The sequence below is a fragment of the Acinonyx jubatus genome, chromosome E1, assembly GCF_027475565.1.
Source record: "Acinonyx jubatus isolate Ajub_Pintada_27869175 chromosome E1, VMU_Ajub_asm_v1.0, whole genome shotgun sequence".
Classification (NCBI taxonomy): Eukaryota; Metazoa; Chordata; class Mammalia; order Carnivora; family Felidae; genus Acinonyx; species Acinonyx jubatus.
In genome coordinates, this window is record NC_069397.1 from 49842621 (window position 1) to 49986799 (window position 144179).

A 144179-nucleotide genomic window follows, 5' to 3' on the forward strand; every position below is an offset into this window, starting at 1 on the left:
GCCTGGAGCCTGATTGGGGCTTGAACTGACCAACCGTGAGATCTTGACCTAAGATGGTATCAAGAGTCGGACGCTTAACTGACAGAGCCACCCAGGGGCCCATTGTTGCTTTTATTTAGATTCTAATTATTATCGCTTCAGTAAAAACAGGCTTATGGAAATTTTTTATAAATTTCAGAAAAAAATAATTTCAGAACACAGAGCTGTGTTACTTTTACAGACTTTACCATGTTGCTGTGGACATCATCTTAATCAAATCGTGTCCTTTGAAATGATACCAAGTTACGTGAATATATTTATTTCACATTTTGCACAAATCACCCTTAAGAAACTATAATTTCCTCATTTAAAAAAAAGCACTCATTGGACTGTTGTGCCTTGTCTTATGAAAATGCTGAACTGGGGGCACCTGGGTGGCTCAGTCGGTTAAGCGTTCGACTTTGTCTCAGGTCATGATCTCACTGTCCGTGAGTTCGAGCCCCGCGTTGGGCTCTGGGCTGACAGCTCAGAGCCTGGAGCCTGCTTCCGATTCTGTGTCTCCCTCTCTCTCTGACCCTCCCCCGTTCATGCTCTGTCTCAAAAATAAATAAACATTAAAAAAAAATTTTTAAAAGAAAATGCTGAACTGGATTGTTCCTTGAAAAAACAAGTTCAAGTTGACTCTCCTTTTTCTTCTGCTTCTTGTTATATACATTTTGGAAGGCGTGGAGCATGGTAAAATGCACAGAGCGCTTTAAACAGAAAAGAAAGGAAGAGATGAAGGGGCGAGGGCGGGAGGGAAGAAGGCATGGAGAGAGGAAGAAGGAAGAGGAAGAAGGAAGGAAAAATGGAAGGGCAGGAAGGGAGGGAGGAAGGCAGTCTGGCAGGCGAGATAGTTGAGCAGAGACTCATTTCAGAAGTCAAAGTTGTAGCTCTCTTTACGCTATGAGGCATTTTGATTTGTGGTTTGTGGGAACTTTATCTCTACAAAAGGAAGAACCCCTTTTGCATAAGCAAAGGAATCCCATTTCAGTTCTATTCCCCTTGGACTTTCAAGAGCTCTCTAATTCTCCCTCCTCCAATTACAAACATCACCGCAGTCAGGCTTTTCATCGGCGCAGAAGAAGTTAAAAGACACGCGAGGCTGGTAGACAAAACAAGAAGATATACAGACTCACTGGAAACGTCTAGATTTTGAAAAGTACCTGATGTGGAAAAAAAAAATTAAAAGGGACATCGGAATGGAAAATTCCTTTGCTGGCTTCCTGTTCTCCTTCCTGCTAAGGTGGGATTAGTTACCAGCTGTCAAAGGAAATATCACTTGTAATTCTTATTTGGGGGGGAAGGAAAGCATTAGGGGAAAAAATGTCTTGGAAGGGAATGAGACAACAAGAACCTTCCTCCTTATAATTCATTCCTGAAGTTTGACAGAGGACAAAAGGGCACAGGGAGGGCGGGATTGGAGTTCGCCTCCATCAGGAAAAGCGAAGATGCGAAGTCATTCTGCAGGTAAAAAAGACTCCCTCAAATATTTCCTAATGAAGTGATCGGTACGGTAAGGAAGTTAGGGGATTTGGAGCTTGAAGTATTCAGGTAATTATCTCAAATCTCTCCTTGGATAGACCAAGACAAAATTAATAAGAGCAAAATTGTCTCTGAAATGAAGGCGCTTTTGGAAATCCGTTCAGCCGCCTCTGATGCAGCTCTCATTCCCTCGGAAGGCATGCTTCCTTGAGGACAGCGACAGCCTCTCAACACACAAGCCCACAGGATTCTTGCACGGGATTAGGATCTACCTAATGTTTGGGCGCACCTTCAAACGTGGCATCACATCTGCGCTTGCTTGACAGTTTATAAAGCTCTCTCCGGGCATGGTTTCAGCTAATGCCCACAGCGTGGTATAAACCCGTAAATGTGGGTGTGACTGGGGAGTACTGGGAGGCCGGCACCCACGCTCCTGAAGGCCTGCTTCACTTGCCTATCCTTGGATGTTGGGAATTCCAAGGTTAGGAATGCATTCTTTTCCATTAAGACAAGAGCTCCTTGACCAAGGTTAAAAAACATGGTTCAAAATTGCTAATACAATTTGAATCTCAATTTTATCTTAAAACAATACGGGAGAAGAAGGCAAATCATTTCACCAAAGGACATTGAGGCTCCTGAGTGATTTTGATTGCTTTCTTTGCACTTTTACTCATATTATCTCCGATAAACATGTGTAACTTAAACGGCCAGGAGAGATTTTTTAAAGGCATTTGTCCCATTTCTCCCTGTTCCCGCCCCTCAGAAGGATAATGCAGCTTTTTTTTTTAATGTTTATTTATTTTTGAGAGAGAGAGAGCGAGCAAGCAGGGGAGGGGCAGAGAGAGAGAAGGAGACACAGAATCTGAAGCAGGCTCCAGGTTCCGAGTGGTCAGCACATAGCCCCAAGCGGGGCTTGAACCCACCAACTGTGACATCATGACCTGAGCTGAAGTCGGATGCTTTACCGACTGAGGCACCCGGGCGCCCCAGGATAATGCAGCTTTTAACCTGTTTGCATGATTCAGTGTATCAAGCCCTTTTGATGCAGTTAACGTCATCAGTTTTATTTAAATCATTTGTGGAAATAGGGTCCATCATCTTCTAAAAATGCTGAACTGGATTGCTCCTTTTTTTTTTTTTTAATTTTTTTTTTCAGCGTTTATTTATTTTTGGGACAGAGAGAGACAGAGCATGAACGGGGGAGGGGCAGAGAGAGAGGGAGACACAGAATCGGAAACAGGCTCCAGGCTCTGAGCCATCAGCCCAGAGCCTGACGCGGGGCTCGAACTCCCGGACCGCGAGATCGTGACCTGGCTGAAGTCGGACGCTTGACCGACTGCGCCACCCAGGCGCCCCTGGATTGCTCCTTAAGAGCAAATTCAGGTTAACTCTTTTCTTCCCCCCTTGTCCTCTGCCTCTTGGCATGTTTATTCTGGAGGGCTTGGAACACAGTACGTCAGACTCCTGCAAGTGACATATGAGACACATGGAATAAAAATTTGAGAGTTGGGACGACAAAGAGAAAAAAATAAACACGGGCACTTTTCTAGGAATGATGATGGTAGGTAGAGTCTCTAGACAGCACGTAGCCTTGGGCTTCTGAACAGGTGGGAAATGAACAAGGAATGACTGGGAAGCTCGTAAGACCTGGTAAGTGCTAACAAACAGATAAGGCATACTTGTTTAAGAAAAGCATTCATTGTTTACCATGTACGGTGTCACAGCTTTCTGCTAGATATTTTGTTGGATTGAAAGGTGGATAAGGTGCCTGGGTGGCTTCATCGGCTGAGCGTCAGACCCTTGATTTCAGCTCAAGTCATGATCCCAGAGTCACGAGATTGAGCCCTGCGTTGGGCTCCATGCTGAGTGTGGAGTCTGCTTAAGATTTTCTCTCTTGGGTCGCCTGGGTGGCTCAGTCGGTTAAACCTCCCAACTCTTAGGTCATGTTCTCAAGGTTTGTGAATTTGAGCCCCACTTTGGGCTCTGTACTGATAGTCTGCAGCCTGCTTGGGATTCTCTCTCTCCCTCTGCCTCCTCTGCTTCTCTCTCACACTCAGGCTCTCTCTTTCTAAAATAAAAATAATTAAAAAATAATAAAACAAAGATGGATAAGACTCAGTCAATCCTTACCCACAAGTATTTAAAATTCAGTAAATGAAATGAGGGGTGCAACAAAGGACTGTAATATATAAATTGAAGGGGACAGTGCCTTTAAAAAGTTTGTTCTTTCTTTAAAAGTTTGTGCCTGGGTGGCTCAGTCAGTTAAATGGCCGACTTTAGCTCAGGGCATGATCTCAGTCTGTGGGTTCGAGCCCCACATGGGGTTCTGTGCTGACAGCTCAGAGCCTGGAGCCTGCTTCAGATTCTGTGCCTCCCTCTCTCTCTGCCCCTCCCCTGCTCATGCTCTGTCTCTGTCTCTCTGTCTCACTCTTTCAAAAATGAATAAACATTGAAAAAGTTTGTTCTTTCTTAAAATTATTTTTAAAATAAATTATAAGTTGATGTTTACAGTAAGCAGAGGAAGAGTTGGTAAAAGGAAACTTGAAGGAAAGATAGGATTTTTTAAAACGATTTTTATCGCTTTACAGCAGTTGTAGGTTTACAGTAAAATTGAGAGAAGGTACAGATTTCTCATCTAGTCCCTGCCCCCACGCATACATAGCTTCCTCCATCACCAGATCACTCACCAGAATAGTTCATTTATTTTTTAATCAAGAAGGAACCTACACTGACACATCATAGTCACCCAACATCCATAGTTTAACTTAGGGTTCATTCTTGGTGTTGTATATTCTATGAGTTTGGACAAATGCATAATGACATGTATTCTTCATTATGAAACCATATAGAGTGTTTTCACTGCTTTAAAAGTTCTCTGTGGTCTGCCCATTTGTGTGTCCGTGCTACTGTCCCCCAAATCTTGCTGCTGTCTCCATAGTTTTGCCTTTTCCAGAATGTCACATAGTTGGAATCATACTAAAAAGTGGAGCCTCCACTGAAAAGTGGAGCCTTTTCAGACTGGCTTCTTTCACTTAGTAATATGCATTTAAATTTTCTTCATGCTTTATTTTTTTATTTTAATTTTTTTAAGTTTACTTATTTGTTTTGAGAGAGAGAGAGTGAGTGAGTATGCATGCACAAACAGGGGAGGAGCAGAGAGAGAGAGGGAGAGAGAGAATCCCAAGCTGACTTCGCGTTGAACTCTCATGAACTGTGAGATCATGACCTGAGCCGATACCAAGATTCGCAGGCTTAACCGACAGAGCCCCCCAGATGCCCCAGCTCTTCCATTCTTTAACCACAGTTTACTTATCCATTCACCAACTAAAGAACATCGTGGTTGCTTCCAAGTTTTGACAACTATGAATAAAGCTGCTCTAAATGCCAATGTGTAGGTTTTTGTGGAAGTGTAAGTTTTTAGCTCTTTTGAGTAAAGATCCAGGGGCATAATTGCTGGATTGTACAAAAGGCAGATAAGATTTTAACTTATAGAGTTGATTTGGAGTTAACCATGTATTAATCGTTAATCAGAAAAGAGGAACATTGTCATTGGAGACTAGGGAATTGTACAGTTTAGCTAGCTCGGAGATTGGCAAACATTTTTCTGTAAAGGGCCAGAAACTGTATTTTAGTTTTTGAGGGCTACATGGGCTCTGTTGAGGCTCTGAGGGACTGGACTCTACTATTGGAGAGTAAAAGCAGCCTAGACAATACGTAAATGAATGAATGTGGCTGTATTCCAATGACTTTATTTACGGATACTGAAATTTGAATTTCATATAATTTCCAAACATCACAAAATATTCTTCTTCTTTTAATTTCCCCCTCACCATTTAAACATGTAAAAATTATTCTTAGCTTGCAGGCCTTACAAAAACAGGCATCAGGCTGACCAAACAAAAACAATTTGCCAATGAGAGAGCTAGATTAGTAATACCTCAATTCTACATAATAAACAGCCTCTTCGTATAATCTAACTTCTTTTTTTTAAGGTTTATTTATTTATTTTGACAGAGACACAAAGAGAGTAGGGGAGGGGCGCCTGGGTGGCGCAGTCGGTTAAGCGTCCGACTTCAGCCAGGTCACGATCTCGCGGTCCGTGAGTTCGAGCCCTGCGTCAGGCTCTGGGCTGATGGCTCAGAGCCTGGAGCCTGTTTCCGATTCTGTGTCTCCCTCTCTCTCTGCCCCTCCCCCGTTCATGCTCTGTCTCTCTCTGTCCCAAAAATAAATAAACATCAAAGAGAGTAGGGGAGAGGCAGAGAGAGAGGGAGAGAGAGAGTCCCAAGCAGGCTCCACACTGTCAATGTGGAATCCAACATGGGCCTTGAACTCAGGAACCATGAGATCATGACCTGAGCTGAAGTTGGATGCTTAACTGACTGAGCCACCCAGGTGCCCCTCTAACTTCTCTTTAGACCATTACTAAAATTGTTGAACAACATTCAAGTACATGGTATTATTGGCAAAGAGAATTATGCATCACTTAAAGTTTTTATACTTTATTAATGAATTCTTTCATCATGTTATTACTTGACAAATCTTACAACAACCAGCCCCTTCAATTTGCCTCGGTGTCTCTCTCTGTTTCAGGGAGGATTACAGTTCACCAAAGCTGACCTTCAGTGAAGTTCATTTTCAGTTAAGGTGGATGTAGGAGGCATAGACATGCAACCAAAAAGCCAACCCAGATATCATTTTCATCTGGCTTTAGAAAGTGTTTTTCTAGTTACATGTGAGTATGGGTGTGTCTGATGTTCTGGGAATTTACTTCAAACAAAGGAATGAAGCCACGCTGTGATTTTCTGACTCAGTTGGAGTTGGGAAACCATCCAATTTCTCTATCTTGCCTTCTGTCCTGCTCTTCTCTGCAGTCTTTTTTAGGCTGTGTTTAGATGTCTCATCTTCTTAGATCAATCCAAACATTCACCCAAACAAAGCCACCTTTCCTGAAATGGTCATTGCAGAGCGGAGGGTGTTATGTGTATCATGCTGTTCTTGTAAAAGTCAGATGGAATGCTAACAAAGGGAGCTCAGCTTTCAAACAAGGAAGGAGGTAAGCAGAGTAAGTGATAAAATACTCACTGAATGACCAAGTCAGACTTACTATGGCTAAACCACAATGGAAGTGGCCTCGATTAGTATGGAAATGTCCTATTTCCCCTAGCATTTAAATTGCTTTGCAAAAGAGGCAACTTGGTGTCCAATGCCTCTCTAATATTCACTGGGAATTGAAAAGATAGGTCCCTTAGAGGATTCACTCTTCTGCCTGGTTCTGTGCAGCAGATTGCAAATTAAGTGCTCCTATCAGGATCCTCAGGTCAAGATCTAAGGTAGGTCTTCTATTTATTTTTATTATCTTCATCTTACAGATGAGACAAGTGGGATACAGAGAGGGAAAGTAGTTCCCAAGATCACAAAGCTAGTAACTGACAGCAATAACATTAAAATCCATATCTTATGTTCCTCAAGTGTTTCCGCTTTTAGAAATGGAAACAGGGGCACCTGGGTGGCTCAGTTGGTTTAGCATCTGACTCTGGATTTTGGCTCAGGTCCTGATCTCACAGTTTGTGAGTTCGAGCCTTGCATTGGCTCTAGGCTGGCAGTGTGGAGGCTGGTCAGGATTCTCTCTCTCTCTCTCTCTCTGTCTCTCTCTCTCTCTGTCTCTCTCTGTCTCTCTCTTCTCCTCTCTCTCTCTCTCTCTCTGTCTGCCCCTCCCCAGCTCTCTCTCTCTCTCAAAGAATAAATAAACGTTAAATAAATTAATAAATAAAAATGGAAACAAAAACCAAACAAGCTCAAAATGGCAACTGTGGTCAGACCCCGGAAATGGCCCCTTAAATTTGGAGGGCTAACCAAACTGGATGGAGCCTCCTAGATCCCCTAGCTACTGATGCTCTTCAGAGTAAAGAAATATATTAATTCCTCGTCTACACAATCTTCCTTTTTAGCTCTTGTGGGTATAACTCTCTCAGGTTTGCAAGAGCTTAAGATGTTATTTATTTAGTTTCTTGTGGCTTCCTTTCACATTTTTCTGGACCTTTCTCCTGACTCTACCCTTTTAAAGCCACCTCTTCACTCATTCGATTTTCTGACATATGGTCAGCCAACCTGACCACATGACCACTCGCCATTTCATTTAATGTCTTAGGATCTGTTGCTGGGACAGAGTAACTATCAGACTGAACCTTGTGCATTGACCCACAGCTTGTGTTTTTTATTAATCGTTTCTGTCCTAAGCTCTGATCCTTGGGATTGGGGGAGGGAACACCCTCTGGCTTCAATCTCTATCTTCCATTTATCAGGGCTCATTCAACTGGTTCTTTGGAACCGTGCTGCACATGCTCATGCTGGTTCTTTGGAACCGTGCTGCACGTGGTAACTAATCATTAAAGGAATGAATGGATGCTTAGCTCTTTCTAACTGTCCTGTCTCAGTTTTCATTGGCATTTGATCTCAACCCTCACCTACTAAGAGGTAGACAAAGAGTTCTGGTAAAAAGTTTCTTTGTTCTTCTCCCCCTCCGGGCAGGAGCGTTTCCATAGGTTAGGTCTCAACAACCCTGTTTGTAAATATTTGTCGAACGTATTTCTGGCCCAGGAAATTCTTCCTCCTTTATATCCCTGACCTCATGAAAACTTAGTCAGGGTATGCTTGAATGCCCTTCACGCTGTACCTCCCCCAGAGGGACAGGGGTGGTGAGGTAACTAACCTCTGTCTCAGCTGACTGGCTATCGCCTGCTTTATAAGATGCCAAGGGCTACCTATGTCGATTCTCAGGTGGAATTGTAGGAACAAACCTGTGTCAATGGTTAACTCAGGTTCTTGGTGTCTGGAGTTTTTCTTTCCTTTATTATTAACTAAAGGACATTTTTACCATTGCTCAGCTGGGAGCACCCAGCTTGTAGATCTTCTGTGGGGACAGTGAATAAAGGTAAGCATTTGCTCAGTTTTTGTTATTATACAAAGTCATTCAGCCTATGCTTTGCTCATGCTGGCTTCTGTATGGGGCAACCAATGCTCCGTGCCCAGCAATGTCAATGTCAATGTTGAGTTAAATGCAATTAAGATAATTTATTTTCCTATGCAAGTGCTTTAATAAGTAGGAGTCATTGTGTCGTATTCTTTGAGTTCTTTTGAGGCTTTGGTCAAAAATGCTCTCAAACTGGTCTTTACAGGGTTTATTAAACAGCTTTTACGTGACACTATACATGTATATATCTAAAAGGGACTTTATCGTATTCCATATTCAATACCAGATGGAGAATTCTATAATTTCTTTCAAAAGCAAATGATTGCATCCTGTGCAAATGTATATACATTTGTGGATAGATAGCTTCCAACATTGAAATGTGCTTTTACACACCCCCTCAAAAAGCTTAAAGAAAAATAGGTTAATTTTTTCTGAGAATTGTAAATAATGATATGAGAGGAAACAAAAACATGCATGCTGAGACTTATTTTAAAATCCTCCTTTTTGCCAATTGCTTGTGTGAAGCCAATTTTTTTGAGGTAAGCTCTGTGCCCAGTGTGGGGCTTGAATTCATGACCCTGAGATCAAGAGTAGCAAGTTTTACACACTGAAAAGCTAGGCGACCATTTTTAGGTTCCTTTCAACATAAATTAGAAATAGAGAATTTTCTGTTGTCGTGTTTACTGTCGTCTCTCTAAAGCTTCCCGCCCCTCTCCTTGTGCATTAAAATCTTAGAAAGTTGTGTCTCTGAGCATTTATTTAGAGACGTGTGGACATGTTGATCTTTGTCCTCTGGATACTACGAATTCTCTATCACATATGATCAAATTGTTTCTGTTGGTGGTGGATACGGGTGGTAGGCAAGAACTTTTCTACCAACCAGGTGGATTTTGATCAGGTGCATCAAACTCTTAGATGGTCATAGGAACTGAAAGGTCCTTGGGGAAATAGAACTGGAGTATTTCTGCTGAATACTGTTACAGCTGGTCAAGAGTCAGAGCCTTAGGAAGAAAGAATAATGTGTTTTTGCCACTTTACTTTGGATATTGTAGGCCAACCCCTCCCTATGTCAGATTTTAACCAGTAGAGTCATATGAAGAACCTAAAGCACAGCTGGTTTGCAGAATGCCATTTAAGAAGTTCTTGAAATGAAGCCAGATCATTTAAAAGTGAACAGGGTCCAGAGTTCAAGTGCATTCAAATCAGCAGAAGAAGAGAAAGAGGGAGGAAGAGAGACAGACAGACAGATACAGAGCCAGCGAAAGAGAAGGAGGAAGATATAGTGAGGGAATGAAAGTAACTGGTAGATGTAACTCCTGCTTGTGATTATTTTTAGAACATGAGAAGTGTGGTAAATCCAAGGCATTAGTCTCACACAAAACAAGACCAGGACCACATTTGAAACCGGAAGAAAAGACCCTAGTGGGAGGGGTACTCAGCATACTATTTTAACGCACTTTCCTAAGTAAGCATATTTTGACTTGCAAGAGAACAAGAATCTTCAAGGACATTGAAAATGATGTGTCTTCCGTTATACGTATACACACATTATACATATGTATGTATAGACGTATACTCCCATGCATATGTATACATAGTATACATACATATACTATCCATTATACCTAGTGGTGAGTCCAAGTGAAGGCTTGGATATCAACTAGTTGAGAATTAGAAATCGACCAAAAGCGTAATTTTGGGGAAAACGATAGACATATAAACGGTATGTAGAGTAAATATTTGGTATCAAAACAACCCATATATGTAGGTGAACCTCTTTTGAATCTGTAAAACTCATCATCTGAACAAACTGTGCAGCTTTTGTCCCATATGAATGTATCATCAAATATCCTACGCTACTTTCCTGTTCTAGGAACGCTGGCCCTCGAACCTAACTTTAGGCAGGCATAAAATGTGTCTACTTCACATTACCACACAGTACCCTACCTTTTCTAATCCCAATGATATTGAGAGCCAATAGGCTTGATACAAAGGACAAAGAGGAAATGCCCCCAAAAGATCTCTCATGTGTGTTCATTGGAGTGGATTGGATGTATCTGAGGACACACAGGTTGCCAATAGCCTCTTCCAATGAACCTGTGAGTGATGTTTTGTCCGTGGATATTGGTTTTAACAAACCAAGTGGGAGCCTATCATCATAGCTCCATTACTCTATGTGACTGAAGGCTTAGCCCTTAAGAATCTACCCTGATTCTTTTTATAAAGTGGTGCCTGGCACTGCTCTTCTTTTCTAGGCACACAAAATAACGTCACATTGGTAAAAACAGTTCTTCCAGAATGGAGGAGATTTTATCTGCTTTTTCCACGAGTAAATTGTTTTTCTTTTTGGGGGGATAATGGGAAGGAAATAAGTTAATTTTCTTTGGAGGGCAGTGACCTGCGTTTTGTTTGTGGAAAAGGAAATTCCGGAATTCTCCCTCTCTCTTTTTCTTTTCTTCTCTTTTTTCTACCATCATAGTCTGAACCCCTTAGCCCCTGTGAGACACTGACATTGAGATGATGGGTCATCCTGTCATTTCCCTGATTTGCTTAGTGCTACACTTAGTAAGAGGTGTTTTTCTCTGATTTATTCATTGATTGATTCTCTCAGCAAATATTTAGTAAGTGACAAAACAGTCCTAAAGCCTAAGCGTTGCGTGGGAGATTGTTTATTGCAGTGAAACCACTTTCTTTGGGAATTTAAGACAAGTGAAGGAGGAAAAACAGATGATTTGTCAATGCATAATAGGTCATGCAGTCAACAAAAATGTATTGACTGACTACTCTGTGCCAGGCATTGATTACACATATATTGATGAAAAGGACATACTGATGAAAAGAAAAACACAAAAATTCCTACCTTTATGAATCTCACATTTTAGTAGATGTTGGGGAAGACTATCGATAAGTAAAATTAAAATCATGTTAGTGACGATAAGCAGTACAGAGGAAAACATGATGGATGAAGGAATTACTGGGGAACGATGGTGGAGGAGTGAGAATATTGTATTCGTTATCTATTGCTGTGTAACAAATTTCCCCACAACTGTGTCTCAGAGCAACAATCATTTGTCATCTCCCAACTTTCTAGGTCAGGAATCCAGGTTGATCTGGGTCCTCTGGAACACATGCTGCAGTCAAAGTGTCTATTGGGACTAACCATCTCAAGCCTTGCATGGGGGAAGATTCTCTTCCAAGTTCAATCACATGGTACTTGGCAGGATTGGTTCTTTTGGGGGAGTTGGAGGGGGGGGGCCTCCGTTCTCCACCAGTTGTTGGCGAGAGTCCTTCCTGAGTTCCTTGCCATGTGGGCCTCTCCATAAAATATCCAAAACATGGCAGCTGGTTTCCATTAGAGCAAGCAGCAAGTAAACAAGACAGAGACAGAGTCTTTTTCAAACCTAATCTTGAAAGTGACATCCCTTCGGTTTGGCCAAATTCTATTTATTAGAAGTGAGTCACTTATTCCAGCCAACACTCAGGGGTAGGGGATTTCACAAGAACATGAACTCCAGAAGGCAGGGATCATAGGGAGCCATCTTCAAACCTGCCTATCACAGGTTTGCATTTTTAAATACAAGTGTCAAGGAGAACTTCACCAAGTAGGTGATATTTGATCAAAGACCTGGAGGTGGTGAGAAAGTGAGCAATATGGATACCTTGGAGAAGAGCAATTCAGGTAAATGGAAGAGCCAGTGCAAGACTCCGAGTGTGCCTGGCATGTCTGAGAGATGGCAAGGAGACCAGCATGGCTGAAGCAAAGTTGCAAGGGGAAGGGTAGTAGTAGATGAGGTCATGGAGATGTGCCAGAATTTTTTTTCCAAAATGGAGAGGATTCTGCAAGCTAAGTGTGTCAAGAGATGGTGTTTTGAGATGTTATAAAAGAGCAGGGGGAGGTGTAAATTTTAATAGCTATAAAGACAGTGAGGAAGAGTATTGTAGATGGTAGGCAGGTGATGTGGATGAAGAAAATACACAAGTGGGGATGAGGGTAAACGAAGACGTGGCCCCTCTAGTTTGACCAATGGAATAATGAAAAGGTATCTTTTTTTTTTTAATTTTTTTGAATGTTTATTTATTCTTGAGAGAGAAAGAGAGAGAGCAGGGGAGGGGCAGAGCGAGAGAGGGACACAGAATCAGAAGCACAGAACTGTCAGCACAGAATCTGATGTGGGGCTCGAACTCACAACCCGTGAGATTATGACCTGGGCCGAAGTCAGATGCCCAGCCAACTGAGCCACCCAGGCGCCCCTGAAAAGGTATCTTCACATGAAGACTGTGCTGAGGCCAAAGACCTGCTCACCAAATGAGACTTGTAAGAAACGTTCAGTCTCATCACGACAGAAACCACGCCTTCGTTGGCCCATCCCAGCTGTTGCCAATAGACAGCGGGCTCCAAAGCAAAAGGACTTTTCTTGGGCAGAAAACAGTATCGAAGGCTTTCTCCAAATGCCTCTCCCCTGATTAGGATGTGCTCTTCTCTTAGATTTTAGCAAATAATGACCATAGGCCATCCATCAGTCTTAGCATCTTCAAATGGTTCCTTTGTTGGAACCATGGGAATAAGGGCTCTAAACAGACAGTACTTCTGAGATGCATTTTGTATTAATCGAATCTGGCTGCTGTATCAAAAATACTACCAAAAAAAAAAAATACTACAGATTTGGCAGCTTAAGCAACAAACATTTATTTCTCACAGCCCTGGAGGCTGGAAGTTTAGTATCAAGGTGCCAGCATATTCAGTGTCTGGTGAGACCCATTTTCTGGTTCATGGAGGGCCATCCTCTCACTGGATCCTCACATGGCAGAGGAGGCAAGAGAGCTTTCTGGGGTCTCTTTCGTAAGGGCACTGATCCCATTCATGAGAGCTTCACCCTTATGACCTAATCACCTCCCCCAAAGCTCTACCTCCTAATACCATCACATTAGGGATTAGGATTCGATGTATGGGTTTTGATAGGACACACACATTTCGTCCACAGCATCTATTAGCATTGAAATAAACTCAGATCAGTTATTTTTGTTCATGGTTTCTAGGCCCAAGAACTCAGGCTTGTCTACTCTCTGAAAGGCATCACATTGAAACATTCCTATGTAGAGACAGTTGCATCCTGCTATCTTAGCTGGCTAGCCTCAGTGGACTTGGAGGAGAATTCTCACCTTTATTCTTTAGGCCGCGTGTACCCTGGACTTTGTGGTTATTAAATGTAAGGAGCGGATGACTTAATTTTTCTTATAGCTGCTCTTGCACAAAAAAGATGGGATCAACTGTTTTCCTCCAGGGTTTTCTACTCTGAAATCAAGGATTCAGACACAAAATGTGTATAGCATTTTAAAGAGGCTTTTCCCTTTGAAATGCAACTTTTTCTAGTTACCTGGGACCCAAAGCGTATTTTATTATGGTGACTTTTAAGTTTTCACTATATTCCCTTCTAAATTAGAACCATGTTCACATGCAATCAATAATCTTTTATTCAGTCTGGATACAAAGATAACAAAACCTTGGTCCCTGCCCTCAGCCTGGCAGAAAAAGGCAGGTCTGTACATAATTAAGGGCAATTCAATGGCCTAGTACCCTGATAAAATACGATAGGATTAGCACATCAACCCATTGAACTTTTTCTCAGGAAAGCAATAGGGCTACTTAAGCCTTGTTTGGGGCCTGTGGGTGTTGTTCAGGGTGTGCTTCTAGAATGTAGAATGTTAGACATGGATGTTGTTTTTACTATGAGCTGTTTTACAAACTTTTTTATTGCCTTACATTTGTCATCTTCCTTTCCCTAAGTTTGGCAACTGTATTAGTCAGGGTTCTCCAGAAAAACAGAACGAATAGGGTATACAAAGCAGGCGAGAGAGAAAAAGAGACTTACTCTAAAGAGTGGGTCATGTGACTGGGAGGGCTGGCAAGCCTGAAATCTGCAGGTTAGGGGGCAGGTTGGAAATGAAGGCAAGAGTTGATATTGTAGTCTTGAGTCCAAAATGTGCAGGTTAAACCAGTGGGCAGGCAATTTAGACACAGTTTCTTATATTGCAGTCTTGAGGTAGAATTGCTTCTCCTCTGGGAAGCCTCAAATTTTACTCTTAATCCTTTCCACTGCTTGGATGTGGGCCACACGTATTTTGGAGGGTCGTGTGCTTTGCTGAAAGTCTACTTATTGTAAGTGCTAATCACATCTAACAAATATCTTCACAAAAACATCCAGAGTGATGATTGGCCAAACAACTTGACACCATAACTTAGCCATGCTGATGTAGAAAATTAACCTTCAAAGTGACATAGAGCATTTTCACCCGGATTGTATTTTGTCATACAGGCATTATGAGAGTTTGAAGCTTCAGTTTCTGTAAAAAGATTAAGAACCAGACTTTGTTAGTTACTCCATTTTAAATTTCAAAGAATAGATATGCCTAAAAATGCCATCATTTGGTTATAGAAGTATCCATTAATTTCATGCAGTATTTTCAGTGCTGCAGCTTTTTAACACGCAGTTTGGTCAAAGACAAAGTAATTTCTCTCAATGGAGGCAAAGAATAAGTTACTTTAAAAGACATCCATTGTCTGTCCTTCCGATGGCATTGTCTCTTCTTCAATTGACTTCACAGTCTACACCATACTTTCCAACTATTATATATTCTCTCCTATATTTTCATGCAGTTTATTTTTCATGTGTCTGAGTCCTATTTCCAAATGACTATGTTCATAGTAGTAATGATGTGCCAGGAACTATGGAGAAGCCACAAGGTAAACGTGGCATACTTTTTAGAAGCATTAGTTTAACTCAAGAATTTCGAAGGAGAACAAGAGGAATTAAATAATTTAACTGATAAGCAGTTTAATTATTTTTGTAATTCAGGTTATTCTGAGATTTATATCAGTATTGAAAACTAGCATAGATTTTGAAGAAAAATAATAAGACCAGAACATTGTGAGCTTGAGCTCAATCTTTTGTATTATATTCTCAGATCCCCTAGGATTTGGGGTAGGGATAAGGGGAACATACTCATTTCTCTTATGGTTTTTTTTTTCAGGTTTTTCTTTTAATGGAAAATTTTTGAGAAGTACTATTAAAGGATGATTTTTGTGAGACCAAATTCTTGGGTTAGGTTACTACTTGATTAGTTAGTTGGCTCTGCCCCAGAAAAATATCTACTCACCCACAAACTTGGCCAGTCTTTTCACAACTATGTGCTCTTCACATCTCATGTGAGACTTTTCCAAACAATGGGTAATTCAGGACATTCTGTCTCTACTTTGGGAAAATAATTCAAAATAACCTCACAAAACAAGGCACCTAGCATAGTGTCTGGGCCGCAAAAATTTTTCAGTAGATCTCTGATCCAGGGCTCTCCTAGAGAGAAGCTGGCATATCAATTCTGCTGTACAAGAGCTGAATAGCTCGTGCCGACTAGCACTTATCTGAATGACACGCTCAAACATCATTGATGAGATATTAGGTTATTAACTGACCTTCTAGTGCTCTGGTAATGTACTACTGAGTTCTATTGATAGATGGTTCAGTAAAATCCTTCCCTGGTCTGGCAACTACCATTGAGAAGGTGCCAGAATATTAAAGACTATGAGCCATACAGCAGGATTGTCGCAGCAAGAAACATGTTCCTTTCGTATGCTTAACTTGGCTTTTGTTTAGGTCAGAATTGAGCCAACTTGTGGATGGTTAGAGAACACTCAAGGAGAAAGTGGTATGACTAATTGGAGAAACGTTACACATATTTAAATTTAGGCTTAAAATAGAAATAGAAGGTGGTTTTATTTCCTCATGACTAACGTTTTATTTGGCTGTATTCGATAACAATATTGAGCTGATGATAAGATCGCACCATTTGCATTAGGAGTTGAAAAGCTAAAACAGAACTTTCAGAGAACTAAAACTAAGCAAAGCAAAATCACAAACAAGCAGACCTGAACAAAACCAAACAGAGGCGGAATGTACTGTGTTTTACACTCACAGGAGTTAAGTATGATGGAAATCCGGACAAGGTTTCCATGCATTATATTGCTATAGAAAGATTGTTTTGTGTGTGCGTCTCCTGCACAACTGCATCAAATCATTCCTGTTCTTTGCTGGTGTAGACAGTGGGCATCATTTCTCCATTTGCATGTGAAATTTGGTTGTGATCTGTTGGAGGAGCTTGTGCAGCGGAGGCACAGGAGTACAGCCTGAGCAGAGCGAGGCGTCGAGTGGAAGTCCGGGTTGTGTCCTGTAGACATTAGCTGTTCAGAGTCACCATGCTTCTTTTTGTGTGCGTGAGAAAAGTAAGAGACTCTCTTAATTATACACAAATGAATACCATGGTAATCGCCATATCATTAGTACCGTATTGTGGATGGTTATTTTAGGCATCAAAATAATAGCATTTGGTAACCCCGTTGCCATTCAATGGGCAGAATGTTGTCATCTGTTACACTTTGGTGTCTTGAACTGAACAAATGGCACCTCCATTCTTCTAAGTTAGCGTGCAGTGCTCATTCCACTGGGCACAGGGTATATAAAGATAGACCTATCAGTTGGTTGCCAATGGTAAAGTCAAAACCTAGCAAAAAAGACACAGGCAGAAAAATCAACTGTGCCTGGGGAATTGAGAGAAGCTTTATGGTGCATGGAATGTATGTGTTTTAGCTGAAAGAAGAAATGTCTGCTTGATTTATAAAGAACCTGACATGTTTGGAAGAATGTGAGACGTTCTGTGGTTGGCACATAGAGTTTTCAGGTGAGGGTGAAGGCAGAGCGGAAATAAATGGAATAAAAAGTGGGTGTGTATGACCTAGGTAGTAGCTTGCATGCGAAGGATATTTATAGGGTCCACCCTTCTCCCGCAAATCACTCAGGACTATAGTCCTAAGACTGAACTAGCTCCCTATTACCTGGGACTGATTCTAGGAAAGGGGCAGGATTTAATAGGGAATGTGGAGAACAGAGAGGAGGGCGGACAAACTAATTAGTGATGTTTTTCTCCCTTATAGAGAAGTCTTTGGTTTGGATGCAAGGTAGGTTTTTTCGATAAAGGGAACGGTCTCTAACCCATAGAACTTGGTAACTGCTTAACAGAGTTCTACTGTCTTCCGAAGTTGTCCATTTCCTGTGCTTTATTGTTCTAAATTGCATGGATGTTAACTTAGTGTCACTCTATTTATGGAGTAGGTGGTCAGAATTTCTTTTCACATCTTAATGATGAGCTTAAGATGGTATTGGGAATTCACCCTACATACCAGGGGTTGAGTAGATAGACTAAAGAGACATTATGGTGCAGTGGTACATTGGGCTCAACACTGGAAGTCTTCAGTCTCCCCATAATTACTTGCCAGTAATTAATTCTGGATCATCAGCTTCCTCATCTATAAAATAAATACAAATTTTCCTAGTGGTTCTGCTTCTGTAATCAAACCCTGATAATTGAGCCTACTAAGTGTTTGTGTGTGTGTGTGTGTGTGTGTGTGTGTGTGTGTGTGTGTGTGTATTTATCTGATGCTGGAGCCTGAAGCCATGAGGCAGGCAGTTAGAAAGACAGATGCATTATGAAGTAAAGGAATACAAATGAGAAGCAGTGGAAATTAGCTGGGAGCCACCAGGATGAAATGGAGCTCACATCCATCTCTCAGCATGTGAGCCTCCGATGAGAAAATGAGGGTGGCCAGCAAGAGAAGCTGGTACCCTCTCTCATGTAACATGAAGCTATAGAAACTGAAGGAAGAGAGTTCCAGAAATTTGGGGATGATCTGCTGTCCCCTGCCAATAACATGAGCTGGCAGATCAGTGACAACCTGTGTGAGCACCCACAGTACCTCATGCCCTATGCCAACCTTCTGATGGAAAAAGAACATGGCTCTTGGTTTCCTTCCACCTCACAGATCTCATGCAAAATATCTTCCAGGCTCCAGGCTAATCCGGAAGTATAAGGGAAATGGAATTCTGGAACATGTAGTCCCAGTTTCACTAAACTAATACAATCCAAACCTACCGCCTCTGACACCTGCCATTCAGAATCTAAATTAAATGATTGAGATGTAGTTCCAGCCTCCAAATAGCTAACTGTGTGATGGAAGAGAGTCTTAATTAATGCTGATGGGTGTTATAACAGAACTGCTTTGCCTCTTTTACAAGCAAAAAGTGAGATTAATGCACATGAACAAGCTTTGGAAGTGCTAAATGTTTAGTGGCTTTCCGAGTCTCGCTTGGGCTGTGTGATGTTAGATTACCTCTACTTTTAAAAGTAAACACTGGGAATAAGTTCATTCTAGATATCTTAGTAAATTTAGATCCCCTGGTCTTTGCCGTATTTCACTCAAGTAGGTGTAGTGGTGCTGAATGGATAGCAACCAAATCTCTACACTAACCCAAACCCTTTCATTCATGAGATGATACCTGTTCATTTAAGTCACCAACCATTTCCCCACAGAGACAATGTGTGTCCTGATTCAGCATAACTAATCCTCCTTTTAAGCTGAGAAAATGGGACACATGAAAAACCCATAGCAAAATTCGTTGACTATTAATTTTTAAACAAGCATTGAAGTTTGGAAATAACCTCAAAATGTTATGCCAAAACTGTACTATGATAACTACTTTTTATTTATTTATTTATTTATTTATTTATTTATTTATTTATTTTTTTTTTTTAAGTTTATTTCTTTCTGAGGGGTGGGGTTAGCGCACCCACACACGAGCTGAAGCAGGGCAGAGAGAGAGAGGGAGACAGAGAATCCCAAGCAGGATTCTCTGTGCTGTCGGTGGAACTGTCCGAGCAGGACATGGGGCTCAAAGTCACCAACTGTGAGATCGTGATTTGAGCCAAAGCCAAGAGTCACACAGACACTTAACCAGGTGCCCATGAAAACTGCTTTTTAATCAGCACCGTCGTGTGAACATTGTCCCTGCTCTCTCTTTACTAGAGTATGGTTGACTCACCCTCTCAACTTTGTCTTTTGCCTCATTTTCTCTTTCTTTGATACTGTCTAGATAGGCAGATTTTGTATATTTTAGGGACTTCACATTTTCGCTGTATCTCAAAGATTGTGTCACAATGATGAGGTGGCCGCATTGTTTCCACAACCCAAACGTTCTGTTACCAGAGTTAGGAGTAGAAGGCATTTTTGCTGAATCTTTTACAAATGATAGGAGACCACATGGGGAAATGTATGAGATGTTTCTCCTGCCGATAACAGGAACATGTGTTACTTTACTGCAGAAATAATATTTTCAATATACTGGTTGATTTTTATTGAAAGATGATATGCTATGCACCATAGTAAGTGCTTCACAGATATTAATCTTCCATCCCCATGATAAACTTCATTTTTACATATAAGAAAACAGGGTCACTGAGAGGCCATGTAGTGTTTCCAAGATCTCATAACTAGTAAATGGCAAAGCCGATTTTGGACCAGGCAGTCTTTCTCCCCGGTATCTGTTTTTACTACTAATCTGTGCCCTTTAAAGAACCTCAATTTTCCATAAATTCATAGCTGTGTGATTATTAGGAATGCTAAATTATATTAATACATACTTTGGAGGATACCCCCAGCATTCAAGAAACCTCTGTACACAACACAGAGGGAAAGCCTGAGAAATGCTCAGACCTTGAGATGACAAAATAAAATCAAACCCTACCAATGAGACCCCATTCTCTACTCTCTAATTATTGATTGAAATATTCCATTTTGCATGCTAGGCATTAAACTCTTCTTTCTCTGTCAAGACACTTAAAGAATAAAAAGAAGCAAATCAGAAACAGAACAGAAGATATCTGCACTCTATTTAACAGGCAAAACCCTACCCACACCAATAGAGGGATTTGTCATTTTCATCAAAAGCTAATAAACACAAACAGAACTTTAGCACCATAAATCAATAAGGATTTCATTTCATTGAGCAAGGATAATATACAATCTAAGGAAAACAGTATTTCATTGATGGGAGAAAATGCAGCCATTCTTAATGGCCCTAATGACATATGAAAGTCTGTTGGCTCTAATAACGAATATTGAGCTAAGATCAAATAAGCCATTTGCTTGAGGGTAAAGATGTAGATAAAAGTAGATCCTGGTGGGTCTTGAGAGATTTATCAGTTTAGAGTAAAAAGTTTCTCCTTAATTAATCCAATATAAAATGGCCCCTTTTTCTTTGTGCTTGTAAATATTAACTTTGTTAGAAATTACTGCTCTTGATATGCAAATATTTACAATGAGAGTTTTCATGGAGAAGGAAGAAACAGTCTCAGTTATTACTCTTGTATTAAAATTCCTCAGTAAAGATTAACAGTGATGAAGCCATCTGTGTTTATCATTTACTGAATAGTAAATCCTGTATTTCACTTGGTTCGGCTATGTATTACAAATGAAATCAAATGTGTATTTTCAGAAAGAGCATCAGAAGCCAACCATCAACATAATCAAATTGTATTTTTAAAAATAAAATATTTTCAGTATTCTATGAAAGGAAGAAAACCACACATCCTAAGAAAGCTGTTAACATAAACTTGTACTAGTCAAAAATAATTGCACCAACTATTAAGAATCAAATAACATAGTATACTGATATAACAAGAAAATGATTAATAATTACATTACTTATTAATCAGTTTTAGTATTCATCTTAAGACTGTCACGTGAAGAAATAGGATGTTTACTTTTTAAGTTGAAAAAAAGACTATTAGAAAAAATTTAATAGCTGCCCTACCCTTAAAACTGTTCGTGCCTTCATCTCAAAGATCACTGAACTCCTGAAGTTTCTAATAAACTTCTTTGTTGTGTTTGGCACTTCCTTTTACGTAGTCTCAGCTTTTAAACTGAAGACCAGATCATTCACTGGCATGTTTTTGTCTTTCTTGTTTCGTTCATCTTTATTCTTTTTTTGATTTTATTTTATTCCTAATGAATATAACAAAACAACACTGTGGTAGCATGCAAAGCTTAGAAAACACTTATACAGCAATGATCGTATTGTGTCTTCAAAACACCTTTGCAAGAGCAGTGGGAGTAATAGAGAATTTTTCTTATAGCGATGGAAATAGTAAGGATCAGGTGAATTAAGTGGTGTGCCAGTGGGCGGCCGGCAGGGGAGCTCAGACTGTGGAGTTTGACTCCAGATCCATTTCTCTTTCCTATACAAGTGCCTTCTTCCCTTTTCTATCTCTGCACTGGAGAAATCCTAATAGGATAACAGGTATCTCCTCAGTGTGGCATTGGTTTGCATTTCAATGTCAGACAGGCCTGGGTTTTAATCTAAGCTGTCGTGTGTGACTTGTAGTGGCTCTCAAAGTGTGGTCCGGGACCAGCAGCCTCAGAATCACCTGGGAATTTGTGCAAAATGCAAATGCTCAGGCTCCACCTCAAACCCACTGAATAAGCAACTCTGGGGATGGAGTCCAACATACCTCTTCCTCACACACCCTCCAGGTGATTCTGATAGATATGAAGGTTTGAAAACCAGTGGTCTAGGCCAACGCACATCACCACTATAGAAGTTCTGTTTTTTTTTTTCCATTTGGGTCAATGGTAGCTATGATGTTGGGCTCTTGTGAAAGTCAACCAGCACATAGTAGATGGGCACTTTAGAAATGTTGACATTCCCAGGGAATTGAATTGTATTGCAAGAGCTAATTCCCCCTCATTCAATAAATTCGACCCTCTATTTGAAAACAGAAAGGAAGCGATCACCTTTCTTGAATGCAGCATTTTTTCTAAACCTGGATGAGATGACGATTTCTAACTTGTGGGTCAACGGGATGGTATACCTTGGCTATGTCCGAATTAGTTAGTAGCTGCCATTGAAAAGAAACCAAATGAAGCCAAGTGATTTTTTTTCTACCTAGCAATTTCAGTTAAAACAGAGAGGCATGGACTTTGTCACTACCATTTTATTTGTTGTCTGTTTATGTGATGGTGGCAATGGCGTCACAATAGCTTTGTCCAATGGCCAAATTTAGTCCCATGGCTGGAATTACATAAAATTTACATATCTAAATATGGCTCAGTAATTTAAAAGCCCTCAGTTTAAAAACAAAAAAATCTATAAATTCAATTTTGAAACTCAAGAAAAACGTTTTTCAGCCTGTGTTCACCAAAATATATGAAAGTTGGTCTTAGGTCACCATATGGAGTATACAGGTATGAACAGGCAAGTTAAGTCAATTTCTCCTTGATTCCCCTGTTTTTCCTCTTCTTGGACCTACAAAAGTAGAGAATACTTGTTCACTATCTCCCACATGCCAGGTGCTATGTTGCACGCGAAGGGTCATCCCTGTCTCATTTCTTTGACTTTGTTTATGGGAGAAAGGGTTAGATAGGAGGCGTTCTGCAACAAAAATTGGGGTCTTTAAGCCACATCAACTGGCCACCTGAGTTTTTGGTTTTAGATGGAATTAAGAGTCTTCCATAATTTGTACATGAGTTTTAACTACCAGGAAGGGGGCAGTGGCTGCCTGCCTGCAGTTTAATTCTCTGTGTGCCCCAGGTTCCTGAAGTTTGAAGAGAAACAATCACTCAAAGCCATATATATATATATATATATATATATATATATATATATATATATATATATATAAAATTTTTTTTTTTGCTTATTTTAGTTCCCAAAGGTGGGATTCCTAACTTGAGGGAGACAGTGAGAAAAACAAAAACCAAAAACTTAAAAAGCCCTTATGTTACTAAGGTGTAAAAACCACGGGGTTTCCATAATTGGGGTAGTCTATAACCAGAGGGCACACTAATAAATCAGCTTAACTTGCCGCGAAGAAGGGGAAATATTCAGCTATAAACTAGACTTATAAGTGCATGTAACATTATTTCGGACGGTTTCCATATCTCTGTTTACCAACTCTGCATGTCGATAAAAAGATTAAAAGCTAGTTACTCCAGTATTTACAGAGAACACAGGGCTCTGACTAACTGTGTTCAGAATCTCTAGTTACAACACTCTTGAGACAAAGGTGCAAGATGATACGCTAACACATCATGACCTTCGCAATAACTGCTCCCATCGCTGGGTCTAGCCCTGATGCACTGATGTTTATGGCCAGGACATCTTGAGGGGAACCGGTGGTGGCCACTTCGGTTCAGCCTCAGCTGTCTCATTGCACCGCAAAAAAAAAGCTGTTCAATCATTTGCTCGACATTTATATTTTTAGGCTCCACCTTGCATTTAATCACATACTTACCTTCCTGCCAAAGTATTTGTGCTGGTAAAACAGGGCAACTCAAGCCAGGCAGAACCTGCTGTTTCTGCTTCTGTCAGAAGGGTCAGCGGTGGAAAGGTGGAAAGGCTGATCACAGTGATTTTATAGTTGAATGGGGTAATTGTTCTTTTTTTTTTTCCCTTGAAAGAAAATTCTAGGCTTGAAAGCTCTAAGATAAGGGGGAAAGTCTACCTAAAAACACTGTGTGCCTTCTCCCCAACTTTTGGCTGGTAGAAAACAGATCATCTTTGTTACACTTTGGCTGGACAAAAATGCACACATTATATGGGTAATTGAGGTTAATGAAAACACTTGAAGGTTATTTTCCCAGGTCTTTTTTCTTTCTGAGCTGAATTATGGACCTAATTTAGGTACATAACCCTACTTACAGACTGAGCTGAACTCACTGGGAGCTTTTAGCGTATTAATATGCTAAAGATACCTACGAGTCTGTGGCAGTCATTTGGAATTGTCAAATTCTAGAGTCTCTCTTCAATAAACTGTGATTCATCCACTTAGGTGATCAGGAATGTGCAAAGTATTCCATAATTTTGCTAAATTTCTCAAGCAGAACACCTGAAAAATGGCAGTGTCACCTATTGGCTATTTGCCTCGATTGCCAGAAATGTAACCATAACCTCGTTTGGAAATATTCTTGAGGAGACATATGGCTACTAAAAAAAGAAAACGAACAAATGACAGGATTCAGAGTCCTTAGCTAGGCAGGTAGAAGCTTTGCCATTTGGGTCCCAACATGATGTTTTGGAGTTTTCGGCCACCACTTCCCTTTTATGAATCCAGCTTTCTTGCTTTACAAAAATGCTGGGTTCTTTGCTTCCATCTGGAGAACATAAATCTTTTCCCTTTGAGTCTCATTTACCCAGGCATTTCTCTCAAAGAGCTAGCCAAATCGACTTTGCATGACACCTTACCAGATGAATTTGAATTAAACCAACAAGAAGCCTGCCCCCTTTTATACCTTGGTAGTTTCTGTTTTCTGTTCTTTTTTCTAAAGCTGATTTATTTATTTTGAGAGAGAGAGAGCTAGCATGAGCGGGGGAGGGGCTGAGAGATGGGGAGAGAGAGAGAGAATCCCAAGCAGGCTCTGAGCTGACAATGGGGCTCGAACCCACACACCATGAGATCATGACCTGAGCCAAAATCAAGAGTTGGACGCTTAACTGACTAAGCCACCCAGGAGTCCCTGTTTCCTCGTCTACTTACTTGACCTTTATCCATGATCCTTTCCCACTCATCTGACTGTTAACCAAAGTAAAACTGAAATACGAATACACTTTAAGCGGTAATTTTCTGTTTGTTCTATCTTGTCATCTAAATACCTTACTAACTTCTTGTGGATTGGCATCATGCCTTAGAAATCATAAATTTGCAAACAACCTGTTACCTGCCTTTAATATAGGAAGCAGAGGAAGGCCTAACAAAGAGCATGTATTTCTTTGAGGCAAAGAATAAAATGTTAGGCTTAGAAATGATACAGAATAGAATCCGTTCCTTGATAGGACACACTGTAAACAAATTATAAATATGCATTCTTTTATTTGGAGCCCTCTTTCCCAGCAGTACCCTTTCCTATCCCCCAACGCACGCGCGCGCGCGCACACACACACACACACACACACGCATGTGCGTGCACACATACTTCCTCCTTCTGATGCTTTAATTTTATCTGTGCTATTGGTTACTGGCCTAGTGCTTTGTTATTACTCCTGGTAGGTTTTTAGTTTGCTGTTATTACCCATGTAGGGCTTTATGAGACACATAGGGACTTCTTTGCTTGATTTTATTTCTTTTTAAAAATCTTTTTAAATGTTTATTTATTTTTTTGAGGGAGGGGGGAGAGACAGAGACAGAGACAGAGAGAGGGAGAGACAGAGCGTGGGGCCGGGGGAGGGGCAGAGAGAGAAGGAGACACAGTATCCGAAGCAGGCTCCAGGCCTCTGAGCTGTCAGCACAGAGCCTGACGTGGCTCGAGCTCACAGACCACGAGATCATGACCTGAGCCGAAGTCAGCTGCTTAACCAACTGAGCCACCCAAGTGCCCCTGTCTGCTTGATATTAGCCTATACTCTTGAATCATACTTGGTGAAGAGACACTTCTCATGTAATATTTACATTTAATTTGAGACTCTTAGGTGCCAGGCTTGCAGAGTGAATAACATTAACATGTCAAACACTACAATGGCCAGCGTGAGAGGGTAATTTGAGGCAGGTAGGAGGGCTGGTCACTTGTACTGTTTAAGCAAAGCCTCATTCCTAGGGCCAGGAAAACAGGTTTTCTACAATACCAAAAAGTCTAAAATGCGGTCTATGCCATAAATAAAAGAATCCTAAATGTCTTTCTAAAAACACATTTAGGTGAAGCATAGCAGGTTGCTAATGTTTGGGACTTCGTTTTAATTGTTTTATAAGTCTCAGTTTTCATATAGAATCAAAATGACTTAAACGATATCTTTCAAAAGTTCACTTGTTCTCTTTAGCCTGTGTATTCACCATGATGGAAGAAACTGCATAAGCAGACTCATCCCCCCAGGAAATAGATGGCTAGTGATCTGTAGGTGTCATGTCAAGTTGAAGAGCAACTTTTTAAGACTTCCATCACCTCTCAACCAGACAGTAAGCTTAATATCGACAATGACATTGCTGGAAAACAAACTCAGAACCTGAGTTATGTCGGGCGGCTGGTTTTATGGTCAGAAAGAATTGAGTGACTTACCAGTCCATCAATGCAAAAGCTGGAAGGTGGTAGAAGGTCGCTCAGAGACAAAGGAACAGATGGAGGAAAATCCTAAAAGGTGTAAAATAACCTTTCAAATGCAAGTATGGAAATTGTATGAGTTTTTTCAGGCTGCTGTAACAGGGTGGTTTAAAACAAAAACATACGGGGCACCTGGGTGGCTCAGTTGGTTAAGCGTCCAACTTTGGTTCGGGTCATAATCTGGCATCCATGGGTTCGAGCCCCGCATTGGGCTCTGTGCTGACAGCTCAGAGCCTGGAGCCTGTTTCGGATTCTGTGTCTCCCCCTCTTCCTGCCCCTCCCATGCTCACACTCTGTCTCTGTCTGTCTCAAAAATAAATAAACATTAAAAAAAATAAAACAAAAATTTATTCTCTCACAGTTTGGGAAGCTGGACGTCTTAAAATCAAGGTTACCCTCCTGCCACAGCCTCTAGGGGAGGAACCTTCTTTGCTTCCTCATCTTGTGGTAGCCCGAGGCTCCTTTCTTATGGCAATGCTACCCCAACGTCTACCTCTGTCTTCACATGGCACTCTTCTCCCTGTTTGTATGGTCCTTCTTCTCAGAAGGACACCAGTTATATTGGACTAGGGCCCACGCTAATGACTTCATTTTAACTTGACCACATCTGCAAAGTCCCTATTTCAAGTAAGATCACAATCACAGGTGCCAGAGGTTAGGACTTCAAAATACCTTTTTGGGAAGAGACAACTCAACCCATAACAGACAATGATGGCAGAAAACTGAGACTCCACTCTTGCCTCAGAAAAGAGGAGAGAAATACAATGAAATGAAGGATGACCTTCCTTTCTTTTTCTTACAATTCTTTCTTTTATTTACAATTTTTTTACTGTTTATTTATTTTTGAGAGAGACAGAGAGAGACAGAGCGTAAGTGGGAAAGGGGCAGAGAGAGAGAGAGGGAGACACGGAATCCAAAGCAGGCGCCAGGCTCTGAGCTGTCAGCACAGAGCCCGACGCGGGGCTTGAATCCACGAACTGCGAGATCATGAATGACCTGAGCTGAAGTTTGACACTTAATCGACTGAGTCACCCAGGAGCCTCCTTTTATATTTAAAAAAAAAAATGTATGATAATTCTTTCCATTACTGCGCTTTTAGTTTATGTTGGCCATTATAAAATGGTTAGATAATACTAGAGGGAAGCACTTATTTTTTCTACTTCTTGCTTTGAATCTTTCACCCCTTTGAAGAGGCACAGCCCCACCTTTCTTTTGTAATTTGTTGCAACTATCGGAATTTGATGATTTGTCAGTAAGCAGGCAACCTTACTGCTGATAATAAACAAAGTGGAAGACCATATTTCACAAAGAGGAAAGGAAAGGACAAAGAAAAAGGGCAAAATGAAAGGAACAAGTAGCTGTGGGTTGAGGAAAGGTGAAAGACATGAAGTATTCTGAGAAATAGCTATCCTACAAACATGGAGAAAGTTTGGGTACTTGGGTATTGACGCCACAGCCTCATGACTCAGATTTTCTTCCATAATTTCTCTTGCGCCCCAGACAGCCCTGTGTTCTGAAGCTTCCTCTATATTTTCCAGATTTCCTAGCCTAAAGAGAAAGAACAATAGTAACATTTGCATTTACTTAAGGCTTTGGAAAAAATCAAAGTGAAAATAAAAGTAACCTTCAAGGAGCGTCTGCATGGAATAACTGACTCAGCTATTTTGGCCAAGCTTGTCTTTTTTTGGTCCTTATTTTCAGGGCAGCGATTGCAATATTTTCAAACAGGGCAGGGCGGAATGGTGAGACTGTCAAATGAATCTTTCTGCGAAAGGAGACATCCACAAGCTGAAAAGACGATTGATTCGTGAGTGTTGGCATTTGTGATTTTGAAAACGTGGCAGAAATCGAAAGAACTTGCATTGTTCACACTTAGCAAAAGTGTGCATTGTATACACAGACGCCATCTAGACCGAAAGAATGGGCTGGCAAAATATTCAAATTACCACACCCATCCATGGCCCTTTCTTAGCCACTGATGTAAGACCAGAGAAACAGAGCCAACAGAAAAGGTGGGGAAAATGGTAAAATACATCTACCTTACTTTTTGTAGCTAAAACAAATTTGACTTAGTCGATATAACAAGGCTGAAATGTATTATACACTGTGCCCCCCACCCCCAAGGTTTAAAATAAATTTGGACTATTAAAATAGAGTCACACTTGAAAGTAAATACAAAGTGGGTAAAATGTAGGAACGCCTGGGTGGCTCAGTTGGTTAAATGTCCCCCCTTCGGCTCAGGTCATGATCTCGCAGTTCGTGAGTTCAAGCCCCGCACCCGACTCTGTGCTGACAGCTCAGAGCCTGGGGCCTGCTTCAGATTCTGTATCCCCCTCTCTTGTCTTTGTCTCTGTCTCTCTCTCAAGAATAAATAAAAGCTAAAAACAAAAAAAAAAGTGGGTAAACTGTCATGTGTCCAAGAACATGATGCATCCATCAGGCTAGAATTTACCAGTCCTGAGAGATGGGAGGAGGTGTTGGATCTCAAGATCCTATACTGCAAGGTCATGTAATTTCTCCACAGAAAAAAATCATTGAGTATTTGTTAAAATAGCTTTCATTAAGATCAGAGTGATTCAGTTATAATTAAATCAATCCGGTTTTAATATATTAGCTAATAGATAATTAGATTTCTAAGAAAGCCAAGCTGCCCTAAAAAAAATGAGTGATTAAATGCATGTTTCTCTTTTGAGTCCTCTAATGGAGGAGTCTGAATACTTTATTTGGGGAGTTTTATTCATAGATGATCCAATTTGTAAGTACTGGTGAGGAGGCAATAGTTTCAAGAAGCATATTTATTCAAGTAGTGTCCCGCATTTTATTTACCACCGTATTGTGGTGTTTGTTTTGGGAGGCTGGATATACAAATGGGCAGTGGCCAAGACCATTAGGACAATACAACTCTGACCCATAGCCTTTATAACAAATAGTCAGGTGACAAACCCCAGTGTGGAACAGTGAGCCCCAAATGGTCAAGACTTGGTCATTGACTTCCAAATTCCCAATTCTTCTCCCTGCTTCTAAGTGAGAACCCAACCAATCACAGAGAATTCCCATTTCTAGTTAACTATATTCCAGCTTCCCAGGTCAATAGCCTCTGATCATACCTGAAGCTTTCCCTTTTTTCACTATAAAGCATCCCTGCTTTCTTGCTTCTCTTTGGGTCTCTGCCAAACCCAAGTGATGATGGCTGACTCCCTTGCTTGTTCTCTTTTGGGTAGTCTTTGTTTATTTCTACGATCTCTATTATAATTTCTATACAGAAACCTTTAAATGGCAAGACGAGCTTTGCCCACATTTAGAAAATCATTTAGGGGGGCGCCTGGGTGGCGCAGTCGGTTAAGCGTCCGACTTCAGCCAGGTCACGATCTCGCGGTCCGTGAGTTGGAGCCCCGCGTCAGGCTCTGGGCTGATGGCTCGGAGCCTGGAGCCTGTTTCCGATTCTGTGTCTCCCTCTCTCTCTGCCCCTCCCCCGTTCATGCTCTGTCTCTCTCTGTCTCAAAAATAAATAAAAAACGTTGAAAAAAAATAAAAAAAATCATTTAGGGCCACTGGGTACTAAGTGTAGTGGCAATAATTCTGAAAGCCAGAAAAATTGTTACAGTTGGTTCAAGCATGGGTCAAGATCCCTTTGACCTAGCTCAGATCTGTGATGATTTGGCATTTGTATTACTCAATCTTACTTCTAAGTCATTACAGCAAATGTCCTACTGCTTGGGAGTCTCTTGCATACAGTCTGGTTTGGGTGGTCGTTTTCTCTGGGGAACTACTCAGGTGTAATGGACATTTCCTGTGGTTGGTTCAAACTGGCTCTCTATCCTGGAGAAGGCCGATTTTGCCTTTATTAACTGCAAAGTGTGTAGTCTTTGATATTACAAGATTTTGATTCTAATCCTGCCAATAAGTTTTACTCCTCATGGGACTCTGAGGAGAGTCTTTTAACATACTAAGTTTAAGTTCGCTTATTTAAAAATTGCTAGTAACATTAGCACCCGCCATATGGGCTGCTTCAGAATTAAAACATCGTTTCTGTAAAATGGTTACCCTATTATTATATCTTGTAACAATAAAATAAATACATATTAATGTATTTGATATTATTATATCAAAATAGATGTTCGTATTTCCAGTGAACAGTCTTTTTTATACCTTACGTGAGGACACAGAACATTTCAAGCAAATACTTGGAAATTGCTGGCAAGTTGTTAACTCTTCAGATGGTACTAGGTAGCAGATCAGCCCGGTTACAAGACAGTAGATGTGTTACGTCATGTGGGGAATGAAGGCGGTTGTTTTCATAACTCAAGTGATGTACACCTTCTGCTGTATTAAAAACCACGTCCCTCAGAGCTGAGATGACTTGGCATGAGACAAGCAGGGATGGTTTTGACCTTTGCATTCTCAACGGCCTCCACTGGTTGGGCAGGTTATAGCTAGTAACTCGGTTAAGATTTTTGGATATAAATGTTGCTTTTTAGACTGTAGACAAAACTACATGTATATACATAAGCCCAGAGGTACAGGAAGGCCCACGGCACAGCCAGCCGAAGAAGGTAGCACATTGCCTGTTCTCTCTTACATCCCCTCACCATCAAAGGAAGGCACTTGCCACAGTGAAATGTTCATTTTGCAGACATGATGTGTGCACGTTTCATTTCTGAATCAAACAAAGGAATAATTCCTGGGCACTTTATGTGCATTTTTCTGGTTTTTTTCTTTTTTTTTAATTAAAAAAAATTTTCATGTTTATTTATTTTTGAGAGAGAGAGAGAGATAGCATGAGTGGGGGAGGAGCAGAGAGAGAGGAAGACACAGAATCGGAAGCAGGCTCCAGGCTCTGAGCTGTCAGCACAGAGCCCGACATGGGGCTCGAACTCACAAACTGTGAGATCATAACCTGGGCTGAAGTTGGACGCTTTACCCACTGAGCCACCCAGGCGCCGCTGTGCATTTTTCTTAATATGATCACGGAATCAGGGTTAGCCACTTAATCCCAAATGAGACATGACCTCACTGGGGTTGGTTCCTTGACTAACTTTTGGAATTCCTCACAAGGACAGTATGGATCACGTTGCCTCTGCGCTCCCATCCCCTCACCGACGTCTAGGATCTATTTGAGGTAGAGGTGGCGTCTCCCGCCATTGTTTTCAGGGCAAATATCTGTGGAAATTTCACTGTTTTTGTCACAAACGCCATTCAGTGGCCAATCGGGAAACAAAGAAGGGAATGAGTTAACCTTGTTAAAATTCTTCAGTCAGAAAGCGTTTGTTGTGTTTGGTGGGTTTCATTAGACATTAGAGAAGCAGGTCATTACAGGGAAGTAGGATAATCTATTGGGAGCATCCAAAACACTTTTTGTGTATTGTGAATGCACATATGATATTAGATTCTTTTTTTTAAAGTTCATTTATATATTTTTGAGAGAGGGAGGGAGGGAGAGAGAGAGAGAGAGAGAGAGAGAGAGAGAGAGAGAGAGAGAGAAAGAAAATGAGAATACACAGTCAGGGCAGAGCCCGATGCGGGGCTCAAACTCACAAACTGCGAGGTCATGACCTGAGTCGAAATCAAGAGTTGGATGCTTCACTGACCCAGCCACCCAGGCACCCCTGATATTAGATTCTTGACAAATGTCAACGACAACGGGGACCCTCAATACAACCCCACATAACATATGTTTCAACTTCCCTACTGTACCTATTTCAAATGTTTTTCCATTCTCTTTAAATCTCTAATTCCATCTCCTCTCCCCACTACCCTTCACTCAACCAGCGAATACAGTCCCAAGCTTCTTGTGACCCATCTATAGGCTCAATCGCAGCTTCATTCTTTCCTTGGAATCATCCTGGACTGCTTCCCATCCCTCCAGTACACAACTGTTCCTTTCCCTTCCCCTCCTTCCCCGATGGATTTCTGACTCTTGCAGATCCCATGATGGAGCCAAATAAGCAGTTTTATTTTTCCTGCTAATGCTTATTCAGTGCTAACACCATTTGTCCCAACCAGTTGCATGCAGGATGAATAGAGTAAGGGTGTAAATTACACCCTTGGGGAAATGTGACTCACAAGTAACTACTGCAGAGTGGATTCACTGAAGAACAAAAACAAACATACCCATGGCTTTTAAGAAAGTAGGAGCCTATCCAAGAGTGAAAAAAAAGGCTAAACATGAAAACAAGTTTATTCACTGTAGAGTTTTAAGTTGAATATTTATAGAGTTTCCTTAATGCATGCTAAGGACTTAATACATGCTTGCTGAATTATAGGGAAACATTTAAAACTTTAAATCATGTTTTGCAGTATCCCTCTTAACAAGCCGGCAGTTTTTAATCCAGTTTTTTTTTCCATTCCATTAACAAAACAATTTAGTGGTGTATATAATTAGGCTTAGTGGTATATAATAATTGCTTAATGGTGTATATATAATTGAATGAGAATGTGCCCTAATATATCAACTTTGCAGTTGGTTTTATTTTCAGCTTTATTTCCACTACTTTGCTTCATTTCCAGGGCAAATGCCAATTTTTCTGTTCTGACCCAAATATTAGAAGCCAGAGGGTTGCTCTGTGACATGGTATATTCCCCCCATTCATAGACACTTTGATGTTGCATTCTGATGGAATTAGAGCTTTGAAGTAGAATTTCGGGTGGAGTCTGGAGTGATTCTGGGCCGAATCTGGACTGATTCTGGGCTGGTCAAAACAACACACTTCAGTAATTATGAATTAAAATATGCCACATAGTAAAAGAGACCTTCAGAGGGGAGGAACCAGGATGCAGAGCAGATACTAAAACCTGGGTCATCACACAGTGCTCTGTGGGAGCAGCTCATACCGACTCAGGAGAGCCAATGGTGCCCACCTCTTACCAACTTCACATTCTACGACATCACATGGTTGGAGTATATATACTACAGAAATTGGCAAACTCTACCAGTCTGTACTTTTTTTTTCCCCTCAGAGAGCCTATTAAAATTTACCAGCACATCACCGCTCATAAGTAAGTTGACTAAATGTCTCAGCAGTCCTGGTTGACAGGCCTAGTGACTCATCGTTTTAGCATTTGTCCCTACCTTTTACACTTTCAAAGGTGACAACTTAAATGATCACTATGCAGATCAGCAATAATTGGAGGCTTTGGAGATTTTTCACTCCAAGAGGTGAAGACTGAATTAGAAAGAAGCAACTATAAGATTCTTATCTTATATTGTCTGAAGAACTTGCCCTTGGAAGTGGTACAAGGCTTGTTTTTCTGAGGCACAGCATGAGGACCGGAAAGTCTTGGGAAAGCTACAGGGAGACACATTTTTATCTGAGCTCAAGGAAGGACTTCCTCATTGGCAGCAATGAATCATCATAAAACAGGAACAGAAAATGTGTGGGCTCAGTGAGGTCCCTGTCAATGAAAATGGCCTGAGACTGAAGGCCAACTTGAGGGGATTTGGAAGGACTCAAGCAATGATTTCTTGTTGCGTCAATGCCTTCTCGAAGATTCATATTTTGAGTTGAATCCTCCTGACAGTATTTGACGCAGGCATTTTGGCAGTTCTCAGGGGGTCTTTGCTGGCTAACGTGTGTGTTTGTAGCTGATACAACAACCAGCTGGAAAAATAATTCCTTCAAATTCAGAAAAAAAAAAATGACCCAAACAGAAACCTTATTAAACCTCATGTTCAGTTTTCTAAAAAAATGAATTATTATTGCTAATTTGAGAGTAAGTACATGCTAACCAGCTTACACCGATTTATTTCTGATTCCAAAACTGTTAGGATGCTTTACTTTAGCACAGTTTGGCCAAAGAGAAGAAAGTAAGTCAATGGGTTTCATGTAATTTTAGGATCATAAATAGTGGGAGAGGAACACACTCTTTAGCATCAAGGACTTCAAGCACTTTGTATCCTATGGTAGCGAGAGTTAGAATAACAGGAAGCCCTCCGGCGAGCAAAAGTGGCACCTGTGAAAAGTGTTTGGGTCTATCTGAAGGCATGGTTGCAGCAGGGGCTGAGGCTGTAGGAAACAGCCTACAGTTGCCCACTGAGTATGGAAAGCCCATTTAAAATAAACCATTCTGTCCTTTACCTACGGTCTATAATGGATCACATAAAAGTTAGACTTTTTCTTCCCTGTTTCACATGTCCTTACTGAATCAGTCAGTTAGATCATCATATGGATTATCATGATTATCATTAGTTTGCAGCTCCAGCATGGTTTTCTCCAAGACCAAAGCCTCTCATTTGCACGTCTTTAAGCTTCCCTATAACTTCTCTGCCCATTCCTTCAGCCATGCAGCTTCCTCCAAAGCTTTCCATATTTTATTTGATTAGTCATCAGCCGGAAACGTGCACTCATCCACCAACCCACATGCCTCTCTCTTCATACGTCCCCAGTCGGGCTGTTAGGTAACAACATAGCGATGCAGATATTATTGTCTGATACTTTTAAAGTGCTTTACAAATATTAACTTATTTACATCTCCTGAGAGCTACACGAAATAGATATGTTTGTTATCTTTCATTTACAGATGAGGGTACTGAGGCACAGAGTGCCTAACAAAGTAGCTAGAGACAGTTTCTAATCAACAGTGTTCCAAATCTCAGCTCTGATCAGTATGTTGCCTCTTACTTTAAAGGTAACAAATTGAACCAATCTTAGTATGATTTTCTGTAAACCAATGTTAGCACTCATTCTTCTGTGAAAATGTGTTTTATTCCTACCCATTTTCCTGAAGTCCGCCTTTCTTCTTGTGAACATGTATTTTCACAAGTGTTGCGTCAGACCCTTATTAAAGTCGGTGTTAAAAAACACTGCATCCTTTCATACACATTTTATATATGTACCTTCTCCTTAAAGCATTCACATCTATTGTGAAAGAAATGACAATCACATGTTTTTTTGAGTGCATATTCTCTTAGAGATTCCATTAACTAAGAGTAAAACTCATCTACCCGGTTCTTTGAGTCTAAGACAGTGATTCTCACTCAACCCAGAGGTGGTTCCCCCCCACCCCAGGGGACATCTGACAATGTCTAGACACATTATTAACTGTCACACTGGGCGTTGGAGTCATATTGGCATCTAGTGGACACAGTTTAGGAATGTTGCTAAACACACTGTAAGCGCGGAACATCCTCCCACAACAAAGAATTACCTGGCTCAAATGTCAAGGCTGAGAAACCCAGTTCCAGGGTATTCTACACATTTAAAATAATTCTGTTGAGGAAAGTCTATGACCCTCTTCAACAGTATTATATAAAGCTATATAAAAACTATATGCATATAAAATTAAATCTATTATTAACCTATTAGTCCGTCAGTTTAAGTAGACTCAATTTATATGTCTTATATTTTCTCTTCTCTTCTCAGAAGTTTGAATAGTTTATAAAGGACACAGTTTCATAATTTAGCCTTAAAACAAATGTGACTCTTACGGAAAATTGTTCTAATAGCAGATTTCTTGTTACTCATCCATTAATTTTTTTTAAGTTTTTATTTAAATTCCAGTTAGTTAACATACAGTGTAATATTAGTTTCAGATGGACAATATAGTGATTCAGTGCTTCCATACATCACCCTGTACTCATCAGGACTAGAGCCCCCCCTTCATCCCCATCACTTATTTAACCCACTCCCCACCCACCTCCCCTCGGGTAACCATTACTTTGTTCTAGTCTGTTTCTTGGTTGGCCCTTCTCTCTCTTTTTTCACCCTATCCTCATTGTTCCTTAAATTCCACATATGACTGAAATCATATGGTATTTCTCTTTCTCTGACTGATTTGTTTAGCTTAGCATTCTACTCTCTAGCTCTGTCCATGTCATTGCACATGGCAAGATTTCATCCTTTTTTATGGCTGAGTAATATTCCATCATGTACCACATCATCTTAAAAGAATGCATTAATTTTTTTAAAGAATAAAGTATGAAACATAAACTGTATACCAAGCGATGTCCTAGGTGAGCAAGTAGGATTAAACTACGATAAGCTGTAGATCAATGTTAGGATTATTTTGGTTAATGTTCACTGAATAGTTATTAATGTGGGGCTTATGTTTCCTGCGGTTTATTTATATCATTTTACACCATTATAAAAGCAGTTTTTATTTAAGATGAAATTAAGCAAAGTATTTTACAGAATGTAGGAAAAAATAAGAAAGAAAATATTGAAAGAAAACACCTGATTAAATTATTTGCTTTTCATCCAGTTAGGTGGAATTGGTGGTTAGTATTACATCATGCACAAAGCAGACCCAGTTACTGATCCAATAATAGTATTCTCTTCTCTCCCTATGGTTTTGTAATGAAACTCTGAGATCAAACAGGTTGGACACCTTCTTCAAGTCTCCTCAAAATACTTAACTTATAATGGAAATGACACACAGGACTAATGGTAGGACATTTCCTTTATTAAAAAGCCAATAAGTTGGCAACATCTTATTATAACTAACATCTCCCATATTCCAAGAGAAAATAGAAACTCCTCCTGAAAAATAAATCCCCCCTACCCTCCTTCCTATCCATCACAGCATTTTTCTACTCCAGATGGGATACATACAAGTCTCCACTTCCTCCTGTCCTGTTTCCACTTGTTCCCAGTCTAATCAAGCGTTTGGCTCCAGAATGCTAGTGAGACGTCTTTCATCAGAGTCACCAGTGACATCACATTGCTACATCCAATGGTCAACTCTTTTTTTTTTTTTTTTTTTTGAGAAAGAGTGAGTAGGGGAGAAGGAAAGGGGTAGATAGAGGAAAAATCTTAAGCAGGCTGCATGCTCAGCACAGAGCCCAATGTAGGGCTCCATCACACGACCCTGGGATCATGACCTGAGCTGAAATCAAGAGTCAGATGCTCAATTGGCTAAGCCACTCAGGCACCCCACTAAGGGTCAACTCTTAGTTCTCATTCTCACCATCATTAATCTCTGACACAGATAATTGATTCCCTTGTTCTTATTACATTGTCTTCACGTCAGACCACATCTCAAGGTTTCCTTTTACTTCAAATAGTTCACCTTCTCAGTCTCCTTTGTATGATCTTCTTAATTTTCCCAACTTCAATTCGGAGAGGCTGCCCCAGAGCTTAATCACTGGAACCCCTTTCTTTTCTAACTATTCTCACCTCTTGTCCGGTCTCACCCATGTTCGCGGCTATACATGTACTGGTAACTTCCAATCTTAGATCTCCATTCTGGATGTCTCCCCTCAACTCCAGAGTAATGTATTGTCTACCCGCCATTTTCATTTGGTTGCCAGAGAGCATCTCCAATTACCACAAGAAAACCTCAACTTCAAAATTCCTTCTCTCTCAGTTCCATCGTCTCCGGAAACAGCACCAATATTCACTCGATTTCTTGTAAATGTCCGCATTTTCATGACTAGCTCGTTCCAAATTACAAGACTTCTCTATAGGCAAAAATGGACATTGAGTAAGAAGCGTATTCCCTCCCTTATCCTAGACGTACAAGAAGCAAACCAACACGCCAGAAAACAAAACAGGTTGCTCAGAAAAAGATTTACACTTTGTCCTTGGAACCACTACTGAGGATGTCAGTGGTCTTCTAGGGGCACACACTTCCTTGGAACCCAAATGAAATGATGTTGGGCAAGAGGCTGTTTGCTTTAGGTGTAGGATTACATAGACAGGGTGTGTGTTTGCACAGAAAAGTCTTTACTGCGACGAGAGAACACCTACACCCACAAAGAACACCCTTGGAAGAAGCTGTAAGAGTCCTGGAGGTGATAGTGAGAGAAAATCCAGCCTTCGGTTTAGGGGCAATCTCGGGCCATTTTGCGATTTGGGGGAGATCCTTGCTGTTGAACCAGCTCACAAAGGTCTGATCAAAAGACAAAGATGTAGATGGGCAGCGGAGGAAGGGTATTTCTTCTTGATCCTTGTTTTCTGTAAGCCACCATTGGCAAGACTGTCTACTACGTGTAGGCATGGGAACCGGTTAAAGAAAGTGTCGATTCACTAGAGTGAGCTGAGAACTCGCTGGCCTTTGTGTGTGGTGAATGTGTCTGGAAAGGCAAAAAAGAGCGAGATTCTCCTGTGGGGTTTCTCATCTCCATGGCGGTAGGTGCTGACGGCTCCAGAGAGAGCAGGAAGGAGCAAAGAGAAGCGAGCTTGAGATGGGTAGCTGCACTGCTCTCAGGAGATGAAAAGGACACCGGGTTTGGGTCTGACCTTCATTATCTGTAACTGAGGTAAGACCATCGGGTGGGTGGCAGAGTGACCTAAGCCTCAACTGACTGCTTGCCTGATCTTGAGTTGCTTCTTTTTTGTGTGTGTGTCTGCTAATAGGTGCCTTTGGGAGGTTTCTTTTGACTCTTTTTTGCTGTATGTTCCATGGCTGGGAATCGTCTTTTTTCTTTTCTTTTTTCTCCCGTATAATCTCTGGGGAGTGCTGCACCAAACAGATTAAGAATGTGAGGGCCATTTATAGATCAGTTAAGGGAAGTAACATTCAGAGAGAGAGAGACTAAAAGCGTGATGACTTAGCCAGCTGAACATTACTTATTGACGTGGGACAAAGTGGAAAACGATGAGTCTTTAATTTCCTGTGGAAACAGTCATTCATAAAACCATCTCTTCTGTATGTCTTTGTCACTCTACCACCGTTCCAAAGTGACAACGAAGTGGCCTGGAGAATTTGAAACTGTGTGTTAAAATATGCTGTCTTTGATTTGTAATTCATTGTGTCCTTACACCTAAAAATATATAGATGGAAATGCTGGAAAGACTCATTAGAAAAAAAAAAAAAAAGCTGCAAACAAGTTAACTCTGATAAAGAATAAGCTTCTCAAACAGTGAAGTCTGATGAGGTATAAAAGGCCTGGGTTTTCTAACTTTTACTGTTTTTCTACTACTCATTGTTGTCTTACGATTTGCAATCTGGACCGTTGCTGTGGAGTAAATAACATCTGTTACATTCCATGCCTTCGGCTTTCCGTGTCACTGGTGGAAGGAACAGAGGCTGAGATAATGCGGTTTGTCTACCTGGAAGTTCTAAGCCTGCAGAGATGCAGGGCCATGGGTTTAAACATAAATATATCTTATTGATGAAACTCCTTAAGCTTTTCTTTTAAAAGCCTTTTCCTCTGCCCCTTCTTTGATTTGTGTTTCTGAGGCTTGACATAATTCTGAGCATTCCGAGGGAGCTGGGGACGATATCCCCGGAGGTTCTGAAAGCCCATAATCCTGAAGGTAGAGCCCAAACTGGCTGCTTAGCAGAAGTGTGACCCTCCCAATCTACTTAGCTTCTCTCTGCCTCCTTTTCAGAAGCCTTTAATAATGTGTGTCTGTCAGATATCACTGAATCTCATTTGATATGCCATCTGGCACATAAGGAGCGCATACTGCGTGGAGACCATGGTTTCTAGCTCCGTGTTGGGGAGGAGGGAAACTGATGCAAATGCGATAGTGGGTTAATAGCTAAGCTCAGCATAGCATCTCAAATGGCTCCACTCCAACGAACATAGTTCTTGTTCTCAGCCTTGAGAAAACCCCAGCCAATTGCAGCTTTGTAATGAGGAAGGCATACTACTGTTGCAGTATTGGAGGTAGTCCGGGCAATCTTCACCAGCCTCGACCTGCTTCTGACATGGTTTTCTCACCAGCAATATGGAACCTTTTGGCTCTCAGACATCTGCATTCCATCCCCGGGCCTCACCTCTCTGATGAGCCCAATCTCTGCAGGGCAGCTAGGCAGGGGAGGTCAAGGAAGATATGTGGGGCTGGCGTGGGGGGGCAATGAGGGTCAACAAGAGAGAGATGGGGCCAGGACATTCTTTTGTGTATACATAGTTTAATAAAGGCGAATCAATATTTCACACGTCGATCTCTTAAAATCAAAACATCTGCCTCTCTCAACGTCACAGTGGCTGCTTCGAATCAGCCGAGGCAAAGCTCCTAGTCTGTCCAAGTGATAAGCTTCAGGTGAAAACTGCTGGCATTTATAGGACGCCTACTGTTTTACAATGCTATCTGATTTAATTCTCTTAATCACCCTTTTTAAAGCGACGGGGATCAAAGAGGTAAAATCACTGCTCTTAATTTAGCTAGGTACATGAGATGAGATTCAAAGAGAAATCAGTCTGACTCCACAACTCAAATCTAAATGATTAAGGCAAAGACGCTATTTTGTTTGCATTGTATGAGTAATATATCTAGAATGATAGGTTATGATAAGAACCTGATAAGGTCCTTCTGAGACCAGACCATCAAAACCCGAATTTGATTCACCTACAAGAGATGGTCTGCCCAACCTCACAGTGGGACTAAGGGGCACCCTGGAACACAAGAGTAAATTGATCCAGGAGCAACTCTGGCCCTTGGAAACTTCCCTATCAGCTGTTAACCTGGGTTTTCTCTAAATTTTTGCTAAGAAAAATCCATGATCCAGCCTGAGTTTGAGTTTTTGTTTGTTTGTTTGTTTGTTTATTTTTAAGTTTAGGGCATACACAGAAATACAAAATGAAACTAGGGACGCCCGGGTGGCTCAGTTGGTTAAGCATCCAACTCTTGATTTTGGCTCAGATCATGATCTCACGGTTTGTGGGACTGAGCCCCTCATCAGTCTCTGTGCTGACTGCACAAAGCCTACTTGGGATTCTCTCTGTCTCCGCCCCTCCCCTGCACATGCACACGCGCACTCTCTCTCTCCCTCTCTCTTGCACTCTCTCAAAGTAAATAAATAAACATTAGAAAACACAATGAAAATAAAAACAGCTAAAATAAAAAAGTCAGTGCATGAACAAAAAACATGGGTATGATCTTTCCTATTGTCATGACAATATGGCTTATAATAACTGAAACAAATTAGAAGACTCAAGTGTCTTTACTCTAATGGGATGATGAGGTCTTTCTGACACTTCATTTTTCATCTTCTTGGGCAGTCTTTCACCACCATTCATCTCATAGTATTGTAGTAGAGGTTATTAACTAGTTAATGAAAAATAACATAACAGCAAATCTTTAAATCTTCGTGAACAAAAGAGACCCTCAGAGTTATGTAGTTGAACCTCCCAACAAATTCAGGAAATGTCTATATATTCTTCAAGCTGATCATCCAAATGCAAGTCCTAATTTTCATTCAATTTTTAGAGATACTAACAATAAACATATTCTTCTTGGGGCGCCTGGGTGGCCCAGTCAGTTAAGCGTCTGACTTTTAATTTACACTCAAGTCATGATCTCACGATTGGTGGGATCAAAGCCCCCCATTGTGCTCTGTGCTGACGGGCAGAGCCTGCTTGGGATTCTCTCTCTCTCTCTCTCTCTCTCTCCCTGCCCCGCTCTGCTTCCCTCCCCTGCTCTCTCTCTCTCTCTCTCTCAAAATAAATACATAAACACTAAAAATATTTTTCTTGTTGTGAATATTAAACCTGCTTCCCTATAAATCTCAACCCAGATCCCCCTCCAACCCCCTGGGGTTTCACACAGCCAGCTCCTTTCTTTCCCGGTGGATAGAGATGTCCCATCTCTGCATTCAAGCCTATGAAGTACTAAGAGCAGGGACATGTTGAAATGGTCTCAGCACATCTGCTTCACAGTAAGGGGGGTGTAGTTGGTACTCGGCAAAGGTTCTGAACATGCAAGTGTATATTTTCTCTGATATTTTCTTCTCCTTCACTTCTTCCTGTGTTCCACTTCTTCAGCATGATAGTGACTTCTCTTAAAAAGCAAGATATCCAGAGTCAAACATGACACTGCAGAAGGGGAGTAGCTCCAAGTGAACAAACGTTTGCAATTTTTGCCGGGAATTCTGCGTAGATGAAAAACTTTTTTTGTTGAATCTTTGCCTTGATTTTCTGGGAGAGATATACTTTTAAGCTCGTTTATGCTTTCCTACTGCTCATCTTTGCTGGCTTCTGGGCTTGAGATTGATCAGCTTTGAGGGAAATCATTTGCCTAAGTTTCCCTGCTGTCAATGACTCCAATCCCTAGAGCTAAGGGCACTGACCTTACATGCGGGCCCCTCTGCTTCCCATCTTGAAACGGGTCGATCCGCAGAGCACCTAAGTGGCTCTAAAACACACCTAATGGGACTTAGCCTGTACCTCTTGCAGTTGGCTCTGCTCTGAACCTGTGCCCAGTCGTTGTGACTGAATTTTCTCTTTTTTCCCCCTGAGATGAGGTCCAAAGACCTACTTCATCCTGATTCTGTTTCTAACAGTTCCTCCTCTCATTAAGGCTTAAAACTTAAAAATTTAAAATTAAAAACTTAAAAATTTCTTGTATTTATTTTTCCTCCCCCCAGCATTTACTCTCTGTGTGACCCTGACTAAATCTACCCACCAAGTTAAGCTTCAGTTCTGCATCCTGAAAATGGGAATGATGCTGATCACTGGTTGTCAGAATTTGGGGGAAAATTAGATTCATGGACATAAAGTGCCTAGCACTTAAGATGTGTCTCCTTTCAGGCTCAGGATTGTATCTGGCCCTTATCTGTTCTCAATCTGGAGCCCAGATCTAGCTCCACACCTAGAGCCAAATTATCCTTTCATGTGGAGTGTTCACCTGTCTGAGTATGTACATGATGCCTGTTCTCATTTCTCTTCAATTCACTGCCTCTGTTTTTTCCCCTCCTTATTGTCCCTTGGCTTCTCACTGGGTGTCTGTTAAGCTGATTAACTGTAACTCTTTTCTCTCTTTACTGTCTTCCAGCAGCTCAGCTGAACTTCTCTTCTTCTGCAATTGCATCACTAGGCTTGCTTCCAAGCACACCCAGTGTCCCCCCACTCCTTAGCTTTGACCTTAGGAGTCTGGCCATTATACTGGGTATATCTGCATATATCAGATTTGATACTTAGAAAGACATTGCCATCTTCTCCCTACATAAATGTTCACAGCCATTTGGGGCGACCCTCTCAGCTTCCTGGGCCCACGTGCTGAGAGCAAGAAGCTATGACCGCCTGTTCCACAATCCGCTGCTTGCTCAGCCTTGGCTGACACTCTCGAGACTGGAAGACGCGGAACATGCTGTCATTCACTTGCGATGTTACCAGGTACCTCTCCACAGTGAAAGGCACTAACTACTTCTACCTAAAACATTCTGGACTATAACGTCAATATACTCTTTACCCTTGTGGAGTATTTTTTGCAATGACGATGGAAACGTGTCTTTTCCCAATCCCAATTTTAGATGGTTTTGCGTTCTTTTATGAGATGGTCAGTCAGGTGTGGCCACAAGAGCAGATGGCATTGAGGCTGAGGGAAACAGTTTGTGATACTCACAGGCCCTCAAAACAGGAGGCACAGCACACTGCACGGGGCCACATGGGAAAGACACCAGGGTGATCGGAAGACAGGAGTGATAGGAAGATCTGATCCATGACCTTTATAGGGGTTTGAGTGGAAAAGGCAAGGCAGGACAGGCCAAAGAGTTTTGCATTGGCTAATTTAAATAATTTTGGTGGGCTTTGGGCTATGGGAGCAGTCCTTAGCTGCTCGATACCTGGTCCTGGGATGGCTAAGGCAGAAGAATATTGCCTCCTTGGGTCTACAGGACAGATGGAGGAGATATGGCTCTGCATTAGTTAGTTTTTATATCAGAAGCATGTTCCAGGCTGGGTCCCTCACTATCTCTAAGAATTGGCTAACCCTGGGAGGGTCAGTCTCTCCCCCAGCTGGAATGTTGTGTTTTTGTTTTTGTTTTTGTTTCTTTTCTTTTTAGGATGTCCAGCTATGAAATACACAGACCATTTAAAAAATAGTTACAATACGTACTCTCATCTCTCTGATGTGACCTGACAAATAGACTGTCCTCAGTCATTGGTTATGGCATGAATTTCTCTTTGTTTTACTGTTGCCGGGCTACCACTGACAAAAAGCCCCTTGTGTTTTGGGTCCCTCTTCCCTACACCCACCTCCCCATATCTAATAATCACCATTACTAGATGAGAAGGTAGATTTTTGATCACAGTTTGAGAGTGACCTTGAGGAAAGCAGGCCCATGTTCTGTCTCCCCCTGTGGAAAATGGCCTTTGCCCAACTCACAGGGATTCATGAACAATCTAGAGCATGGGTGGAGGGGACGGGTGGGGGTGTGGATTTTCTAGCTCACAGATCAGGAACCAGAATGACACACACGCGCTCTCTCTCCAGCACTGAGTCTTTATGATTAGAACTGGTCCGTCTGTAAGAGTCAAGCTACTGGCCGCACAAGGAATTCATCCCAAAATAAGTCTGTGTTCTTTGGATCCAAGCAGTAGGAAGCTTTATCCTTGCTGCTTTCCTCAGGATGCTCGGTGACATCATCCACACTGGATTGTTTTTCCCTTTGTGTGCAAACACTGGCTTCATTCCAAAGGGCGTCGAAAGCCAACAAGCCTTCCCTCAAGCCCACCCATTGGCTGTGTAATCTCACAATTGGAAACATTCCTCTCCATGAAAAGGCAGCGCCCAATAAGCCCTCATTGACAGCATTCCCCAACACCCCCAACCCAGCTCTGAGTTTCCTTTGGCCTCTTTCCTTGCTGACACTTCCTAATGGCTCAATTAGGTGGGGTTTTGCTGGTTGAAAGTCACTTATGCTTGTGTATACTGGTGTGCACATCAATGACTGCTCTTATCAGTAGAGTGGGTAGATATATCTCAAGAAAGCTTGAAAACAACCACTGATGCTGAAATTATTTCCCTACAACCCTGGTGTTTGGAGCTACAGGAATAGCACACAATTTCCTTAATTCTAGAAGATCTGTTTCGAGCCTTAGATACAAAAATATGCATATCCAAGAGCATGACATTAACTTTTATGCACCATTTATAATCCAGTTACGGAGACTTGGGCTGAAGCCTGCTTCTTTAGCAGACAACTTCATTTCTCTAAGCCTTAGTTTGTTAACTCGCAAAACATAAAAGGTATAGTAAAACTTGCTTTTCAGGATTGCTATTAGGATTAGGGGAGAGGGACACAGCATTGAGGCTTCATTCAGCATTGAGCTGAAAAGAGTGGAAGGAAGATGTGACTAGAAGCAGGGAGCACATAGAGAGACCTTGACTGGCATCACAGATTGCCTGTGGGTGGGATCTTCAAGGTTGCACCGCACTAAGCTCCTTGGTGGTGATTCTTTGACTTCCTGGCTATTGCTCTTTAGATTGTGGAGATTTTTATTAGCGCTGTTCTACTGAACTGACAGTAAAAGCTCCTTGGGGAAAGGGACTAGGGAAATATGCCCACAGGCAAGGTCACAAATCCTAATGTGTTGTTTCCCTGCAAGGAGTGTTCTTTGGTTCAAATGACCAGGATAGAGGTCATGAACAGCACAGCTGGGGAGAGGAAGTGGGGATCTGTTTTGCTTAATGGCACATGCATAGATAGCGTGTTGCCAAGCCAAGCCTGGTACCAGGAACCCAAGAACACAAGTGCAAGTTCTAGGTTGGTGGTGCTGGAGAGGAAGAGGTGGAGTCTTTGGTTTTCACAACATTTCAGTGCCATTTGGTCAAATATGAATGATTAACAGGACAAATATTCCCTCAGCTTGTTATGTTTCCGTTCTTAAATGCTTGTGGATATGGAAGCTGGCACGGACATTTTCCTAAGTTGTTGAAAATCTGTCTTTGAGGATGGGTTTGTCGTTTTTTTTTTGTTTTTTTTTTTTTTGTTGTTGTTCAATGAGGGCATCCAATCTATCTTTCTACTGGAAAGTTACATAAAATTTGGAAGTTCAGATGCCAACGATGTTTACATTTCTCGGTTAAAAAGCCAATATTTCTTCCTCTGCTCCTAAACTCTATGAATGGAAAAAGCTATTTTAGTTCATAGCATATTCTTTCCATTAAGATTTTAAACTTCTGCAGCATTGCCAAGGCTCATCTGTTGAATGAGTTTTTCAGAAATGTTATCTACCAGACATGGGTGCAAAGTGGCATTTTTATAAAGTTGAAGCAAAAGGTAATCACATTACCAGAGAAAGCGTTCTTTTCCATCCCCTCCTCCAATCAGTCTCAAATAAAGGGAGGCCATGTTGGCTACCGTTACAATGGTATGAATAATTTTTAATAAAATCAGTAGCTAAAAATTGTTGAACTTTCAAAATATATTGGAAACCTTTTCACATATAGCTATGCTGTGTACATTCTTGGCTCAGAATGAATTTTGATTTGGATGTGGGAAATCTATTTGTTCAAGCCAAGCACCACTTAAATTTCCATAGGCAGATTATCTGCTGGATGAATTAGCCCAAGAAATTAAAAATAAAAATTCCTAAACTGCCTTTTGCTCAACTGCCCAGAATGTTCCCCTTGATTACATCCTGCCTGTCTGATAGCTTGAATCCAGGGAACAGAAAAATCATTTTAATAGCCTGCAAAGTACCGAAATGGGGCATTCTTTCCAAAGCATATGATTTATTCCAAGCCAAATGCAAATCGATTTCTCATTGCTTTCCTTCTGTGGCTTATCTATAGCACCATCTTCCTTCATTAGCTTACAAAATCAAGAACTGACCACCAAAGCAGAATGCTGGGGAAGCACCTCTGCACCTTAAATGCTAGGAAAGGTCTCAAATCCAACCACCTTTCTTCTGCAGCTACAGCATCATGCCATGTCGTTACTAATCTACCGCAGATGCCTCCACTCTCCGGCGGGTTGTCTTGACAAAATGTCTGTGGTATACTTGGCAAGATGGAGCTCCTCCAGGGCAGTGATAGCCTTCATAATCCTCAGTGATAGCTCGCGCAATGCCTCAGATTAGTTAAATGTTAATCGAATCGAAGAATACACAAAGGCTGTTTCCACGATCTTTTCTAGCTCACTGTAGGCATTGATATATTTAGCCAAGTGAAACAGTCTCTTACAATGAAGGCTTAACAAGTTTGCCATGAGGTTGAGGGGAAAAACGTCCCTGTCTGCCTCACACTAAACTCCCTAGTGTCCATCACAATGAATACACTGAGAATAGTATCACTTTTCCTTTTTAAGAGAAGTATTGCTAATTTGGGTCACCTCTGTTTGTATAGGCATTCATAGATAACAGCATCAAACGTTCCAGCTTCATTCTGCTTCTATACCACTGCCGTGGAGGCAGGACTATAACCGATGGAGAAAATATAGAAGATGAAATGCATGAAAATTTGAGAGTCTGTCAAAGGCACTGATTTCCATCAGCTACTTAAGTCGTTTATTATCGGTAGTAAGTGGCAATGCTTCTTTGCCAAGTGCCCTTGAAAAGGCTAATAAAGCTAATCTCGTGTGATAGACGACACACGGCTTAAGGTATTACCTCAATTGGCTATCTGTCTGGATCTTCCCAGGGAGATCTTTTGTCCTGTATTTTAAAGACCTTCCCAATTTATCGGCATCCACAAGGGACAATGGAAATTAAGATACGAACCAGTAACAGTTGCCTTATGTTTCTCCCCAACGAAGATGTCCTGAGTTTTCATTTTGACCGCTTAAAGTGGAAACTCAATCATTTAAAGGTTAAAGTTGTAGACACTATCCAGGGAGTTCCTGGTCTACTAGCAAAATCACATGTGTGACTTCAGTGATCCCCAGCAGATTGAATAGGTTAATAAATAGATTCTCTGTAAATTTCCAAAGAGGGCAATTTGCAGGCAGTTCTCACAAAATTGGAAAATACCAACAGAGTGATAGGACCGGGTGTTCTGTTGGAATACCATAAACACCAAACTCGAAGAAGGTCAAAAGTCACGGCACATATGTTTTCCATAGATTACATTTGTTTTGGAATGCACCGTTAGGTTCCACCAAAGTGGCTCCCGAATCAAACTATACTGGAGCTATGAAAGTTCGGTCAGAGGTGCTGGCATTTAGAAAGCAAGGTGAGTGGCTAGTACATAATGACTCCTATTCTTAATGATACTTGTGGTTTTTCTGGGCAGCTCTGTCATGTCTCCCTAAAGGTGATGTCGAGACAATTAGGTGCTAGAAGGCAACTTTCAAACAAGCCTGGGAAATTGCCAATCTAATAGTAATTTATCATTAAAAACATGGCAGTCTCTCTCTCTCTCTCTCTCTCTCTCTCTCTCTCTCTCCTCTAGATCTATATTTGATTGAACTATAGTCATAGCTACAAGCATTGCAATTAAATATTTATTAAGTACCAGCCCCGTGAAAGGAGATTTGGGAACACAGCTTCATTTAATCTTCATGGAAGTCCTATGATTTGCATTTTTCAGATGGGCAAATCGTGGCTTGACGAGGTCAAGTCATCTATGCACAAATGCACCGTGTCACTAATGATCAAGCAGACATCTGAACTCAGTCTCAGGTCTGTCAAAACCCAGTGTCTCAATTCTTGAAACATTAAGGTGGTAGATCTCTATCTTGAGGATGTAGAAGGATCAAGTGGCGATGGGGAGGGGGGAGGGAAGGGAATCCAAATGATTGGGGTGAAGCCCAAGGCTCTGAAGGTGTAAGGTGCTCCCCCAGGTCTGTGCAAGCTGGGTGGTGGTAGATTACACTTGGCAGAAAGACTCTATGTGGTACTGCTGGCCCACGTGTCTTAATGAGGTTTTGGAGTTCATGAAAATGAATTCTTAAGCACCGGCCAGGGCTGTCTAGTTAGGCAAATCTACATCATAAATACCTAACTGCCCTTCTCAAATTCATCCATTTCCAAGGACCGTTTCCTTGGGTCTTAAAATCTAACAACATAGGCCTTAAAGTAGTAAAGTTGCAAAATAGCACAACTTTTAACATTTTCTTTCCAAAGTTATTGAAAATATTAAGATAAAAGAGAGATGCCTAAAACAGACTTTGGTATCCCAAGCCAAGAAATGAAGGTATTAACGGTTTAATATGTTTTGGAATGGGGAAGGGAGAAAAGGGGGCACTGAGAGGGAGGATTGTATTTGATGCCTGTTTAATTTTACCTCTGCTTTATGTATCCCTGATTTGTTACCAACTGCTTTCATGATTTCTGCAATCAGTCTCCAGTGGCCAAATCTGACCCGACTCCCTCTCCATCCCCCCTCCTTGTTTTAAATGAGATCTGGTTTTACTTAGATGAATTAAATGTCACTATATTTGTTTCTGTGAATTGTTCCAGCAAAAATTACAGCATCAATGTCTGACTTTAAACGTCTGTAGGACTGTCTGCCTCCCTGGGCTATTTATAGCTGCCTTTTAAAGGCCCTAATAAATGCTTTTAGATTGCTATTGGTTTGCTTTCCCTTTGTGAAGCCTCAGAATTGATACACTTCAAACTACCAACTGAAAATACCTATTTCTCTTTTCTTTTCTTTTTCTTTCTTTTTTTTTTTTTTGGTTAAAGTAATGTGTCTTCCCTGTAAAATGTAAATAAGCAAATAGAAGAAACAGAAGGAGAAAAAATAATCATACCAAACAGAGAGGGCCACAATTAACATTTTGTTGCATATCATACTGTCTGTTCTCTGTTTTAAATATATTTAAATATATATATATATGTGTGTATATATACACACACACACATATATATAAAATACTATCATACAAGCTGTTTTACAGCCCTGGATTTTTTTTTTTTAAGCCCTGTTTTATTTTTTCTACCAGACAATATGTTTCACATTTTTTTCTCTCATTCTCTTCCATCGCTTTTAATGGGCACATTAAAAGTAACGAGTAGTGTTATGATTGTACCATTACCTATGAAACAATCCCACATTTATTAGATGGTGAGACCCTGGCCAAAATTTGCTACTACAAATAGTTGTACAAATTAGCCATGTCTCTATGCTCACCCATGATCATTTCTTTAGGATATACTGGTACAGATGGAGTTTCTGGATCAGTGGCTGCATGAAATTCGTAGACTATTGTCGCGTCATGCCAACTTACCTCCAGAAATAGTTCAAATTAAATATATAATATATATTCTATTTGGACATATCTTTAAAATGACAGTATAATGACAGGCATCCGTGTTAGGGGAACCACATTGCTAATAATTCAATCATGGCTTTAACAAATGTTATTAAACACTTTTTAGTGCCAAGCTTGATTTCTTTTTTTTTTTTTCCCCGACTCCAGAGTTCCAGAGTTCTGCAGCATAGCTGCGGGCATTATCATACTGAAATGCGCAGTTCTAGGGAAGCTGCTAACCTAAATAAACAGTTTGATTTTTTTTTTTTAAACCATGTGTGAACTGGCAGCTAGGACAGGGGAGAGGCAAGGTAAGTGGAAGGAACTGAGAGCTGATGTTTGCAGAATTACCAGCACTGATGGTCTACACTTCTAAGAAGGCTGATTCTTTTACTAGAACTAAAATCTCCTTAAGGATAGTATATTGTTCAATTAGTTATTAGTTCATTCCTTCGATGTATAACTGGTGTATTAGTTCATTCCTTCGATGTATAATTGGTGAATACCTACATGCCACACGTTACTCTAGCTGCTGGGGATACAGGGGCGAAGAAGACAAGAGGATCTTTTTTCATGGAGCTTACAGTCTATTCCATGGGGCAATCCAGCCAATGAACATGTAATCCATCACTGGTGGCGAGTGTTTTGACATGAAAATCATGCTAACGATACAAAAAAGAATGATGTGGGGGAGGATTTTAGTTCACATCCTCATCAGATACGGCCCCTCTGGAAAGGTGACATTAAAGATGAGACTTCAGTGATGATAAATAAGAAGTCACACAGGCAGAAAAGGATGTACAAAGGCCCTGAGGCAGAGCATCCTTGGGTGTTAGAGTGGAACTTGGCAGACTTTTTCTGTAACGAGTCAGATAATAAAAATATTGGCTCCATGAATCATGTGTGTCTGTTGCAGCTACTCAAGTCAGCAGTGGTAGCATGACACTAAGTAGCTGTAGACAATTTTACAAACAATGGTCTGAATGTGTTCCAATAAAATTTTATGAAAGCGAGAGGTGAGCCCGATTTGGCCCTTAGACTATAACTTGTGGACCTTTGTGTCAGTGAAAGAGGGAGACACGGTGATGTTAGAGAGTGAACAGTAGGAAGGAGAATGGTAGGAAGTAATTTCAAGAGGTGGGCAGAGTCAGAGGTATATGCTGTGTATATAACACAGATTGTGCAAACTACTCTAATTGCAATGGGAAGACTGGAAAGGTGCTGGAGGGTTTTAAGCAGGGGAGTGACATGTTTTGATTTTATTTTCAAAAAGAGTAGATTAAAGTGCAAGGGCAGGCAAAGAAGATCTCTTAGTGGTCCACTGAAGATATGGTGGTTTGGACTACCAGGAGGTCTGATTAGATTTAAGATCTACTTTGTTCTTTCTTTAAGTTTATTTATTTATTTTGAGAGAGAGAGAGAGGGAGCACGTGCAAGAGAGAGTGGGAGAGGGGAAGAAGAACTTTACTGAAGAAAGTAAGAGAGAGAGAGAGTGGGAGAGAGAGAGAGTGGGAGAGTGGGAGAGCATGTGCAAAGAGAGACACGGAGAGAGAGAATCTCAAGCAGACCCTGTACTGTCCCGACACTGAACTCAACCCCATGACCTTAAGATCATGACCTGAGCCGAAATCAAGAGTCAGTCACTTAACTGACTGAGCCACACAGGCACCCCAAGATCTATTTTGGAGGTGAGCCCATAGGACTTGCTGCTGGTTTATGTGATAGGAGTAAGGGAGACTGATTAGACCATACTCTTGCCTCTTTGTATGAAAAGAGAAAACCTGATATGAGCCAAAGCAAGAAGCAAGGCAAAATGAGCATCTTACCTGGGGGACCATCTCACTAGGAGTTGTGACTTGTACCCTTCTGTAGAGAAACTTAGACGCGCCACCTCACCGCTGGCTTCTTGACTCCCTGAAGTTGCCTCAAATAATAGGGTCCAGTACCCTTGTATCAATCACTTCCTCAAGAGTCAAAGACTTGTTTGTGAAGTTCTGATTGGTCACTCCAGGGTCATGTGACTCTGCTCCAGGTGCTGGTAAAGAAACACTGTGGTGATAAGTGGCTTTGCCACTTCCACTGGCAGCGTCCTAATCCTGACCACCATCACCTCTTACTTGATCATTGAAATACTTTCCTGGTTTACTCCCCATGCCTGCTTTTAAATTTCTCCAGCCAATTTTCCATTGGACAGCCAGAGTGGTCTTTTTTTTTTTTTTTAATTTTTTTTAACGTTTACTTATTTTTGAGACAGAGAGAGACAGAGCATGAATGGGGGAGGGGCAGAGAGAGAGGGAGACACAGAATCCGAAGCAGGCTCCAGGCTCTGAGCCATCAGCCCAGAGCCTGACGCGGGGTTCGAACTCATGGACCGCGAGATCGTGACCTGAGCTGAAGTCGGACGCTTAACCGACTGAGCCACCCAGGCGCCCCAGAGTGGTCTTTTTAAAAATAGAAACCTTATTATGCTGTACTGTTAGTTAAGATACTTCAATCACTTTCATTTCCAGCTTCAGCTCCCTCTCTCCTTGATTTCAGTTCTTTGGAAAGCATGCCCTGTGCATCCTTGAGTCACAGAGTCTTTGCAAATGCTGTTCCTCTGCCTGGAAAACTCTTTTTCTCCTTCTTCTTATTTAGTCGTGTTCATTTTTTCATATTGTAGTTCAGATATCCATCTATCCCAGAGTAGATAAAGACCCAGTATTGTAAGCTATTATAAGAAATAGAGGAGAAATAGGCATTCAAATTAAGGGGTAAACAGAGACTATAAATAAAGACAGCTTCCGAGATGCTAACCATTGTGATCTTTTACATTATGCCATTTTTTCCTTATGAAAAGCGTTTTGAGAGTCAACGATTGTCCCTGTGTTTCAAATAAAGAAAAGGAAGCTGAAAGATATCTGTAAGATGCTGATATCATGCAGCTGAGATGTGGAACCATGATCAGAATCCAAGTCTTTGATCCCCATGCTCTTGTCCTTTAACAGAGCTACTGCAGGACCATAATATGGAGCTTCGACTGGATCCATGGTAGCAGGAGAAGGAGTATTTGATTTATATTTTAGGTTAGAACTATCACTCTGGGTAAAGGTGGCAAGAGATGAGTTAGAAGGCTGTTATGTAGACCTGGTAAAACCAGGTTTTTACCTGATCAGGAAAGCCTGACTTTAGCGATAAAATGCAGATGCGTTCCTGTAATGATATGTTCTTCTGAGAACCGGTTCTTAAAATTAGCTCAGAGCAAAGGGTGCAGCAGCAGATTACACCTGTAAATAGCGAAAGCCTTAACAACTAGATAGTGACTGTGTCTCAAACAAACAAAATACAACAGAGAACGAGGCCTGAGTCGAGAACTTTCTTACTGAAGGCCACAGGCAGGAGAAGTGAAGAGCACATTCTCACTTGGATGCCAAACACTCTCTGATCGCCCCGGTTAAACTGCGCCCTCTCTCCTTGCTGCGGGCCATTCTCTCTGAGTTAGTGCTTCCTTTTGCCAATCCTCAAATGCGCCTTCCGCGTAAGGGGGACTCTCAATAATTCCTAAAAGTGGGTGGGTCTGGCGCACAGTAGGAGTGTAATTGAAAAAAAAATGAATAAAAGACAAGACAAGAATGAAAACAATCAGCAACAAATTCCCATTGGAGACCTTTAGACGCCACTGGGGAACCTGACACAGGAAGGTTGGACTGCTTTCTCTTAAAGGGACGTAAGATCTCATGACATCCAGCTTCTGCAGCTCAAAGGAGCACCCTTCTGAGCAACCCAGGCTGGCGTCCAACCAAGCAGGGATGGGCTGATTATCACGATAAGAACAAGAGAAACCTTCAGAACTATTTTAGTAAAACATGCCCATACCTTTTAAGACAAAAAATACACATGATAACTACCTAATGGATTTCTTTAATCTGTTGACTTTGCTAAGCTTGTCAGTCTTGTTTCCTTTAGCTTGGTTGCTCAGAGGGAATAGCAGCACAATTTTTCTTTTTAAGCAATGCATTTTTATCATTGAGTTGGAAGTATGTGCATGCATGTATATGGGAGTGTGTATGTGTGTTGTGGGATAGGGGTATGTGTGCGTGCGCCTGTGCTGAGGACAAGGAGTAGGGGATTTCCCATTTGGTGACTGTTGTGAAAAGGAAAGGAATACGATCCAGTCGCTGGCGCTTTGGGAAGCTAGAAAGATGGAGAATTGGCCCCTGTAGCTCAGTAGTAGGAAACAGTGGTGCCACCCCTGAATTTAAAATAGAAGTATCTGCTGGGAGCCACATTGTCAACCCTTCGGTCAGGCAAGTGGAAAGCTCCTTGATAGGGTCAAGCAGATGTTCTGATATTTTACTGAGAGAGAAACTGAGTCTTCACAAGATTCACATTCAAACAATAATTATCTAGTAATTACCATGAGGTTGGCACAGTGAAATATGGCTTCCCATTCACTATCTTGATCAAACTCACAATAATTCAGTCACATAGGTGTTCTTATCACCGTATCATGCACGAGGGCACTGAGGTTCTGAGAAAAGTTACTTTCATGAACCACTCCAGATACTGGGGACAGACCTGGAATTGGAAGTCTGTCTCTCAATTCAGGATTTCTCTACAAGACCAAAAAACATTCTATTTCAGACTATTGCTTACTAAGATCATTCATTTTTAAGGCAGAATAATTTGGAATTATAATTCTTCTTTTTAATTTTTTTAAAGTTTATTTATTTTTGTTTAATTTTTTAACGTTTATTCATTTTTTGATAGAGACAGTGAGTGGGGGAGGGGCAGAGAGAGGGGGAGACACAGAATGTGAAGCAGGCTCCAGGCTCTGAGCTGTCAGCACAGAGTCCGACACGGGGCTCGAACTCACGGACCGTGAGATCATGACCTGAGCTGAAGTCGGACGCTCAACCGACTGAGCCATCCAGGAGCCCCTAAAATTTATTTATTTATTTTGAGAGAGGGAGAGAGCATGTGCGGGGGAGGGACACAGAGGGAAAGAGAGAGAGAATCCCAAGTAGGCTCCTCATTGTCAACTTGGAACCTGACATGGGGCTCAAACTCACAAACGGCAAGATCATGACCTGAGCCGAAACCGAGAGTCAGATGCCTAACCAACTGAGCTACCGAGGCAGCCCTGCAGTTATAATTCTTACTGCTTTTGTATGATCTTGACATCCAGAAAATGGGGAAACATAATTCCAGACTTTCCTCCTTCTTTACAAAACAGAGCACCATTTTTGGATATGGCAGATTTATGATTAGGTTGTAGATATTACATAAGAAAAAAAATGGGCTAGGAAGAGGCCGTCCAGATAAAGTTACCAGCAATGTTGTAACACCTGGTTTCTGTTTCTCCCTCCCAGCTCCAGGATTCAGTCCGGTTGTTTGCTCGTAGCATAGCAGAACCCCCTTTCCTGTCTTAAACTGGCACAAGACTTTCTTAAATTGATTCAGGAGAGATTGTAGAGTGCTATCAGGAAAGAGGTAAAGTCTTTCATCACTGAGAAGTTGGAAGGCAGAAGTTTGAACAGAGAGGTTAAAGGCTGGAGTTCAATCCGAGACCTGCTCTGGGGATGATAGCAGCTGAGGAGAAACAGGAGAAGGCCATGGAATGTCAACAAAGGAGAAACTGTTTGAAATTTGGGAGACGGAGTATTTGGAGAAGTCTGGGCAGTATCTAGTGGGTTCTGGGCGAAGCAGGTGTTCAATGGCTGAATGAAGAACTCCACCTAATTGTGTCTGAATGTCTTTGGAGGATTCCAGGCAAGACAAGGCTCTAGCATAATTCCAAGGCAATAAATTATGGAATAGGTTTTGAGCAAAATAACCTAACTGGTTTGGGTTCTGTCCTATCCCATGAACTCCGTCCTTCTTTCCTCCTCAGCGGCCAGGGCCCACCCACAAGTGCCTTCTGACCACAGGTTCTTGCTCTGGCCCCCTTCACACGCCACAGAGCTGCCCTCAAGGCAGTCTCTAAAGACAATGACCTGCACACAGAATCTAGGCCACCCTTTCTACTCTCTGCCTCATCAGCTCTCATGTGTCCACTAAAATTTATCTCATCTAATAGTCGCCAGGAAAGTAACTTGACTACCGATGACCTCGCGTAAATGGTGTACGTGCTCAAGAAGGTACTTGTTAATATCAAAGGCCAGAGGCATTAATAATTGAATTTCGCCAGAGATATTTAGAACATTCTCTGTGGCATATCTCAAATTATACAATGATAATTCATATCACTATTAAAATATTTTTATTAAGTAGATGCTAAAGGTAAGATTGAATTTTACTTTATTTTTTTTAATTAATTAATTTTATTTTTTTTTTAATTTTCTTTGTTTATTTTTGAGAGAGACAGAGCATGAGTGGGGGAGGGGCAGAGAGAGAGAGGGAGACACAGAATCTGAAGCAGGCTCTAGGCTCTGAGCTATCAGCACAGAGCCCGACGCAGGGCTCAAACCCACGAACAGTGAGATCATGACCTGAGCCGAAGGTGGATGCTTAACCAACTGAGCCACCCAGGAGCCCCTTTAATTTACTTTTCTAATGTTTATTGATTTTTGAGAAAGAGGGAGATAGAGCATGAGTGGGGGAGGGGCAGAGAGCAAGGGAGACACAGAATCCAAAGCAGGCTCCAGGCGTCGAGCTGTCAGCACAGAGCCTGACACGGGGCTTGAACTCCCAAGCTGTGAGATCATGACCTGAGCTGAAGTCAGACGCTGAACCGACTGAGCCACCCAGGCGCCCCTGAATTTTATTTTCAAAGTGACATGGGATTAGAAAGTTTTAACCATTTTGTTGCATTGTCACCATGCTGAGGAAAAGTTTAAGTGTGAAGAACTATCAATGAGAGCAGTCTGCTTGGTAGATAGCTGAATTTGAGAGACTGGCAAAATGGCAGAAGGATTCCTTCACAATGGGTGCATCAGACTGAGGTCCTTCTGCGTATCAAGAAATGGGGTCAGATAGGGAGGATGCTTACTTGTGCTGTTGCAAATACTCCCTGTCATGTGGATAGCCCATTTGAAATTTGCTAAATCAGTAATGGTTTCTCCCCGAATTCGTATAAAGATCTAGAATACTAAGGGCTAAAAGCAGATTCCCCTCATCAAAGTAAATTAAATTACAACTTTTTTTTTTTTTTTTTTTTTTTTTTATGTCTGAACGTAACACAATGAGTGGGGTTTGAAAACAGTCGCTGTCAGGATCGGGTCTGCTGACCCCTAGAACTTTCTCTGGGTCGTCTCTGTGGTGTGGAGAAAATTGTAATGATTTCGACAGCATTCTCAGGAAACAGCCCAGCATCCTGACCTGCCTTGCCTCTTAACTCTAGCTGCTCCTATAGGAGAACTCCGTGCACGACAAAGAAATTGCAGTCTTTTTTTTTTTTCCTGGCTTTGTCATTAGTCACCTGGCAAATAATTTGAAACTGGCACCGAAGGGGGACCCCAGATTCAGCACTTCCTTCTGAACTTTATATTCCACAATTTTGTCATTACAGTGCTCAAATTCCCATTTTTAATAAAAAATGGAATTTCACATCCAGTGATACAGTCACCATTGGTTGCTAGAGGGCAAGAACATGCAAAAAGACATACAGAAGTAGGAACATCGCAAACGATTTTTCGTGACGGAATGGAAGGTGATGAGATGATTATGAATGCATGGAGGCATTTTGAAAGCTGGGTTTTCATCCTAAGAAACGTGCATGTTACACATAGAATGTCCAGCCAACCCACAAGTCTTAGCCTCTATTATTTAATGGTAAAAAATTGGGAAAGTGCTCAAATTAACACAACATATGAGACAAGAGATTAATAAACATTTTTGTCAAGTCATTTTGACAAAAGGTCATCCATAAAATTCTTTGTCCATTGGGTAATCTGAGAAATGGTTAAGACTCATTAAACTAGTTTGTTTATAATCTGGCATTTAGTGTAAAAGACCATCTCTTTTAGAAAACGTATCATGCACATGGTTGGCCAGTCAACGAATCAAATGCAGGCATCTAAACAGAATCTGAAGGCTTTTCTCTGGATAAGTTGGAATAAATGATCAATTCAACATGGTGGGCCACGACAGGGGCATAGGGCACGGTGGGTTCAGGGCAGAACTCTCACAGCTGTAACTTGTCTCCCTGAAACGATTCCATTATTTAGAAATAAATTTTGCACATCGTCAAATTTGCTCCCTTACAGCTTGTATTAATTGAAAATTCATTCACCAATTAGCATGCTGTTGAAGGTGTTTTTAAAATAGCTTGTTTGTAACAGTCGCTGGCACTGCTGGAATTCAAACTGCATGCCATTTCAAATAAAAACCTTTTCTTTTTTTTCTCTTGGCAGTAGAAAAGAGCAGAGTCACACAGTAGCTCTTGATTTATGAACTGCGTTTTCTTATTCTCAGACTTCCACAGGGTGTGCGGGTCCCTTTCAAAGGAGCTGGGTTGGGGGCCTTTAACAAGGAAGCGATTCTATCTCCAAATCGACTTTTTAATTTCCAATCATACGTGCCTTTGATTAGAGTTGGTCCCATTCTCATGCCTCCGGTGATCGTCTGAGAGAATGGAGACGGAGAAACCTTCGGCAGCTTTCTTCTGTTAGGAAAGTGTCACTCAGTTAACAAATCACACAGGAACCTAGGTATGTGTTGCAAACAAAATTTGTGGAAATATTTTATGTTCAACATTCCGGTAAGCATTTTGTCAGCCCTGGGTCACATCCTGAGATTAGGCAATCATCTCTCCAAAAACCCGATTGGGGATAAAGAGGGGATATTATGACTCAAAACATATCTGGAGGACAAGTGGGCAGAAGGCTCAGGCTGGGGGCATGGGGATGGACGGAGAGAAACGTGTACATGCTTTACAGGATGTTTGGGCTGAAAGCAGAGTTCATCCTCACAGTGGTCCCCGAAACAAAGTGTTTATTGTCCAGTGGGCCTGATCCCTGGAGAAGAAGAAAAATGATTCCTATTGACTGGAAGGAAATTAACTCTTTGCTCCCTTTTGCAGGGAAGGTATTGGATAAGTACCTAGTGATTAATTTCCTTCATTGGTTTCACGGGGAGGGGTCTCGATGTCCGCAATAGTGTTACTCTCACTGCATTTTCTATACAGCAGTGGCTGGATTCTCTAGTGGGAATCTTTTCTCCCCCTTATCCTCCCTGCCCCCAACTGGCACAGGCAGATTATGGGGAAAGCATATTCTAATAATTAATACACCATTAAATTGGGCTGCAGTGACTTTTTGTTTCTGGCATAGAAGTAGCTGAAGGCCATTTAACACTGAAGTTTTAAAACTTACTTTCAGACTTGAGCTGGGAAAACCACTGGCCTATTCCACGGATGCTAAAAGTGGTAAGAACTGTATGTTCTACCCTGATCTTTTAAAGACTGAATTGGGAGGGGGAAAAATGATTTTGCTTACAGATGGCTGTGAAAACATCAGAAATACATGTCAGAGCTGGAGAGCAGGGTCCAATTGTAGTAAGCTCCCTTTAAGAGGGAAACAAGATTAGAACTTTGGCAAATTTTCGGCTTCTTTTGAGAGGGAAAGAGAAGAGATTGCAGTGTCCAAAAAAAGAAGAGGAAAAAAAAAAAAAAGGATGGATGTCATGAGACAAAAGCAGAAGCAATTTTATACCTTATTGAAAGCTTACCTGGGCGTGGTTTTAACTCCTCTGGGGTTAAGAATTTTTTTTTTCTCCTCTTAAAACTAAAGGGGCTAGGGGAAAGGACTTGAATCTGAAATAGCATCCCTGTCAGTTCTGTTCTGTCCTGGGAAGTATACAAGGAAGCAAAACCTCCGTGGAAGAGAAGGGAGGCATCAGGCGCTGGAGGTGAAAGTCTGTGGCAACGAGTATGTAAGTTACATGTTAGCATGAAGGTGGTGATGCTTCATTGTGTCCTTTTTAGAAAACCCATCTGGGGGTGCCTGAGTGGCTCAGTCGATTAAGCGTCTGACTTAGGCTCAGGCCATGATCTCCCCGTTTCTGAGCTGGAGCCTGCACTGGGCTCTCTGCTCTCAGGGCAAAGCCTGCTTCAGATCCTGTCTCCCTTCTCTGCCCCTCCCCTGCCTTGCGTGCCCTCTCTCTCCTTCTCTTTTAAAAATAAATAAAAACATTAAGAGAAAGGAAGAAGAAAAACCATCTGACTTAAACAGAAGGCTGATAAGGCTGCTATTCAAATATGTGAATTGTGTTTTGCCTTTTTACATTATAGATGGCTTTGTTTTCTAAGTGCCCTCATGTCAGAAGAGCCAAAAAAAAAAAAAAAAAAAAAAAACAACCCAAGACTTTTGTTTATATCAGGTCAGAAAAGGTAGTGAGTCTTCATTTGGGATAATCATAGTGTTTACCCAAGCCTTGTGCATATATAAAAATGTTATTTTCTCTAATTACATATTTTGTTCCTATAATGACTGAGCTGAATTCTAAACTGAAAGGAGTAATCAATACTGAATGTCTCTGCCGTTCAAATGAAGTCTTCACCATTTCAGACGGCATGAAATTGCTTCAAATTTGGCAAATTGCTACAAAGATGGAAATTAAAATCTAAAGCTGAAGTGTATTTAATTTTCTTTTTTTGCAGATCTTAACTGAAAACTTAAATCAACAGATAGGAATAGAACTATTACTATTACGAAATCCACCTGGATGCTTGAAGGACATAGGAAAGGATGAGCTATTACGGCAGCAGCTATCCGATTGTAAACGTGGACCCCAAATACCCAGGCTACCCCCCAGAGCACATCATAGCTGAGAAGACAAGAGCCAGAAGACGTCTGCTCCACAAAGATGGCAGCTGTAATGTGTACTTCAAGCACATTTTTGGAGAATGGGGGAGCTACGTGGTTGACATTTTCACCACCCTCGTAGATACCAAGTGGCGGCACATGTTTGTGATATTTTCTTTATCCTATATTCTCTCCTGGTTGATATTTGGCTCTATCTTCTGGCTCATTGCCTTTCATCACGGTGATCTGTTAAATGATCCACACATCACACCTTGTGTTGACAACGTCCATTCCTTCACAGGGGCGTTTTTATTCTCCCTGGAAACCCAGACCACCATAGGTTACGGTTACCGCTGTGTCACTGAAGAATGCTCTGTGGCCGTGCTCACGGTGATCCTTCAGTCCATCTTGAGCTGCATCATAAATACCTTCATCATTGGAGCCGCCTTAGCCAAAATGGCAACTGCTCGAAAGAGAGCCCAAACCATTCGGTTTAGCTATTTTGCACTCATAGGGATGAGGGATGGGAAACTCTGCCTCATGTGGCGCATTGGTGACTTCCGACCAAACCACGTGGTAGAAGGCACAGTGAGAGCCCAACTTCTCCGCTACACAGAAGACAGCGAAGGGCGGATGACGATGGCCTTTAAAGACCTAAAGTTGGTGAATGATCAGATCATTCTTGTCACACCAGTAACTATTGTTCATGAAATTGACCATGAGAGCCCTCTGTATGCCCTTGACCGAAAAGCAGTGGCCAAAGATAACTTTGAGATTTTGGTGACATTTATCTATACTGGTGATTCCACGGGGACTTCCCACCAATCCAGAAGTTCCTACGTTCCCCGAGAAATTCTCTGGGGCCACAGGTTCAATGACGTCCTGGAAGTTAAGAGAAAGTATTACAAGGTGAACTGCTTACAGTTTGAGGGGAGCGTGGAAGTCTATGCTCCCTTCTGCAGTGCCAAACAACTGGACTGGAAAGACCAGCAGCTCCACAACATGGAAAAAACCCCTCCGGTCCGAGGACCCGGCCCGTCAGACACCAAGGTCAGAAGAAGGTCATTTAGCGCGGTTGCCATTGTCAGCAGTTGTGAAAACCCGGAGGAGACCACCACCTCGGCCACGGATGAGTGTAAGGAAGCACCTTATCAGAAAGCTGTCTTGACTTTAAATAGAATCTCTGTAGAATCCCAAATGTAGTTCAAATTGTGATCACGAGGGCTCCCACCCAATCATTTTACTCTGTAGCCAGTCACCTTGAGGGGCTTTTAAGGGATGTTATAGCTATGTGCCATGGTGATGGGGATAAGAAGAACATGTTAAATCTGGTGAAAGATCATCTAAACATGACATAGTACCCAATTGTTTAAACTCTTTTTTTCTTTGCTAGCAAATTTTGTATTAGGGATGCTATTAAGAGCCTACTTGATTAGTTTAAATTTCATCTCCTTTTATTACACCATATAGTTGTATCTTCAATAGGGGGTATGGTATTCAGTAATGGAGAACAAAGGTAGGGTACTGGAATAAATAAAAATAGGAAGATGGGCAGCCAGCATAAATAACACATTTTTTACATCGATAGTAGTTTCCCATAAAAGCATCTTGTCATCCAACCAAGGTATGCGAGAAATGCATCCAGTAGATTGTAACGTTAAGATATTTAACTGAAGTCACCTGGCAGGTTTGATGTTTGCCCCTCGTAGTGTCTTGGTATCGGCAGAAAGAAGCAGTGGTGGTCAGAAATAGACACCTGCCACTTCCCAGGTGATGATCGTTGAGTGCTAGAAGTTGGTTTGTTTTGTTTTGTTTTGTTTTGTTTTGTTTTGTTTTGTTTCTCACTGATAAAGCAGAAGAAGAGTGGACATGATTCAGAGCAGTATTTCTCTCTAAAATGCCTTGGTTGACTGCAACAAAGAAAGGGCTTTATGTAGAAGAGCAGAAATAAGGCAATGAACGATAAGGGGCTTCCTTTGCCCACCTCTCGTCTTCTCTTGGAAGATGGAGCTGTTTTTTTGTGTGTGTGTGTGGCATGGGGGGTGGGGAGCATAATGGAGGGAGGGCAGGGGAAAGATACTTATGTGTGCCCAGAAGCAGTTAGGTATGCTTCCTGTCTTGGTCACTTTACAAGACATAAATGACTTGAATTCTAGATTTTAAGAAACTCTTCCTTTGAACTTGGAACAATCATGTAGATAGAAGATTTTGTGAAATAGAATTAATGTGATTTTTATGCATATTATTAAATGGATAAGCTAAGTGCTATGGAATTGCTTAAATTTTAGGACATGAGATAAATTTGTATGCCCTGTTTCTGTGTTAAAAGATGTTAATCATGGTTACTTTAAGCCCAATCCCTTATGGGTAAAAAGACACTTTAAGCTTTCTGAATCGAACAGTTAAAGGGTGACTGGGTGGTTCAGTCGGTTGAGCGTCCGACTTCGGCTCAGGTCATGATCTCACAGTTCGCGAGTTTGAGCCCTGCATCAGGCTCTGTGATGACAGCTAGGAGCCTGGAGCCTGCTTCAGATTCTGTGCCTCCCTCTCTCTCTGCCCCAACCCACTCGCATTCTGTCTCTGTCTCTCTCAAAAATAAATAAACATTAAAAAAAATTTAAATCAAACAGTTATTAGCTGCATTCAGAGTTATCTGTTTTCTTTCTTTCTTTTTTTACGTTGCTGCTGAGCTGACAATAAGTATATGCCCCAGTGTTTCTTTGTTTATTTTATTTAAATATATGTACACACACAGTTTTTGCTTTCTCTGGAAAAGCTCCCTATCCCCCTCTCTCCATTTAAATTAAAGCACACAAGTAAATTGAACTGAATCACATAGTCTGTGCTTACCAATAAAAGTGAAATAGGTAGGTATGTGAAGTGTTTTTCTTTTTTTTCTTCTTCTTTTTTCTTTTTTCCATCCTCCCTTCCTCCCTTCCTTTTCCTCTTTTTCTTTTGACTATGAGCAATGAAGTTACTTTCTAAATGCACATGTGCAAATCTTTTATTCCTGTTGTTTTATGGATAAGAGTTTTGCTCAGGTCCCAAGTTGTAAAACTGTCCTGAAGCTTAATATCAGAGATCTAAAGAATGCAATTTTTTTCCTATTTGGCTTCAGAAATGCAAAACCCATTTTTAAAATTACACATGCATTGCAGATTTGGATTTGTAGCCGCGATTACTCAGCTAAATTAGAGTACTACGGTCTACCAAGTAGCAAACAACCAGCACCACGACAGATCCAAATGCCCTTCCCCTGACTTTTTAAGCTCGTTTCACACACATCTAGTTTCACTTCATTTTGCCTTGCTTCCTAGACTCTGCCTAGCCATGATTCTGGTTTTGTTAGTATCAGAATAGACGTATCAATGAGTACATTCTGCTGTGCTCTGTCTCCACCATTAAGACCTCCTACCCAGAATAAAATGTAAAATAGACATTCACATGTAACATTTGTCCCTAATTTTCTGTTTAGATTTATAACATACTTTGATGCCCCAACGAGTTACTTAATAATAAAGATCTCAAAGTAATGCAAAAATTGTGTGCATATGCCTGTATTTCAGATTAGTACAAACTCTGCGGATGTGGTCAGCGTTGGGTGCAGAGCACCAAAAAAAAAAAAAAAAGGAGATGCTCTCTTACAGAATTAGAACATAGGCAGAACTATAAACATTTTTATGGGTTTTTAACAGCTTGTAGAACAGCTATATCCGAATTAGCAGTTGTGTTTCTGTAAGCTTTGCAAGAAGGCTCCATGCAAAATAGCATTCTAGTTTCAAAAGCTCTGTCCATGATGAGAAGTAGGTCGAATATTCTTTCTTATGGCAGCTATTTTGTCCCTCAAGATGAAAGTATTCAGTGGACTTAATTAGACGGGAAACACACTATGGCGTCAAGGCATTCTCTGCTGTGTGCCCCACCTGTGAACTTGGCCCTTGAAGAGGGAGGGAGATCTGGGAGAGAGAAGGAAATGCTGTTTCATGTACCACCGGCTTATCAAGCACCTTATGCTTTGCACATGTACACTTAGCCCCACAACAAAACAGTGGGGTGGATATTTTTAATTTCCATAGCATCAAATATCTATCTCATTCTCTGCTTCTTCCTAACTAACCAGTTCCCAAACGGGACAGCAACTTGCCAGACTAAAAAAAAAAAAAAATTTGCAACTATGCTTCCCAGTCTCCCTTGCAGCTAAGGGGTGGCAGGCGGGGGTGTGGGGTGGGGGTAATACTTACTTGGCATGGATCTGGCCCAGGAGATGTCAGTAGAGTTCCTTGGATGTGACCTTTAAGAAAGCTCTCTCGCTGGGTCTGAGGTAGCACACGTCCTTTTACTCCCTGCATCAATCCTTCTCCCCTAGACCTCACAGACACCCCTTAAAGGGACGTCAGGAAAGTAGGAAAGAGGCAGCCCAAGATTGCAGATCTCCGGACTTCTTCTGCATGAGTGGAAATAAATGGTTTCTAACTGAACAGTGAGAGGGAAACATAGGAGAGTATGCATAAAGGGACCACTTGGGTCCAACTTGTACTTGATGGAGTTCAACTTGTACTCCATCTGATGGAGTGGGTCTCTGTGGAAAGCACATATTTTCTGGGCGTTTGAGGAAATGCCAGTATATTGTAAAACAAACACAAAAGAATTACTTTGGGCCTGGAAAGCCCTCTAAGACACTGACGGCTGAGTGACCTTGATAAGAAGATTGACTAGGAGTGCTCTGGGGCCGCCCTTTATCTTCTTCCTTCCCTCCCCCGGACTTATATCAGTAGGACTTTCACTAGGGCAAGTGACCGAAATCCACAGAGACTCAGGCAAGCAAGCACAAGTACAGCTTGGGAAAAAAAGCAAAACTCTGCTAATAACCCTTCTCAGGCTCCTAGTGAGACCAAACTGCATCAACTTATTATTCAAGTGGACTCTAAATACAGACCAAGGAATCTAGACCCTTACTTTGGATCTTTGTATTTAATGACTTCTGAGTTGGCCAGGATATGTGTCAAGCAGATTCTCTGGGCCACTCTCTGGGCCTAAATAATGAGGCACCAAATTTTATTTTGGCTTAAAATAGTCTGTTGGTTCCATTCATTACAAGCTCTGATTCTTCTGCTTGAATGTTCTGCAAGGCATGTGGATAAGCCCCTCTGCTTTTTTCCTTTCTTTTTTTTTTTTTTAAGGTAAGCTTCACCTGTGCATTCCCAGAAACCACCCTACACACCCTTGGTACCCTATAAATCACAAAGCCCTCCCTCAATTCTAAATTTGGTGTGGCCTTTCTTTCCTCTCTCACTTTCATTTTGAAATCAGCAGCGTGACCTATATTCCAGAAAAAAGAACTTGGGGGTGCCACATACAGAATATACAAGGAAGGATAATGACACAGACAAGACGGACAGATTAAACCGCAGGGAGGTGTTTGGCAAGTTCTCTGCAGAAATTCTCCCGGGCACGAGGCCTTTGAACATGAAAGCTGGTAACTGAGATTCAGTTCAGATAAATCTGTGGGCAGAGAGCAAGCGAGGGCCTCCATTTTCCGGAAGAGGCAAAAATCACGGTTGCCAGGAAACCATCATTGGTCTGCATTGCTTTGGAGCGTTTCTTCGGTAAGAAACCCCTTAGAACCAAGAGGATTCCCAAGTTCGTCTTGCATGGCTCCTACTTTTCTTAAGCAATTTATTTAGCACAATCCTTTTAGGACTTGGGCTGTGAATTTGGCAGAGGGCAAGCAGTATCTATCCTATCATATCACCCTGTGCTGCCCCCTTTCCTCGGGAATGGCGGTGCCTGGGGTTTGGGATCTTTTGTGCGGAGACCGAAGGTTTAAGTTGACAAGGCTACACATTTTGATGTTCAACGGACTCGTAGTTGCTGAGTACCTGGTGGATATTTTTAAATAAACTGAGCTAAATAAACTATTGCCCTCTTGTTGTTCGGTCTCATTGATTTATGCTATTTTACAAATACTGCACAGTGAAAGAATGCTGCATCTAGAGTCTATCTGTCATCCTAAGAAAAAGGAGCTGGACTGAGATTAAGGAGCTTCTAAAAAAAAAAAAAAAAAAAAAAGGCAACCCAAGCTGGGTAATCACTGAACTCAGGCCCTGGATGCTAACTTTGGAGCCTCTGTAGGCTGCAGAGAAACAGGTTAATCATTTAAAGTTTTCAGCAAGCCCAGTGGATGAAAATCCAAACAGATTAAGTCTTGCTAAATTACATGGCCAAGGAATGCTTTTCCTCTATGCTATCATTTACCACAGGGGCCTATAAAACATCCTTAATCACTATCTAAGTAACTTGAACTTGGGACAGACAGAGCCCCAAGAGGTTTGACCCTGTGAAAACTTCTTTACAGAACGTGATCAGAAACTTACAAATTCCACATAAAATACTTGAGTCACATGCACTATGTACTGTGGGTAAAGGCTCTTTGTTTGAATTAGAAACACATGTTATCGATCAATTATTTATTCTGCTACCTGTTGGTTCCATCTGATACCAGTTTGTGTGGGAAAGGGAGGCCAGCTATAGGGGACAGGTTAAGGACACAGCTGCCCGTTGCCAGTTCCACAATCAGCAACTTTTGGGGCATCAGAGAGATATCAACTCGTTTAATCAAATTCTATTTTGCATAACCTCCAGCATTAGAGAGGTTGTCTGCCCAAAGAGACACGGCCATGGAGGGGCCGCAGAGGAAGAAGACACAACCATCAATGCCCAAGGCTCTTCTGAATGGGCAATGAGCAGTTCTGACGCTGAGGTTGAGTTGTTTTCATTATGTAATCATTAAATGGGAAAAACGATCGTCTCAACACACTTTGTTAAAAAAGAAGCCCGTTATTTTCTAGAAGGGCTTCTGAAATGAACTGTTAGTTGGTCATTGATTATTTAGAGAGACAAGAGAGTGAGCAAGGAAAAAAATTATGTGGGAAACAGCTGATAAGAGCCATGATGAGTAAGGATGATCTTCTCCAAGATGTAAACAAAAATGATTGCATTAAAAGGGCTCACCGCTTTCCAGGGCACTGCTAATGCACATCCCTGTGCACTAATCCACAGTCACCAGGCCTTTTGCCTTGGAAGCAGGAACATTTAGTCCTCTGGCGGGGCTGCCCTTAGGGAATAAACAAACACAATGTGGCATGGGATTTATCGCCCATTAAATGGACACTGCTGTGGGTTGTTGTTTTTTTTTTCTTTCTTTATTTTTGAGAGAGAGAGTGAGAGAGGGGCAGAGAGAGGGAGAGAGAAAATCCCAAGCAGACTCTGCACTGTCAGCACAGGGCCCGAAGTGGGGCTGGATCCCAGGAACTCTGAAGTCAGGAGCTGAATGCTTAATGGACTGAGCCATCCAAGTGACAGTGGAGTTTTGAGGCAGGCCCTTCAAGCAAAGGAGGCCAACCTGAGGGGTTACACAGATCTGGGCTGACGGCAATTGCTCAATTGCTCATCTTATAAATTGTGCAACTTAGAGCAAACGACTTAGCATTTCTGATTCTTCATTGCCCTACCTAGAGTTTTCCTTGCCATATTAAGCTGTCATGAAGAGTGGAGCCTTCAGAAACGAACTGCCTAGGTTTAGATCTCATTTCTACTGTTTTCCTGCTGTGTGACTTTGGGCAATTTACTTAATCTCCCTGTGCCCCAGTTTTCTCAGCTGCGAAGTGAGGAACAGAATAGAAACCACCTCACCGTCACTGCAAGGATTAAGTGCAATAACATCTGTAAAATGCTTACGGCAACGTCTGGCACGTCGTGAGTGCTAGTAAAGTGCGTGCTGTTGTGGCCAGCAGCAAACTCCTCTCCTTTAGTGTTCTTTCAATTAATTTACATTCCTTGACCTTTGACATTGACTTAAGCCAATAAAAAAAAAAAAGGAAAGCAAGAGAAAAGAAAAAAAAAAAGAAATTAAAAAGTGTCATTTGGAATTTGGTAGAAGGAATATAAATTATTCTCATCCCAATATAAATTATTTGCGTACTCTCTTACCAAAACCACTTCGGATTAAGTAAACCACACTTCCTCCCCGTTGTGTGAAGCATCAGGATTCAGTACAATGGTGCTCTGAGAATGAAAATACCGCTCTACTCACATACACCGAAGGCTTAGTGACAGTACTAAATGAAGGAAACATCAGGCTGTATCATACAGGATACTCTGCGGTATAAACTACCTAGGAGACATTGCATTTACGCAGTTTCAACCACTGTTTAACCATTTTATAACATAATGTCATGATTATGTCCAAACTTCTCAACATGTTCCAGCAAAGTAAAGGGGTTCTAAGAGAAGCAGGATCATTATCCAGCAACGACCCATCACGACCAATCAAGCCGCAGCTAACTGAACCCGGAAAAACTGCTGACTTACAAGGTGCTGGGCCCCATGAGTCTGCAAAGCACCCAGAAGACTGAGAACCACGCTTCATGTGCCAGAAAAGACATGTTGCAACTCATCTGGGATGAAGGAAAAACCATTCTTTCTCTTTAAGGTATGACCTACGGTAGTAGGATGGCCATAGACTTTACGTCAGACAGAAGTGGGTTCAAATTACAAGTGTGTCCAGGGGCGCCTGGGTGGCTCAGTTGGTTAAGCGGCTGACTTGGTGGGTGGCTCAGTTGGTTAAGCTCAGGTCATGATCTCAAGGTTTGGGAGTTCGAGCCCCACGTTGGGCTCTGTGCTGACAGCTCAGACCCTGGAGCCTGCTTCGGATTCTCTGACCACCTCCCTCTCTTCCCCTTCCCCGTTCACGCTGTCCCTCTCTCTCAAAAATAAATAAACCCTAAAAAACAAACAAACAAAACCCTTGCCGGTCATGTGAACTTGGCAATTTCTCAGTTGTCACTGAACATCAATTTCTTTAGAAGTGTAAATGCAGATAATAATATTTACCTTGTGGGCCAATTGCGAAGTGTGTACCAGCATATTCACACACACATACATGCATGTACATAAATATGTATGTACATACAGGCATCGACAAAACTACCTGGCACATAGGAGTTGCTCAATAAACTAATATTCCCTGTTTTCCTTCATATAAATCAGTAATAATAGCATCTTTCAAAGGGATTTGAAAGCAAAAGCATTAGTAGCTGTAGGATAATTATGCTGTATTATCCCCCCAATTTTTTTTTTTTTTTTTGAAACAGCCATGCTTTCTTTTTGATGTCCAAACAACATTCTGGATGTATTTTCTTCCTGCCTCCGGGAGTAATTGATTTTCGTCCCAGCATTGCCACTAATTAGCTGTGGGATTTGAGGGTGTTACTCACCCTCTCTGGTCCACTGTTTCTCAACACTAATTGCAGGGATGTTACTTTTTGTTACCCCACGGTTCCTTGTGGCCTCAAAATGTGATTTTCCCTCCTACTTCCCACCCTGATTCTTTTTGTTTATTTTTGAGAGAGAGAGAGAGAGAGTGGGAGACAGAGCAGTGGAGGAGCAAAGAGGGAGACACAGAATCTGAAGCAGGCCCCAGTCTCTGAGCTGTCAGCACAGAGCCCGACACAGGGCTCAAACCCATGGACCACTAAGATCATGACCTGAGCCGAAGTCAGATACCTAACCGACTGGGCCACCCAGGTGCCCCATCACCCTGATTCTTTTTAAATTTCTTGTTGGCTTTTCATGCTTTCTTTCAACAGCATAAGTAATTTACTGCAAACTTTCCTATTCTCATGATTACTGTACTAACTGAATTTTATAGGCAAGTTCTAGTTTTCATGTTATTTTCTACTTCTTATAAAATCCTGCTTGAATGTGTAATTGGGATGTGCCTTTTTACTTCCCATGATAACACACTGACAATTCACCTACAATAATATTTGTAGAACTTCGTTTTCAGGTCTGATATTACTGTCTTTTTCTGAAATTGGATCTGTTTTAGCAGGAAAATTTAAGGCATTTAAAAATGATGCAAATTTATGCATCATTTATGACAAATTCATAAAGGACATCAAATATGCTATTAAATTTTGTGAAATGCCGAGACACTTGATCTATGGAAGTTGAGGAAAAACTTTTCAGTGAAGGATGCTACTAACCCTTTGTATCACTACTCAGGTGCTTCTTCAGATGGTGATTTATGCAGTGAACAGTCGAACAACTGTATCTGGCCAGCCTGTGTTGTTTTCAGCTGGGAAAAAGTGGCTGCTCTTTTATACCTTCGTGATAACTATAATTGTTTATAGTTATGATAGTATATAATTGTATACGTACAATTATATAAATAATTGTATACATACAATTATATAAATATAATTGTTTGATGATAGTATATAATTGTATACATACAATTATATAAATATAATTGTTTGATTATATAATTGTATGATTGCAGCATCTTGCTTTCCAGGCACCAGTGGACTCTGAGTCCTCTGAGCATGAGGAGAGATGGTCTAATCTCAATACCAAACAATCATAAAATAGGTGGACAGCACATTGGAATATCCTGGGTGCTCTTCCCAAGATCATGTCTGATGTCAGACCAGGGAAAAACCCATTTGCAAATAACAGATCTGAGCTTTCACTGTAAACTGAAGTTTCTAGAATGGCTTTTGTATTCCTGTATCACAAATAGATATTAGAATGGTCATAGGATGATTTAAACAAGCTCAAAAACAACGTCACATACATCAAAAAATTACATAGTTTTGTTTATCCTTCTCCAGATATGTACCTTATCTAAGTCATTATTCCTTGTTTTAAAGCTTTGGGCAATTATTAAATGAAGGATCTACACACCTACTTGTCCTTTCTGGGGTTGGGGTTTGGGAGAAAGCAAAATATTAATGATTTAGCAGGCAGAAGGAGGATGATAAAAAATAAATAAAAGCACTTATCTTTTCACCAACCACTAAGGTGACACGTTGGTCTTCTGAAATACCATAATGATAATGAGGCACAGTATTAATAACAGCAATTATGTAAAAGCCTCTGGTAATTGCAATTCTATTAGGATGTTGAATATTCTTGGTCACCATTGTGCCACCTTGTGGTCACAAGAGAACACATTTTTTTTTTTTTTCCATGAAGTAAATCTATTAAATTTTTATTTTCTCCCCACTACCATGGAAGGATATTTGGAAAATTAAGTTGGGAAGCACCTTGCCAATAAGGGCTATAAACAAAATGTAATGGGCACCACTCACATCAGAAACTAACATACACTGAAAAACAACAGTGGTCTAGGTATGGATCCCATACTGGATTTTCCCTTTGCTACCTCAGTGTGAATTACATATTTAGAAGATGGAATTAAAGCTCATTTAGGTTGCCATTCTTGATCTACAAATATAAACACGGAAGTCTGGATCCTGTCCATTGATAATCTAATTATTAATTCAGGAATCCCTTAGTAAGAGAAAGCAACCAGAATTTAGGCATCAGTCACCAATACTATATTAGAATACACATTCATGCCTATATAGAAACAGCTTAATAAACACAATTTTTATAAGTAAAGATTTGCTTTGTAAAATATGTGTTATAATCTCACGAGGTTTATGCTTTTCAAAGAGTTGTGATATTTGTTTAAATGATTTTTTTTTTTTTTAATTTCTAAATTCTACTATGTCACCATCCTGATGTGAAGAACAGAGAAAGACAGGACTGGCCACCATCCCAGCGTACTACCTACTTGGGATTAAATAATATATTTTGTAACAAATTCAGAAATTTTATGGCCGCTGATTTATATTATCAGTGTTTGTCTGATCGGGGCTACAGCTTTTATCAAGGATGAAGCTATTGGTAAAAAAATGAAGTTCCAAAAATCTCTCATTATAAGTAGTGTGTGTGTGTGTGTGTGTGTGTGTGTAGAATGAGAGAGAGAGAGAGAGACAAGAGAGTTTAACAAATTCTCACAGATGTATTGCTGTGCTAGTATTTTTTTCTTCATCTGTTTCTTGGTCTTCTTTATACCTATTAATTTCTCTGTCTCTCTGTCTGTCTCTATTCTCTGTAAGGTAGTCTCTTTGCATCTCTCTCTCTCTTTAGTACACTCTCTCATTTAACTTAGACTGAAATCCGGGAGGTTGACTGGTCTGGATTTTAGTCCCAGCTCTCTGGATTTCTAGCAGTGTGCCCTCGCACAAAGTCCTCAAACTCAGTTTCCTTATCTATTAAATAGGGGTAAAAGTACTCATTTCTTACAACTGTTGTGACAATTAATGACTCATTGCATGCAAAAGTGCCCAAGACAATACTTAGCCCAGAGCAAATGGCCAGTACATGGTGCCCGTCTCTATTCTTATTGTCTAAAAAAAAAGTACCCATTCTTCATAGTCAAATCCGTATCACTGTTAAGACATTGTGACGCTGCCTCACTTAGAGGTATAATGTCACTGTAAATTACAGATGTAGCACACAGAATTTTAAAAGGGAGAAATCTCCCGTGTACCTCTTTTCACAACGTTATCATTCAAATGCTGAATGAAATATCTTACCTACAATCATGTGATTATTAAGTAGCAGAACCCATACATGATCCCTATCTTCTGTTTGTACATCTTACCCAGAGTTCATTGCAATGAACAATAATTCTCTTTCTAAACCATGGCCTCATTTTTTGATTAGTTTTACTTTTCCCTTCTTTCCTTGCCTCCCTTTCTCCATTCCTCTATCTATCAATATCTATCATTATTAATCTATTCATCTCACTATCACCTATCATCTATCATTATCTATCTATCATCATCTATCTATAGATATCTATAGATATCTATCTATCTATCTATCATGTATCTATCTATCTATACCTAGCATCTACCTATTTATTCACTAGGACTAGAATTAATGCAGTTAGTGAGATAAAAATTTTCATTTACAGGGGCACCTGGGTGGCTCAGCTGGTTGAGCATCCAACTTTGGCTCAGGTCATGATCTCACGGTTCGTGGGTTGGAGCCCTGCGTTGGGCTCTGTGCTGACAGCTTGGAGCCTGGAGCCTGCTTCGGATTCTGTGTCTCCCTCTCTCTCTGCCGCTCCTCTGCTCATGCTCTCTCTCTCTGTCTCTCAATAATAAATAAACATTAACAAATTTTTTAAAATTTCATTGACAGTACGTCATTTTTCTAACATTCATTAATTCATGTATTCGCATATTGAACATCTACTTCATGTCTGGTCCTTCCTAGACATTGTAAAAGTAACGATGAACTAAACAGGAAAAAAAATTATCTTTCTAGGAACTTCCAACCTAGGAAGAGAGACAGAAGGTAAAACAAACACATGAACAAACAAATAAAAAAACCAAACATATTTCAATGCCAGGCACAGTTAAGTTGATGGGAAAAGAAAGTAAAGGAATATACCCGTGCAGACAGGGATAGGTGCCATTTTAGCAAGGATAGTCAGGGAAGGCCTCTCCGCGGAGGTAACGTTTCCTCAGAAATCTAGAAGAGTTTAGAAGGTAAAGCACATGGATGCCTGGGGAAACAGAGCCAGGGCAGAGGCCCTGAAGCAGAAACAAGTGTGAGAGTCCAGGGGAAAAGCAAAACTTAAGAGTTCAGTTTTGGCCGCAATATGTTTCAAATGCCTTACTGGATACACCCAAGTGGGGAAAAGAGTAGGAAGCTGTATATGTGGGTTTGGAGCTGTGGGAGAAGGTCAAGGCCTGAGGGGGGAAATTTGGAATCCCTCTGCAGAGACAGGTATTTAAAAGTACAGGCTTGCACGAGGTCCCCCAGGAATTGAGTGAAGAGGCAGGTGGGAGGCTGCAACATCGGGAGATTGAAACAAACAAGAAAAGCATTAAAGGGAGACCAGAAGGAGCTGTCCGTGAGGTAGGAGAAAAGACAGAGATGAGTGGAACAAGTGACCGAGTGATGCCCTGTCAAGTACTACTTGGAGAAAGTGTGAGAAAACAGAGTTGGCCCCGGGAAAGCACTCCTGGGGGGGGGGGGTGCCCAACTCGGGGAGATTCAACGGAGAATTTGGGGCTGAGAAGACAGGGACACCTTTCGACAAGTTTTGATAAAAAGGGGAGGAGATACATGAAGTAACGGCTGGAGAAATATACAAGGTCAAGGGAAGCTGTTTTTTGTTTTGTTTTGCTTTCCTCCCCAATTTTCTTCTTTGTAGTTTTCTTTCTTTTGTTAGCGGGAGGTAGTTCAGCATGTTTATGAGCAGATGGGGACGATCCCATCGAGAGGAAAAAATAGACAATGTAGGAGAGAGGGGATAAATAAAGAAGAAGAGGCCTTGAATAGATGAGAAGGGAAGGCGCCCAGGCTACAAATGGAGGGAGGGAGGCATCCTAGCTACATTCACAGGAGGGAAACCTGCGCGCCCAGGTGGAGAGAGAGACGCGCATTTCAGGCAGAGACCTTAAGGCTGAAGACATACCCTTCTCTCTGCTTCCATTTCTTTCACTGTGATGACAAGCAGGGGAATCAGCTGACAGTGAAGCATGTATGTGAGGTTCGAGTGGCGCTGAAAATGGCTCCAGTCCTACCCTGAGAGCCCGGGCATGTGATGGACCAGGGTTGCCAGGTGCTCCCAAAGTCCCTTGGAGTCCTGTGACTACATGTGTAAAGTCACAACGGCCAGCAGGTGTGTTTTTTGTCATCTAGCACGTTTGTCATAAAACTGAATTCCCAAGAATTAACCAGGTTTTTAAAAATCCAGCTCCCCCCACCTCCCAAAAAACAAACAAAAAACCACCAAAAACCCAGCTTTCCAAATGAACATGTCTCATTTTTGTGAGTGACACTTGGACTCACACAATTTAATAAAAGAGATCAATTTTATCTGCCGTGGAAACATTAATTGTGAAGATCTAGAAAGAAGTGGCTAGATCACCACTCTGGCTCAGGAAGAACATTTGACCACATAAGTATACCAAAGAGGAGAAACCCTGTGACTCATTATGCTAGCTCTCCCTCCCTCTCTGGTCCTAGATTACAACCAACTGTGGAAGGCAGATGTGTAAAGTGTGTTGGGACTCCATCCTGGCCCCTGGGTCTGTATACTATTTCACAAGCTTTTTAGGATGAGGTATTAAAGTGCAGTAAAATAGGCTGTGTTGAGCACTAGAGCTAGAGAACCAGGGGCTGCTTTAAGCTGAGGTTTTTCCAGAGCTGTGGTCACCTGGCTGCTGTGGGTTTGTGCTGAGGAACACAATTTTTAATCAAACGTTTGTTTGCATGATAGTTTCACTGTTGTGTTTTTTTTTTTTCCATCTGTGGATTTGATTTTTTTTTTTCTCATGTATTTGGGTACAATGTTAAAACTGGCCTTTTCGGTTAAAGTCAGGCCCATCCCCTGTATCTATTCTCGATTGCTATTGATTTCCTTTCAATGAACTCTTTCCATGTTCACTCTTTTTTGGGGAGGAGGGGACAGATCTTAATGGATTTGGTCCTGCTGTGGTTTGAGATATTCTTTGATATCTTTTTACAACAAATTCCTTTTAAATTTGATTTCTTTTTAATGTTTATTTATTTTTTAGAGACAGAGAGAGAGAGAGAGAGAGCAAGGGAGGGGCGGAGAGAGAGGGAGACACAGAATTCGAAGCAGGCTCCAGGCTCTGAACTGTCAGCACAGAGCCGGATGTGGGGCCTGAACCCGCAAGCAGGAGAGATCATGACCTGAGCTGAAGTTGGACGCTTAACTGACTGAGCCACCCAGGCGCCCCTAAATTTGATTTTTAAATTTACTTTTCGTGTTTTTAAAATTTGCTATTAGAGAGCATGTAGTTAAGTGACGCTGAAATCTAATATGGCGATTTTCGATCAGTCAATAGAATATAAAAGCTAGAGAAGTTCGCTTTTCACTAAAAGTGTTGTAAAGACAGAGGGTGATGGATTCAAGTCCAGTAATGGTTTTGCAGTGAACACGTTAACATTTGTGAAGCTATGTTTGGGTGTATATTAAGGCATGCATTATTATAGTGATTAATGAAAAATGTTCAATGTATATTCTTAAAAGTACTGAAAAAGAGGCTTTTATGATGTAAACAAAACTCTGATACATATTTTGTCATTGTCATTGTAAGTTCAATTGTAATATTTGCGTGAGGGTTGTATTTATATTTAGTTTATAGTAAAGTTGCTGTTTATCAGGTAGCTATAGTACATTTGTTGACTATCAACATATAAACAAGACAGAGGCTCACAAAAACTTGTTAGTATGCTTACTTACAAATGAAAACCTCTTGGAAAGCATCAAATGCACTATATTCTTTTTTTTTTTTTGTATATTTGCAATGATAGCTGCCATCTAATTAGTTCTTCCAGGAGCCTATATGAAGGAAATTCATAATCCTATAAGAACATTATGTTGACCCTGAGATCAAGACCTGAGCTGAGATCAAGAGTCAAGACTCTTCAATAAAGAGAACAAACTGAGGGTTGCTGGAGGGAGATGTGGGGAGGGAAGAGTTAAATGGGGGATGGGCATTAAGGAAGGCACTTTTCAGGATGAGCACTGGGTGTCATATTTAAGAGCTGAATCACTGGGTTCTACTCCTGAAGCCAAGACTACACTGTATGTTAACTAACTTGAATTTAAATTAACAAAAAGGAAAAAAAAAGAAAAAAAGGAAAAGAAAAAAGAAAAGAAGAGAAAAGAAAAGAAGACAGAAGAAAAAAGAAAAGTAAAAAAAAAAAGTCAGATGCTTAACCAATGGTGCCACCCAAGGGCCCCAAGAATATTGTGTTGCAAAGACAGGACATTATTGTTTCTAAACTCACATACAATTGTTGGCCATGAAGAAAGAAAGGGGTGGTCTTTACTTAGTATTGCCCAAAATGGAAATTACAATGATGATGATAATAATAGTAATAATATTAACAGCACCTTTCTATCAACCTTCAGAGTTCATTAGATTAAAACAACTATGCAAAAACAAACAGAAGAAATATATAATGATGTCATATTGAATGTCACAGACTGAAACCACCCAGGTCATGGAGAACTAAGGTAATAACTCATATTTAATTCTGTTTACATCTTAATCATTTACATTATATGACTTTCAGAGGACTTACATTCATGCGGAAATTTTGAAAACAGATTATAACTATTTTATTTCTAGTAGACAAAGTTAAGAGGGCCAATAGCATCAGATAAAATGTCTGCCATTTTAGTTTGACCAAAGAGATCACAGAAAAGTAACTTTGGACAGAACCTTAAAGAAACTCTTGTTCATCCCCCTCTTCCAAGTTTGTAGAATAAAAACAGGATGAAATAAGATAATTCATTTTTAGTCACAAATTTTTGGTGAACAATATTTAACCCCAAAGATCATTAGAATCTTTTTTAATAAAAAGATATTTAAATTAAATATAAAGGATTTGAGGGAATCCTATATTGTTTGACAGAATTAGTATTACCATTACCATTTCATTAGAATAGATTCTGAAGCTCACAATTCCATTGAAATCAATGGGCTGGCTTTATTTCTCCCTTAATTTTCTTCCTGCAATTTCTTAGGAAATGCAATAATTTATTAGTTTTTAAATCCCATCATTACCATATTTGATTTTTCTCTCTGTTGTGTTTTCCTTTAATTGATTCCTGGAGGCAATTCGGAAATTTTTATCCACACCACATGTTTTGAATGGCTAATTGTTCTCTATGGAAGCATAGCCATTATGCTACTATCTAATTACATTAAGAAAAATTAATGTCAGATGACAAATCTATCAGCAACAAGCTCCCTGAGAATCAATATTTTCAGGAAGATTTTCACATCCTAGAATCTGGTTTTCAGGGTCAATGTGTGGAGTTAGCACTTTTTATTAGTAGTAGTATGATGTCAAACCAGGGGCAGGAGAGTTAACGAGAGGATGTGTTCCCACCTCTCTCCTTTTTAAAGGAAGTACTCAAATGGGCAGAAGTCTAAAGCCCTATTTACTTAATACTGAGCTTCTGATACTAAAACAAACCGACAAGAGAACTCTTATAGAATAGGCTCAAATTAGGCTTCTAGGCATGTCTAGTGGTGTTCAGGGAGAAAAGACCAAACTTCTATCAATTCTTAGAAATTTTTAGTAGGAACTATTCTTGGTGACTTTGTACTTCATTCCTCCAAGGAATTTACCAGAATTTGCGTTCTGTGAGGCTCGGGGGATAAAAGGTGCATACTGAATTATGTTGAAAACGTGCATTCTGCTTCTTACTTTTTTCTCGTTAAACCCAGGAAGGAAATCTCACCTAGCCTCACCAGTGAACTTATATTGGTTTGGTTTAGAACTCTTTCTGTATTCACTTATTTAGCAGCTAATGAACAAAATGTTATATGAATGATTGATTTAGTTGTGTTTCTAGACAGATTAAAAAAATGTTCCCTAATGAGTATAGAAATATGATTTCAAAGTCTGCATGCACTCGAAGAGCATTTACCCAATATTCTTTGTAGTCACCTCAGCAAATGAAAGATCAGATTGACATCTTGGCCTTAATAAAGACAAAATTTTAATAAAAAAGGAATGGCATCTTCTTTTTAGTTTCAAAATTATATCACGCATTAGGTTTTGTTCTTGATTATGAAATAATAAATATTTAGAGAAAAATGAGAAAATGCCAATACACAAACGTAAGACAATAAAAATAAATTATAACCACATCTACTAGGTCATTGTTAAATTTTACATATAATATTATGTGAATAACTATATTATCTTATACGTATGTGATATGTACATATATATATGATGTTAAAGCTGAGATACGGGAGCCTGACCCATCAAAAATGGCATGGGGCCCCCAGCACACCATCTGTAGGATACCCATCTCCAAATGATTTTACATGAAGGAGAAATAGGTCTCCATTTTTTAATATATTGATATATTGAATTTTTCCATTGCAGGCAACTATAGCAAACCTGAATTTATACAATAATTTTGGCCTATTTGGCTCATTATGGGTTATTTTGCATTATTTCTCATTTAAAAAAATTATGAATTGAACTGTTACTTATCTTGATTACTGGTTTCTCTTTTGTGCCTCTTAAAGTTCACATTTGATGTGTGTAGTCCTTGTCACATCCCAATCCTAGCACCGAAGACAAATATAGACAGCGGTGCAGATCTAAGAACTGATTTAAACATCAAGAGTTTCTTTTCTCAACAAAATGGAATCATATAATACAATCTGCATTCAAAGTTCAGTCTTTAAACATTTTCCATGACACAACATTTTTTGCAAATAACCCATTTTCTTCTATTATTTATTGTTTTTTATATTTTTCAATCACTAAACACTCTTTTTAAGTTTATTTATTTATTGTGAGAGAGCAAGAGAGCATGAGCAGGGCAGGGGCAGAGAGAGAGAGAGAGGGTGAGAGAATCTAAAACAGGCTCTGTGCTGTCATCGCAGAGCCCGGTGCAAACCTTGAACGCACGAACCATGAGATCATGACCTGGCCAAAATGGAGAGTCAGATGCTTAACCAACCGAGTCACCCAGGTGCCCATCACTAAATACTCTTATGTGCAACACTTAGCAGTTGCTAACGAGGTCAAATTCAAGATTTGTTGAAGCAACACAAAGGGAAATACATGTCTGATAGTTTCACAGACTCTCTGGTCCCCTATGGATCAGCAAGCATAAAACAGGTTAGCGGTGGATTTGCAAAAATCAATCTCCATGGAGGCAGTTTTGACATTCATTGATTTTTTAAAAATTTTCTTTTAATCTTTATTTAGTTTTGAGAAAGAGAGAAAGAGAGAGAGAGAGAGAGGGAGGCAGAGTGCAAGCGGGGCAGGACTAGAGAGAGGGAGATACAGAATCTGAATCTGAAGCAGGCTCCAAGCTCTGAGCTGTCAGCACAGAGCCCTATGATGCGGGGCTTGAACTCACAAACTGCGAGATCATGACCTGAGCCTAAGTCAGACACTTAACCAACTGAGCCGCCCAGGTGCCCCCCCCATTTGTTGATTTTTAAAGGATTGCTATTAACAGTAACCTTAATTTTATTTTATGAGTCTACTTGGAAGACACTTAATTTTGACATGTAAGTTGACATTTGTCAACTATCATTAGGTTAAACAAAAAAATATTTATTATTCGACTACATATTTCACCATACATATATGGTTGATCCTAAAAATAAATCTCTCCACTTTAACAAGGAGCGCCCACAGTTAAATAGATCCTACAATACAATAAATGTATTCAGCCTGTTAGTACTAGAGTTGAGGGATGGCCTTCACACCCTTTTTACTCAATTCAGCCTAAAGCCTGTAGCATTATTCTGGACCAGCGGTCAGCACGCTTTTTCTGTAAGGAGCCAGATAGTCAGTATGTGGCCCACATGTGGGCTCTGTGTCTTCCACTCGATTCTGCCTTTGTAGCACAAAAGCAACAGTCAGAAACAATCTGTAAGCAAACAAGTGTGGCTATGCTCCAATACAACTTTACTTCTGGACAGAGAAATTTGCATTTTTAAAAAATATCCCAGTGTCACACAATATTATTATTCCTTCGATTCTTCCCCCTACATTTAAGAAATTTAAATCATTCTTAGCTCAGGAGCTGTATAGATGATGAGGCAGATTTGGCCTGTGGTCTGTAGCTTACAGATCCCCTGTTCTAGAACAGTGGAAAGGTTGACATTTCTTAATTTAAATATGGGGTTCAGGAAAAGAGAAAGTTGTATTTTCTATGGGTCTTGTAATATCAGGGTATTTGTGTATACATCACATATCTTTGCTCTGGTTCGTTTTCTTGATGTGGGTAGTCTCCCATCAAGAATGCTCAGCCCTGTATTGTTTTCATGAACAAAAAAAAGGAGGGTATTTTTGGGAGAATTCACTTCAGAGTTGGCCACATCTGGAGGCAGGGAAGTTATTCCACCACACAAGAGACTGAGGTTTTTTGTTGGTTTTTTTTTGTTTTGTTTTTGAAAAATTGATATTAAAGGAAAAAAATCTCCCAATGATGCTATCTCAAAATGTCTCGGTTTTTCCTGAAACTGAGGTTTTGCCACCTTTTTCATTTTAATTGAGTCTTTCATTAGCACTTCTAATACAATTAACAGTCTTGAAAAGTCCCCAAGACCAGTTCTTCCAAGATATGTGCTGATCTAAGGTATTTGAGGTGTTTGCCAGGAAGCATCATGAAGGTCTTCCCTGAGACATCTGTGTGCAAACCACAAGGAAGGAGGAGGGGAGGGGAGGAAAAGAGCAAGGTGACATGGGTAGGACCTGGACAGAGCAGCTGTTGCATACTGCTCCAGTATCCGTGGGCTCCACAGGCAAATACAAGGCCGCCCAGATGCAGCCGTGGTCAAGGGCAAAAGTGCAACTTTTCCCATCAGTGTCACAACTGATGTCCTTGCTCTCCAGCTGATGGAAAATTCCTAGAGGAGAAAGGGGAAAAAAGGAAAGGGGACTGTTTCAGGGCTGGGAGAGGGTGGTGGTGATTACAGGACCTGGGGGTGGGGAAGGGAAGGGCTGCGGTTCAGCTCTGCTCACTTTCTATTGCCCCACCTGGATCCCCTACAGGGAGCTCAGTTTGCAACCAGTTTGCTCATCTAGGGAAGCCTCCACTGCGGGCTGAGGCCAGAGAGGACTGTAGCATTTGATCTCATCCCTAATGGAAAACAAATGCATGTCGTCCGTTTTTCTCCAGGACCAGTTTTGTTTTTTGTTTTGTTTGTTTTTTTTTTTTTTTTTTTGTTTTCTTATTGTTGTTTTGTTTTTGTTTTAACTTAAAACCACTCCAGTGGCTTTTCTCTGCTCGTAACTGTGTCCAAAGCCAAGTCCTTTGGCTATTCAAGTCATCCCCCTTCCTAGCAGTTAGGTTAAGATTGGGACAAGCCAGTTCTAATTCTAGAACTTGTCAGCCACAGTTGGACCATCACAAACCAATCGCACAAGTCTGCTCCCTTCAGACCAATAGTGGAGATTATTTTTCCAAGATGTGATGAACCTTTTAGCTCCTTTTGAAAGAAAAATCACCAGCAAGTACATCTCTCTGTCTAGAGATCCTTTCTAACCACAGGTTGTTGAGATCATCTGCAGTGGGTGAAAACCACTCCTTTAGGGAGAAGGTTTTTTAGACCAGAAGCATTAGTTATGGATGTTGCCATTGTTGTTCCTTGCAAGGAAGAGAATGAAAGTGTAATGGTACTAGGTCATGTGTAAATTTATGCTGTTTTTACTGGCTCTTAACCCTTTTCCTTCCAGGAATTGTTAAGTTCCTTTGCAGTCGTATATCAGTCCTTGGGTACGTTCTCACCAAGGGTGACTGTTTGACGGTAAGGTCCCTCAGTAGACCAACAGAATAGAAGTCGGGTCACATAACGGACTCCCTGGAAATTACGTAAGAGAAATAAATACCCTGGTATTTGCACAGAGAGGAAATTATGAAATTTACTTCGAGCATGAACTCATAGACTCTCTCAAACTCTCCTGTGAGAAAATCTCTCTTGGTCTGAGGGGGTCTTCAGTGGAGTTAGGGGTGAAACCTTGCCCGAGAGATCACCAGTCCCTATGTTGCTCGAAACAGGCTGCAGATCCTTCTGGTGGAGACTCTGAAGAGGGGGTTCAGGAGACAGGAGAAAGAACAGGACACCTGTCCATGCCTAGGGGGTCTAACTTTTTTCTTTTTTTTTTCTGTTCTTTCACCTTTTGGTGTTGTGTCCATGACCTGTAAGTCAACTCACAGAGAACTGCTTTCCCTTATGGAAAAATAATTTCCAAAACGATTTTTATTTTCTTTGTTTTATTTTTGGCCGACCGGACTCTGTTACCTGCAGGGCATAGGTCGGTTTTCTATGCACTGTGCTTGATGCTTTTCCGGCACGTTGCTTTGATGGGCTATGCTTTTTAATGGAGCCTGTGGAGGTAGATCCTGAACTGCATGTCCAGAGACGAACCAAATGCTAAAGAAGGCTAATAATACAATTCTAACTGCTCTGCCTGGATCACTGGCTATGTCTGGGTCCTCTTTTTTGTAGGATTTGAAATAATGTATGGACCACGGAGAGCAAAAAGGAACAAGGCGAGCAATGCATGAGGAAAGAAGATAGAACATAGGAGTGAATTAATGTGTGTGCTTAATTCACTTAGGGAAGAGCGCCGACTCATTGTGAGCCCAGGATTGAGGAGACTTGCATACATTTCCACCATACTGCCTGGATTGTGATACTATGGATATAGCATTGATGACGGTCTTTGGTGCTAAATGATGCTTTGACCAAGTAGATGTTCAGATAAGTTCTGCCAGGACACACAAATAGCACTTTCATCGGCCGCTGCTCCAAGGGAACTGCTTCTGTTATGTGTACTTAGCTAGTGTTTTCCAGAAAGACTGCAGCTGTTTAGCCTCAGAGCTTTATAGATTATTCTTTTTTTGGAAAATCCTGAGAGTCGCCACTATCTGCTTTGAATGTTTCGTATTTTAATGCATAAGAAATATGTGTGCAATGGGTGAGTAGATGATACTTTTTTAAAATTGCAAATTGTAAAATATAACCGAACTCTTAAACACCATACAATCAGAATCACGAAAGCAAGCTACTCAGAAACGGAGTCTCAATGCCGACTATAGATCTTTTGTCAGAACTAAGAAACTACAAATCAAAATGTGGCCGTCTTCAGCCTCTTGTAAGGTCTTTAGGTATGACACCATGAGGTCAAGACATAGAACTCCGAGTGTGCATGTGTTTTCATGTTTATATACTTTGAGTTTGCTTTGTGCCCACTAATTTATTAAGTACCTTCCTCCTTTCAGTTAATCCAGTACTAAGGAGGCACTACATTTTTGTATAAAATGGGTTTTAAGCTTTGCCCAAAGGGGAAATACATCATTATTTTTCAAGGATTTTTCTTTTTGGAAAGCATCACGGTGTGTGTTAACATGCATAAGAGATTTAATCTCAGTAAATGTGAAAGCTAGCTTTCTTAAATGATTTTCTTTCCCCAAGTTGACCTAACAGGTATAGAAGAGAGTCTGCACGTATTTCAATTTACATGCAGGAAAATGACAATGAGCTTACAAGAAAGCGTTATTCATAGTGTCAGTTCCTGCCTTGCTAAAATTTGGTGATTCAGTTATTCAAACCATGTAACAGAATAGTTTTAGTGTAAATCCAAGTTTTAAAAAGAGATTTTCTTTGCTGATAAGACCAGAAGCTGAAACACAGACAGAACTGAAGTCTGTGTAGTAAATTCAGAGTTTCTCTGTTACTAACAAGAGAGACAATTTTCTGAAATGCTCGTTTACAGTGATCATTCACCTGGATTTCTTTAACATTTAGAATGGACCAGGGGAAGCTCAAATCTGAATGGAGGAGAAGAAATATTTGGATTTGATCCTAGTTAGTACCTTAAAATATCTAAGTAAGCACCTATAAGATGGGCAGTAATATAACTTGGATTTTGTTTTAGTAACCATATAGGGCTATTATTGTTATTTTTCCTGTCATCATTAGTCATTAATGTTATTGGTGACCGTGCAGTATAGCATTTTAATTTTGCAGAGTTGTGATACAAGTTACTTATTCATAACTTGTACATAGGGCTTGGAATATTAAAAGACACATTTACCAAGGGCCTGGAATTAAATATCAATGGGGGATATACGCCTGCAGAACATGAACTTGTCAATGAAAGAGGAAAAGATCGATCGTATCCTCAGATACTGATCAAATTTATTTTTAAAATGGACGAAAGTCTCCCATAGCGGAGCACAGAAATTGAGCCAAACATTTGGAAATAGGTCTTGTGTGAGGACCTATTATACACTATACACTTTATTCAGTGTAAGAATAATTTGGGGGGAGTTAGTAACTGGCAGCAAAAATTATCAGCCCTATTCTTTGATTTCTAGATTTGTCTGAGCACGGTTGCCGTGAAAAGTTGTATTTTGCAGAAAGGAGAGGAAGAAACCTTGAGTCTGAAATCAGCAGACTTAGAATCTGTTATCAACAGCCTCCACTCACATGAGGAACTTCCTTGACACATAATTTCTCTATCTCGATTTCCTTATACGTTAAAATTGGGATTTGGGAAATCATATGAGGAGAAATGCAGAAGAAAAGATCACATGGCAGGAATGCAGCCAGAGGCAACAGATGAAGAAATGACAGTCCGAATAACGTTCTAACGGTCCTGCTCACATCTCTTAGCCTTCTGTTCAGTCATCGGCAGATCCCTCCCCGTCTAACAAATAAAGGGTCACTCTTCATGCTTGTCTTAAGGGTCTAAAATCTGGCCTGAATTTAATGTTCAATACTAATATCTCTTTTTTCATTAATTTATTCAAACGCTGACCATCACCTAGAAAATCCGCTTTGGTTTTCTCCCTCTAACAGCAACCCATATGCCGACACAGCTAAAAAATGTTCCTAAACTCCTCAGATGCTTCTCTCTTCATTTAGGATTTTCGTACTTAATCAGGCACTGCAAAAGATTGTAATGCTATTTAAAGGGTTATTACATCTAAATATCTCTTTAAAACATCTTATTTCCCCTCAATTAATTATTCTATTTATTAACCTTATCATCATTAGTAGCAGCAGTCTCAAGTAATGTCAATAATTCCATTGCCTAGGTGTTCATCGTGTGGCAAGCATTTTATGTGTCTTATTTCTCATCCTTATAGCAGTCTTTTACAGCTAGCTGGATCAATGTTGCACACACACATCAGGCTGACCCAAAGCCCAAACTCTCACCACCGTGCAATGCCGTCACCATCACCAAGGTCACATAATGCAGAACATCCCTGACATTCAACATATCAGGATTTGCCTTGAAAGAGTTGCAATTAAAAAAACAAACAAACAAACAAACAAAAAAACGTTTCAAGAGATCATACCCTTTGACCTAGTCATTCCACATTTGGAAACCTAACAAAAGATGAAGATAAACAATCTATGTGAGAAGTTAATGCATCGTTACACGAGTATAAAACAAAAATGAATACAAAGGTATAAGAATAGGTGATGGCTCATTAAAGTATGATTCACACACATTACGGACATGAAATACATGTAAACATTAAAATATATGCTTTCCAATGAATTTTCATTGCATGACAAAGAAGTATAAAAAGTAAGATACTCATGTATCAAAAAGCATGACACAATTGATCTTAAAATTATAAAAATATAAAGACACAAAAATGGAAAAAAGGAAAAAGGGGAAGATATATACCGAAGTATTCATAACTTTTTTTTAATGTTTATTCATTTTTGAGAGTGTCAGAGCATGAGTGGGGGAGGGGCAGAGAGAGAGGGAGACACAGAATCCGAAGCAGGCTCCAGGCTCACAGCTGTCAGTACAGAGCCCGACGCGGGGCTTGAACTCAGGTGTGAGATCATGACCTAAGCCGAAGTTGGATGCTTAACCAACTGAGCCACCCAGGCGCCCTGAGAATATGGATTTATTTTTTATGTTTTCCTGCATTCTTCTATATTTTTAATGCTTCTCTGGTACATTTTCCACAATTGCTTTGACAGTTAAAAAAACAAACAAACCAAAAAACAGACCTATATACACTCATACACTTGAGAACCCCACACGCACAAACTGTTAAAGCCTATATCCCCAAATCTAGACGTTCTGGTATACACCCTTTCTTTCAGAAGTAACATTACAGTATCATTGGCTTTACTCAAACTGTGTTTTGTGTTTTCTTTATAGCTTGTGGCACATTCTTTAAATGTCTATAATCGTGACTAACTTTGGTTGTCTGAAATTGTTTTTTGTTGTCGTTAGTTCTGGAAAAAGCCAAGGTGCAGGCATCTTATGGCCGGGCTCCTTGAACTAAGAAGCTGCCATCCGATGGCAGGGCTCCCTGATCTAAGGAGCTGCCGTCCGTGTTAACAGAGAATGAACTGAAGCTTTAGGTTCATTACCTTTAAGGGAGCCGATGTGTCACAGACAACACAGATACAATGGTCATCGTAATCACTGTGCTAAGAGCCTGTGTAACGTAGGGTCTGGCCTGAGGATGAATATGGTATTTTCAGAGTGTAACTGTCTCACCCACATGAAATACATTAAGTCGTCCAGAGCATGACAGAAGAGAGTAATTTACTAAATAATAATTCAGCTGCACTGGAAGTGTGAATTAAAAAAAAAATTCCCACTTAGTACTGCTGGTTTAAAAATATTTGGTGGAAAATAAAGATCATATTAATGGAAACAGTAAGCACTCAAATGATTTCTCAATAAATAACTGTATGGTTTTATTGTACATATATGTATAAACATGTGCATATTTGCAGACACAAAGGTACCTCCCTTACCCGGAGGTTTTCCTCAACTATTCATTACACAGCAAATACGGGACTAAAGCATTTAAACACTCTGAGAGGCTAAAATAGATGTCATAAATCCATATCCTGAAGCTTTTTTACCCAAAAAGGAAACTGACCAAAACAAGGTAACTCCAAGTTTGGCATCTGCTCATACTATTTCAAAAATATATATCTACTTTAAGCCTTTTAGAATATGTTTGTTTTCACTTTGCATACATTTCTAAGCAACCCTGGTTATATAAGTTCTCAGTACAGTGCAGATTAGAATCAACAAATTAGATAGAGCATGATGGCAGCCTGGTATATTTGACAGAAGAAAAAATGAGAAGTGAAGGCTGTCCTTGGTGGAAAAGGGGGAAAGAAAAAAACAAGCAGAAGACTTAAATAAGCTTAGTCTAGAGTCATTCAGTGTAGATGACATTGCTCTTACTGTACCCTGATTGTCCCCCTCTGTTGCAGGTAAAAATGAAATTGCTTGTGTTTATTATAATGATACTGAGTCATTATTCAAAAGTTGTAGTATACTCAGAAATACTGCATTCCATCTATCAACTGACATTTATTGAAACTGACTTATTTCCTTGGCCACGTGCAAAGCAATGAGGCCATAAAGACCAAAAAGACATGAGAGTGGATTTTGAAAAGCTCTTAGGTGGAAAAATATAGGGACAACTATTTGGAATAGCAGGAGAGGAACAAAATATGCTACACTAGGAATGTTTGTAATGGGACAGGAGCAGTCAAAGGCTTACAGTATATCAGAGAAAATAGTTCCCGCCACAAACAAATTTCAACTAATTAGAAAAGCCATTATGCGACACACTGCATTCCCAGGGATGCCAAGAAAAGAAGGCATCCTCACTGTGTGTTACAGTGGTAACAAATGGCAAATAAGGCTTGTGGAATAAATCCCACTGCTTTAGAAGAAACCGTGTCTGTGTAGGCAGAGACATGCAGCATTCTTAGAAGCAGCTTATAATTTATACCCAGGATTGCATGTCTATGGACAGATCTGGGAGCCTACCAGTCGTTTTAGGACATAAACTGAACGAAAAGACAATCCTACCGTCTAGTAGGCTCTCAGCATCCTTAACACAACTCTACATGGTAGTATTTCATACATACTAAGTCTTCGATCCTGAACTTCCCCATAAATTCCAGTTGATTCCACAGAAACTCTTCAGAATTTTTTTTTTCTTGCATCATCTATTTTACCACTTCAACCATAGGCTGCCTTATCCTGTCATTGGGCCATTTGATTTTGCTTGTGCATGGTTTGTCTTCTAATGAGAGACTCTCGGTGTGAATTCCCAGAGGGAAGAAATTGTCCCTCCCACGGCTCTTAAGTCTCCCCTATCACTCTGCATACAGCTAAAATACAAAGTATATACTCAACAAATACATTTAGTGAATTTAATATGAAGATTAACTCTTAGCAATATGTAATCGAAATTGCCAAAGCTGTTTTCCCATAGATAAGATTACATTCGGTGCCTTAAAACACGATTTCCGGGAGCACCTGGCTGGCTCAGTCGGTTAAGCATCTGACCCCTTTTTAAAAAAAAAAAAAATTCAACGTTTATTTTTGAGAGACAGAGAGCAAGCAGGGGAGGGACAGAGAGACAGGGAGACACAGAATCGGAAGCAGGTTCCAAGCTCTGAGCTGTCAGCACAGAGCCCGACACAGGGCTTGAACTCACGAGCTGTGAGATCATGACCTGAGCCGAAGTCAGATGCTCAACCAACTGAGCTACCCAGGTGCCCCATCATCTAACTCTTGATCTTGGCTCCAGTCATGATCTCACTGTTCGTGAGTTCGAGCCCCATGTTTCGTCCTAAGCTGACAGCGCAGAGCCTGCTTGGGATTCTCTCTCTGCCCGTCTCCAGCTCTCATACAGCACTCTCTCTCTCTCTCTCTCAAAATAAATAAATAAACATTAAAAAAAATACCATTGCCAATGGCTTGTCCTCATTGCAGGAGATTGCAAACTCATCTGGTCTACGCTTTAAGTTCACCTGACATTTATTTATTATTTCTTGCTATCAATTATTACTTTGAAGATTACTAAGGGGTTCTCAAAACACAGTGGATGCAAACGAAAGGAGTTTTTCACTTCTCATCATTGTAAAATTGGACGGCATACCTGGTTAACAGAAGTCTGAAAATATATCTAATTGCTAGAGATATTTATATAAGTGCAAAGGAAAGATCTGTGTTCCTAGTGGAACAATCCCTTCTGCGTCACACAACCCTTCATAATCTAACTGCAGATCTGGATTGTGACTAATATTTGGCTCTAATATTATAGGTGGTTACTGTGGAGGGAATCAGTAAGGGCATAACTGTCATTTCCTTGGAAAAATTTAATCCACAGATGGATCCCAACACCCAACTGCATTGGTGTCCAAAACTAATGGGGATTTTTGCTAAATAAGGACTGATTCAGCCAAAAAAAGATACACTCTGACTAGAGAAATCTGTACCATGCATCACTCCAAAAAGTCCTGAAAGCTTTGGAACACTAGAATTTTCCTAATAGGGGCATAGTGACAAGTCACTTATTAATTCAAATGCACACTTAATTTTTTTTTCCCTTTATAACACGAAGCAGTGGGGTTAGTGCCCTCATGCATTTACAAAGTGTCATTTACTTACAAAACTTAATCCTTCATATCTCCTTATTTAGCTAAATAATTAAGGTAAAACCTCTATTCAGGCTGGGAATCTGCGTATTACAAGAATCAATTTTTCTTTAACTTCAAGAAATAAGCCTTGCTGCATGTCAGCCCGTGGTGGGTAAGAGTGATGCTGATGAGAAAGATTAAGGCACGTCTATTTATTTTCCCCCTCCATGACAAAATTTACACAACAACCATAATCTTATAACTTCGTGTTCATTCCTTTAAAGATTCTTCTATTATATGAAACTATCTTGGCCTATGATTATATTCAGTTTATTCAGTTAGAGTATTAAAATAAAACAACTTCAATCCACATGACAGGAAAATGGCACCCCTTTCTGGGTGACTGACTTTCAAAAAGAGCTCATTACCTGGAAATAAAAATGCTGCCTCTCCGAATGCACACGAGCTGGAAAATTCTTAGCTATCTACCGATACACAGACTGAATCATAATAAAGGACATACACATAAATGATTAATTTCCTCTTTCCCTTTAGTCTTAATATGTTTTAAGGGGTTGATTGGACCTCTCGCAACTGTTTCTTAGAAGAAATCCGTGAAGAAACATATTTCAGAAGCAGCTTATTGTGGTGGGGTGAGATGTCACTCATTGTCCTTCCTCTGGCTACACGGAGTTAGCTTGTCTATCTCCACGTTTTTAGCTTTGCGCTGCAGCCTGGGTTTCTACACATCCATCTATTTGGCAGAGTTAATGCAAGCTGTTCCAAAGTAATACATCACTTAATAAATATTAAAGTGGACACACACACCCCTACCGCCACCCACCCCACCCCCACCCCGGGTGAGGTATTATTCCCGCATACAAGGCAAGACGGTCACAGGGTTTGGAGTACTGTACAATCTCAGCAAGTGGGACGGAACAGCAAGACGTTTGGCTCTCAGCGCAGATACGCCGCACGCACAACTTATTTCACACTCTTAATTTCAGTCTCTCGCTCAGCGCCAGGACAGGCGGCACCCTTGCTAAAGCAGGGTTAAGTACGCATCTGCAAAACCTGGCATATTTCACCAGCACCTCCTAGGGGCCAAGTGAGGGAATGAGGCTAGGAGGTGGGTACCGGCGCAGACCCTTTCCTTGAATTGTCAAGTTTCACCTCCCCTACGCACACAAATCCACCAGTCCGTGCCGCCCTGAATACGAGCTAGACTGTGCAAGTAGTTTGGCGACTCTAGGAGGCCTTTTGGAGGTTTCAACCAACTGCACGAAGGACGCATTTGGTCGCTTGAGGAAATAAACATTACACACACACACAGGAATTTCAAACTCCGTGTAAGGAAGACTCCTAAATATACTGTGTCCTTTAAGAGCAAAGCTTCGTTAGGACGCCCAAGTAATCAGAGTTACATGCACTTACTCAATTGACACACACACAGAGACACACACACACCGACAGCCAGACACACGTACACACGGACTAAGCTGTAAAAGCCGCAGGATCCAGACGCGGTTAACACTGAAGTTGACATAGGTTTTTAAAGGGTCTACATGCTCTTGCCTGGTTGCTGGGAATGAGGGCTGGGAGGCGCTGACGCGAGGGCAGAGCTGAGTGTCTGTAGGAGTTGCTGTTCCAGAGAATTCATTACTCTAATTGCTCTGATTTTAGATCAGTAGAGCGTGCCGGGCGGCGGTGGAGAAAGAGACTGAGGGCGGACAGTGCGAGAGGGAACGAGTCGTTCACCCTTCAGAGAAGTCTAGGCGCTTTGTAAGTAATTCACGAACAGCCGGGAGCAGAAAGAGCCAAGCGGCTCTGCAGTTGCAGAAGTTGTGCGCGTCTGAAATCCAGCCGGGTTCTGCGCGCCGTCCCGGTCCCTTTCCCCCATTGCATTCGCGGCTCCTCCGCAGGGGAATTCGGGGGGCGTGGGGCCGTAGGTGGGAGCAAGGGAACAGGGAGGTGAGCCTGGGCTGCAACGCAATGCAATCCTCCCCGCCTGCAAACGGTTCGCCCGGCCCTGGCACCCCGCGGGCCCCTCGAGGAGGACGCACACAGCACGGCCGCCACCGGGCAGAGGAAAAGGGAAGTGTGGGGCTCCGAGACGGCTAAGGAAGCTCATCCCAAGGCCAGGCTGCAATTAGGCGGCCGCAAAAGCCCGGCCGCGGAGCTGCCCACCTGCTGCTGTCCCAGCTGGGGCGCAACTTCCTCCTCCCCCGGCCGGGGCCGGACTCCCCGACCCGGCTCGGAGGGCGGAGGGGGAGGAAGCGGCGGCAGGTTCTCCTCGCTGGCAGCGCCGCGGGTCGCGGGTGTAGCATCCTCCCCTCCCTGCCGCGATTCCCGGGGCCGGCCGTGCGGCCAGGCGCGCCGCGATTGGCCGGCAGAGGCCGGAGGGCGGAGCCAGGCGGGCCGGTATCTCAAAAGAGCCCAGGATATTGCAGAGCGCACTAGAGCCCTGGCCAGCGCACAGTCTCACTCGGCGCCGGCAAGCTGGGTCTTGGGGATTCTGGTTTGCTTTGGCTCACTCGCTTTTACAAACTACTGGATCTTACATGCCTCTGTACCCCCCACTTCCACTCCATGTCCCCATGCTCCTGCGCCAGCAACAGGTAAGGGCTGCTGTGTGTTTTCTTCCCTCCTTGTCTCCCGCTGCCTGTGTGTCCGGGGGAGTGGACTCGGGCCGCCGTCGCCGACCCTACCCTGCCCCGCTGCTCCAGAGGTGCCCAGCTGTCACGCTGCTGTAGCGCTTACCCACGCTGCGGAGTCCCAGATCATGCCTATGGAGTTTGTGTGCGCACCAGAACATCCCCAGAGCTAAAAATACTGAGACATGCTTGGAACAGTTGAGCAATAGAAACAGATTTCTCTGCAGCATCTGTGTGTGCTCATAACTTCCAATGCACCAGCTGTAGCGAGATACTGAGTTTGGAGACATGGGCCAGGGAGCCTGTGTTCGATTCTCGCTCTAAGGGAAGAAAAAAAAAAAAAAAAAAAAGGCGGGGGGTGGGGAGTGCTTCTAGAACACTGGTCTCAAACCTTGGCAAACTTGGGACTCAGCAGTAGTCTTGATCCTTGGCGTTTTTTTGTTTTTGTTTTTGTTTTTGCTTTTTTTGTTTTTTTTTTTCTCTTTGTCATTGCTTCAAGTGTAGCGTCGAGTTCCAAACAGAGCGAGCGACTCTCAAAGTTGCTTTGCTGGGGAAAGAGAGCGCGAGCCCGCGTTGGATTTGAGCCCGAAGACAGCAAAACTTTCACATCATATGTCACTCTGTCCTAAGCAACGTATTATTCTTAGTAATAATAGTATTAATACCTAAGTTGAAGACAGGGTGATTTCAGGAAAGCACAGTGGTCAAAATGACTCGATTCTGCAAAAGGATTGCATCATAACATAGACTTGTCATGACAATTGAAAAAAAAATCGAGATAGGAAAAGGGCAGTTTAATGTCTGTGTCTGGATAAGCCTAGCAGTAGGATGGTAACTAGGATACCGCTGTGAATCCTGGGGATTTTCATAAGCTCAGAATTTACCTGTTAGGAAACAAGGCATTGAAAACGTGTTTTAGGTATGAAAGAATGCATATTGGCTTTTACCACTTACTTTCTTTTCACATTAATAATCAAAAGGCTGTCAGATTTCCTCTCACTAACCACTGCCCTGTGTCTGCTATATATTACCTGTACACTTATTAGCTTTTTCTCAGCTCCCCTCCTCCCCCACCCCTGAGTGGCTTATTTATATTTGCCAATATCTGAAAAGTCTCCAGGCTCAGGAGTAAGAGCTATTACTTCCAGGATGGTGAGAGGGGTCAACGTTGGGGTCAAGGTCATTTAACTTTGCTTTAACCCCTCCCCCTCAGGTTTTGGTGGCACTTTCTTTAATGTTATTGGCATCCATAGGAATATTTGCTCTAAACGCTTGTGAATTTGGCTTTTTTTTTTTTTTAAAAGACACACAGTATTTCTGCTACCTTTAGATGCTCCAGCTGTAGAATCTCTGGTTAGCTTTAGAGTCCTTGAATAACTTTTCCGTAGCGTGAAAGATGGGCCACATTTTTACCTGAACTGACAGACTGTTGCAGGTTTTATCTCACCAAAATGTGTATATTTCTCAGCATTTGCAAATGCTGAATGATGCTACGTGCATTGCCGAGTATAAACGGTAGAGTGCTCACATAGATAAATGCATATCCCTCTGCCCTTCCCCTCCTGCCCCTCCCCCTCCCTTCTGTTTACTGAGCTTCCAAGAGGCTGCTTTGCCAGCAGTTGTGCTCACATAGCAACATGTGCCCTGAGCACACTCAGGCTGGTCTATATGGCGTCAGCTGGGGAATAACTGCTCTAAACACTCATTAGCAGACCTTTCTTTCAGCCCAGCACACTTTCTTTACCTATCCTTATTTCCTGTCCTTAGTTAGAAACTTTCTTATCCACTGTTCACCGGGACCTTATTATGGGACACATTTATTCTTCATAATTATATTTTTCCTGTTTTTTATAACCCATCTTGGAAGTATTTCCCATATGGTAAAAACGATTCAGATTCACTCATTGATACAGTGTTATCTCCTTGACCTTGAATTTATCTGTAGTGCTCTCTCTCTTTAACATCTACCTAAGATTGAAATGGCTGAACTATTTTTTTCCATTGCTTATGCTTAATTTTGGCTCAGCCTATAAATAGTCTTAACATGAACACCACCACATGTAGCCTCTCAATTTCCCAGAAATACTTTCTACCTCATTGGTTATAGCCTGGGTAAAATGATTATTTGTATCTATTAAATTTACATCAGGGCCTGAAATATTTTGGCTCAGAGGGGAATTTACACATCAAATCAACTATGGATTTTCCTGAATTGTACCCCTCAAGGAGTCACGTCACTTAGTGATCTCCTCTACTCTTGATTGAATGTTTCTCACACAATAATTTTGAATGTATGTCTACAATAAAGTTGCATGAAAGCCCTGTTCCTAATGGAAGTTTTTTTTTTCTAGACACTCATGAATCGGTGATTTTCAGTGAGAGAAAAGCAGGCAAGGAAGTTTTCTGCTTGCGTAAAGTCAGTTGGGCATGTGAGTAGGTCAGTAAAAAGGACATTCATCATAATGAAATATTAAGACAATCACCCTAGCAAACTGTGGCAGGTTTAGAGTTTTGCTCTGTGATCAGTTTCCCAAAACTCTGAATATACATAATGTGTGTAGACACATATACACACAGAAATCTGTTTTGGAGCATATCTATTCGAAGTGACAAAATCTTCCATTTTGCCAAAAAACAAAAAACAAAACAAAACAAAACAAACCATCTTTTTTCTCCTTTGCAGGCAGAAGGGTAAAATTTCTAAATGATGCTCTGCATGTGGAACAAATTCTGTCATTAACAGTGGAAATAAGACAATAATAGTCGCTCAATACAGGCTGTTTTCAAGTTCTAAATGCAGAAAGCTATCTGTAGGAAGCTGGTATTGTGTTTTGTGGAATTCGAACTAATGTCCTGGGGTCAGGATTTTTGGAAGATCGTAATTCAGTCTTTAGATTTCATATGGTTGTTATGCTTTAATCTGGAAAGAGTGAAGAAATAAGTCAGAAGAAATTTGAAACTGTCTACTCGTGGTCCCTAATGGTAACTCAGATGGAAGGCTTGTTTTGAATCATGAAAAGGGAATTTCTTGGTGTCAACTTATAATATAAGATTCTGAAGTCATTCAGAGCTCAAGGATACAAGCACTATTTAAGTGAGCTTTCTCCCCATCCCCCTTTTTTGGAAAGTACACCTGTATCTGCTGTTATATTATTATCCCTATCTGGTTTTGTGTAGAAATCCTTGGCAATTTCACATGAGCCCAATAATCTGAAATCACTGTTAAAACAATTCTTTCCATGTCCAGGACCTAGAACCCTGAGGAACAGGAGGCTTGTTCCTTTTGTCCAAGTACAAACTTCGTAGGGAAGCAGACAAAACATTGAAGCAGGTGGAAGACTGGGAAGGCACAGTAACTTCTTTTTATAAAGTAATTCAAAGGCACTTTCAAATCGGGCATCATTTAGGTGTCAAAAGCTGCCAAAATGTAACACACATTGCAATTTTCACAGATGACTAATCTCAGGAAAAATGTGTTGGGGCACATTCTTGCATAATAACTTGGATAAGGAGGGAGAAGCGAAAAGCCTGTAACGAGGCATTTTCAAAGACAATACACCTTGCCTCTCTTTAAGGGGGGTGTACCAAAACAAGATACATGAACAGCTTTATTTATTTATTTTTTTTTTGCAGTTGGCTTGGCTGAGATTGGTTCTGTTAACCACTTAATCCTAACAGCAAATCTCTGCTCCTTGCATTTTGGTTTTCATTGTCCCCCTTTATTGCAGGAGATCGATTGGGTTGTTTGACAAGTGGAGGATGGCTTTTGGTTTTTATATGCCATATTAGTTTTGTTAATTTCTACGTGGCGAAGAAAACTTGTTAGACTTTATCTTACATTTCTGTTTGTTGGTCAAGGAAAAAAATAGTTTTCTTTGGAGTGAAGATGGGAAGTTAAATAGATAGTTTTTACCTAGGTTAGGATAAGGCAAGAGGAAAATATCGAAAAACTACTATTTGTTCACATTAGGTAAAGGTGAGTGCCTTCTCCATGGGAACATATAGCAAACAAGAGCGCTCGAAGTGAAAGTAAACTGACAATTATGCTCTACTCCTATAAAGTTGTCTCTGTTTGGGAAGACCCAGAATTGGACCCACATGAAATGAGTTCCTGCCTTATCTCAATTCGCTAAAGACCTGGTCCTTTGGCACAAAGGTGCTTACTTCCTAGCCTGTCATTACACATGGCGGTCCCATCTCCAGAGAATTTCAGGACTCATTGCTAGGCAACAGACTCGCTCTTTATCCCCCAGAGCAAACCTACGCCTTCAAGTCAGAATCACTTGCACTAACAGAGATGTTATCAGGCATTTCTGCAAAGTGGCTGCTTGCAGCGTGTGAAGTGATGCAGCAAGCCCAAACAGTCTCCAGAAATTGGGACCGATTTCAGATCATCATAAGGGCTGTCTACTCAGTTTTATCATTTAAACAAAATAGTCTGTGCCTTCTGCTTTCCACCGTGTCATCAAGGGCTCCCATATTCTCCCACAATGCGCCTGCAACTCAAATTAATATTAATGTTCTGCATTTATATGAAACGTTCTCTAGACATTTTGAGTTCCCAAAACCCGGCGACAGACTTTGGACTTAGCAAGCCTTTCTCCTGCTTAGTAACTCGGGACCCTAGCATGTAGAGAAGGCAAGAGAGAGAATAAGAGAGGTTATCTGTAAAATAGAATCTCCTAGATTGCTGGAAAAAAAATAGGGAGAAAAGGACCTGAAATGTTGGTTGAAAGGCTGTTCCAAACAACTAACTCTTCTATGTTTATTGACTTTGTTTATATAATACAGATATTTTTTAGGGTACAAAGAAATGAAAACTCCTGTTATTCAATGCAGAGTGTATTTCTCTATCTCTGACTGTATCCTGCTAGGACATGTTGCCTTAGGGAGTAGAACCCTTCAATAATGACTTGTTTTCTAATGAATAATGTCTTTTGTCTGTCTGTTTGGTTTTTTTCAGGACATGTACCCTGGATGTCAGCTGAGTTACTAAGGTAGTGCTGCATGTCAGTAGACAGACCTTGGTAGAACCTCAAGGCTCCCGGAGACCCCCATCTCTCCTTGTTTTTTTGTGTGTGTGTCCTCACTGAACATTCAAAACTGTTTCTCCAAAGGGTTTTGCAAAAACTCAGACTGTTTTCCAAAGCAGAAGCACTGGAGTCCACAGCAGAAGCGATGGGCAGTGTGCGAACCAACCGCTACAGCATTGTCTCTTCAGAAGAAGACGGGATGAAGTTGGCCACCATGGCGGTTGCAAATGGCTTTGGGAATGGGAAGAGTAAAGTCCACACTCGACAACAGTGCAGGAGCCGCTTTGTGAAGAAAGACGGCCACTGTAATGTTCAGTTCATCAATGTGGGTGAGAAGGGACAACGGTATCTCGCAGATATCTTTACCACATGTGTGGACATTCGCTGGAGATGGATGCTGGTTATCTTCTGTCTGGCTTTCGTTCTCTCGTGGCTGTTTTTTGGCTGTGTGTTTTGGTTGATAGCTTTGCTCCATGGGGATCTGGATGCATCTAAAGAGAGCAAAGCTTGTGTGTCGGAGGTCAACAGCTTCACAGCTGCCTTCCTCTTCTCCATTGAGACCCAGACAACCATCGGCTATGGCTTCAGGTGTGTCACGGACGAATGCCCAATTGCTGTTTTTATGGTGGTGTTCCAGTCCATCGTGGGCTGCATCATTGATGCGTTTATCATTGGCGCAGTCATGGCAAAGATGGCAAAGCCGAAGAAGAGAAACGAGACTCTTGTCTTCAGTCACAATGCTGTGATCGCCATGAGAGATGGCAAACTGTGTTTGATGTGGCGGGTGGGCAATCTTCGGAAAAGCCATTTGGTGGAAGCTCATGTGAGAGCACAGCTGCTCAAATCCAGAATTACTTCCGAAGGGGAGTACATCCCCCTGGATCAAATAGATATCAACGTTGGGTTTGACAGTGGAATTGATCGCATATTTCTGGTGTCCCCCATCACTATAGTCCATGAAATAGATGAAGATAGTCCTTTATATGATTTGAGTAAACAGGACATTGACAATGCAGACTTTGAAATTGTTGTGATACTGGAAGGCATGGTGGAAGCCACGGCCATGACAACACAGTGCCGTAGCTCATATCTGGCCAATGAAATCCTTTGGGGCCACCGCTATGAGCCTGTACTCTTTGAAGAGAAGCACTATTACAAAGTGGACTACTCAAGGTTCCACAAGACTTATGAAGTGCCCAACACTCCCCTTTGTAGTGCCAGAGACTTAGCAGAAAAGAAATATATCCTCTCAAATGCTAATTCATTTTGCTATGAAAACGAAGTTGCCCTCACAAGCAAAGAGGAAGATGACAGTGAAAACGGAGTCCCAGAAAGCACTAGTACAGACACACCCCCTGACATAGACCTTCACAACCAGGCAAGTGTACCTCTAGAGCCCAGGCCCTTACGGCGAGAGTCGGAGATATGACTGCTTCCTTCTCTGGAATATTTACTTTAAACTACAGTCTGTTGGTCAAAGGCCCAAAACAGTTATTCAGACGACGGTACTGGTGAAGAGGTGGGTCAAGGCAAGTGGCCACAAGGGACTGAGGCTAGTACAATGGTTTCAGAGAAAGACTGTAAGCTCGGAGATGAACATAAAGCACTCAACATGCCTCCCCCTCCCCACCCTTCCCACCCCCACCCCTGTGACCCAATGGCACATACATGTTGTAGAATAAGTTATGGGGTCTTTATGTATTGTTTTGTGTTTTTACAAAACTTGAACTTGCAGGCAAGCCTTGGTTGGGTATTTGACTAATCCAGAATGCTTCTCTTTAGGGAACAAGAATGTTTTTAATGGCATAACAAAGGCAAGACTCTGCCTTAATTTTTGAAAAGCTGCTAACTACATGAACACAAATTGTATTTTTGTTGTTGTGTAGTTTTTCTTTCGTGTAATTTAAAAGTCAGTGTTGAACTTTGTTGAAAGCTCATGATATGTGCTTCAAAGTGGCAAGTGTTTGCCAAGAGCTGCCAAAACGAGAGCCTGATTTTTTTGAGGCCAGTAATTTGTTTGCTAGAATTGATTTTCTCTCTCTCTCTTCCTCTCTCTCTCTCTCTCTCTCTCTCTCTCTGGTTACATAAGGGCATTATGTAACACTAGCCAAATGGTAGCCTCTGGGTTTGTTTGTTTTGTTTTGTTTTTTTTCTTCCATGATGTTAATGGGTTATCTCAAATTTTAAGTTAGACTACCTAAAATAAATACCAAAGATAATGCACATTTTTGCACAGTGGAGCTTATACTAAAAGGGATAAAAAGCCCCGTGGCTGCCTTGAAATCAAGAGACAGTAACTTTGAACCTCAGCAAGACCTTGAACTGCCCTTTCCTTTTTCACCTTATTCAGAAAATAGAACATCATACACACGGAGTCTAGTAAGTGTAGTGCTTTTTCAGTTTTGTTCTTTCATGCAACTTGTGTATGATAGGAGAAAGAAGAAAGGGGAAGTAAAATTCACACATACACAATATTAAATATCTTTTCTTTCCTGCGAGGTAGGGCTGGCCAGGCTAATGCATAAGGTGCGAGATGGCGATGTGCTCTTAGATTTTTCTGGGTTTCCCCTTTTTGCACATTCCAAAATGTATTCCTAGGTTGGAGTTCGTTGGCATCCTCAAGGCTGAGCCGTCCAACATGAAAGATAAATAAGGTTAAACCCTTGTGGCTGAATTCGTTGCCCCAACTGTCAGGACACTTCCAGCTTGACTTTGCCTTTGAGAAGATGCCACAGCTGGCCTCTAGGCTGGTTCTTCCGGTCGGTCTGTGTGGAGCAAGTCCCCTGGTGTCTGGGAAGCTGCAGATGCCAAAGGGGGAGCCAGCGAGATGTGGACCAGCCACTTCTGATGTAGTACATCAGCTCAAGTATTCAGGAGGGAGAGGAGAGTTACTTTCTTTTTTAGTGGTAGAGGGTAGGAATGAAAATATCGCAGTATTTTAGGGTCAACAAGAGCCATAGAAAATATGAGGCGGCCACAAGTAGAGGAGATAATGAACTACAAGGTTTACTTCTCCTTTATATATGCACACCTGGGGTTGGATCTGAGCTGATCCTTCTAGCCTGTGGATCCTGAGAGCAGGTTACTAAGGACACATTGTTTTCGAGAAGTCTCTCCTGCCTGGCTGATCGAAACTCTTTTATTTTTTCCCTCTTGCTCTAACTCAATAATGGAACTCTTTTTTTTTGGCTTAAAGTTCCTTATGTGTGAATTCGGGGGGGGGGGGTGCTGACTTTTCTTTTTAATTGGAGTCTCAAAATCAACTCTCTTACGGTATTATATCCCTGTATGCCATTAAAAAACAGCTTGTTCTGGAATCCTGTGTTTTGTAAATTGATGTGTGTGATAGTCTCTGGTTCTTGAACAGCCATCTCTGAAAGCAGTGCCTGCAATAATATGACAGATTCTGCTGTTCTCAGCCTTCAAAGTCGATGGGTTTGAAAACTGGTGTTCTTTTCACCGAAACCAAGACAGAGATGTCAAGCAAGTGGATGCTATTTTAAATCCAAATGTAAAGGCAGGTTTGGAAAGTTGTTTAGAGAGTTGGAGGAATTGGGGTTGATGGGACAAAACGATTGACAGAGAGGGAACAATTTGGCTGTTGACAGTGAGTGAATACTGAGGGCTCCAGCTGCTGCTATTTCGATATGTTGCAAAGGAAAATAATCAAACCAAAGAGTATTCGGTGATATGTAAATGAAAGGAAGATGCGATGGAGAATGGGGGTGACCACTGAGAAGGTTCCTCCCAAACACACAGTGCTGCCACTTAAAAACACTTGAGATATTTGAAAGGGGGTGGGTCTGGGGGCAAGGATGAGGGAGGGAAATCTTTCAACTTCTTTCTGAAAAAAGGAAAAAAAAATCTAACATTTCTGGTGCACAGGTTTGTTTTTGTGTTTGGTTTGTTTTTTTTTTTTTCTTTTCCAAGAAAATTTTGCAGAAGCTATGTTTTTAAAGTGTACATTTTATAAAGTTTATCAGATATTTTCATATTTAAAGCCAAATGTAAATAGACGTCTGTAAAGGGAAAAAAAATTGCCATAGAAAGTATAATTTCCATAATTTCTGAGAGCGAGTACCTATATGCTACCGGTTAGCATGGTTTTAGCAAATATTTACCAGCCTTATAAGGTTCGTGTTACTATGTTCTGTTATTTATTTCAGCATGGACTGTTCATTTGAAAGCTTTTTCTAGTTATTAGTATTTTTAACAATTACAAGCTTTAAATGGCAATTTTTTTTTTTTTTTTTTTTTTTTTTTTGTCAAGAGCCAAGACGCAGGTAATGCACAACATGTCTTGTTGCATTTTACCTTCAAAACATTTGTCCTTATTGACTGGGTCTCCTTTCCGTAATTAGCGCACATATGTCATTAGAATGAAGACAGAGGAGATTCGCCGTGAATATCTGGGGTCTGTTCCCAGCTAGGTGTTGCTTCTCTATTGCAAGCAAACCCCCGTTGAATTTACTTAGGAATTGCTCCCTTTTAAAGAATTTTTGCTCGTGTCTGGATGGGCATTATATTTTTGGGAGGAGGCATAGATTCCTGGCTATCCTATTTTTTAAATAAAAGATAGACAAAGTGAATTCTATTTTGACTATTGAGAATAGAATAGTTTTCTATCCCTCTAAGAAGTATACTTGAATCAGACATTGTAAGGATGTCGCTATAGCACTGTAGCCATTTCCAAATTCCCGGAGAAAGTCTGTTTTACCTTAAAAACACACACACACACACCTATTAATGCGTTATTTTTTTTCTCCTCATTTCCTTTCTTCCCTATAAACTTCCATCCCAAACCTTGATGTCTGTTTGATGCACTCCGTCCCCCCAAATCATGTTACCCTCGCAAATAACAAATGTCAGTTCATGTTTTATAATAAGCCGCTCAGTAAGGGCAAGAAGCTTGTTCTGAGAAGCAGAGTGAGTTCTTTTTCACTCTGGGTCTAATAAATGTTAAGGTGAAAAATAAAAGTGTTCTATAGGCACCTCCCAACTCCTGACTAGAATCTCTTTTTCTAGTTCTGTTGGGTTTCAGCTCTGGGCTCTTGCGAGTTGAACAATCCCGGCCTTTGACAATCGTGATCACTATTATTTTCCCATTTGCCGTCTTTTTGTATCTAAAAGTCTTCCTATTGTACTGCACAAACCATGGATTGTACATATTTTTATATGTCTTATTTTATTATTTCTGAATAAAAAATTAAAAATTGAGGACAAATTCGTGCAAGAGTCTGTGGGCTTCCTGTGTGATTGCTGTAGAATTGCTGAGATCGGAAGCAAATGTTTCCAAACAATAGGACATAAATCCTGACCTTTGGGAAGAATAGAGCCATAGAAATTGCCCAAACAGGGAGGTGTGGTGGAGTGGCAGATGAACTTAATCCAAGTTAGAGGAAGTCAAGCTCATATTTTGTTTTTGGACAGAATGTCGTAGGTAGAGAGAGGATGGAAAACAAAGGAGCAGATAAAACTGACAAATTCATACGCTTTAGCTTTTGACTCTCTGTTTAATGACGATAGTTACCCTTTATGGAGCCTGAACCATGTGTAGGGTTCTGCCGTCTACCCCCCCAACCCCGGCCGATTAGGATACTATTATTCCTGTATTATAAATCAGGAGTTGGTAAAATTGTTCTGTAGAAAGCCAGACGGTAAATATTTTGGGCCTTGCAGAACAGAGAATCTGTGTCAACAATGCAACGCGGCTCTTGTAGCCCAAAAGCAATCACAGATAATATGAAAATAAATGATGTGTTTCAATAAAACTTGACTAATGACTGGTGGGCCAGATTTGGCCCATGGCCTGTAATTTACCAACCTTGGTTATAGAGGAAACTGAGGCTGGATTTAAAGCTAATGAATTGCTGAGATGGTATTTGAATTCAGGTTTTAACCGCCTCCCAACTCAGTTTAATCCACTAACCTATATACTGTTTCAGGACACAAAGTTGCCAGGGATAGGCAGTCTCAGAGAAAATGCCACTTCTTCCAGCAGATTTGGAATAACTTAACCGTTTCTTCATGATTGGAAATACTGAGGAAATCCGCAGTCTGAAATACGGGTTGCTCCTTAATATTTTTTCTTTAACAAATACAGGGCACTTACCGTGTTTCAAGCATGGTTCTAGATTCTTTGTAAGTATGAAATAATTTAATCCTTACAGCAACTCTATAGAGTAGGCAGTGGTATTATCCTCATTTAAGAAACGAGGAACCAGGCCCAGGGAGGTTGAGTGCCTTGTTCAAGCACACACAGCAAGTAGGTATTAGAGCTGAGATGTAAACTGAGGCCATTGAGCACTGGGCTGTGTGCTTTTTTTTTTGGTCTTTGATCACTACTCTATGCTTTTCCATTTGGAGGCATTCTTGGCACAAGTTTCACCATTTAACCCAAGGCCTTTCTGCTTCCTAGTTTCTATGTTCCTAGGTGATGAAAATGCATTCCTTTTCTCCACACGAGACACATGAGCCCAGGATTTCCACCTCCTTCATAACCTGCTCCTCCATTTCTCATCCAGTTCTTGGAGAGATGGAACAATTCACAAAGGGTAGAGGAACAACAAATTTAAGCATTGGTTGTGGGATCTGGGTAAATTTCAAACTTCAGATTAGTTTCCATTAACTAGGAATTGCTCGGTCCTGTCTCCAGGCGAAACCACAAAGCTCTGGTACTAACCAAGCTACGGGCACCCTACCACATTATATACACTGTGCTTTCTTCCCACTCAGGGAGCCAAAGGTGTAACAAGATCCTCTTGGTGACTGGCCTCACTAAGCAAGATATATAATGGTAACTCCAGGCAGCGAGCTGAATGCTATGTGTGCCTCACCTCTACTTAAAAAAATTTTCTTTTTTAATTAAATATATATACCAAAAGAAAAGACAGAGGTGGGATTTCAGAGTCTTTCTGCTTAGGCCTTCTTTTCAGTGACAAACGAAACCTCCAAATCCTGGCCTGCTGAAGCAGCGGCTCCCCACATCCTACTTGCAAAGAAGAAAACAAATTTCCCTCTAGAAATTTCCATTTTAGAGCTGGCAAAGCAGATTAAGTCCGTCAGATTTGCTTCCCAAATTTAAATAAATACATACGTCAATAAATGAAGGCTAGCTCCATGTACTTTAAGAACCAGCTCCATGATCAGCTTATTTAAAAAAAAAAAAAAACAGAGACTTTTTCTTTTTCCAAAATAATTCAGCTCAAGGACTCTAGTGACCTGATGATTTGAGCCACTATATGAGGATTATTATAATAACTTTAAAAATTACATAATTACAAGGTAACACCTGTAAGCCATGAGTCAATAATTCTACCACAGTACCTGCTTCTAGAATAGGGTGACCAATTGTCCTGGTTTCCCGGGGCGGGGGATGGGGGTGGCGGACAGAGGGGCTTCCCCGGAGGCAGGCATCACAGTGCTAAAACTGGAACCTTTCTGGGCACACTGGGATGAGTCAGTCATCTAGTTTGGAAGGTAGTGGAGTAGGATGCTGGGAAAGGAAAGGAGAGAGCCATTAAGAAGAATGTGGAAGGGGAGGAGTTTAAAATTCAACACAAGATTGTTACTAATAAGAATAATAATGATGAATAATTACACCTAAATGGCTCTCTCCAAATAACTGCAAGTTGTTGCCTTCAGGGCATTCATTGTTTTGGAGGAAGGGCTTTCTAAAAGACTATACAATTCCCTGCTTATTAAAAAAATTGAGATGTATTATTTAATGTTTCCAAGGAAACAGGCTAATAGGTGCTGCTCTGTCTGGAGGGATGTGCTTTTAAATTTTGTCCATTAAATCATCAGCTGCGGTTCTGTCCATTGCCAGAGTCCCATTGCCAGAGTCCCTTCGCATCATTTAGGCTTTTGTTTCCCATCCGCTGTGTCCAGGACTAAGATAATCCATTATAAGGACTGTATAACTGAGGTCAGAATGCCCGGCAAACCAGAAAGGTGAGCTGAGACACAAAAGTCTGGCTTGAATAAAGGGATTTTATGATTTCTGTCCTTGTTTTCAGAGATTTTTTTTTTTTTTTTTAATTTCAGGTTTGAGATTATGTTCCAAGAGGTTGAGGCTGTTAAAGGTTTTGACTTCTCGAAAATTCCGTTCAACTTGACCAAACATTTATGGAGGAGTTATTACCTGGTGCTGGTTATTCAAAGTTTTCTATGTGGCCTTTGTCTTCATTAGATCATAGTTTAGAAAATGAGCAGTGCAGATGGATATTCATTTTGTCCTGCAACTGTGAAAAGTAGTTGAGTTTGCAACAAAAGCAATGTATGTATAATAACAGCTGCCAGTTACCAAGTGCTCCCGATGCATTAGGCGCTGGACAACGACACAGTTCTTGCCCTCAACATACAGAAATCTTCACTCCGCTGAATATTTTTTCAGGGATTTCGCCATGGATTCAAATATGTTTGCAACAGCTTACTGGGAATTATTGAGGTTGCTTTTGTCGAAACTTCGCCCCCAAGGATGCTGTTCTTCCACTTCTTCGTGCTGAACGACGGCTCTAACCCCAGTTCCCGCTGAGGTTAGTAGGTCTGGGCAAGCACCTGCCTTAGCGCCGCCCCAATCCTGACGCATGCGCAGAAAACACCCCTTGGGCAAGCGTCTGACTTCACTCCTGGTTAACAAACAAGTGAACCAAAGTCACGCTGTGTAGTTTTAGTTTGGCTTTTGGTTTTCACATCTTTGCTACTATACTTCTACATCTAAATTGCTAGTTAAGCAACCTTTTATTTGAGCCTGGAGAGCGTTCCACTAAATGGCTTGTAAGAGTTTCTTTCAAAATCTATAAATGGCTGGATTAGGCGTTTAGACACAGACCCATAAAAACAGATTATTTACCAACAGCGAGGTGTGAAAGGCAAGTGTATACACATCCCTAACAAAACACTCTTGGCAAAAGCGCTCTCAGATGGCAATCATTGAGGGAAAGTCGAATCAACAATTCAGAGATTTTCTTCCGTCCTGCCTTAAGCTCTTTTGGTGGCCTGAATATCAACATTCGTCCCCGCCTTTTGCAGGATCAGCCTAAAGTTGCAGCCTGCATCACTCTGGCGCGCTTAGTCAATGAGGCAGCTGCATGAGATGCCCCAGAGTTGCCATAGAAACCGAAAGAAGCATCGGAGCACCTTCTCCTTAATTTCATCTGAGTGACTTTATTCAAGAAGCAAAAATAAAAAGTGCACGAGGATGTAATTATTGAAAAAACTGTGTTCGATGATACAGTATGTACTTTGGCCTCAGTCTACAGCTCACTTCTGCCTTCTATTTTGAGACTAACTTCAACTATTCAAACAGGAGTCTTCATGTAAGGTTTAACCGAAGTGAGCCCAGATTTGCCAAGATAAGGGAATGAGGCTTTCTTCTGAATTTCGACCTTTCCCCCAGCTCACGCTTGACATCTGAATGTAAAGTCTTTTAAAAGCGGGTCCATTTCGAGTGTCTGTGCACATTTGTGCACATTAGGCCCTCTGGGCTCACCAGGGCCGACAGAAACTGCTCTGCCTTCAGGCATCCGCTAGTCTAACGCATTCTATAAGTTTATGACCATTTTGTAGGATAATAAAAAGAAGTGGACAGGAGAATGCCAAATAAAGCAATTAGTGGAGAAGCTCGCTAACAAAATTCTTCCTCTTTTTCTTCGTCCTCTTCATTTTTTTTTTAAATCCTGTTGCTACTTGTATAAACAGCTCCTTTCACAATAAAGAGGTGGAGGAAGGAGATACAAGTACCTCAATAGTTAGTGCTATTTGCAATATTCACCTAGGACAGAGGGTCAGAACTAGAGTTCTTTTTACCCCTTCTGATGGGCTAATGGATTAAATTTGCTGGAAGAAAAAGTTCCCTCTGCTCCTTACTCTTTCTGTACTGAAACGAGGCCATCCTGAACCTTCCTGCTGGCATGATTTGGAAAGTGTTTAGGTTGCTATTTCCTGCTAGTGATTTGCATGAAGCCGTGTGCAATATGGAATTTACTTAAAATGGAAAACGCAAAGGTACAAGGTGTGTCCGATAAACAAGAATCCAGCCTTATTTGTTGTCTGAGTATATGCCTTGTCTGTTCTCTTGATTTGCAGGACTGTGTGTAACCCCTCTCACCATTTTACATAGTGTGTGGTCCTATGCTGAGGCTTTCTGCAAGGCAAATAAGTCTTTTATATGAATAAACTAGGAAAGAATTTCCCCCTTTTGGAGAGACAGCAGACTGCAGGTCAACAAGGTGCCAGGTTGGAGCTACTGCTTTTTGTTTTGTTTTGTTTTTCAATTTTTTTAATGTTTATTTATTTTTGAGAGAGAGAGAGAGACAGAACATGAGTGGTGGGAAGGAGAGAGAGAGAGGGAGACATAGAATCCGAAGCCGGCTCCAGGCTCTGAGCTGTAAGCACAGAGCCCGATGCGCGGCTTGAACCCATGAGCAGGGGAGATCATGACCTGGGTGTAGGTCATGCTCAACCGAGTGAGCCACCCAGGCGCCCCTTGGCTAGTGCCATTTGTAAAACCAGTCTGGCCATGCTGTTTAAATGCCTGCTGATTTCTTCACTGGATGATTTGTTTTTCGGGTGTTGAGTTTGGTAAGTTCTTTATAGATTTTGGATACTAACCCTTTATCCGATATACCATTTGCAAATATCTTTTCCCATTGCGTCGATTTTTGTTTTGTTGATTGTTTCCTTTGCAGTGCAGAAGCTTTTTACCTTGATGAGGTCCCAATAGTTCATTTTTGCTTTTAATTCCCTTGCCTTTGGAAATGTGTTGAGTAAGAAATTGCTGCGGCTGAGGTCAAAGGAGTTGCTGCCTGCTTTCTCCTCTAAGGTTTTGATGGTTTCCTGTCTCACATTTAGGTTTTTCATCCATGTTGAGTTTATTTTGGGGTATGGTGTAAGAAAGTGATCTAGTTTCATTCTTCTGCATGTTGCTGTCCAGTTCTCCCAGCACCATTTACTGTAGACTGTCTTTTTTTTCCAACGGAAACCCTTTTGCCTGTTGGTGGAAATGCAAATTGGTGCAGCCACTCTGGAAAACAGTGTGGAGGTTCCTCAAAAAATTAAAAATAGAACTACCCTATGACCCAGCAATAACACTACTAGGAATTTATCCAAAGGATACAGGAGTGCTGATGCATAGAGACACGTGTACCCCAATGTTTATAGCAGTGCTTTCAACAATAGCCAAATTATGGAAAAAGCCTAAATGTCTATCAACTGATGAATGGATAAAGAAGATATGGTTTATATATACAATGGAATACTACTTGGCAATGAGAAAGTATGAAATCCTGCCATTTGCAGCAATGTGGATGGAACTGAAGGTATTATGCTAAGTGAAATAAGTCAGTCAGAGAAAGACAGATACCATATGTTTTCACTCATGTGTGGATCTTGAGAAACTTAACAGAAGACCATGGGGGAAGGGGAGAAATAATAGTTACAAACAGAGAGCGAGGGAGGCAAACCATAAGAGACTCCTAAATATGGAGAACAAACTGAGGGTGGATGGGGTGGGGGAGCATGGGGGACAGGGGAAAAAGGGTGAAGGGGATTGAGGGGGACACTTGTTGGGATGAGCACTGTGTGTTGTCTGTAAGCGATGAACCACGGGAATCTACCCTCAAAGCCAAGAGCACACTTTACACGCTGTACATTAGCCAATTTGACAATAAATTATATTTAAAAAAATTTTTTTTAAATAAATGCCTGCTGAAACCAGCTCCATGCTTGCCAAAATATGGAGCTGAAGAACTTGCTTGAGAATCTAAAGTTGGAAATGTTTACTTTAACGAGTCTGGAATTCCCAGACTCTTGTACCTAGAGGTACGTAACAACTACTCACAGGAGGTTATGACTCTGTCCATCATAGTTATCATATCAGATAAAAAGAAGTCTGTGCAGTTACAAAGTTGCCCATTTCTAACAAGGAGCATTTTCCTAACCACATGCTCCTTTGTTCTGGTTAGCATCTGAATGGTTTCAGGAGGTAAAAAAAAAAAAAAAGTCAAATCTCACTGGACACTCCCAGTGAAGGTGGGGCGCGGGGTAAGAGAAAAAAATACTCAAGAAATAGGACCTGAAAGATAAGTTAGATGCTGTCTTCTGTGGGGTGTGTGCTAAAAACCCGGACTTAGCCTCCCATGTGAAACTTTCTGCAAAGTCCACGTTGCTTATAATGGATTTTTCAATTCTTTTGGATAAACTCAAAGAGGAGTTGAATTCTAGTTGTGGGTTGTTGTGGGGGGAAAGCAAAAACAAGTCAACACCAATGACAGCAGCTAATAGCCGGGCACGATCCATCTGAACTCAGAGCCAAACAGGTATTTAAAGCTGTGTTCGAGGAACTTCCTCCGAGTGGTTGTTACCTGCTTCTAGGTACAAAAGTTTGGAATTCTAGATTCAAGTCACTTTGGAGCTTTGAGCCTTGGTTTGCTCATTGGAAAATAAGAACAAAGACTGAATTTTGTGAGATTTAAAAGGAGATAGTTTTTGCAAGAGTGCTTTATAATTTTTGAAGTACTATATATATATATTGGTATTTGTAGTTGCAATTTTTCTTTTCATTATTTCTTTTTATTTATTTTACTTTTTAAAAAAAATGTTTATTTGTTTCTTTTTGAGAAGCAGAGAGCATGCACATACATGAGGGAAGGCAGAGAGATCCCAAGCAGGCTCTGTGCTGTAAACAGCAGAGCCCAAGGCAGGGCTCAAACCCACGAACTGTGAGATCATGACCTGAGTGGAGATCCAGAGTCTGACGTTTAACTGACTGAGCCACCCAGGTACCCCTTTTTTATTTTAGAGAGAGAGAGTGAGAGTGAGAGTGAGGGAGAGGTGCAAAGGGAGAGAGAGAAAGAGAGAGAATCCCAAGCAGCTCCATACTAGGTGCAGAGCCAGCTCGGGGCTTGATCCCACATCCCTGGGATCGTGACCTGAGCCAAAAATCAAGAGTTGGACGTTCAACTGACAGAACCACGAGGTGCCCCCCTTTTAATTTCTAATACAGATGGTCTTTACTCCAAATTCAAAACATTTGTTCATCTCTCCCCCATGCTTTTTCTGCCCACCCCCCCCCCAAAAAAAAAGGAAGAAAAAAGAAAGAAAAAGAAGAAGAAAATCACCTTTTCTCATTTTGGAAACATTCACCAAGCATCCAGTACCTAAAACTATGATGTGTGTTGGAGACTCAAAGGTACTCTTTTCAAAGAGCTTGCAGTGGGGTGAGGGAGAATGAGAACAATTACAGTACACTAATTTTAGATTTCTATATTTGTGCTCTGACCTTAGCAATCAAGCCAAAAGACCTCCAATGCAGTGTCTGTGCAAGAGACGTAAGCATGCTTTCCTCCACCCTTGCTGAGAAAACCCGTGGCATTACCTGTCATGTAATATCATATGTAGTAAATGCCAAAGTAAGTGTTTTATTATTATTTTTTGGTTGTTTTTTTTTTTTTTTTTTTTGTATTGGAGTTTATAAGGTTGGAGTTTATGCACCTGGACCCTGGCACTACGTGAAGGGAAGGCGTTGTTCTTGGCAAAATGCTCAGTAACAAACCTATCAGATTACAGAGTGGATTTCCTTTATCTTGGGGCATTGGACTCTATTCAGGGGGCAAGAAGAATAGGATTTCACAGCTTGTTAGGACATGCTAGTTATTTCTTATTCTCGTTCTTTGTGAGAGAAGACTGTAGTCTCCTGGCATACCTCCTAGTAGGGTCAATGCCCAAACAAGAACCGTATTAGGCACCCCAGAGGCCTTCTGCCGAACAAAATGGCGTCACTGGCCAAAGGAGTTGGCTCTTCCTGGAACTTGTAGCCAAACTAGAGTGGCCTTGCTCTTTTACAGAGGATTGCTGACGTTTCTGTCAGGGTTGATCATATAAGAAAACCTCCTCTACATAATCTCAGTGTCCAAAGCGATTTCCCCTCATTGGTTTCCAAGGAATTCTTTTCCCATCACTTCCTTATAGATTAGATATATGTATTTCTCTCTCTCTCTCGGCTTTCATCACATCATTTTGCAAGCCAAATCACAAAATTTTCGTGTCACTGAAATCTTTTTGGAAAATCTGCTAAAACGAACCGTTTATTTTCCTTTGATGAATTCTTTCAAAAGAAAAGCTGTATTCCTAACAGGGACTTAGGAGGAAGCACATTTTGCCCATCATCCACACCCAACCACGTGCACACCCACACACCCACACACCCACACCCACACACCACCTGCACATGCACGTGTAGAACCGAAGGCACTCCCTTTACTCCCAGAGTCCTCACTTTAAAAGAGTCTGTCTGGTGATATTGAGATCAAAGGGGAAATCCAGCCCAGAAACTGTGAGAGCATGCCACAATTTGGATCAGTTAGCCTGAGTTATTTATTGTTTGTTATGTGTGTTACAGCTACAAGAAAGGAAAGAATAATAATAGTGGGATTATGGGTGATTCTCACTTTTTACTGATTTATTTATAATTTCCACAATTTGCCGATGAAAATGTATCATCATTTTAGGTCTTACTCAAGACTGTTGAATTGAACACATGGTTCATTTTTTACCATTCTTTTTATCTTTGTTTTATAATGTGTGCATCAGTTTATAAAATAGCATCTGGTTGCCACTTTTGCCAAAGCCCATAGGTTTTGGGGTATGTAGCATTCTTGTATTTTTAAAAAATTTTAAGTAGTTTGTGTTAACTCAAAGATTTTCAAAAAGAATCTTCTTAAATGTCCAGTTGGATATTTGTTGATCTCTTTGCATTGTTTTGTTCTTATGGGAGGAGGTTGTTTCTTTTTTTGTTTTGTTTTGTTTTGTTTTTAATTTCTAACTTTATTCAATCATGTTCAGAAAACATGTGATATATTATTTTTCTTTTAAATATAAAGGGGGGTGCCTGGGTGGCTCAGTCAGTTGGGTGTCCAACTTCGGTTCAGGTCATGATCTCACAGTTCCTGAGTTCGAGCCCTGTGTTGGACTCTGTGCTGACAGCTCAGAGCCTGGATCCTCCTTCGGATTCTGTGTCTCCCTCTCTCTCTGCCCCTCTCCTGTTCACACTCTCTCTCTGTTTCTCTCTCTCTCAAAAATAAACATTAAAAATTTTTTTAATATAATGGCAAATTTTTGTAAATATGCCATGACTATTTGAAATGAAAGTATATCTGTTCTTCATCAGGTACAAATTCTGTGCATTTATATGCCTGTTAATTACATCATTCTACAATTCAAAGTATTATATAATTCAAATATTCCATACCTTTAAATACTTCTCATCTGTGTAATCCCTTGATTACTGAAATAAGTGTGTATAAGTCTCCATAATGATGGGGAAATAGTCCATTTCTACTTGTATTTCCAATGGCACTTTCTTCCTGTATGTCTCAGTGATCTATTGTTAGGTGTATTCATGTTAATGATTGTTCAGACTTATTGGTGGATAGTCACTTTATCAAATATAATAATCCTCTTTTTTGCTCAAACACTAGTATGACAATGATGTTTTAGTGTGTGTGTGTGTGTGTGTGTGTGTGTGTGTGTGTGATTTGTTGCTATATCAAATTCCTCTGTTTTCCTCTGTTGACATAGTACAAATTTCATTCTACTTGAATCACTGTAATGTCCGTTTCATCTTCACGAAGAGAGCATATGTTTTTTTTCTCCTTGCAGTCTCTTTATTTTTTTAAAGTTTATTTATTTATTTTGATGGGGGGAGGGAAAGACAGAGAAAAAGAGAGAGGGAAAGAGAGAGAATCCAAATCAGGCTCCACACTGTCAGTACAGAGCCTGATGTAGGGCTTGAGCTCAACAACCTTGAGACCATGACCTAAGTGGAAGTCAAGAGTTGGACACTTAACCGACAGAGCCACCCAGGCACCCCCACTCTCTATCTTTGTATGTAATTTTTTATATGTCTGAAGAGGAGACTATTTATCATTATTATGTATACTCATGTTTTCTGTTTTCCGTGCTCCTCTCTCTTTCCTGTCCTTTCCTGTATTGATATGTTTGTGTTTACTTTTTCTTCTGTCGGCTTATAAATATATATTCTAGTTATTTTGTTTTAGTGGTTGTCCTTATATATTCAATAGTTGTATTTAAACAAGTCATTCTGGGGGTGCCTGGGTGGCTCAGTTGCCTGAGCATCCAACTCTTGATTTCAGCTCAGGTTGTCATCACACAGTTTGTGGGTTTGAGCCCCATGTCCGGCTCTGTGCTGACAGTGCAGAGCCTGCTTGGTTTTCTTTCTCTCTCTCTCTCTGTCTCTCTAAAAATAAATAAATAAACTTAAGAGAAATAAACAAACCATTCCACAAATGCTTAGGATTTGTTTGCATTTATATCAGTTTTCTCAATAAGACAAAAACTTAACATGCTTACACTTCCCTTCTCTCATATCCCTATGCTTGGAATGTCTACACCCTATTGTACATGATAAAAATCAGAGCTGATGCAGTCTAGTGGGTTTTTATCTTAAGTTTGATGCAAATCCGTTATGCTCTCTTCGTGAAGATGAAACGGACATTACAGTGATTCAAGTAGAATGAAATTTGTACTATGTCAACAGAGGAATCTGTATTAAGTTGTAAATTCCAGGAAATAGGTCAAGTTGTTAATTTGATATTGAGCACAGCTGCCTTTCACAGTTCGGTCTTGAGAGCCCACAACAGCTTACCTTTCATCCAACATTGCGTGTGGTAAAGGACCACTTGTATTTAAACAGATCTTCTGAGTCATTCTTATGCATAGGAGTTTGAGAACTTAGGCACTAGACCTAACATAGATGGGCCCCACCCCAGAGTTTCTAAGTCAGTAGGCTTGGGGTGGGGCCCAGAATTTGCATTCCTAACAAGTTTATTATTTTTTTAAGTTTATTTATTTATTTTGAGAGAGAGGGAGAGAGAGAGAGATGGAGAGAGAGAGAGAGAGAGAGCTGGGGAGGGGCAGAGAGAGAGGGAGAGGGAGAATCACAGGCAGGCTCTGTGCAGACAACAGGGCTCCATCCCAGAAACTGTGAGATCATGACCTGAGCTGAAATTAAGAGTCTGGAGCTTGACTGAGCTACCCAGGCACCCCTCAAACAAGTTCTTAAGTGCTGCACAAGATGCTGCCCCAAGGGCCTCACATAAGGCACAACTAGTCTAGTGCATTAAATTCTGAGCAGGAGCTCGGGGTACTTGTCTTGTCTGTAATCGACTAGTTCTCCCACTTTGGGACATTTACCTTCCAAGATTCCAATTTCTTCAGGTAAAGGGGCAGAGGAAGGACCAGATAGTTTCTAAGGTCCAGGTGACTCCAGTTTTTTGTTTTTTTCCTTTTCTCTCTGTAAAGACGCTATGATTTATTTTCTGTTTCATTTGTTAAGAGAACATCACATTAATGCATTTGCCAGTGATGTTGAGATAATTACATAAAGATGGTTATTTGTAGTATTTACATACTGGAAAAATTTCATACAAAAAGCTACAATAAGTGTGTGTGTGTGTGTGTGTGTGTGTGTGTGCTTAGAGAGAGAGAAAAAATGCATGCATGTGTGTTGTGAGCCAGGGAGGGAGCCAGAGGGAGAGAGAGAGAATCCTAAGCAGACTCCATACTCCGCTTGGAGCCCAGCAGGGGGTCAATCCCATGACTCTGGGATCACAATCAGAGCCGAAATCAAGAGTCGGACACTCAGTCGACTGAGACTCCCAGGCACCCCTACAAATAGATTTGTTAGAAGCAAAAAATAAAAATTTAAAAAAACGCCAAAGAAAACAAATAACCCAAACAACACCTAGGGAAGTAAAGTTCCAACAGAATAGAGAGTAGCTTATATAAGTCATGCCATTAATATTTATACGTTTAGCTAGTGGGTCAAAAATATGCTTCTGCGTATGTTGTTAGCAGCTAAATTCAAGAAAAACAGTCAAAATAAGATGCATGGTTTAAGAAACACATACATTGCTATTGTCATCCAAAGGCAAAGGAAATCACCTCAATTCAGGGAGCCTGGTTAAAACAGAGACAAGACTTTGATGACAGGAATTTTTCTAGATAAACCTTAAATGAGGGTATGAGTTGAATAAAGGTGGTAGGGAGGACATCCCAACATACCTCCCAACCACTGCAAATACACACAAAGACATGGAAAGCCTAAGATGTATCTTGCTAACCAAGGAGACCCGTCTTGTCTGGGGCAGGGATTTTGTTCCCCAGGAACTTTGCACAATATCTAGAGACATTTTTGGTTGTTACAACTTGGCAGGGAGTGCCACTGGCATCTTAGTGGGTAGAAGACAGAGATGCTGATAACCATCTTACAATGAACAGAACAGGTCCCACAACAAAGAATTTTCCAGTCCAATATGTGAATAGAGGCAAAGTTGAGAAGCCTTGGTCTAGGGTGTAGCTTCTTTGAGACATGAATGGGGAATATGATTGGAAAGTAGCTTAAGGGTTTTAAATGATTTTATTTGAAATAGAAGGCTGGGAGTGACCACTGAAGTTTTCTGAGTAAGAGAATGGTGTAGCTATAGAGACTTTTAGGAAGATGAAATGTCAAATACATAGACTTGACTGGAGGAGTAAGAGGTGAGGATAGGAGCTGGTTATGAGTTGATGGCTCTGTTTGGATGACAGGTAATGAGTGCTTGAACTTGAGAATGGAAAGGAATCGGTCAATTCCAGAGATGCTTCAGAAGAAGAATGTACATGATTTGGCAATTTTTTAAAATTATAGCAGGGGAGAAGGTGGCAGGAAGCATCAAAGGTTGGTCACAGCATGGCTGAATTAGGAAACAGGAGTCAGGAGAGAGGGCTGGTTGGATGGGTGGGGGATACTCACTGAATTTGAGGTGTGAGCAAGACATTAATAGGTGGACACATCAAATAGGCTGCTAGAAGGCAGATAGATTCAGAGTAATGCTTCCATGTTCCTAAAACTCTTCCAGTTGAGTTGACTCAGGTTACCACCCTCATTTGCAACAGCAGAATCTTTTCACCCAGACGGCAGGGGGCATGGACTTGACCCTTTGGCAACTCCACTAGAGAGGCCAGCTCATCCAGTCTTGTCTTAGCCGTGCATGATTGGAGTTCACTAAATGTTTAACAGTAGTCAAAAGAAGTCATGGTTTTAGTTTATTAGAAATGGTGTCTGCTTCTGGGTACATCTTCCATGATGTACAGGGCTGCAAATTTGCAAGTTCCATTTGTTTTATGGGCATGAGTTCACATTTATGTAAATCACCTTCACATGCTGCTACAAATCCACTCAAGTCGACTGTTCAGCACATCCTGACATGTACATTTGAGAGGTTTCCATGAATTACATTCTTTGTTCTAATCCGGCATTGACTCATTCCCATGTACTTGCCATCATTCCTGCTGCAACTTGACCCACGGTGCTTTGTTAGCCTTGTTATGTATGTCTTACTTTGCAGTGGGTAAAGATGCTATCCCTCCTCCTCTATGGCATGAGTAGAAGTAGCAGAGGCCAGGAATTAATCACTGCCCACAGCTGATGTACACGGCAGCCAGAAACAGGCATTTTGATGTATTCATTAGATGGAAGCATGGCCAGTTTAATTCGTTCTGACTTATGCAAGGCACATTTGCTTTCACTTCAGGATTTCCTCATGCTTCCAGCTCCATAGAATCGTGCAATGCTAGAATCCACATATTCTATATATTCCAGCCATATTTTCACCATGCAACTTGAGTGTATGATACAAAGAGTAAACGTGATGTAAAGCAACTAACTCTGGTCACCTACAAAATTTCTTTCCATCTATGTCCTGTGAGCTTTCTATGATTTGCCAATGTGCTGGCCCACTTGCAGAAGTATACATGTTTTATGAATTTTATCGACTGGGTTGGATTTAGTACCTAAGCCCCTCGAGCTACTACTCATGTCCATGTCCAATAGTCAAACTCACCAAGAAGATAGACATAAACCAGGATGATCTGCTGTGAAGCCTGCTGAGATGCTGTCTCTATGGCAAACCCTTCCTACAAGTAGGAAGGGGCAGAGAGAAGGTACTTCCTTTTAGGCTACCCCCTTTCATATGCCACCAAAGAAACAACTTCTAGGCAGGCAAATTGGTCAGTGCCATTGATTTACCATGCTTGGCATGAACACTTTTTCTAATGGACACATTAATCCCTCGCTGACTTGGGATCCTGAGAAACTTCCATCTCCTCCCCATCAGTGGAAAATCTATCTCCTGGAGATTTTTTTGCCTGGTTGCCCACCATGATTCCCTTCCTTGCCACTTCTATGTTTTTCTGCACGAACTATAATATTTACATTCCCAAAGATCTATAACAATCATCAGCAAATGCTTTTGAAGCTGAAGATATCACAGCAGGTGACTTAAAAGAGAGACAAAGAAAAGGTTAACCAACCTCATAATTCTGTATAACTAGTCCTGCTCCACTGGCTATTTTAAGTTTGTTTGAAAATTCAGTTTGAAGAAGAAATAGAACCTAATGAGTAAAGAGTAGAATGATTTTTTTAAAAAGGAAAAAAAAACTAGGAAATATGGATTCTTGGAGAGCTATGGAATGGATTGAGATTTCTTGTCTAAAGGAGTAAAATGGATAAATGCATGTTTTATGTAATCATCTGAAATTCCAGGCAGACAAACATCTCCCTGGGACTCTGGAAGGGACTTCTGGAATACTATTTGTGACAAGTTAGTTCCTTAGGGGCCTAGGAAGGAGAAAATACCTTTAGAATTTCTTTTTTTTTTTTCTAATCTAATTTATTTATTTAGAAAGAGAGCATGCACACAAGTGGGGAAGGGGCAGAGAGAAGGAGAGGCAAAATTCCAAGCAGGCTCTGTGTCATCAGAGCAGAGCCCAACGTGAGGTTTCAACTCACGAACTGTTAAAACCATGACCTGAGCTGAGATCAAGAGTTGGATGCTTAACTGACTGTGCCAGCCAGGTGCCCCCTAGAAATTCTTCTTTATTCCACATAAGGCCTAGCCAGTCATAATCTTTCTTTTCTCTTGTTTTACCAATCTGGAACAGCTTGTAGGAACTATAGTCTTCAGACTGTAAACTTTGACGGCAAGGGTATAACTTTATAGAGATGAGATGGAAAGTATGGCATTAATAATATCCCAGACTTATGGCAAGTGTTTCCAGCTCCAATGAGCCTTTCTGTTCGGATCCTGTCAAAAGTGATCACTAGGACTGAGCTGGGTACTGATGCCCACCACTGCCTAAACACCACTTTTGTCTGACTGCTCCTGGGGAGCATCACCTGGGCTTTCCAATGCTTAGCCCTTTACACATCCTCACACAGACACACACCTGCGTTATTTTCCATTTTACCTTAAAAACTTCCCTCTGTCACACTCTGCCCTGTGACAACCTTGCATGAAAGAGCTTCACTTGTGCAATCACGTACTCCTTCACCCGCAAATGGAACAGGGATTCATTAAATCTATAGAGTTAGTGCCGTTACCTAAGGTTTCTACTAACCCTTAGTTTCATTTAGGATCCATAATTAGTAAGCAATTTACCCCAAGACCTTTAAGGCAATTCCTAAACTACCTGCATTAAGCTAGAGACAATTGGGAGAAAAAAAGTCCTTTGGGTCATTAGCGAATAAGAACCATGTCTCTGCTAATTACAACCAAAGGAATCTAAAGTGTGTGCTTTGTCCCCACTCACAGTGTCTCAGAGTAAAGATCTGTGTTAGCTAAGTAGTCTCCATCCCCTCTAGTCATCAGACAATGATTTAGTGTAAGTAACCAAAGATAAATATTTTTAATGGCAAGGAAAATTAGTCCTCAAGGCCACTAACCCAGCATTTGGCAGTCTTGTTGTTAACTTTACGTCTTCCTTTCAAAGAATTACAGGAAAGCTTAAATTGTTCTGGATAATTCTGGACAACCTTTGAAACTTGTGAATACTTTCATCAAAACATGGCTTTTGAAAAGGGCCCCAGTGATTTTGGAAAAGCACGGTCAATAACAGGCTTTTGAATTTTGGGGAGTTCTGACTATTTTCTCTTTGTTAAGTAGTGAAATCCCTGAGAAGGGAATCATGTTGGCATTTCTTTAAAAACAACTTAAAAAGTAAATGACTGCTGATGTTGGAGCAAAGAGAAAACCGTGTTTGGGAAATGGCGATTTGAAGTTAGTTCCTTGTGTGCTGTGTCAAACTATAATAGTTGCTTGAGTTTGGGTGATTTTGAAGTTTGAAGGAACATCATGAAAAAGGAATCAGAAATTATTGCTTTCAGGGACTTAAGTAAACTGCTTCACCTTTGTTTCTCAGACCGTTTCCACGGCAATAAATTTGTGTGCAATGCCAAAAATGTTAGGTTGCCGCTCAGGTGGATGAAGATTTAAACAAGACGAAACAAAATATTTTTACTGAGTTGGTCTGCAGCTGGAATTAGATTTGTTTTTACTTGTGTTGTATTTAGTCAAATAACTTTTTAAAACATAATGCCAACAACAGCAATGAAAGCAACTTTGCGATGCACCACACATTATCGTGAGCGTTTGACATTCAGCGTGTATGATCTCATTTAATCCGTAACAAAATCCTTGAGGTAGGCGTGGCCACCGTCATTTTTGCATAATCAGAGAGATTTTCAAATTGGAGAGACTTTAAGAAACTTCCTCAAAATTAACTCGTTCCAGGGTGAGCCGAGCTTTCAACCAGGTCTTTTTTGAATCTGATCAATACTAATAGCTGTGCTACGCTGTACAGGATTATTATTTGTGCGACTGTATCAAATGGCAGAAGTGATACACCCCTATTGGAGACTTATCTGAATTGATATTGATCCATATTGACTCTTTTTCAGTGTGTTGTGAATCACTGATCTTACTGTTTTGTTTCGTCAGCAATGTGCAGGCTTCCGTGAAAAAACTTCTGCATTACCTAACTTGTGTGTTAACTCTTCCTTCCCACGTGTGCATTTTTCTGGCCCTCAAGTCCCTTGGTGGCAACTTATGAGTTATGCAAATGTCATTCATTTGTTTAAATCAAGAAAGCACCGTGAGTATGGGGGATACGGTCAGAGGTCAGTTTAAAAGTCCCTAGGGGTGAATATATGGGTGCACTCTCAGGAGACACATTCAGAAGCGACTCTCAAACGCCACCTAAGTGGAGGTCAAGTGCGTGACAAGTCCAGGAGTGTACCTGTTCTTATGAAGTTGATGTTTATAAAGTTGAAAATAATTGCCATATGGGTCACCAGAAAGGATAACAATATTTAGGAAATGTGTAATTAGTTCCTTTGTGCACATTTTTATTTTTAGTTTAAATGACTTTTTTTTCCAGTATTCTTTGATATAGGCCCATTGAACTTGTGGGGAAAAAATACATTCACCCCTATATCTTTTGCTTGGGACTCATAATCCTCACAGCTGTACAGAGCTTGGCATAGCGTCATTAATGAATTGACACTCCAGCCATTGGACTTACTTCGCTGTGTGAGCAGGCTGAGCCACGGTTGGTTACCATGGGTGACATTTAAGTGCATGCAGTAACTAATTCCATACCCATTTAATCTGCTTAAGTCAGTACTTCTAAAAGAGATGACCCAGTAAAAATCACTTTCTTTTGGAAGTCCTCCACAAAAGACTCTCCACCCCAAACAACACAATTAGCAAGAAAAAGAAAAGAAAGAAGAAATATCTTGCTTAATGGAATGAGGAAATGGCCACAGCTGTGACAGTAACCGTGATGACCATTTGCCAAGCAGAGTGACAATGGATAAAGACCCCTAGGAGAAGCTGTATCTTTAGCTCTTCAGCAATGCAGCTGATTTTTTTTTTTTTCCATAAAAGCTGACAAAAATCAAAGTTTTGACCAATGGCCATTTTCTTGGAAAAGCAAAATGTAGGAGCATGAGTTGGTCCAGGGGAGATAACGTGCAACCACTCAATTTTGTGGAGCCCCCATCTCAGCCACAGAGCATCAGGAAGACGGGGAGAGGAAGACGGGAAGACACAGGGCATCAGCCAACAGATAAATGGACAGCAAATGGCAGGCACCTACCTTTCCTTGTTTCCATGTTTACCCTTCTGCCACATATAGATGCAGTCTTTGTTTCTTTTTTGGTTTTCTACCGAACAGTTAGAGCCCATGTGATATTCTGGGCATATCTACATCTGGGCCAGAAGAGTACATTGCGTTCTGTCTTTAACTCACAGGACCTACAGCAGGAGTCTGGGTCTCCAAAGAAGTCCTGGAATAACCGACAGATATAATTTCTCTTTCACGCTTCTTAGAGCAGTCGTGAAAAATAAGTGAAATAAATTTAATTTCAGCAAGGGGGCTATCTTTGGATTCCATGAGGATGAGATAGAAGAATATGTAGTTACGTTTTAATTGGTGTCAAAATAAATATTTGTATTGCCATCAAAATTAGAAACACATTAAATTTTAAATTTTAAAATCAAGCATTCTAAAAGGGATACATGTCTTATTAATACTTTTTAGACTTCCTTAAACTTTCTTTGGCTCACTATTCTCAGGTATCAAAATGGTGACAATAATACCTACCAGGCAGGGCTTGTATGAAGATATAAAAGAAAAAGAATTATACAAAACATCCAGCGTGGTGCCTGGTACATAGTACAGATCTAATTTCCCTCATTTTAGATAGGCTCCTAATTTAAAATTTTCTGTGCCTCTCTTTCCCAGAACACTTTAGAACTATTTTTTAAATCTCATTAATATACTTGAAAGTTATAAAGTAGAGAAAGTAAAATCTAACGTTTCTAAAATGTTTGAAATCATTAATTAAAATAGTACCTGAAAATGAAGAGTTATCTATTAGGTTGAAGGTATAGTACACGTTTGCCCTTTACAGTTTGAACCATATCCAAAGTTGATTTTTTTTTTTTTTTTCTGTCTGACTTCTTGTACTTCCGTTCATCAACGTCAGAGATTCAAAGACTATGGATCAGCTTCAGGCACTGGTTAAGACAAACATTCTGAGTTGGAAAAAGTTGGAAGGTGGTTTCTTGCCAAGCCCATCCCTGATGGTGGGAAGAACTCTCTGCAAAAAAAAAAACAAAAAAAAAAACCAAAAAACCCAAAAAACACACACAAAAAAACTCTGGGCACGGATACAGTGCTGTAACCAGCAAATCCAGCATCAGGTGACCCTGACCTCAAAAGGGAAAACTCTGAGACTTGCCTATCAGCCTGTGTTCATAGAATAGTTCTCAACCAGTGCAGCACCACTGTCCCACGTTTGGGAATATATATGGGTATTTTTGTATTTCACAATAACTGGAACGTGTTTTTAATATTTAATGCCAGAGAGCCACGGATGTTACTCTCCTGCATTGTGCTAAGGAGCTTGCAAATCAAAAGGAACTCCATCTAATTTGCATCCCCATGCATTTAAAGATAATACTACATACACATATGCTTATTATACACATAGGTCTATGTAATATATAAATTTTACGTGTATCTACATGCAGAACCAAAACATCTTAAGATGTTAATATAAGTGAGTGCATAGAATGACTGATGCACTTCTTACCAACTGAGCTACTTAGGGATTAATCTCGTCTACTTCTGAATGTTGATTCTCACATCATTCCCCAAAGGTGTAACTCTAGGGAATAGGACTGCGTGTCCTTACCACACCCGGCTTGTGTTCAACAGGTATCTGAGAGTCATAACTCGCTTATTTTTTTCTAACCTCAGGGTTTAAAGATTACCCCTCCAAGAGCCATTGCCAGAAGGCTACTTTGGGTAGGTAGTAAATCTATGTGTGAACCTACATGCAGTACATCTTCTTTAGGAATGCATGCTTTTTAAAGAAAGATTTTTGTAGGTGGTTCTTTTTTGTTCTGACATTGCATTTATATTGGGTTCCACCTCCACATTCTTTCATTTAGTTGCATTTTCAGAAAGCCAACTCATAAAAAGAGATGTATTTTTTCTTTGTCCTATACTGGGGTGGAACCTCTTATTTATATACACTGTCATAAACAGATGCTATAGAAACACAAACTCTTATTTTTGGTGGCAACTTGTCTTTCCCAACTTCATGCAGACCTGAAGGAAATTATATCCCAAGAAAATGAGAGATGGTAACACGTTGGTGAGAATAGGGTATTACTTAAGAGCTGTATTGCTCAGGACTTTCTTTCATTGCCTTCCTGGGTCCCTGGGCAAAGAGGCTTGGGTTATCCTGAGTGTCAGTGCCTAATTCTTCCAGCCAGAATGACAACGTCACAGAAAAAAGAAGAATGGGGTTTTTAAAGAAATATTTTCCTTGGAGTATAAATTTATAATTTAGGAGGGGGAAAGAAAAATTCGAAGATGGATCAAACTCTTGCTTCTTGTCAGAATAACTATTATAAGTGTGTTGTTCTATGGCAGGATCCAATAGTCAGAAAAATGTCCTTAGATCATGTGTACCTGAGCTAACATGCATCTTCATATTTTCAGTTTATTTGCAAAAGATAAAAATAAATACTAGCAGTATCTATGTCATTAAGTGCTTTATTTCTTTGAGGAGGACATTTCTCTAAATCAAATACAAGCATATCTTCACCAAAGTCAAATTTTCCATCGTGGATGGGAAGGCACTTCATAGTATATAAAGACCTCTTTTTTTTTTTTTTAGAGCAGTTTTAAGTTCACCGCAAAAGTGAGAAGTAGGTACAAAAATTTCTCATAGATGGCACGCCCTCACACATGCACAGTCTCCCTGATTATCAACATTCCCCCCGAACACCCCTGACCCCCGAATGGTATATTGTTAGAACTTATGAACCTACATGATAATCCCTCAAAGTCCATGGTTTACATTACGGTCACTCTTGGTGTTATATATTCTATGCATGTCATTGTATTTTAATGCTTGTATTCTAAGGCAGATATTGAGTTCACGGGATCATATAAAGTCAGAACTCTCTCATACATCTACCTAGTTCCCTGGATGAAGCTGTGTCAGTGAGAGTTGTATTCCATTTGTCTTTCGGATTCATTTACACTTCCCGGTTCTCTGTCATACTGGAAGTGCCTACATGTAGCAAGAAAGAACAGCTCTACCCTTACTGGAAACAAGAAGTGCTTAAAGGTTCAGGAAAATGTGAAAGTCTTATTGTGAAATTTCTAACGCCGTTGCACAAATTTAACAGTTTCTAATCCAAACTTCCCCCCTGTTGTCTCATGTGGTCTGCTATGGGAAAACCAAACCCAGGCATGCTTTTTATTTAACTTAATGAAGAGAAGTCACGATGGAACGGGCATTAGAAGAACTCTGGAATATCCACAAAGGGTAGCTGAGAACGTCTCCTTGTCCAGGCACATTCTCTTCTGTCCTACTCACACCTCTTGGGATGTGGCTGGTGCTCTGAGCACAACCATATGGCTCACATGACCTATTTCTGAGATGCTCAATAAATGATAATATCTATTTATGTGACCACATACATATTAGAGCATCAACTCTTTCCCTTGGGCCATACATATAATTTATCTGCTAATCTACAGAAGTAATCATGGTTCCCACAGTCTCCAAGGTGGTAGCAAATAGAACCCTGAGCATAGGTATCTATGACCAAAATAAAAATTAACTCGTTAATATTCTATATTACCTGAGGAGAAGCTAGCTTAAAAGAAAGAGCACCATTTTCTAGGAGTCAAGCATTTTCAATTTAAAACAGAATACGGTTGACTCTTGAACAACATGGGTCTGAATTGCACAGTTCCACTTACACATGGACCTTAACTTTTTCTTTTTCTGATAAATATAGCATAGTACTGCAAAGGTATTTTCTCCTTCTTAAGATTTTCCTAGTGACATTTTCTTTTCTCTAGCTTACCTCACTGCAAGAACACAGTATATAATACACATAACGTACAAACTATGTGTTAATTAAGTATGCTGTCTGGAAGGCCTTAGGTCAAGGGGAGGCTACTAGTAGTTAAGTTTTTGGGGAGTCAAAAGCTATATACAAAATTTTCATTGTGTTGGAGGCGTTCAGCTAACCCCCATGTTTTTCAAGTGTCAACCGTAATCACTTTTTACATTTTTACTCAGCCCAAATCATATACTTCATATCCCCTGGAAATCTCAAGCTTTAATGCCTAAAATCCTTAGTAGTTAATAGAAAAAGACAGCTGCATCTACACATTTACAACCAGTCTGACTCCATTAGACTTTTGTAATAAGTCACATACAGTAAAAGACAAAACAAAACAAAACAAAACAAAACAAAAAACAAAACAAAACAAAACATGTATCCTTAAGTAGATAGGACAATATACATGGGATTTTCCCTTTGGGGAAAAAGGGTTGTGTAGACACACTGTTATTATATAACACCGCATCTTCCAAGTCACTGTTCTGCCTTAGAAAGCGTCAGTGTTTCCAATGTATCTGCTGCTGCTGGCCACTTTTGCCATGAAAAGCATAAAGACTAGCTTCCAAGAAGAGTAATAGGACAGAGCTGCAATGCAGGTATCTATTCTAGCCATCTTGCATTGCCTCTTACAAAACAACTATATTTAGGGAATGATTTCACCAGTTTTAGACTCTAAGTTTGGGGGATAAATACAATTCAAATGTCCTCACAATTCTTCATATCAGCAAAAAAGAGAGCACAGATCTGAGTTATGCTATAATTAAAATAACAAAAACAGTGTATCTGTGTTACGCGCGCATGCGTGCGTGCGTGTGTGTGTATGAAATTCTTCCAAAATCATACCTAAATGTTTATGGTGCTCATCTCTGGGTGATGAGCTTATGAATAATTTTATGCTCACCATGAAAATTGTAGGTACTTGCCAGATTTGATAATGATTAACAAGTTAACATCATCAGGACGAAACAAAGACGTAGGGTATCATCGGTGACATGAAATTAACATCTACTCTCTGTCTGCAGCCCTTAATTTCATAATCAGAACGCCAAATTATTTGTCAGAGCTGTGGACTGTTATTCAACCAGCAGAAGCACAGACTAATGCATGATGTGTAATAAGAAGGAAGACAAAACAGTGGAATAGGAAGAAGTTATAAACACAGGACACTGTGTTTGAAGAGTTGCAGCCACTGAGCAAACTGTGTTTTTGTCTGGTGAAAAGGGTGTTAATCTACAGTCAGTTTTTTTTTTAAAGTGTTACCTGAGGGGTGCCTGGGTGGCTCAGTCAGTTAAGCATCCGACTTCAGCTCAGGTCATGATCTCACGGTCGTGAGTTTGAGCTCCGCGTCAGGCTCTGTGCTGACCACTCAGAGCCTGGAGCCTGTTTCCGATTCTGTGTCTCCCTCTATCTCTGACCCTCCCCCCTTCATGCTCTGTCTCTGTCTCAAAAATAAATAAACATTAAAAAAAATTAAAAAAAATAAAAAAAATATGGTTTCTTGAAGGCAGATTGCTGTTTTGATAGAAAATCCAAGTCTGTAGTGAAGGATTGAGGCGGTTTGTGGAAATGAATTTAGCCAGCCTCTGTCAATGCTAATTACATACCTCTGATTTCATTTTCCGAGATAGTATTCATTTGTTTTACTTTTGATCTCTAATGTTTGCTCTCCTTTTGCAATCTTGGAATTCTTTTTTCAAAACAAGATTCCTTAGACTTTCCAAAACCTGGTGTTGGACAAGATTGGCCATAACGTCTGTAGGGGATTTGGATGACCACCACGCTGGAGTTCGTGGAGAGGGCAATTTGTCATTTGTTATCTATAATTTTATTTGTGCCATTCGATATTTCCAGATTTTATTTATTCCATTTGAAAGCACAGGTTGTTTATTCCTTTCTCTTGCAAAGAATCTCCGTGATGTGGAAGAATAACCCTGGTTTTGAGGGGCATATGATTACATGCTTAGTGGAAAGAATCTCTTTACCCTTCCCTGACTGCTAAGCATTCCTAGATTTGCAATGTGGATGGCTGCCTCTTCTTGAAGACCCGTGTGACAAACTCATCAGGCAGAGGCTGTGATCTCCAGGGGCACACGGAGTGCGGGTCTGAATTTTGATGTCCTCTGAGCAGATGCACCTGTCTCGCTGCTCTGAGGAAGACAAGACGGCTCTTGGCCGTTAATAACCAGAGACACAGGATTCTAGCCCTGGGCGTTGGAATGGAGAATACTGATTTCAAGGGCTTTCCTTCAGAATTTACTCTGTGAGATGGAGGCATGGCCTGCATGAAAACTAAAATCTATCCTTTACAATGACTTGTCTGATATGTTTTCCTCTTCTTAGCACAGAATGTGTCGTCATAAACAAAAATATAGACCTGTACTTACATAGAAGCCAGAACTTGGAGAAAGACATGAGAAATGGGGATAGCTTATACCTGTTTTCCATTTCCTCTATAGTCAGAGAGAGGAGCATAGAGCCTCATGCACACTGAGCACCCTGGCTGGAACATGCTACCTCCCCCAGCAACCCAAAGTGGAGGACCCCACTCACATCTCGATTCAATCATCAAGAAGACTTCTCTTGATCCCCCCGACTGTGTTTTCTTTTTTTTTTTTTTAATTTTTTTTTTCAACGTTTATTTATTTTTGGGACAGAGAGAGACAGAGCATGAACGGGTGAGGGGCAGAGAGAGAGGGAGACACAGAATCGGAGACAGGCTCCAGGCTCTGAGCCATCAGCCCAGAGCCCGACGCGGGGCTCGAACTCACGGACCGCGAGATCGTGACCTGGCTGAAGTCAGATGCTTAACCGACTGCGCCACCCAGGCGCCCCATCGACTGTGTTTTCATAGCACTGATATTTTCCCTTCTTAGAAAAAATGTACATTTTCTAAATGCATTCACGTTACATTTTTTTTGTGTGTGTGTGGTAATTGTACTCAGTCTTAATAATAGACTTAAAACTCCATGCTCACAAGAAGTTGGTCTGTTTCCCTTACACAGCTTCTCCCCTTCTTGCATTCCCATGTCTTGGAACACAAAGGTTGGTCAACAAATATCTATTGAATGAATGAATAAACAGATTGAATACATGCAAAAATAAATAAATAGGAATAGCCTTTATTCTGAATCTCCTGCTAACCCGTAGCTTTTCTTTTAGTTTGCTCTAGCAACCTTGGCCCACTCCTTAGATGGTTTTCCTTGAAATTCTTCCATGTCTCTTCACATTCTACCCAAATGGGTAGAATTTGGATAGATCCATTTCATTCTTGATTGATTGATTGATTTGTTCATTCATTCCCTGATTCATTTCATTCCTTCTTATGGTTTCCATCAACTATGTGTACAGTGACTCCTGAACCCATGTTTCCTCACTTGACCTTTCTCTTCGGTTTAAAATGACCTTTCCCCCTTACTGTTCGACTTCTGCAAGAGATAAGCTTGTCTAGGCAACCCCAGGTCAACATCTAAAGTGAATGTAATTCTTGCTTCCCTTTCTGTCCCACTTCTGCCCTGCTCCCTAATGAAATCACTCATCTCCAAATTGCCCACCCTAGAAATGGAGCATTATGTTTGATGCTTCCCTTTCCCTTACACTCAGTCACTCACGATGTTTCATCAGCTCTACCTCCAAATTGTCTCAAGAATGTTTTCATGGGATTGCCACTCTCTGTCTCTGTGTTAGGACAGGCTCTCAAGAATATTTTCAAGAATATTTTCATGGCATTGCCATTCTCTTTCTCTGTGTTAGGACAGGCTCTCCCATGCCCCCAGAACCACGTTCTTTCTGACTCCTGTCCTCACCGACGAGCGCATTTGTGTGTGTGTGTGTGGCGTCAGAATTATTTTTCTTTAACACAAATCTGCTTCTGCCATTTTCCTGCTTAAGAAAACCTTCAATGGATGTGCATTACCACATAATAAATTGCAACCACTGAAGATATCATGAAGTCAGCAGTTTGGAGCACCTCCATTTTGTCTATGTTCCAGAGATCTCTGCTAAAGTATAGAAGGAGACTTCACGTGTCCCGGCATGTATACGTTGTTTCTATGTGTTAGTACATGTTTATTGTTCTGACTGAAATGCCCCTCCTTTACTTTTCTGGGCCAAAAAATCTCCCACTCATGCTGTGAAACCCAGTCTATCTCTACTGAATAGCCCTGATAGGGCTAATTGTTTCCTCATTTGTATGTCTACAGAGCTTCATCTGAATTTTTTAGATAGCCCTATTTGAACACTGAGGGATGGATCTAATTCTCAGGATCCAGAGCAATGCCTAAAACAGCGCGGATAGTTTTGTTGTTGTTAATTGAACAAACCCTTATCCCATTCTTATTTTGTTCCAGGTTCTGTGGTGTTTACAAACATTAGCTCATTTAATCTTCAAAGCAACTCATGAAATAGCTACTGTTACTGTTCCCATTAATATATGAGAACACTTAGGTACAGAGAATTTGAGTGACTTAATGTCACACACAGGCCAGGAATTCTGGGATGTCCAGCTCCTGAGTCTGTGATCTTGCCAACTTCAGCATTATGCCATATCCGTCCAATGGATGGTAGTATTCAGGGCACGTGCATCAGTAGAATTTCAGACTAATGAAGTTGTTTCATAGGAGCTGGTAGGCTATCAGTCTCGTTATTCATTCAACCATATAGCCATAGAGTGGAGTAACCAGAAGTTTCCTTTGAACTGCAATGTTTGATTCAGGCAGTTGCTCAGAGTCACATAGCTTTATGACCTCTTCATTCACATAGTGCAAAAACCAGAACACCCTGTTCTCCATGAACCTAGTGTCTCCCAAAGTGGAGGAGATAGCTAGTTCTCATTAAGTTTTATGAAGCTACGTGCTAAAGGGAACTCAAGTTGCTTGGAGACTAGGTGTTCTCATATCTTTCGGTTGCCTGGGATATTTCCCCTGGCAGAGCTCGACAGTTGAAAGTCCAAGCCTTGGAGGTGACTTTTTATTTCCCGGGCAAGTCGGCTTTGAGATGGTTAAATAGGTTTCAAAATGTGTAAGCTGTACATAGACCATGATCTTTTTTTTGGGTATGTTTGTTTTCTGATTGAATAGTACAATTTCACGGTCAACCATTTTGGATGAGTATAAATAGCTTAATGGTTAATATATTTGGCCTGTAGGTAACAATATATTTCAGCATTTAGGTTACTACTCCTTTGATAAATGCTAAGTTGAATGGAAAAAAGAATCATTTTTTACAAGTCTAGGCTAATCATGAATTTCATGTTTTAGCTCTTTCCCCCCCTTCTGATTATAAAGTAATCATTTCAAAAGCAATACACTCATTATATACTTACTGTTCAAACATTACAGAAAAATATAGCACAGAATGTAAAAGCTTCTATAAACAGCTTCTCAGAGGCAACTGTAACTAACAGTTTGGTACACTCCTATAATTTTTAACACACAAGCATATATTTATATACATATATATTTATAATATAATTATTAACAGCAATCTTAAATAAAATTATATTATAAACAGTGTTTTTAAACCTTGCTTTTTAAGTGAGCAATAATTGTTGAGTGTAAAACTACTCAGGAAGTATTACATTATATAATTTCTCTTGTAAATGGGAATCTGATTGTTCAATATCGCCTAATTTATATCTCCAAAATGTTTTGTATTCTAATAACTGAAAACAACTTTTGACATCAAAAAAAAGTTTGCCACCTTAAGTAACAGAAATTAAAATTTCTTTATTTTTCCTTGATGTCATTCTTGGAATGTTCTTGACCACTGAATTGAACCAATAAATTATATGGGAACTTTGATGTTCCTCTTTATTTTAAACACATGCTATGTCTATCAGCCTCAGTGCTCACCAGATTCAACCACATTACCCATTTACTTATCTGCATCTACATTTCAACACCTGTCCACTTTGAGAACTCGAACTTCTAATATTAAAAACAATTTCCCATGAACAAACCCTTGCCTAAGTTCCCATTAAATTTTCATAGCAAATAAGTTTAATAATTTAAGTTAAACACACATACACAGAGGATAGGTGAAAAAGAAACACTTCCATGGGTTGGATAACAATGAGCAGGTTTCAGGACAGATTCCTCTCTCATTAGACTCTTTTCCACCTTGTGTAATAATTTTTTAGACGCTTCAGAATATCTATAATCACTGTTTCCATATAGGGAAGCTCTCTCTTAACCAGATGCAGAAAAACCATAGCACTATCAGGAAAGAGTAACAGAGTAGTGAGAGAGTCATATAGGTTAAAGAATATTTGAAGAATATGGGCAGATTTAGGCAGTATAACAGAATAATAAAAGAAAAGGTCTCCCTCTCCTCATTCTCTCCTCTCTCCTCTGTCCCTTTCTCCCTCTGTCACTCTCTGCATTTATTTATTTATTTATTTATTTATTTATTTATTTAAGTTTATTTATTGTGTGTGTTGGGGGGGTGGGGCGGGAGACAGAATCCAAGCAGGCTCCATGCTGTCAGCACAGAGCCTGACCTGGGGTTCAATCCACGAACTGTGAGATCATGACCTGAGCTAAAATCAAGAGTTGGATGCTTAACCCACTGCTTCTGCATTTAAGTTCCGGGGTTGGCTCAGAGCAGAGCAAAAACAGAGAAGCTGTCCTGGGGACATGTTAATAACTGAACTTAGCCATGTAGAGTATTGGCTGTATGTATGTATGTATGTATGTATGTATGTATACAATGGGGACTATATTAGAATTGGGGAAAAAAATCTCAAGGAGCCAGATTTCAACATAAGAAAATGTATTTGCAGTCAGAGATGTATATGAACGACATTGTTTGTGCTGAATGGTAATGAGGATGATGGTGACGGTATTACAAACAACAAAGAATGGTTAACATGTATTGAGCATCATCAAGTACATTACAGGCATTATCACATTGAATCTTCAAAATAACCTCATGAACTAGTTATTTTTGTTAAACCAATTTTAGAGACAGGAAATTGTGATATTAAAACATTTTCAATGTCAAAAACAAAAAACAAAAACCTTTTTCAATGTCTTACATGAGATAAACTCAAATGAAGGGTAAGCCATATTGTAGGAGTGACTTTCACTCTGGAGACCAGACTCCTAAGTCCTTTGCTGCACTGAATGGTAGTGACTCATTTATTACCGAATTAGTCATGGAATCATCTAGATGAATATTTAGCGGCCATTGTGAGGGGAAGAATACAGTGAGATTTCAACAACTGGTGAATTGTTAGATTAGCATTTTATTGGTATTATATTCTATGACCAAACAAACAAAAAGGTCACCATATCTGGGTTGACAATATTGAAAGCCTTTTTCAAATGCTTTCATGATTATTATATGAAATATAATAATTATTATGATGAAATAGTAACCCCCCTGATTCCCCCCCCCCACACACACACCCTCATTTCAGACAATACTTCCCACTCGTAGTATATGGAAAGCACCTTAAAAGCCAACAGACTTTGGAAAACTCCATCATCATTGCAGACACCATACATGCTCTTTAAAAGTCTTTCTTGTCATAGTGACAATGAAGGGCAATTCCTCATCTTTTATGTTACTCTATTCCGTTTATGTGAAATGACAAAGTCCGAGGACCAGTGCAGTGCTGTGCTGGGCCAAATCTCTGCTTTCAGTTGTCCTCAGGACCCAGTATATAGGGCTCACAAAACAGTGTGTTCTCAGGGTGAGGCAATATATTGCAACATTTCATTATTGAAATAATAAATATAATAAGTGTTATGTCATGTCAAGTTTTCTAAGGATGCAGTAGCTTCTCAGCATGCATCATACATTTCTCTTCACACATACAACCTAGAATGCTCTATTTTCCTTAGTCTGTGTGCTAGGATGTATACGGCTCTGACTCTGTGAATGTGTGTGTCTTTATATATATATATATATATATGTATTTTTTTCCTTCTTTTCTTTTCTTTTCTTTTTTTTAACTGGAGCATGAAATTTGGTAGTAGGACTCATTGCTTGAATGTGTCAATGGCTAGGACAGAGTTCTTTCCAGTCAGACTCTTCAGAACTTGCAGAGAGATGATAAAAATAATTACAATTAACCACTAAAAATTTAGAAAAATATTTAAACTTTTGGATCACAGACTGTTAATTCAAGAATCTAAGATTTCCATTACTGCCCTGGGAGTGTTTTACATCTGCACCTAGTCTACAAAATAAATTTGCATATGTTAATTTTGTATGGATTTCATGTCAATACCCACCTACCCCAAAGGCACTGACTGCTTAAAAGAAATAAGAAACAAAAAACCCCTTTGTATTGTGACTATTGTGCACTTGATTACTTTTATGAGTGGTACGTTTTTATTTCAATACGATGATTTGTACTAATTCTTGAGTGTGTTTTCAAACGTGGTTTATGAGAATTAAAGTCAGCTCCGAATTCAGAATTTTAGATAAATTGACAGTGATGTAGTTCTGATAGCATGTGATAACCCTGTCTCTTCTCTGGCAGCCCCAGGCCATTTTCCATGCCATTCAGTTAAGGAGTTTCCATTATGACTAACTTTATGTGCTCTGAAGATCTTTCATCATATGGTGCAGGGAGGCATTATTTTAAAATAGAAATGCCTATAAGAAAGCTCTTTATTTTCTTCCTATTGTGACATGTTCCTTTTAAGTGTGTGTACATTGCCCAGACACCATTCAATTTATTCCTTAATTCCTGGTGGTGTCTGTAATTCTCCACCTTTATAAGGTCAACCTTTAAAGTTCATATGGATAAAGGAATAGGACAATTTGTGGATATTTCAGAGTCCAGCTGAGAAAAGGAAAAAGAAAAGAAAAAGAAAAAGAAAAAGAAAAAGAAAAGAAAAAGAAAAAGAAAAAGAAAAAGAAAAGGAAAAAAGAGCTTTGGCCTGGCCACTTCATTCTCTCTCTCTCTGTCTCTCTCAGCACATCTTACTTTTCCACTCTGATGAAGGCACTTGAAATGCAACATTATTTCAAGAACTGTCAAGGGGTAAAGTAGCATACTCAGGTCCTTGGACTTTCCAATTGACTTGGCAAGACATAAATAAATTCCTGAATTAAGTATGACAAGGGACTAATAACATATCAGTAAATATCTTATTTCTATGAGGTTCAGATTGCTTTAAAATGATTTATTAAAATCAGTAAATTAATGAAGAATGGTAGCTGAGCTCTCAATATTCATAAAGAACTGATTTTTAAAAATTGTAAACAAAATGAGGTCCAGTTTTCAGTTTTAGAGGATATACGTAGGCGTGATATGGGGAGTTTCATCAGACTATTCTTTTGGTTAAAGATGTATCTCTCACACCGGGGAGATATATACTACAGTTGTACAGTTATATAGTTATACCTAGAAACCTTGAGAGACACATAATAATAATATGAAAAAATTTTTGTGGGGATAAGAACCTTTTTTCCATATTACACAGATTTAAGTTTTGTTCTAGAAGAGAAGATGCCACAATTAACTGGGATTCATGATTCTGCTTTAAACTTAAAAAAACAATTTTTTTAATGTTTATTTTATTTTTTAGACAGAGAGACAGAGCATGAGCTGGGGAGGGGCAGAGAGAGAGAGAGAGAGAGAGAGACAGAGAGAGACAGAATCCCAAGCAGGCTCTAGGCTCTGAGCTGTCAGCGCACAGCCTGATGGAGGGCTCAAACTCATCAATCACGAGACCACGACCTGAGCCTAAGTTGGATGCTCAACCGACTGAGCCACCCAGGCACCCCAGTCATGATTCTGCTTTGAAGCTTATGCCACTGCCAGCTGGTTACCTCTTCAACCTTCATTGTCAAACTTTCTTTCAACTGAAGAGCTTCATTTTTTTTTAACATTTGTTTTTTGTTGCTGTTGTTGTGAAGAGACAGAGAGAGACAAATCATGAGCAGGGAAGGGGCAGAGAGAGAGGGAGACACAGAATCCAAAGCAGGCTTCAGGCTCTGAGCTGTCAGCACAGAGTCCCACACGGGGCTCAAACCCATGAACCAGGAGATCATGACCTGAGCCGAAGTTGGATGCTTAATTGACTGAGCCACCCAGGTACCCCTGGAGAGTTTCGTTTCTTAAGCAGACAACACTGAAATGTTCTTTGGCCGCCAATTATTCTCAAACTGGAATTTCTTTAGCAAAGCTACTCCTGTCCAAAGGTAAAGAAGCCCATTTGCGAGTTGGTATCTAAGAAATAAAATGGAATTTTGTATTGATGTTCTTCCCTTTCAAGTTCAACAAGGGATAAAACAAATTTCCATCTGAAAAGCTCATATTGTTTCATCAGCAGATGGATGTCATCTGGATGACATCCATTCACACAGATCTTTTAAATCCTAGAGATCATAAACCATTTCAAATGGCAATTGCTCTAAGTAAACATGTGATTCACAGGGAAACTTTCATACTTGCTTTACCTATTCAGTTTACTTTACCTTTCAGCAGTCCCTACTGTTCTGATGTATTAAACCATTGAACAACATGTATGAGGTTACTTTCTCAATATTTTTGAACAGTTTGTTCTTACTTGGGAACAACAGTCTTCCTTCCTTTCTCTCTTCTCCCTCTTCTTTCTCTCCTCCTTCTCCTCCTTCTCTGCCTCCTCCTCCTTCTTCTCCTTCTTCTCCTCTTACTCCTTCTTCTTCTTCTTTCTCTTCTTCTTCTCCTTTTTTAAATAAAATATTCTCTTCACCTCAGGATCACTCCTGTGTTCCTTCATGTAATATTCTATTACCAAGAATCACGTTATATTGATGGCATTAATATCATATATGAAGAAGTTGCTCTACAATGGCATTTGGATGAACACAGCTAGTTGACTACACCAATACATTTTCTTTTGTAATGTAACTTTAAAAAATGGTTTAAGTATGAACATCTACATCTCTATACTGTCTTTATCTTCCAACTCACCTGTGCAAATATACTCCCAGGAAGTAGAACTAATTTACAACAAAATTGATTTTGTTGATAGGATTTTTTTTCCTTCTTCCCTCCTTCCCTCCCTTCCTTCCTTCCTTCCTTCCTTCCTTCCTTCCTTCCTTCCTTCCTTTTTGTCTTCTTGATAAATAATTGAGTAAAAGATTATTTATGTGCCAATAAATATCCAGACTGGAAATTTCACTTTGAATGGATACAGTGATACAATAAAACATAGCTTCTTATTTTTGCATCTGACTTGGCCCATTTTCAGATGAAATTCCTTTAGAAAGAGATAGTAAAGTGTCGACTAAATCACAGGTGTTTAATAGGGCATTCCTTGGTGCCAGGGTGTAGTATTAACCAGTAAACTCATTTGATGGTATTCTTATTTGTCTTCCACACAACAAAACCTAGAAAGTTCTTAGCACAGAACCTAGAACTGGGTAAACATTAATTATAATTAACATTTTATGGACAAAATGTGTTGTGTTCTGAACAATAGTTATCCTTATAGGGTATAGATTTTAGATATAACCCATTGGAAAACAGTCTATTTCCTTAAAAAGAATTTCCTTAAGTGGCCAATATTAAGGACAATACATGCTTTTCAGGATACTAATCTAAAACCTCTCGGTCAAGTTTATGAGAGTGAGGTTGTTAAGGACCCTGAAGTATTCATCCTTCCAGTTTTATGTATGTATAGATCAGGGGTCTGTAAACTACAGTCTGTAGGCCAAATAGCTGTTTGTGTAAATAACATTTTATTGAAACATAGCTCTATTTGTTTACATATTATTTACATATGACTGATGGCTGCTTTTGAGGCAGTGTTGTAGGATTGAATAGTTGTGACAGAGACCATAAAACCTAAGATACTTACTACCTGGCCCTTGAAGAAAAATGTTTGCCAACACCTGGTACTAATGATCTGCTTCTATTTTATTTTTTATTTATTTTTAATTTTTTTAGAGAGAGAGAGAGTGCATGTGAGCAGGGGAGAAGGGCACAAGGAGAGATAGAGATGGAGAGAGGAGAGAGAGAGAGAGAGAGAGAGAGAGAGAGAGAGAGAGAGAGAATATCAAGCAGGTTCCACTCTCAGCACAGAGTCCAATGTGGGGCTTGATGCCATGACCCTGATATCATGACCTGAGCTGAAATCAAGAGTCAGATGCTCAACTGAATGAGCTACCCAGGCACCTCAATCAGCTTCTATTGATCTGGCCAAAAATTAAATGGTTTATTCAACAAACATTCAGCAAACATTTTACAAGGTTTCAGACGTAGAAGACAAACGCTTTCCTTACAGAGCTGAAAGTTAGTCTAGTTGAGACAGAAAAAAAAAAGAGTAAAACACATTAATCTATACTTTGCTTATTGTTTTTTTTTAAATTTTAGTTTGTTTATTTTTTGAGAGTGAGCAGGGAAGGGGCAGGGAGAAAGGGAGAGAGAGAATCCCAAGCAGGCTCCTCACTGTCAGTGCAGAGCCTGATATGGGGTTTGAACTCATGAACTGTGAGATCATGACCTGAACCAAAACCAAGAGTCAGACACTTAACCAACTTAGCCACCCAGGTGCCCTCCTCCACTTATTTTTTTTGTAAAGCCCTTTAATATTTCAATGATTTCCCTTAATAAGTTTTCTGAGAAAAGGATTTTCCAATTCATCTCATACATGGGACTGAGTTTTGGCAGAATCTCTATTTATCAAAAGTCAGCTATCTTAAAGAAGATGTGAGATATATATATATATATATATATATCTATATATATATATATATATCTCTATCTATATATATATATAATATTATTCAGTTATAAAAAATAATGAAATCTTGCCATTTGTAATAACATGGATGAATCTAGAATGTATAATGCTAACTAAAATAAGTCAGTCAGAGAAAGACAAATAGCATATGATTTCACTCTTATGTGGAACTTATGAAACAAAATAAGGAAAAAAAGAGACAAACAGACTCTTCAATACAGAGAACAAACTGGTGGTTAGGTGCTGGGGAGCTGGGCGAAACAGGCAAATGATATGAAGAGTACAATTATTATGATGAACACCGAGTAATGTATAGAATTGTTGAATCACTATACTGTATACCTGAAACGCATACGACCCTGCACCCCTAGTGAATTATACTAGAATTTTAAAAAAGACTATCTTTTGGGGGTAAGCAGAGGAATCAAGATGAGAACTCCTCTCCGCTTTGGCAAAGGAGAAGACAATAAGGTCACTTTGGACAAATCAAGAAACACGAAATTCAGAATTCATTCCTCAAGGCAAAAATGAATCTGTTAGTACTATTATCTCGAATGTCAGAGGGTCACTTGCTCTCTTGCCACACTTTGCCGTTGAATCTCAGAGTTATCAGAGGCAGGACATGCATGGATTGTGATTTGACAAGCAACGAAATCGTCTGTTACCATCCAGTACAAGCCAGTGATGGCAAGATTTCCAATGCTACTATTGATTCTATTACTCATGCTACAAAACTAATGCTCACTCCTCTATGGGGCTGCACAAGAGCAGGACAAGTCACATGCCTCATAAACAATATCCGTCTGGAGTGTACTGTGCACTGACAATGTGATAAAACGCAAGAACGAAGGTCCTGGGCTTTGAAAATATTAATAGATGCTCAGGCAAGTTCACTGCTGCTCCTTTCACTTGGAAACTGAAAACACACCACGAGAAGGGAGTTAGCCAGTTAAATCTTCCTTGGCCAGAGCAAGCATAAAGACAATTTGTAGGGCTCAAAGGAAAAACCATTAACCAGTATTGTTATAAGGCATCCCTTGACTCTATTGCTCATTTCAGAAGCTGACTTCAAGGGTGATTATCATCACACATGCAGATTTCAAGACTTTTATGGGAGAAAGGTATGTAAACGTCAAACCTGAAATACAAAGTGCACTTTGAAATGCTTAGGTATAGTGTGAAAAGTCAGGAAAAACATCCCTTAAATTCTTTAAGGTATTTTCGACCACCTGCAACATTAACTAGTTTCCATGAACATTGGCATTAAATTGGTGAAGAGGATACCAGCCAAAATACCATTCTCTTGGTTCAGGGATGAGATGAAAAAATGTCATGGGGAATATGTACATTTGTTTGATTCCTCTCATCAGTAGATGCTCTTACATTCTATAGATATACATACATACATATAGAGACACAGGCCTGGAGAACATTGCTGCCCCAGTAACTAGAAGCGTCCTTGAAGGACAAATTATCTTTTCTCTGGTGTTTTCCTTGAAAGATATAGTGAAGGACCCTTAGTCCTCACGGGTACTTTGGTATTTGGTTTGTCCTCGCCCCTCTAAGCCTTCAGGTTGGTCTAGCATTCCTCTGAATGCACCGACAACCAATTATCTCGGATCAAAGACAAACACAAACAAGCAGAAGGCAGTTACTTAACATTTGCAGGATATAGGGCAAGAGTTAAAATAGAGAGCCACATACCATATGTCTCACTACTTAAATTACAAGCTAACCTAAAAATGATTAAATGAAAATTCTCTATTCAACTATCTTGACAAATACAGCTTCTTCAAGCCTTGAAGATCCAAGTCTGAATTTAGAATTTTCAAAGGCTTTGAGGTTCCTGGTTGGCATGCGACAGTGAAGAAATGCCAGCCCTCAGGGCCTGGGCCGGCAACTCACGTTTCTAATGGCTTTTGGTTCTGACCAAAACCATGAAAAGACTTGCAGGAAGGTATGTCGATATTCACCCATGAGGTATAAGATCTTTCTAGACCCCCCAACATCTTTTGCCTTCCCAAATAGCTACCTTTGTCAATTCCTTGGAACTAGAGGTATACATACGGTGATGGCCTCAGGAGGACTGGCCTCAGGAGGCTATTTGCACAGGAAATTCCATGGTTCTGTAGCCCTGGAATAGAGTCTAGAAGAGAAGCATTGTTTCCATGGGGACTTATCCCTTTACTCAACCTTTGCTCCCTGGTGCATCCAGACCAAGGATAAAATGGCATCCTCTAAAGTATGATGTTGGCACAGTGGCTGGCTAGTCTTGTCCAAATCTAAAGGTAGTGCCACTCATGTGTTTCTATGACAGAAATGTCTCCTCAGAATCTCCCATCATATATTTTCTACTTGCCTTTACATATAATTTGGAAAATATTTAACTCTCAGCTAGAGTAAAAAAGATCATGGTTATAGCATGTCATCGAACTGCATTTCATAATAACATAGATCAAAGTTCTAAATTGATAAGATCAAATCAGATCGTCTGTGCCTTGTGTAATTATTGTGAGAAGGATTTATTGAATTTAGCATGGATTTACTGCATGTAGGCCATAGTCAAACCAGCTCAGACTCCTTTTCACTCCAGACAAGAGTTTCATCGTATTTTGGGAGATTCTCTGTATGTACAATGTACTGCACCGGTCCATGAATATACTCTGGTTTAGTCTCTTTCTGTTCATTCTGATATCCCGTACATCAGACTGTTCTCTCCTATAGATGTTCTTCTTCAGATAGGAGCTCCCTGGGGTTTACTCTTGGCTCTCATCACTTTCCATGATCCTTTTGACATTTTCTGAGAAAATCTTCTCCTGTTCTTCCTTGCTCTAAGAAAGTGATAACTGATGATACAGAAATGCTTTGTATCTGAAGATGAAATCTCAGTTCACACAGAATCTTCAAGTTTCACAGAAAATTGCATATGGATCTTGGTTCTATCCTTCCCATAAAGACAGTTGGCTGAGGAAGTTTTCTTTGGAACTGGCATCTCAATGTGACCTGATCATTTGTACAATGCATAATTCATTTTACCATGTAGAGAGTCAGGGGTGGATGGAAGACGAAGGGAAAAGAAATTACTTCTGCAGTCCCCTTCCACAATACACCTACAGCTGAATATAAAACTTGGGGCTTGCTATACAAAGAAAGGTTCAAACACCTCATCTTTTGAATCAGATGACCCTCTCAGCTCTCACTTTGAAAATGATTTTGATGCTATATCCATGACCGTAAACCCACAGATTTCTGAGCTGTCTTCACTTACATTTGTAACAAAGCAGAATTAAAAAGTAAATAAATAAATGAAGAATGGGTCACAAAAGCAAGTCATCTTAAGCTAAGTCAGTAAGATTTTCTTTGGTTCACTGGCAAACTATGGGAGTGATAACTCCACACACATTATATACGTGTCATTAAACATGATGATAAAAGCCCACACATTAAATGCTTTTATTTTGGTTTGCATATTTATTTTTATCGCTGGCATTTAGGTAGTAAAATAGACCGTTAAATGAATCTGCCTTCTCAGACTTACCCTAAACTGAGTGAAGACTTTCTACCCCAAGGTTACAGTGTCTGCTTTCACATCAGCTCATCCCAAATGCAATTTGTTGGGTTGACAAGACAGACATGGTTTTCATTGCCAACATCCAGATAAGTTGTAAGTGGTTCCCTGGTGGTCAATGAGTCATCATGAACTAAAATCTCAATTTTTTTCCATTCCACAGAATGAGACCTTTCCTCTTACTTTTTTTGTTTTGTTTTGTTTTGTTTTGTTTTAAACCAGCCACATTCTATTCCAGGAATCTTGGGAACAAGAATCATAATAGCTACAGATGACAGAGTACACATTATTCTTTGCTCAGTGCTTTACACATTTCACTCAACCCTCATTATAACACTGTGAGCCAGGAACAGTGACCCTCTTCATTGAGCAAATACAGAAATTGAAGATCAGTAAGATTTGGTGACTTGACCAAAATCCATTCTACTTAACATATGTAGAGCTGACTTTGGAACCTAAACCTGGTTCTCTAAAAATCATGCTTTAATTACTATATGAGGTATTTTCTTGGTGGACCTAAATCTTTGTCCTCAGAATATAGCTATGTTTCCCTGGCAATGTTAGCAGCGTTTTTGCCGAATTCTTGAGGGTCAATCATGGGGTTATTCAGTGAGACCAAATTCTGAGAACCCTTTCTTTTTCTTTTAATTTTATTTATTTTTGAGAGAGAGAGACAGAGAGAGAGAGAGCAAGTGGGGAAGGGGCAGAGAGAGGGTGATGCAGAATCTGAAGCAGGTTCTAGGCTCTGAGCTGTCAGCACAGAGCCGAACGTGGGGCTTGAACCCACGAACTGTGAGATCATGACCTGAGCCGAAGCTGGATGCTTAACTGACTGAGCCACCCAGGCAGCCCTTTGAGAGCGTTTTCTATGAATTGTGTTTGTTGAAGCCACTGTAGATTACATGTCACAGTGTTACTGTTCTCTTCTGTGGTTCACCAAAGAAGGCCACAAATCGATGAACACTTCCCTAACCAGTACTTGTTATTATACATCTGCTGTGCCTGTTCTCAGTGTGTGGTTCTATAATGTTCATCTCTCTCTCTCTCTCTCTCTCTCTCTCTCTCTCCTGGCAGTTTTCAAACTCGTATACCTGAACAACTTAGCGACAATTCATTTAGTTAAGGCAACTTATAAAACTAAGTCAAGGTGTGTTTTTAAATACGTTATGCAATACCCCTTGTTGATTGGGTCTCAGTTGATCACAGAAGAGTCTCATGGAGTAAATTAGTGGCTTTTGAATTTCTGTTTGTATTGACTATGATGATAATACAATCATATATCATTTAAGCTCAGCCTTGGTAAAATGTTGAGACTCCTAAATTTCTAAAATCCATTGGTTTCCTGCTTCTTCTCAAATCGAAATTAGATTAAATGGAATGCTCTCTTGCTAGTGGTTTTGAAGGCTGGCCTTTTTAAACCTGTGGTAGCCAATGCTAACTAATCCAAAGGGAATTGTTCTGTTTGAGTACATATACCTTCCTCAAACTGGATTTGACGCTTCTTTCTAATTTCTTAGAATCAGTAAGAATAAAGGCACCTAACTCTCCAGGAAGAAAAGGGAACAATCTGTTCTTTTGACTATCTGATG

General features: G+C 40.5%; 2 protein-coding genes across 21 annotated transcripts; both read left to right on the forward strand.

Moving 5' to 3' along the window:
• Window positions 1-8277: 8277 nt before the first annotated feature.
• KCNJ16 (potassium inwardly rectifying channel subfamily J member 16) lies at window positions 8278-86700 on the forward strand. Of its 15 annotated transcripts, XR_008293929.1 has the most exons (6): window positions 27308-28248; window positions 59954-60095; window positions 60823-62102; window positions 69235-69458; window positions 77787-77891; window positions 83878-86700. XR_008293929.1 is itself a non-coding variant. In XM_053211441.1 (4 exons), exon 4 carries the CDS (start codon window positions 60911-60913, stop codon window positions 62168-62170), a length of 1260 nt encoding a protein of 419 aa, XP_053067416.1. In that variant the 5' UTR covers window positions 8312-8434; window positions 28143-28248; window positions 59954-60095; window positions 60823-60910; the 3' UTR covers window positions 62171-62230. The 15 variants fall into 15 exon arrangements, 12 of the variants coding, with proteins under 12 accessions (XP_014938532.1, XP_014938530.1, XP_053067416.1 ...); XR_008293928.1 differs by lacking the exon at window positions 83878-86700 and having other exon boundaries at window positions 77787-80956; XR_008293930.1 differs by lacking the exons at window positions 77787-77891; window positions 83878-86700 and adding an exon at window positions 73800-74765.
• Window positions 86701-91279: 4579 nt separating this feature from the next.
• On the forward strand, window positions 91280-103222 carry KCNJ2 (potassium inwardly rectifying channel subfamily J member 2). Of its 6 annotated transcripts, XM_053211875.1 has the most exons (4): window positions 91280-92358; window positions 92494-92592; window positions 95816-95901; window positions 98428-103222. In XM_053211875.1, exon 4 carries the CDS (start codon window positions 98643-98645, stop codon window positions 99924-99926), a length of 1284 nt encoding a protein of 427 aa, XP_053067850.1. In that variant the 5' UTR covers window positions 91280-92358; window positions 92494-92592; window positions 95816-95901; window positions 98428-98642; the 3' UTR covers window positions 99927-103222. The 6 variants fall into 6 exon arrangements, with proteins under 6 accessions (XP_053067850.1, XP_026903657.1, XP_053067848.1 ...); XM_027047856.2 differs by lacking the exon at window positions 95816-95901; XM_053211876.1 differs by lacking the exon at window positions 95816-95901 and having other exon boundaries at window positions 92145-92159.
• Window positions 103223-144179: the final 40957 nt, after the last annotated feature.

Excerpts from the sequence above, each read along its gene's own strand:
- KCNJ16 (XM_015083046.3), top strand. The coding sequence starts at position 60,911 with ATGAGCTATTACGGCAGCAGCTATCCGATTGTAAACGTGGACCCCAAA.
- KCNJ2 (XM_053211873.1), top strand. The coding sequence starts at position 98,643 with ATGGGCAGTGTGCGAACCAACCGCTACAGCATTGTCTCTTCAGAAGAA.